Source organism: Lepidochelys kempii, chromosome 6, assembly GCF_965140285.1.
Source record: "Lepidochelys kempii isolate rLepKem1 chromosome 6, rLepKem1.hap1, whole genome shotgun sequence".
Classification (NCBI taxonomy): Eukaryota; Metazoa; Chordata; order Testudines; family Cheloniidae; genus Lepidochelys; species Lepidochelys kempii.
Genome location: NC_136385.1, coordinates 113,445,234 through 113,583,633, shown reverse-complemented (window position 1 = coordinate 113,583,633; position 138,400 = coordinate 113,445,234). Strand labels below are relative to the sequence as shown.

General features: G+C 45.5%; 1 protein-coding gene across 4 annotated transcripts; it reads right to left on the bottom strand.

Annotated features, from left to right (window-relative positions):
• Positions 1 to 76,414: 76,414 nt before the first annotated feature.
• Positions 76,415 to 125,137, bottom strand: TNFAIP2 (TNF alpha induced protein 2). 4 transcript variants are annotated; one of them, XM_073349726.2, is made up of 12 exons: positions 125,045 to 125,137; positions 97,703 to 98,099; positions 95,151 to 95,790; positions 90,580 to 90,694; positions 89,019 to 89,141; positions 87,641 to 87,741; positions 87,439 to 87,537; positions 85,596 to 85,722; positions 84,181 to 84,303; positions 82,244 to 82,399; positions 80,970 to 81,091; positions 76,415 to 79,888 (listed from the first exon to the last, which is right to left on the bottom strand). In XM_073349726.2, the coding sequence occupies exons 2-12, from the start codon at positions 98,085 to 98,087 to the stop codon at positions 79,747 to 79,749; spliced, it is 2,133 nt and encodes a 710-aa protein (XP_073205827.1). In that variant the 5' UTR covers positions 98,088 to 98,099; positions 125,045 to 125,137; the 3' UTR covers positions 76,415 to 79,746. The 4 variants fall into 4 exon arrangements, with proteins under 4 accessions (XP_073205827.1, XP_073205828.1, XP_073205825.1 ...); XM_073349727.2 differs by having other exon boundaries at positions 97,703 to 98,058; positions 125,045 to 125,133; XM_073349724.1 differs by lacking the exon at positions 125,045 to 125,137 and adding an exon at positions 109,407 to 109,489.
• Positions 125,138 to 138,400: the final 13,263 nt, after the last annotated feature.

Genomic DNA, 138,400 nt, shown 5'->3' with positions numbered 1-138,400 from the left:
GGGGAGAAAACCTGGATTTGTGCTGGAAATGGCCCACCTTGATTATCATACACATTATAAGGAGAGTGATCACTTTAGATAAGCTATTACCAGCAGGAGAGTTGGTGGGGGGGGGAAGTATTTTTTCATGCTTTGTGTGTATAAAAAGATCTTCTACACTTTCCACAGTATGCATCCGCTGAAGTGAGCTGTAGCTCCCGAAAGCTTATGCTCAAATAAATTGGTTAGTCTCTAAGGTGCCACAGGTACTCCTTTTCTTTTTGTGAAGTCTGTGAGTTGAGCTTCAGGGAAGTCCTATTGTCTGTGTTATTCAGGAGGTCAGACTGGGAGATCACGGTGGCCCCTTCTGTCATTATCATCTTTGAATCTACAGTATTAACGTAACCTCGGTGCTGAGCAGAGATTGGTCAAAAGTGCCAGAAAAGTCACTCCATCAAACTGGTGCCTACTAATGCACCTCTCTCTACTGTTACCTTGTCCTTCCCACTTCTATTTGTCAGTTTATTCACCTGCTGTTCGTGTCCACATTCTAGACTATGAGCTTTCTAGACTGGGAGATACTGTCGGTGTTGTGTTGTCTGCAATGGGCTGCTAACCCACGTGTGGGGTGCTCAACCACTACAGCAATGAATGAATACTACGAGCCACCATTTGTTGGAATAAATCCATGAAAGCAGTCTGGACATCCATCTTGTGTACTTTCTGCCAAGGTTCAGACAAGCACATTTGATATGCAGAGAGAGAAAGTGTCATGAATACTCATGCAAATATGTAGTCACGCCACCCATGTGTTTCTGCCACCCAGATAATGGATGAATTAGGAACAGAGTCTGTTTGCAAATAGACAAGGAGAAAATGTATTATTTGTACTGCAATAATATCTAGGAGCCCCAGTCACTGGCCAGGCCCCATTGTGCTAGATGTTGTATGGACATAGATCAAAAGGACAAAGAGTTTACAATCCAAATAGAGGACAAGAGAACTTCTTTTCTGTGAATAGTTCACCCAGCTCTAGCTCAGGGCAGCAGCAAACAAAGGCTGGAGACTCCTAATTCCCAGGCTAGAAGGGACCAGTGGAATCATCCAGGCTGACCTCCTGTATAACACAGGCTAGAGATCTTCCCCAAAATGGTTCCTAGAGCAGATCTTGGAGAAAACCATCCAACTTTGATGTACACCTTGTCAATGATAGAGAATCTACTACAGTTCTTGGTATATTGTGTAATTTTTTAACCATTGGAACCTTATTTCCAGTCTGAATCTGTCTAGCTTCAACTTCCAGCCATTGGATCATGTTATACCCTTCTCTGCTAGATTGAAGAGACCATTATCAAACATTTGTTCAAATACTTATACAGTAGTCTGTAACCAAGTCACCCCTTAACTTTCTCTTTGTTAGGCTAAATAGCCTGAGCTCTTTGAGTCTATCACTGTAAGGCATATTTTCTAATTCTTTAATCATTCTCATGATTCTTCTCTGACTCCTCCAATTTATCAACATCCTTCTTGAATTGTGAGCACCAGAACTGGCACAGGTTTCAGAGTAACAGCCGTGTTAGTCTGTATTCGCAAAAAGAAAAGGAGTACTTGTGGCACCTTAGAGACTAACCAATCTCAGGTGCCACAAGTAGAACTGGCACAGTATTCCTGCAGTGGTCGCACAAGTGCCAAATACAACCTTTCTACTCCTACTTGAGATTCCCCTGTTTATGCATCCCAGGATCATATTAGTCCCTTTGGCCACAATGTCACACTAGGGGGGAGCCGCTGCCCAGAGAATCCCCTTCCTCCCCCCCATTAAAGCTTTGTGATTTTTTGAAATCCCTTTTCCTGGCTTGGTGAGCATGCCTAGCATGTTCAGTGCAATGGCCCAGGCGACCATATGCTGCAGACCTGCTCCTGCCTGGCGTAGACAGGAGATGTTGATCTCCTGGGCCTGTGTGGAGAGGAGGCTCTATAGTCAAAGCTCCAATCCAGCTGTAGAAACGTGGACATCTACAAGCAGATTGCTAGGGGGATGCAGAAGAAGGGCTATGACAGGGACCAGCAGCTATGCCATGAGAAAGCCAAGGAGCTGCAGCAGGCAAACCAGAAGGCCAGAGAGGCCATCAATGAATCCGGAGCCGAGCTTCAGACCTGCTGCTTTTACAGAACCCTCGGCAGAGACTGCACCATTGGACACCTCTGAGGAGCCCAAGTCACATGGCCCTGCCATGAACAGTGAGGAGGAGAAGGTGGACAAGGAAGCGGAGGAGGAGTATGGGGGACAGATGACCAGGGGATCCAACTGCACAGTGAGCCAGGACCTGTTTTGGACTCCAGTACAGGTCCAGCCATTTGCGCATGGGCAAGCCCGCTGCACGGGAAGGAATCTCAGGTAAGGGTGAAGTTTAATTTTCAGTATCAGGGATGGCCCCCGACAGTAGCAAGAGACATCTTTGGATTTATTAATTTACTTGGGTTAGAAGACGTAGTGGTACAACCAGGGGAGGTAGAGTTGCTATCTGCTGTTCACTCCCCTCTTGAATAGACGGGGCATAAGGAGCAGATTGTTTTTGTGCAGCAGGATATCCTGTGAATCCTCTGGGGAGATCTTAATGAAATTTTCAGGGAGGTGCTCTGCCAAAGGTTTCTAGGGAGAGCTACCTTATTTCTTCTGCTGCGGTAGGACATTTTCCCACACCCTCAGTGATAACTTCAGCAGGAACCATTGCATTACACAGGCTACCAGCATATGGACCCAGGAAGCTTTGGGACACCAGCAGCAGCTCTGCCTCTGGTTATTCTCAGCCAAAATCACCATTGCCTGTGGAAATGGTGCCAGTGTTCAGTGACATTGCCCTACACGACTAGAATCATACACCTGAGCAATTCCCTCCTCATTTCCCTAACCCAGAGAACCATACTCACCATGGCAGTTGCTGTGTCTGGCCCTGAGAACAAGTAAGCCCAAGCAGAAGTGGGACTGCAGTGCCTAAAACTTTGGGGGCGCAAGGGGAATGAGTTCAGCATCTTAAGTTTTGCTTTCTGTAACAAAGTTCCCTCTCATTTTTTCCATTCAGGTACAGAATGAATTTTGTTATGTGCAGCACCGATATTGAGGTGATGTGCAGATGTGTGCCACCAATAGAAACAAAAAACCGAGGGGTAATTAATGCAGATCCCGCCTCTCTCCCCGCTGCAGCCCTGCCCCCAGTATGGCCGTTCTTCCCTCAGCCATCACAGAGTCCCTCTGAAGTCAGTCGGACTCTAGCGCAGCCCATCCCTACCTCAGTGGCTTTTAGGATCAGAGCCTTAGATTGCACATGTGCTTTGGGGCAAGGACTGACTATTATTTTATGTTTGTACAACACCCAGCACAATGGGGCTTGGATCATGACTGGGGCCTCTGGGTACTACTGTAATATAAAGAATTAATAATAACTTCCATGCCTCCAGCATCCGAAGTGGAGAGTCCCTTCTGTGGGTACCACATTTGAGTCCTATATTCGGTCTATTACAAGAGACACTACAGAACCCACACACACGGGAACATTTATCCAGCCTTCAACACAAAAATAATATTTGGACATTCAGGAAAGTTTTTTAAGGTTGCCCCACTCAAAGGATGTCTCAAGAATGACCCACATCCTCCAACCATATCTTTGCTCTTCTTCTTACCTTCAGTGGCAAATCTTCTTGGGAGAAAAGGGGAAAGGGTAGGTCTTGGGGACAACCAGACCACCTAGTGTTCAGTTGATCCTTTGACTATGACTGAGTAGCCAGTTCCCTTTGCTGACGTTCGGAATTAATTTCTGAGAGTTGCATTCAAATCCTTCCCACCGTGACGGTTAGAACCATTAAGCTATCCTTGCAGAACAGTGCTGCATCTTGCAACGGCGTCACTACAGCGCGCGGGGGAACTACTGAGTAGAATACTGTCGGATTTTTTTAAAATAAGGGTGGGAGAGAAATTGAGAGAGAGGGATCTCATGCAGCTGAGATTTTCCCATTGCTGCAGTGAGCCTTTTACATTAAAAAGTGTCAGATCAACAAGAGCCATCCGGGGTGTTGCTGCATCGGGGCAGGCCAGTCATCCACAATTGATGAGTACTGACTGGACTGCAGGGGCAACAAACTGCCTGGCTAAGCCCAAGAGAACCAGGTCCCTCAGCTGGGGCGTGAGACACCACTGGCCTGGGGCTGGGGGAGAAGCCTCTCTCCCCGCCACAGCCCTGAACGACCCAAGCTCCCACATCACTGCCCCCACCTCATCTGACTTCCCCCATCCACCCACTATTCCCCACCTCACCCTACACATCCTCCAGGCCCACCTGTGGCTGTGCCCCCGTGTGCTGTGTGCACACCTGCACAGCTGTACGAATCAGGTGTGTGGCCCTTGATGGCCTCTTGTACAAGTGCACACCTTAGGGGGAACACAGGTAGGGAATACACTACGGTGGTACCTCTCTGTGTTTTACCCGCAGCTGCTGACATTGCAGCATTCAAGGTTTCCCCCTCCACACTCACAGAACACCTGAGCCAGATAAGGAGGAGAAAGAAGAGGACTGGGGATGACACGTTCCAGGATGTCCTGCAAGCCAGTGCTGCATTGGACCGCGCACACAGGGCCTGGAGGATGACCACTGCAGAAAGTCTGGAAAAGGAGAGAGTGGAGAGGAGAAAGGCCCAGGTAAAGAAGAGGGGCATGCCCCAGGACATAACGGGGTTTCTCTGACAGCAACCAGAGATGCTGAAGACTCTGGTGGACCTGCAGGTTCAACAATCCCAAGCTTGCTTCCCTCCAAAGCACATTCAGAACTCTACATTGAGACCTATCTGTACCCCTCTTTAACATTCAATGTGACATCAGGAGTCACCGCACTCCCCCTCCTACTCTAGCTGGGGGACATAAAGACAATCACAGCTTCACATACGCTGACCTGTGAAAATCACGGCTGGTATATGTGTAGCTGAAATGGACAGGAATGTTTTTTCTCCTTCATAAGGTCTATTCTCTTAATTTATTACGTTTTAAATATATTTGTTTTTGAATGGCCTGGGTTGTTAGTTGTTTTTTGTTTTGTTGTTCTATTATCTGGAACATAATTCATCTGTAATAGCTCACAACATATGCTGACTGGTGCTCAGCAGTTCTGAAAGCGACCCCTTACCTGTTACTGCCCAGTGTCACATAACTCATAAGATCCTTCACAAACAAAATTAGTATGTGCATTAACAATGTTCTATTCCTACATATACAGGAATCACCACATGATTCATTCCAGGCTGCAAAAGAGCAGGGCCAGGTAGAGAACATTTCAACACCACACATTACTCTTTTCAGAGTAACAGCCGTGTTAGTCTGTCTTTGCAAAAAGAAAAGGAGTACTTGTGGCACCTTAGAGACTAACCAATTTATTTGAGCATAAGCTTTCGTGAGCTACAGCTCACTTCATCGGATGCATACCGTGGAAACTGCAGTAGACATTATATACACACAGAGAACATGAAACAATACCCCCTCCCACCCCACTGTCCTGCTGGTAATAGCTTATCTAAAGTGATATAATGTCTACTGCAGTTTCCACGGTATGCATCCGATGAAGTGAGCTGTAGCTCACGAAAGCTCATGCTCAAATAAATTGGTTAGTCTCTAAGGTGCCACAAGTACTCCTTTTCTTTTTACACATTACTCTGGTTCACTATTAAAATGGTCTTTCTAAGCCCCCCTGAGCTATATAGCTCTATGTTGACCTCTTCTGATATCCCTTGTGCTGGCTGCTCAAATTCAGCAGACAGCCAATCCACCTCTGCCCTGCACCCTGGTGGAAACTGCCCCCCTTTGTTTCACAGATATTATGCAGGACACAGCAGGCAGCTATAACCATTGGAATATTTTTCTCAGTGAGGTTCAGTCTTATGAATAAAGAACACCAGCACCCCCTTCAAATGACAAAGGCACATTAAACTGTCATTCTGCATCTGCTGGGCCAGCAGTTGAAGCGCTCCTTGGTGCTGTCAAGATGGCCGGTTTATGGCTGCATGAGCCAGGGAAGCCAGGGGAATGCGGGGTCTCCCAGGATCACTTGGCATTTCAACATTGCCAATAATAATCCACTGATCAGGAAAGAAAGTCTCTGCTTTCAACTTTCTGAACAGTCCTGTGTTCTTAAAGATGTGTGTGTCATGCACCTTCCCTGACCAGCCAACAATGATGTTGGTAAAGTGTCCCCAGTGATCCACCAATGCTTGTATAACCATAGAATAGCAGCCCTTTCTGCCGACGTATTCTGCAGCAAGGTGGTCTGGTGCCAGCATAGGGACATATGTGCCATCTATCGCTCCACCGCAGTTCAGGAACCCATAGCTGCAAAGCCATCCACTCTGTCGTGCACATTGCCAAGAGTCACATAGCAGGAGGTGATTAATGGCCCTGCCTGCACACTTACATGGCAACTGCCCCCATGGTAGATTTCCTAACTCCAACTGTCCCCACGGTAGATTTCCTGACTCCTTTTTCCCAACTGACGGGAAGCAATCTGGCATTGCAGGTTTCCAGGGTGCAATTGCCACTCGCTTCTCCTGGGTCAGTGAAGCTCTCATTTTGGTGTGGGGCTGGGGCGAGTTCGGCACACAGACCCAGGAATATTGCCTTGCACAAGTTCCGCACCCGCTCCTCATCATTCCACACCTGCTGCTGGGGCCGTTATACTAAGGCTTGTCATCTACCTGGCTACTGCACCAGTAGAAATTGACACAATGGAGGACTGCATGTTGGTTCACTATGCTCAGAGCAGTTCTGGTCAGCTGTGCTCCAGGTGGTGGGGAGAATTCTTATGTACCCAGGAGAGAAATGTTGTGTGTGGAGATGATGTGTTTCAGGTGTATTGGGGTCCAAATTTCCTAAGTGGAAACAAGGCCCTATTAAAATCAATGGAAATTTAGGCTGGGAAAGGAATGCATGATTGGTACATAATATTACTTTACATTTTAATCCACAGGGCGTACTGGAAACCTGCCCAGTCTATTGGTGCAATCCATATGATAATACAGCTTCAGATATTGAAGTGAAATTGAAAACCATCCACTAGATGGAGCTACAGAACACAATAAACCACCTCAAAATATGGTAGTGTTCTCTTCCAACACTGTATGATGGTTCCCTGGCTTTATAGCCTCATATTTATTGCTCCACTTTCCCCCTCTGCAATGAAGGGAGGAAAAATGATCCTTTGCATTTAAAAATGCATCACTATATCCACTGTGCACAACATGTATTTAATATTCCAGGTCAGTGTGGCATTCTTTGAATAGAACAGAACTTGCTTATAGTGAACTCTGATTCACCAAAGTTGGTTTAAAATCAAGTAGAAAGAAAGTCTCACCTAGATTTAATATGCTGCAACTTGCTAATGGTAATTGCGGATATAGAGAACAGCAGAACATGATCAGGTTATTCTGTGGGGGGCAACCCATGGTTTGCAGATATAGTTCTAAGGCAAGGTAGAACGCAGACCCTGTTTATACATTGAATGGAGAAATGTCAGCTCCTCATTTTCAAGAATTATTTCTTACTATAGATAAACTTCTGCCCTAGAACACAGCTCTGTCGACATTCGCAGATTTCATAGCTTCCAAGGACAGAACAGACCCCTGTGATCATCTAGTCTGCCCTCCTGGATAACATAGGCCACAAAACTTCCCAAAATAATGTTAGAAAAACATCCAATCTAGATGTAAAAATGGTCAGTGATGGAGAATCCATCAGGGCCCTTTGGAAATTGCTCCAAAGGTTAATTACACTCAGTATTAAAAAATGTATGCCTTATTTCCAGTCTGAATTTATCTAGCTTCAACTTCCAGCCACTGGATTGTGTTATACCTTTCTCTGCTAGACTGAAGAGCCCATTATTAAATATTTGTTCCCCACATAGGCACTTACAGACTGTAATCAAGTCCCCCGTTAAACTTCCTTTTGTTAAGCTAAATAGTTTGAGCTCCTTGAGTCTATCACTATATAAAGCATGTTTTCTAATCCTTTAATCATTCTCATGGTTCTTCTCTGAATTCTCTCCAGCTTGTCAGCATCCTTCTCGAATTGCAGGCACCAGAACTGGACATAGCAACAGTCACACCACCCAGTGCCAAATACAGAGGTAAAGTAACCTCTCTACTCCTACTTGAGATTCCCGCGGTTTATGCATCCCAGGATCACAGTAGCTCTTTTGACCACATCGGGAGCTCATGTTCAGCTGGTTATCTACCTTGAATCCAATGTTTTTCAGAGTCACTGCTTCCCAGGATAAAGTCCCCATTCTGTAAGTAGGGCCTACATTCTTTGTTCCTAGCTATTGTGACAAAGCTCTGTTCTTGCCTCCGTGGGGCCCGCGTTTCCTGGCGGATTTCACTAGCCTCAGAGGCTCACTGTGACCCTCCACGTAACCCTTCTCTCTAGAGAGAAGGGTCACAGTCTACGGAGCCATTTTCATCATAAGCCAGCAAGGGAGGTGAGGAGAAGTTATCCTTCCTTGCACAGTCTCTGATATCTCCCAGTCTCAGTAATTCAGTAATTAACCAGGAGGAAAAGGTTGGGGGGGGGGGGGGAAGAGGGAGCCCAGGCTCACCTTCTACTCTGGGCTCCAGCCCAGGGACCCTAATAGTAACAGCTATGGTAGATAACTTTTTAGAAACATGACACGTATAATTCACTGGGCTACTTTCCCCACAGCAGCCCTCATTTCCTCAAGCTCCACTTCACCCTTACCTCAGGGCTTCCTTCCTTGTGCCTAATATAGTGTGTACTACTCAGTCTCTCCAACCACACAACTTCCTCTCACAGCTCCTGACATGCACCCCCACCTGACTGACTGGGAGGCTTTTAACTAGTTTCAGCCAGCTCCTGATTGGCTTCAGGTGTCCCAATCAACCTAGCATTCTCCCTGCCTTCTGGAAAGTTCTTAATTGGCCCCAGGTGTCTTAATTGACCTGGAGCAGCTGCCATTTCACTTATCCTGGTACCAGGGATTTGTTTAGCCTGGAGCTAATATATCTATCTCCCACTACTTTTCTATAGCCATCTGGCCTTGCCCCATCACACTATATACATTTACATTTAGCTGTACCAAAACACATATTGTTTGCTTGAGCCCAGCTTACCAAGAGGTCCAGATCGCTCTGTATCAGTGACCTGTCCTCTTCATATTTACTACTCTCCTAATTTTTGGGTCATCTGAAAACTTACAGTGGTGATTTTGTTTTCTTTCAGATTGTTAATAAAAATGTTAAATAGTGTAAGGCCAAGAACTTATTCCTGTGGTACCCCACTAGAAACACACCAGTTCAAGGATGATCCCCTCTTTACAATTACATTTTGAGACCTATCATCCAGCTTTTAATCCATTTAATGTGTGACATGTTAATTGCATATCTTTCTAGTTTTTTTAATCAAAGTGTCATGTGGTATCAAGTTAAATACTTTATAGAAGTCTCAGTATATTAGGTCAACACTATTACCTGTAACAATTAAAATTGTTATCTCGTACAAAAAAGATGTCAAGTTAGGATCTAATTTCCATAAACTCATGTTGATTGGCATTAATTAAATTACCCTCCTTTAATTCTTCATTAATCAAGTCCCATATCAGCAGCTCCATTATCTTTCCTGATATCTATGTCAGACTGACAGGTCTATAATTAACCGGGTCATCCCATTTACTCTTTTTAAATATTGGCATAACATTAGCTTTCTTCTAGTTTTCTGGAACTTTCCCAAGACTTATTGAAAAATCAACATTAACAGTCCAGTGAGCTCCACAGTCAACTCTTAAACTTCTTGGATGCAAGTTATTTGGACCTGCTGATTTAAAAATGCCTAACTTTAGTAGCTGCTGTTTAACATCAAGAGATACTAGTGGAATAGAAAGAACATTATCATATGATATAACTACATCATCTGTTTGTTCCTCCCAAATACCAAACAGACTATTTATTGAACACTTCTGCTTTTTCTGCATTATTATTGATAATTCTACCATTTCCATTTAGTAATGGACCAATACTATTGTTAGGATTCTTTTTGTTCCTAATATACTTTTAAAAACCCCCTCCTTATTGTTGTTCTTAACTTGGCTGGCCATAGAGTTCTCCTTGTGTCCCTTTGCTTCCCTTATCAATTTTTTACATTGCATAGGATTATTATTTACTGAGTACCAATTATGTGTTTGTTGCCTGTAACAGTGTGGCCTGCTTCTTTAAGATAAGGGGGCGTGGGGCTAGCCAGCCCTGTTCAATCATCCCTGTCTGTGTCATAATTAGCTACCTCCCAGCCTAAGGGGGCAGAACTAATTGGAGTCAAGTAACAGCCTGATATACCTGGACCTCATAAAAGGACTGAGAGAACTCAGGAAGAAGGGAGCAAGTTAGGTTCTTGTTGAAGGCCCTGAAGTAGGGTCTGGAAGAAACAGGGGACTATCCCAGAGCTAGGAACGCTGAAAGGTGGCCCAGTGGGGTTGAGACTGTGAGAGGGAGTCTCTGAAAGGAGCCTGGGAATTAGCACTCTATCCCAGAGCAGAGAGACTTAAAGGTAGCCCAGAAGATGAACCAAAGTACTGTTTGTTTGGACTTATGTTACACCAGAAGGGGGTAAATTTTAGTTAACTTGGCCAGAAGGCTAAACCACATCACCAACTCCAACGGGTGGAGAAGCCGGATAATGACCCAGCTGGAGGTCTGAGCCCAGAGGTGGATTAAGATATATTGAGGCCCTGGGCCCAAAGAACATTTGGGGGGGTCCCCCACCCCAAGGGTGCCAGAACTGTGAGAGGGCCATGCCTGTCCACTTTTTAACATAGGCAGAGACTCTGGCAGGGGCTGTGCTTTGCGTTGCGGGAATTGATAAGGTGATTAGCTCCCGCACTGCAAAGTGCAGCCCCTGCTAGTGGTGCCAGCCTCTTCCCAGGGGGGAGGGCATGAGATGAGCCTTAGGACCCTCCCTCACCATGGGCCCTTCCCCTTGTTCATCCTCTCCTCTGAGGCTTCTAAGAGCTGCTCAGGGAGCCTGGGCTGCTGTGGGGAGCCCCCGACACTCCGACCTGCCCGGGGCGGCGTGACCCAGGGCGGGTGGGAACACAGAGACGGGGGCTGCTCTCGGGCTTCCTCATTCCGAGCAGGTGGAGGGTCTGGGGTTCTCCACAGTGGCCTAGGCTCCCTGGGCAGCTCTTGTCTTGGCCTGTCTCTGGCTTCTAGCCTGGTCGGGGGGGACTTCAGGGGGAAGAGGTGCAGGGGGGTGGGGCCCCAGGGAAAGACAAGGTCTCTAAGGTGCCACAAGTACTCCTTTTCTTTTTGCAAATACATACTAACACGGCTGCTACTCTGAAATCAGTTCCAGCACTGGTGGCCTTCCCTCTTCTACCCAGCTTCCAGCATTCCTGGGGCCCCTCAATTGGGCCTGTGCATTAATCTGCCATTGACTGAGTCACATGAATCCCCAGGAGAGAGAAAACCATGGCGAGGGGAAACTGAGGCAGAGAGCTGCAAAGCCACACTTGGCCAGTAGGGTTGCTAAGGCACAGCCATGTCAGTGACACAACCATGCAGGCCCCCCTCTGTATATGCCTGAACTAGATTACTCATTCCCATGGACAGTAATGCTAGCTAATGCTCACTTCGGGATTTGTCCCAGTTCCAGTTCACAGAAGAAAGTCCCTTCTCTTCAGAATGGGACAAAGATTTCAGAATGTTTATCCTGGAAAAATATTTCCTATAATGGGATCCTTAAATCAGAATATTCATATTTGTTACACATACTAGCAGGGTCACCTTTTTCTTATGGCCTGCCTCCAAACTGCAGATAGAAATACCAGGACACAGTTACCAGAGCATGCCAGAAAGCACCCTAACTTTCTCCCAAAAGAAGGTAACTCTACTTAGTGCAATGGTTTTAGAATACTACTCTTTGTGCATTTGGGTATTATATTTATTGCTTGTTAGTAAAGTTCTGGTAATGCACACAGTGTTCACAAGGAGGTGCATCTGTCCCATTGCCCCCAAGTGGAAGAACTGGACCTATTCCAGATCAAAAAGAGATCAATAATACCATCAACTTGACTTCAGTCCTGTGCTGTTCTGAGTTTTCCATCTCGCTGAGCTGTTTTAGATTTCTCTGCTTTCGATAGTGGAAGTGGGGCTTTCCTCTGACTCACAAAAAATATGACTCTAGGGTGCCACAAGTCCTCCTTTTCTTTTTGCGAATACAGACTAACACGGCTGTTACTCTGAAAAAATATGACCAATCAGAGTCATGCCAGACAGACAAAAACTGATGGCTTTTCCCTGCAGGCTATAAAGATCCTGATAGACAAATGAAAAATAGGACTTACAATAGTTTAGGAAAAGGATCCTCCTCATATCTTGGGGAGAGTTATTCCAAAGCGATCAGCTGCTAAGTCTGTTCCTGGAAGGGTGGTGCCCATCATGGGACGAGGTTTGGTTGGACAGCCTCAGGGGCCAGAGAACTGCAGCAGACTCATTTCCATAAAAGCTCTGTTCTGAGTAATAGAGCGCTCAGTGCCAAAAGCACTGTGGTATCTTGGTCCTGTGGAGATGCCATGCGGCAGACAGGGCTGCCCTGCACTTGTGGAAATGCAGTGGCCATACTGAACGAAACTGCCCCCGGGCGCTCTACTTACAACAAGGTGGTGCCTCCTCGTGGCTGTTCTGGGGATTAGCTCACTTTCAGGTCCGACACCTCCCCTTGCAGCCTCTCCCCACCCACTGTCCTCTTCTCCTTCTGCAGCACCTCTCACACTGGGGACTGCAGCTTCCTCTTCATGACCCAGCCCTCCGGACACTGTGTGCTTCCCCTTCCAGGGTATAGGGATGCACTGGACCAGCAGCCCAGGCTGTGCCGCTCCAGCTGTGGCTGGTAGGGAACCAGGCCTGCCCACTACTCTGGGTTTCAGGCCAGGGACCCTAAAACACGCAGCCAAGGTCTGCTCAGTCTTCAGCCTTGCTGCCCTCTCCCTGGGATGCTTCCTACTTGCCTCCCACCAGTTTTCTTCTCCAACCTTCTCTTTTCTGGGCATGCCCTCAGGGCCAAGCTCCCAGGAGGGTGGCTGCAGAATTCCTCACTTCTACCATTTTTTATACTAGCCCAGGCCACCTGCTCAGCGGAGCTTCATCCTCCCATCTGGGGTTGTGTCTTCAGTCAAAGCCAGTGGTTCCCAAACTTTAACAGCCCACGAACCCCTTTCACTAAATTGTGAAATCTTGTGAACCCCCTCCTAAATAGGAATATTTCCACGGATTTAAGTTTAAATTTCCTCAGTGTGATGGATGCACTTGCTTTGCTCTGCATAGCTCTTGGAAGTCTGCAACCGCTGAAGAAAGATAAAGTCTCAGGTCTGGTTTGGCATCAAGTCTGTTTCTGTATTTGGTTTTCAGATGTGCACATGAGGAAAACGCTTTCTCGCATAAGTATGTTGTTGAAAATGGCAACAAAACTGTAGTACCTTTTTCTGCCAGAAGGAGGTACTCATTCCTTAAGCTCAGCCAAAAGTTGATCAATGACAGATTTCTGAAACTCCTTTTCAGTTCATAACCACAGGAGATCTCAATCAATTTCTTTTTCCTCAGTGTTCAATATCTGTGTTGAGAAAGTGGTATCATCAAAAGGGTTATGTATCCAGTCATTATCGCCTGACATAGCTGGAAAGTATTTCCTGAAAGTTGTGCAAAGTCCTTTTAGGTGTGCAGTTATACTGGCTTTAGTGCACCGATCCAACTGAAGTTTATGTTCTGCCAGGAAGTCATGAAGATTACTGAAACACTCCGTTTGATTGTTTTCCAAACAACTCTCCTAGAATTGCAACTTCTTTATCATGGATTCAACTCGCTCTTTCAAATTGAAAACTGTTATATTGAGGCCTTGAAGAGACAAATTTAGGTCATTAATTCTTGAGAAAATATCTGCTAAATAAGTTAGGCTCTGGAGTGAGACATTATTTTCCATACAGCTGGAAAGGTGGAAAGGGTGGTTGTTGAAAAAAACTAGGATTTCCATTCTAAGCTCAAACAAGCACACAAGAATTTTGCCCCATGAGAGCCATCTAACTTTGGTACGGGGCAACAGACAATTGTGTACACTACCCATTTCTTCACAAAGTACGTGAAATATGCTGGAATTTGTTGGCCGTGATTTTATGAAATTCATCATTTTCACTGCATTGTCCAGCACTTCCTTCAGTCTCTCGGGCATGCATTTTGTTGCGAGGGCTTGTCTATGGATGCTGCAATGAGTCCATGAGACTTTTGATTCAACCTTTTTTGTTCGAGCTACAAATCTAGTATACTTCCCTGTCACTGATGTGTCACTGATGTCCCTGTGAGGGACAAGTTAGCCTAGAACCCCGCCCCCCGCACAGCGTGCCCCCCCCACTCACTCTGCCCCTCATGACACCCAGCTTCCCCTATCTGCCAAGGTCAGGGGTCAGAGCTGCCATCTGCATGCCTGGGGTCTCAGCTGCCGCCCTGCCCACCATGGGGCTCAGGTTGCTAGCCATGTGCCAGGGTCTGGGTTGCTGGCTCCGCACTCCGTGGGGCTCAGGCTGCTGGACCACACTGACTGGGGCTTGGGCTGCCTGCTCAGTGCTCCGCTGAGCTCGGGCTGCTGGTCCCCATTGACCGCCGGGGCTTGGGCTGACAGCCCCAATTGCCCAGCCCCCCACTTTATGGGGCTTGGGCTGCCAACCCCATACTGAGCACGGGGGCTCGAGCTGCAAGCCCCCCCACTGATGGGGGCAGGGCTCGAACTGCTAGCCCCAACTGCCCGGCCCCATGCTCCATGGGGCTTGGGCTGCCAGCTCCCGCCAACCAGGGTTCAGCTGCGTGCTCCACAGAGCTCAGGCTGCTGGCCCCCGCACTGACAGGGGCTCAGCTGTGCACTCCGCAGGGCTTGTGCTGCTAGCTCCAGTTGCTTGGCCCCGCTCTCCATGGGGCTCAGGCTGCCAGCCCCACGCTGACCACTGGGGCTCGGGTTGGCGGCCCCTCCACTGACAGGAGCAGGGCTTGGGCTGCTAGCTTCAACTGCCCAGCCCTGCACACCGTGGGGCTCAGGCTGCCAGCCCCACGCTGACCGCTGGGGCTTGGGCTGCTGGCCCCCACATTGACCGGGGCTCGGCTGCCTGCTCAGCGCTCCATGGGGTACTGCTCAGTGCACCTGGGTCCCACCTGCTGTCTCCCATGCCTGGGGTCCTCTGGCTGCCAATAGGGGCATTTTTCTGGTGACCCCCCTGTAACGTTGTGCAAACCCCCAGAGGTTTGCGAACCGCGGTTTGGGAACCACTGGTCTAAGCCCTTCATGTGGGGTCTATCTCATTAAGTGACCTGTTCTGAGCTTCTTTACCCCTTTCAGGGATGGTGTGGGGTGAACGCCCCTTCACAGGGCCCCAGTTTTCTCCCTGCTTCCCCCGTGCTATAGGGAAGAGGCGGGGGTAGTAATTTAGTGCTGGCCTACACCAGCAGTAAGTTACTGCCATCTCTGGCTCTTGGGGCAAGAACCAAAGCACCACCCCTTTCCCACCCTTGTTCACTTGACCCAGCTTCTGGCCCAAGTCTTGAAATGGGGCACTCCCTTTTTGTGCTAGTGGAAGGTGACTGTAGGCCATAGGGCTAGCTTAGCCTTTATTAGATTCAGCTGTAACTCAAGGAACCTACAGGCCTGTATCCTGCAAGACATGAGCTTAAGCAAGTTAGCATAAGTATAGTAGGCCTGTGACCCCGGCCTAGATAAATGGCCTGACAGTTACCTTTAGATTTTGGGGAACTAGCAGTAGCTTGGTTAACTGTGAGTATTAAAACCTAACGGTACCCACAACCACAGGAACATCCAAGTGATACTGGGCTGGGCTATTTTAGGATGGAATAGTTGGTAGATGTCTAACCACAATTTTGCTTAAGGGCATGGCTACACTTGCAGATTTAGAGCTCCGGGAGTTAAACCAGGCCTCGGAGACAGCAGCAGGGAAAGCGCTGCTGCGTGTTTACACTGTCAGCTGCAAGCACAGTGGCGTGGCCACATTAGCAGCTCTTGCAACACCACAGAGAGCCGTGCATTGTGGTAGCTATCCCAGCATGCAAGTGGCTGCAACGTGCTTTTCAAATGGGGGGGGGTGGAGTCTGACAGGGAGTGTGTTGTGTGTATGTGGGGAGAGACAGTGTGTTTTGGGGGGCAGAGAGTATGTCAGCAGGCTGTCTTGTAAGTTCAGACAGCAGCAGGGGGAAGCCCAACATCAGCCCCTCCACCTCTCTCTCACACACACACGCCCAGCGCCTGCCTCTGCAGCAGCAGCATCCCACAGAGATGGTTGCTTTGTGTCCCGGGGCAGATAAGCAGCCGGCTGTCAGAAACGGAGCTTTGGAAGGGGATAGCCCCAGGCCTGCAGCCGAGTTCAAAACAATTACCAGGGTGGCCACATGACTTCAAGGGATTATGGGACATTTCCGGAGGCCAATCACAGCGCAGTAATGCAACACATCGTCCACACTGACACCCCAGCATTTCAGCCAGGCTGCAGCAAGCTCTATGCTTCTCGTGGAGTTGGATTACCAGGAGCGCTCCAGCTGCACAGTCCAGGCCCTTGAAGTGCCTTGCCAGTGTGGACACCTCAGGAGTTAGGGCGCCCAGGGCTGATTTAATGCGCTCTAACTTGCAAGTGTAGCCAAGCCCTAAGTAATAGGTGATGTATATAATATTGAGTTTAATTGTGTTAATATGCTAACCTATAGGATAAGTGCACCCCAATATTATGAGGGTGAGGAAGTTAGATTTGGACATGGAAGACTGAGCATTAGAATAAATATTCATTATAATGCTCAGACCCCATAATAGGACAAACCACCATGTGGAGGGGGTTAGCTTTCCATCATTTGACCCTTCAGCTCTATGGTTTTCTACCATCAATCTTGAGCACTGAGGAACTTGGACCATTGGACTCATTTGGCATGCCAGAGACAGGGCTGGCCTGCTGTCTCTTACCATCAGCTCCTCAAGGAAGAGTGTAAGTATGTAAGTCTAGGACCATATGCAAAGAATGATACTACAGATATCCAAACACTGTATTATTCCTATCTGTTTATGTGGTTTGGAGCTTTTCTGGCTTTATTATTTGATCTTAATAAAAATCTCTAAGGTTTTGCTTTGCCCTCAGTGAGTGTCTTTGCTATTCAACTTGAGGTTCCCGACAGGATATTGAACTCGTTGGTTTTAGTTCTGTATAGTCTGATTTTTTGGGGATAAGAATCCTATTACCCTCCGCTTATTAATCTGATCAATTGGCAATCAGGCAATCCCTTTTACCCATTAAAAGGGATCAGGCATCAAAGGGGTCTGTACTGTCTTCTCCTAATGCCCCTTAATAGTCCTGCTATTATCCCTGTCCCCATCTCTGCCTCTGTTTACTCCTCTGGAGAAATTAGCTCAGCTCTCAGTTGTTCAGCTCGTCAGCTGAGAAGACTGTCCCTCACAGTGTATCAAACTGCTGTTGCCTCTCTGGTTCGTCAATATTTGGGGCCTTGCAAGATTGTTTCCATTAGAAGGAAAAATTGATAACAGAGTCAAGTATTTCTTTGGTACAATCCTTTTTATTTACCAAGCTTGTGCACAAAGTCCTGTTCTTCTGAATACACGAGAAGCAAACAGGTTTCAGAGTGGTAGCCATGTTAGCCAGTTTCCTTGCTCACAATTTCCAAGTCTGCCCCTCCAGTCAGTTCTGTGTCCCAAGGAGCTGTGTCTCTCCTCTTCCTCTCAATTTAAAGCACACATGTCCACACACATGTGCACAAACACATGGAGAAGAACATTTGAAAAGAAACAAAAACATCAGTTTTATTTCAAATTGACCAAAATGTTTTAGGATGACTGTAAATTAATTGTTTTAATTTTTCTATTTTGACTCAAGCATTTTCAGGGATGTCCACCCATCTTGTCGCGGGGGGGAGGAGTTTCACACATCTCTGTGGGGTGGGGGGTTGTGTTCTTTTATTGGACAAATTGAAAATGAAATGCTGTTTTGAAATGAAAAAATAGAACTGAAACACTGACAACCTTGAATTTCTTTCAAGTTTTTTTCTTTTTTGCCCTTAACTATTTTTTTGAATTTGACCCCAATTTGCGAATAGTTCCAGGCCCTGAAAATTTCACTTTTGAGGGAACTTTCTATTCCCTGAAGAAAAATTCCCCAACTTTGCTTGTGAGTTTTTGAAGATAAATAGCGGATGTGATTGGAATAAGAATCCTTTATCATTGGTTTGAGCCTTGGCCTGCTAAACCCAGGGTTGTGAGTTCAATCCTTGAAGGGGCCATTTAGGGATTTGGGGCAAAAATTGGGGCTTGGTCCTGCTTTGAACAGGGGGTTGGACTAGATGACTTCCTGAGGTCCCTTTCAACCCTGATATTCTATGATTTAGCATGCCCTACAGCACAATGCCCTAACAATATTACCTGTCTAACCAGTCCTGGAAAATGGCTAATCAGCAGCCATTTCACAGAGGGGGTAGGAAACTCCATGGTTAAATGACTGACTTTAGGTCACTGACAAAGCTGGGAGTAACATTCAGGAGCTCTGACTTACATTGATGAAGTGTACTAGATACAACATGGGGCTTTTTTCAATAGTTCCTTCCCCCAAAACCCATTCTGGTGTGCGCTGAGTATGTGTTTCCAGTCCTCAAAACCTACACACCAAAAACATAAAAATATGAATGAATCCAAAGTTTCACCAGACAACACCAAAACCACGCGCACGATGGCTATTGAAAGCAAAAATGCTGACCCGAAGCTGCATACACCATTCTCACAGAGTCACAGAAGTTTAACCACAAAGTGGCTAGGACACGGCTAATGGAGAGGAAGCGTGCGTGAGAAGAATTGAATTACACAGTTTTGGTTCCCACGGGTGCACAGCACTGTACAGCATTTGAGAGCATTTCCACTTCTGGCAGCGTCACTCAAGTGGAGGGCGTGCCTGGGAGCTCTGCAGTGAAACGCAGCCAGTGGGAGACCAGCTGCTGCAACCCTGTCATTTCCATATCCAGGACATGTGGGGCCCCTGGAAAAAATGGTTTAGGAAGAGGTTCATATTGTTGATATCTAGTAATCATTTGGGATATTTGTTTGTATTTGCTATTTTTGCTAGTAGCTTATTATAATAAGAGAAATGGGAGCAGCCCCATTAAGAATAGGGTGGGGCTGGGGGGCTTGGAGGGCATTCTTGCAGGGGTGAGCAGCACTGTGTGTACTGCTGCTGCAGGAGGAAGCCGGATTTAGCAGGGTGCTGGGGATGTCTCAGCCTCAGAGAAGCTCTTAAAGCAAAGGTTTGGCTTCCCAGAATACACCAAGTTCTCCTTTTTAAAAGCAAAGTCCTGTGGCAGAGGGTGTAACACACACAGCATGAGTGCTTCAGACTGTGGAGACACTAAGGTTCAAGTCCTCAAAGATATTTGGGCTCCTAATTTCCTCTGAAACCTAAGACAATTAGAAGCCTAAATACCTTTGAAGATCTGGGCCTAAATCCTGACCTGAACCTTCCTGGAACAAACTAGCTTGCACCTATTTAAGGGCAGTGGGAACCCAGGGCCACCCAACCCTATTCCAAGGACTGGCCCCTATCAGAGAAGGTGTTAAGGAAGGATCCTCAGACTAAGCTGGGAATGTGGGCCAGGTGTGGCTGTCAGGTGATTACCTCCTGAGCATTACAAAGGCTACTTTCAGCTCAGTCAGGATAGACAGAGCCACATGGAGGTAAAATTCCAGTGGGCTAAGGAATGCTTCCCAGGTTAAAAGAAAAGGAGTACTTGTGGCACCTTAGAGACTAACCAATTTATTTGAGCATAAGCTTTCGTGAGCTACAGCTCACTTCATCGGATGCATACTGTGGAAAATACAGGAGATGTTCTTATGTACACAAACCATGAAAAAATGGGTGTTTACCACTACAAAAGGTTTTCTCTCCCCCCACCCCACTCTCCTGTTGGTAATAGCTTATCTAAAGTGATCACTCTCCTTACAATGTGTATGATAATCAAGGTGGGCCATTTCCAGCACAAATCCAGGGTTTAACAAGAATGTCCGAGGAACGAAGGGGGGTGGGAGGGTTGGAAAAAACAAGGGGAAATAGGTTACCTTGCATAATGACTTAGCCACTCCCAGTCTCTATTCAAGCTTAAGTTAATTGTAGCTAATTTGCAAATGAATTCCAATTCAACAGTCTCTAGCTGGAGTCTGGTTTTGAAGTTTTTCTGTTGTAATATCGCAACTTTCATGTCTGTAATCGCGTGACCAGAGAGATTGAAGTGTTCTACGACTGGTTTATGAATGTTATAATTCTTGACATCTGATTTGTGTCCATTTATTCTTTTATGTAGAGACTGTCCAGTTTGACCAATGTACATGGCAGAGGGGCATTGCTGGCACATGATGGCATATATCACACTGGTAGATGTGCAGGTGAACGAGCCTCTGATAGTGTGGCTGATGTTATTCGGCCCTGTGATGGTGTCCCCTGAATAGATATGTGGGCACAGCTGGCAACGGGCTTTGTTGCAAGGATAGGTTCCTGGGTTAGTGGTTCTGTTGTGTGGTATGTGGTTGCTGGTGAGTATTCGCTTCAGGTTGCGGGGCTGTCTGTAGGCAAGGACTGGCCTGTCTCCCAAGATTTGTGAGAGTGTTGGGTCATCCTTCAGGATAGGTTGTAGATCCTTAATAATGCGTTGGAGGGGTTTTAGTTGGGGGCTGAAGGTGTCGGCTAGTGGCATTCTGTTGTTTTCTTTGTTAGGCCTGTCCTGTAGTAGGTGACTTCTGGGAACTCTTCTGGCTCTATCAATCTGTTTCTTCACTTCCGCAGGAGGGTATTGTAGTTGTAAGAATGCTTGATAGAGATCTTGTAGGTGTTTGTCTCTGTCTGAGGGGTTGGAGCAAATGCGGTTGTATCGCAGAGCTTGGCTGTAGACAATGGATCGTGTGGTCTGGTCAGGGTGAAAGCTAGAGGCATGTAGGTAGGAATAGCGGTCAGTAGGTTTCCGGTGTAGGGTGGTGTTTATGTGACCATTGTTTATTAGCACCGTAGTGTCCAGGAAGTGGATCTCTTGTGTGGACTGGACCAGGCTGAGGTTGATGGTGGGATGGAAATTGTTGAAATCATGGTGGAATTCCTCAAGGGCTATTTTTCCATGGGTCCAGATGATGAAGCTGTCAGCAATATAGCACAAATAGAGTAGAGGCGTTTGGGGACGAGAGCTGAGGAAGCGTTGTTCTAAGTCAGCCATAACAATGTTGGCATACTGTGGGGCCATGTGGGTACCCATAGCAGTGCTGCTGATTTGAAGGTATACATTGTCCCCAAATGTAAAATAGTTATGGGTAAGGACAAAGTCACAAAGTTCAGCCACCAGGTTAGCCGTGACATTATCGGGGATAGTGTTAAAACCAGGTTAAAGCACACCCTAGGAAGGAGGGCTGCAGAAGCTCTGTTCTAAGGGGGAAGATGTTTTGGGCCCAGGACTGGGGTTAGAAAAGCCTCATGGAGGGAAACTCTGCAAACTGGTATGTAGAAAGAGGCCCTGGGAAGGAAAGAGAGCCAAGTAATCTAGGGGTTGGGAACCCATAGTAAGGCTGGGTATGGGTCCCCCCCATGCTGCTACCCTGGTCAAGGGGTGCAACAAACCTTTCTGTTCAGGGGAGGGAAAAGGGATCAACTGGAACCCAGGAGGGTGGGAATTGGAGGCCAGAAAGAGGCTGAAGACTGTTGTGTGTAACTGAAGTGACCCTCAGAGGAATGGCTGTGCCTGGTGTGAGCTGGGGCAGAAGGCTGATGCTAGTGTTCTCCTTTGAACCCTGATTATCCCGGAAGGGGTGAACTGTTGTGCCTTGGCCAGGGGGCTAAGTCACCTCAGCAGCGGAGCTGTGCTAAAGGCTGAGGGAACTGTTGGGCACAAGGGGAAACTGAGGCAGGGTGACTGCAGTGCCACCATGCACCATGAGGGGGTATGCGCTGGGAAAAGTTTGCAGTAATCAAGCCTCCGTGTAACCTCCCGGGTTACAATACTGCTCCTGCGCACCCTGCTACACCCCTTGCTTTATGCTTGCTTGTTATCGCTGAAAGATTCATAGATACTAAGGTCAGAAGGGACCGTTATGATCATCTAGTCCGACCCCCTGCACAACGCAGGCCACAGAATCTCACCCACCCACTCCTGCAAAAAATCTCTTACCTATGTCTGAGCTATTGAAGTCCTCAAATCGTGGTTTAAAGACTTCAAGGAGCAGAGAATCCTCCAGCAAGTGACCCATGCCCCATGCTCCAGAGGAAGGCGAAAAACCTCCAGGGCCTCTTCCAATCTGCCCTGGAGGAAAATTCCTTCCCGACCCCAAATATGGCGATCAGCTAAACCCTGAGCATATGGGCAAGATTCACCAGCCAGATACTACAGAAAATTCTTTCCTGAGTAACTCAGATCCCACCCCATCTAATATCCTATCACAGGCCATTAGGCCTATTTACCATGAATATTTAATTACCAAAACCATGTTATCCCATCATACCATCTCCTCCATAAACTTATGGAGCTTAATCTTAAAGCCAGATAGATCCTTTGCCCCCACTGCTTCCCTTGGAAGGCTATTCCAAAACTTCACTCCTCTGATGGTTAGAAACCTTTGTCTAATTTCAAGTCTAAACTTCCAGGTGGCCAGTTTATATCCATTTGTTCTTGTGTCCACATTGGTACTGAGCTTAAATAATTCCTCTCCCTCTCCGGTATTTATCCCTCTGATATATTTATAGAGAGCAATCATATCTCCCCTCAACCTTCTTTTAGTTAGGATAAACAAGCCAAGCTCCTTGAGTCTCCTTTCATAAGACAAGTTTTCCATTCCTCGGATCATCCTAGTAGCCCTTCTTATTTCTTATTCCAGCCTAATTACCTTCCACTCAGCACACTGTCTCCTGGTGCTGGGATGCTGAGTTCAAGGTTGATGGCTAAGGGTTAGAGGAAGGAGGGGATTATTTTGGCCAAGGTTTGGCACTGCTAAAACCCACTGACATGAAGTGTACAGGAAACGAAGCAATTCTGGTAAATCATGGTCTCTGTCTTGTAAACTTTAGTTTCTCAACCATGATACAAGCCAAAACCCACTGCACAGTTTGGAGAATGCATGTGCAGACAAGCCGGCAGCAGCAGAAGAGTGGGGGACAGTGAAGTCACGCAGCTGGGAAAGCTCAGCTTCTCCAAGAGAAGCACATTTATATTTGCAGCATGACATTTGTCCCTTGGCTGATCCCACCCAGATATGTGATGGGACAACAAAGCTCACATTTCCTCTCTAAAACAGAGGTTCTCAAATGGTGGTCTGCAGATGGTAAGCTGTGCAGTAACGTGAGTGATGAGGACATGGACACAGACTTCTCTCAAAGCAGGGGCCCTGGCAATGTGGGCATCATGGTGCTAATGGGCCAGGTTCATGCAGTGGAATGCCGATTCTGGGCTCGGAAAACAAGAACAGATTGGTGGGACCGCATAGTGTTGCGGGTCTGGGACGATTCCCAGTGGTTGCAAAACTTTCGCAAGCGTAAGGGCACTTCTATGGAACTTTGTGACTTGCTTTCCTCTGCCCTGAGGCGCAAGAATACCAAGATGAGAGCAGCCCTCGCAGTTCAGAAGTGAGTGGCGATAGCCCTGTGGAAGCTTGCAACACCAGACAGCTACCGGTCAGGCGGGAATCAATTTGGAGTGGGCAAATCTACTGTGGGGGCTGCTGTGATGCAAGTAGCCAACACAATCAAAGATCTGCTGATATCAAGGGTAGTGACCCTGGGAAATGTGCAGGTCATAGCAGATGGCTTTGCTGCAATGGGATTCCCTAACTGTGGTGGGGCCATAGACGGAACCCATATCCCTATCTTGGCACCGGAGCACCAAGCCGGCGAGTACATAAACCGCAAGGGGTACTTTTCAATAGTGCTGCAAGCACTGGTGGATCACAAGGGACGTTTCACCAACATCAACGTGGGATGGCCGGGAAAGATACATGACGCTCGCATCTTCAGGAACTCTGGTCTGTTTCAAAAGCTGCAAGAAGGGACTTTATTCCCAGACCAGAAAATAACCGTTGGGGACGTTGAAATGCCTATATGTATCCTTGGGGACCCAGCCTGAAAGTTCTGTTTGTTTCTCCATGATGAAACCCACCTCCCCTTGGTTCACTCTACTTCCCTGTAAGCCAACCACCCTCCCCTTCTCCCTTCGATCACCGCTGTCAGAGGCAATAAAGTCATTGTTGCTTCACATTCATGCATTCTTTATTCATTCATCACACAAATAGGGGGATAACTACCAAGGTAGCCCGGGAGGGGTGGTGGAGGAGAGAAGCACCAGGAGGGGTGGTGGAGGAGGGAAGGACAAGGCCACACAGCACTTTAAAAGTTTAAAACTTTAAAACTTATTGAATGGCAGCCTTCTGTTGCTTGGGCAATCCTCTGGGGTGGAGTGGCTGGGTGGCCCGAGGCCCCCCCACCGCGTTCTTGGGCATCTGGGTGAGGAGGCTATGGAACTTGGGGAGGAGGGCGGTTGGTTACACAGGGGCTGTAGTGGCAGTCTGTGCTCCAGCTGCCTTTGCTGCAGCTCAACCATACGCTGGAGCATATTGGTTTGATCCTCCAGCAGCCTCAGCACTGAATCCTGCCTCCTCTCATCACGCTGCTGCCGCCTTTCAGCTTCAGCCCTGTCTTCAGCCCACCACTTACTCTCTTCAGCCCGCCACCTCTCCTCCCGGTCATTTTGTGCTTTCCTGCACTCTGACTTTGTCTGCGTCCACGCAGTCGTCTGTGCTCTGTCAGTGTGGGAGGACACCATGAGCTCAGAGAACATTTCATCGCGAGTGCGTTTTTTTTCTTTCTAATCTTCACTAGCCTCTGGGAAGGAGAAGATCCTGTGATCATTGAAACACATGCAGCTGGTGGAGAAAAAAAAAGAGGCAGTGGTATTTAAAAAGACACATTTTCTAGAACAATGGCTACACTCTTTCACGGTAAACCTTGCTATTAACATTACATACACAGCACATGTGCTTTCGTTCCAAGGTCGCATTTTGCCTCCCCCCACCACGTGGCTAGCCCCTCACCCGCCCCCCCAGCTAACAGTGGGTAACATTTCTGTTCAGCCACAGGCAAACAGCCCAGCAGAAACCTCTGCATGACCCTTAAGAAAAGCACCCTATTTCAACCAGGTGACCATGAATGGTATCACTCTCCTGAGGACAACACAGAGAGATAAAGAACGGATGTTGTTTGAACGCCAGCAAACATACACTGCAATGCTTTGTTCTACAATGATTCCCGAGTATGTGCTACTGGCCTGGTGTGGTAAAGTGTCCTACCATAGTGGGTGGAATAAGGCTGCCCTCCCCAGAAACCTTTTGCAAAGGCTTTGGGAGTACATCCAGGAGAGCTGCAAATGCCAGGGCAAATAAATCATTAAACATGCTTGCTTTTAAACCATGTATAGTATTTTAAAAGGTACACTCACCAGCGGTCCCTTCTCTGTCTGGCGGGTCTGGGAGGCAGCCTTGGGTGGATTCAGGGAGTACTGGCTCCAGGTCCAGGGTGAGAAACAGTTCCTGGCTTTTGGGAAAACCGGTTTTTCCGCTTGCTTGCTGTGAGCTATCTACAACTTCATCATAATCATTTTCCTCGTCCCCAAAACCTGCTTCTGTGTTGCCTCCATCTCCACTGAAGGAATCAAACAACACGGCTGGGGTCGTGGTGGTTGAACCCCCTAAAATGGCATGCAGCTCATCATAGAAGTGGCATGTTTGGGGCTTGGACCCGGAGCGGCCATTCGCCTCTCTGGTTTTCTGGTAGGTTTGCCTCAGCTCCTTAAGTTTCACATGGCACTGCTTCAGGTCCCTGTTATGGCCTCTGTCCTTCATGCCCTGGGAGATTTTGACAAATGTTTTGGCATTTCGAAAACTGGAACAGAGTTCTGATAGCACGGATTCCACTCCCCATACAGCGATCGGATCCCGTACCTCCTGTTCAGTCTATGCTGGTGCTCTTTTGCAATTCTGGGACTCCATCATGGTCACCTCTGCTGATGAGCTCTGGCCAGTGTGGCAAGCTGCAGGTGACCATGCAAACAGGAAATTGAAATTCAAAAGTTCGCGGGCCTTTTCCTGTCTACCTGGCCAGTGCATCAAAGTTGAGAGTGCTGTCCAGAGTGGTGACAATAGAGCACTCTGGGATAGCTCCTGGAGGCCAATACCGTCTAATTGCGTCCACAGTACCCCAAATTCGACCCGGCAAGGCCGATTTAAGCACTAATCCACTTGTCAGAGGTGGATTAAGGAAATCGATTTTAAGAGCCCTTTAAGTCGAAATAAAGGGCTTCATCGTGTGGACGGGTGCAGGTTTACATTGATTTAATGCTGCTAAATTCGACCTAAACTCCTAGTGTAGACCAGGGCTATGAATCTATGCCTGACTAATCTAATTGCCTTCTATGATGAGATAACTGGCTCTGTGGATGAGGGGAAAGCAGAGGACGTGTTGTTCCTTGACTTTAGCAAAGCTTTTGACATGGTCTCCCACAGTATTCTTGCCAGTAAGTTAAAGAAGTATGGGCTGGATGAATGGACGATAAGGTGGATAGAAAGCTGACTAGATTGTCGGGCTCAACGGGTAGTGATCAATGGCTCCATGTCTAGTTGGCAGCCGGTATCAAGTGGAGTGCCCCAAGGGTCGGTCCTCGGGCCGGTTTTGTTCAATATCTTCATTAATGATCTGGAGGATGGTGTGGATTGCACCCTCAGCAAGTTTGCAGATGACACTAAACTGGGAGGAGAGGTAGATATGCTGAAAGGTAGGGATAGGATACAGAGGGCCCTAGACAAATTAGAGGATTGGGCCAAAAGAAATCCGATGAGGTTCAACAAGGACAAGTGCAGAGTCCGGCACTTAGGACGGAAGAATCCCATGCACCGCTACAGACTAGGGACCGAATGGCTCAGTAGCAGTTCTGCAGAAAAGGACCTTGGGGTTACAGTGGACGAGAAGCTGGATATGAGTCAGCAGTGTGCCCTTGTTGCCAAGAAGGCCAATGGCATTTTGGGATGTATAAGTAGGAGCACTGCTGTTGGATCATATTAAAGAAGTTCTGTATTAAAATCACAAATGAGTTTGATTCCCTATAGTTTAAATTCCAGGGTATTACTAATTAAGAGGTCTCTTGGGTTTTGGTACTGTTTCTCTCCCCCTGTGTGTGAAACTTGCAAGCTGCTAATTGCGTTAGTACATTCTAAGACAGAGTCTGTTCTCAAAGCAATTCACACAGAGAGAGACTCAAAGCAATACTCTGTAACAACAGAAACAGCACCAAGAGACTCCCCGCCCTTCTGTTGTATTAACAACTGTGATTAAAATAGAGATACAGGATGTATGTGGATGGATTCTTGGTGTTGATAATAACTGAATGATCAGAGAGGTGCCAGCGTAAGAATCCAGTGTCCATGGGCTGAAGAAGGCGTCAAGTGGAAATAACCAGAGGACCCCCGGAGGGCAGACTGGAATCCACCCAACAGCTTCAAGAATGGGAGAACCAAAGAACAAGATAACATCTGGCAGCACGGAGCCATCAGGAATGTGCTATCTGCTGACTGATTCAGCAACAGCATGATGAAGCAATTCCCATAGACTGGCATAGGAAGAAATTCCTATAAAAATGGACTCTGGAAAGTGAGAACTTTGGGGTCTGATTCTGCAAACCAACTTCCAGGAGCATCAGATGAGCATCTGACAAGGCTCTGCTCCCTCCTCATGTCCAGGCCACCTGGCCAGTGGCTTGGCATGAGCAACTCTAAGGCTGGTAACTATGATAACAACCTTGCAGAACCTGTGTGTGTGTGTTTGTATGAATGAATGTGTGAATAAATATGAGATTGAATGGAATGTTATAGCTATAACTAACTGCTTACTATGATTCTTTCTGTATTCACAATAAATGTGGTATTTTGCCTTTTCCTCTTTAATAAGATCCTGCTGGTTTTTATTTTATTGGTATAACATTTTGGTGGAGAATTGCGAAAGGGGGAATATTGGTAAAAAACCTCAGTTATTGTAAATATTGGTATGCACACCGCCAGCTCTATTGAGCTAGGCATTTCTATTAGGTTAACCAGACCTGCTGGCCTCCGAGAAGGTAGCAGGGAAAACAGATTAAACCAGACCTGCTGGCCTCCGGGAAGGTAGCAGGGGACCTGCTGGCCTTGGAGAAGGTAGCAGGGAAGAACAGGTTAACCAGAGCTGCTGGCCTCCGAGAAGGTAGCAGGGAGAAATATGTTAACCGGACCTGCTGACCCCCGGGAAGGTAGCAGGGGACCTGCTGGCCTCTGGGAAGGTAGCAGGGGAAAAAATGCATAGATTAAGCTATGATTTCAGAATCTAGGCTGTGTCACTTGCTAAGTAATACCAGGAGTGACAAAGAGATTGAAATATCCATGTTAAGATGTTTAAAAGAAAACAGAGTAAGCCAGTACCAGAAGGAGGAATGGAGTCAGAAGGAACTCCAACCTCACCTTTTGTTAAAGAAATTACACCTTTTAAACAAATCCTTCAAAAATTTGGGCTCAGTCCTTGGACTAAACAAGCCCTAGCTTATGTCTGCACTATTTCGGACCTAGAGGATAGATGGGCTCAGTATATCCTCATATACAAACCTTCTAGTGCTGCCAAAAGAGATGCAGCAGCAATTTAGTTGTTGTGGGAGGCATGTAAGGATTCTTCCCTCCGCTTGTCTTCATGTAAAGAGGAAAAGGCACAAATGGAAAAGGGAGCAGACAATTGGAAGGTGCTGGCTACAAATACGCAAAGCCAGCTGAAAATAGTGAAAGAGGCACTCCAGGAAAACAAAAGGAGTGAAAAAGTTAACTCTGCAGAGGCTGGAGGGACGCAGGTAAAGGGGGAGAAGGTCCTATGTACGGCACCCCCAGGCATAATTACAAAGAGAAAAGAGAGTAAAAAAAAAGTTAACTCTCCAGAGGCTGGAGGGAATTAAGCAGCTAAACTTTGTGAAAATGTTAAAAAGGAAAAGAGAAAGAGCATTCTTGGTTTCTTTGCAGCCATTCTGAAGGGAAAATGGGCCCTTTTCCAAAAGAATGTCTGTAAATTAGCCAGGCAAAAATAAACTATCTGATTAAAATCATTTGACTGGACAATTTAGTCAAATTTGCTAAAAGAACATAAGGGGGTTCTATTGGAACTTAACTGCCACAACTGCATAAAGGGAATGTAAGATGTAAAAATCAGAGCAGTGTGGAAGGGATGTTAAGGAAAAGAAAATGTGTATGTATCTGTCTCTGTGTGTGTAAATATGTAAAGTTCCAAGGACCAATTGGTTTTGTTTTTGTTTTAAAACAAATTCTAAATTCAAATTTAAAACTAAAAATTCATTTAACTCTTTAATTCAAAGTTGCAAAACTGACAGACCTTTTTGCTAGACACAGGTAATTAGTGTTGTTTGGCTTTGGGATTTGGCATTTAACCCTTAAAAGGTAACTCAAACTTTACAAAATTTAAAATGTTTTTAAGTTGTGGCTGCAGCAGGGCAGTCAAAATCAGGAGAATAGGAAAAAAAAAATTCTGGATTCTTTTTGTTTGTTTGTTTTTTGTTTATTTGTTTTTGTAACAAAATAGCAGATGAGAGTTGTAGTAAAAAAAATAAAAATAAAAAAAGACAGTGCCCTTCTGAAGCAACAGGAGGGGTGAGGTGCACAAAACAAAAAGAAGCAATGTCAGAAATACCGAGCCTTAAAATCGCTCTGAGTAATCAGACTGTCACTTTGATAAAGGTACATGAAAACTCTGTAAGCAAAAAAAGAAATAGTTACACCTTATGTAAAAATTGATATGGAAAATGTTATAGAAGTTAAACTATGGAAGGAATGTGCATTTGCCCCAGAACATGTGCAGGGTTTATTGTAGAAGGGGCAAAAGAAATGCAAACATACCATGCTACTTAATTAAAATGCTATTAGGGCTCCAAAGGGAGCCACAGTAGGTTGGGTTTTCTTTTCCAGATTGCTGTGTGTTTTGGAAGCAGAAGTTAAAAGTAATCAAAACTCTGGTGAAAGTTGATTGTGTCCCTTTTAAGATAGAGTCTCTGAGCTGCTGATGGCTTTAAATCCAAAAGCAGGAAGTGTCTGTGAAAATGCAAATTACCTAAATGATAAAGGAAGGAAAGAACTAGCAGCATAAAGGAGCTGCAGATAAAGGACACACCTGGTCAGCAAACAAATTGTCTAAATAAAAGGCATGGTATCACAAGATAATTTTAATAAATTTAATGATAATAAGTATCCCTGTAACAACGTATAGTGTGTATGATTTTTGGAAAAACCCTTTAAGGTCGTATGGTAATGATGCTTCTCAGTTATTACCTGTAAATAAAACTTAAAGCTTAACACAGCAGGAAAAACATTATAAACTTGGTCTGCTGTATAAGAAGGAAAACTCAGGGATTTAATTGACTAAACAATGGGATAATTTCCCCATAACCCTTAAAAGATAAAAGCCATTGAAACCTGGCCTGCCTATAGAACAAAAACAGGAAAATGTGGGGGCAATTCCTCTGTTTTGCCTGCAATCAGCAAGGGTATTTGTAAAAGAAATATTTTAAGCAATAATCTGCCACCCCAAAAGGGGTAGAAACATGTTCTTTTTGTCTTTCAGAAAATCAGGAAAAGCTGATGCCAGCTGAAGACAAACCCAATACCATGAATCTACTGTCACAATAGAAATTGTGTTTTGTGTTCTATGTTTTGTCGTGTGTTTCCTCTTGTTACTAGCACTGTTGTGTGTTTAAAAAAAAAATACTGAAGACCTGCAGGTACTTAAAAATAAATTAAGCTCTGTCCCAGCTACAGGACAGCCTGATACAAAAACAAGTACATGCCAATGTAGACTTGGTCCAAATTGGTCTGGGTAACCTAAAAGCCCAATGGAATCTTTGGCAATGGCTTAATACTACCACATGGCTTATGCATAAGAAAAAAAATTTAGAAATAGGAAACTACACAGCCATACTATGGGATGCACTGAAATGCAGATACTTGCACTAGCTACTTTGAACACAAAATGTTCTGGGTCATACTGGGAAATATTAAGGGTTTGATGCATTTGTTAAAACAAAGAAAGAGATCACTGTTTGACACTTATCAATATGAATGAATGTAATACGTTTCCAGTATTGTAAAACCAGACTTGTTAATGGGAGAAATTGTTGTCAAAATTGCACACCAACAGTCCCTGGAGGCAAAGGTATTGAAGGTTAGCCCACTCCCCATATTACACATGGGATCCTTCTGGCTACCCTGGACCTCAAGCCAGTGAGCTGGGGAGGGAGGGAAGCTATTGGACACTAGAGGTTGTACCGAACGGACTCCTCAAAAGTGGGTGTGCCTCACCTTGCCTGTTGCCCCAGAACCTTGTAGTAAAGATACATCACTAGGATCATGTATGTGAGATGAATTGGAATCACAAACTCAAATTGCCTCACAGTACCTTCTCTTGAATAGGCTACATAGAAAGTGACACTGACGATTATATATCTTAGTGTCAAAAGGGGGATTATGTTGGATCATATTAAAGAAGTTCTGTATTAAAATCACAAATGAGTTTGATTCCCCAGAGTTTAAATTCCAGGGTATTACTAATTAAGAGGTCTCTTGGGTTTTGGTACTGTTTCTCTCCCTCTATGTGTGAAACTTGCAAGCTGCTAATTGCATTAGTACATTCTAAGACAGAGTCTGTTCTCAAAGCAATTCACACAGAGAGAGACTCAAAGCAATACTCTGTAACAACAGAAACAGCACCCAGAGACTCCCCGCCCTTCTGTTGTATTAACAATTGTGATTAAAATAGAGATAGAGGATGAATGTGGATGGATGCTTGGTGTGGATAATAACTGAATGATCAGAGAGGTGCCAGTCTAAGAATCCAGTGTCCATGGGCTGAAGAAGGTGTCAAGTGGAAATAAACAGAGGACCTCCCCCGGCCCCCCCGCCCCCACCGGAGGGCAGACTGGAATCCACCCAACAGCCTCAAGAATGGGAGAACCAAAGAACAAGATAACATCTGGCAGCACGGAGCCATCAGGAATGTGCTATCTGCTGACTGATTCAGCAACAGCATGATGAAGCAATTCCCATAGACTGGCATAGGAAGAAATTCCTATAAAAATGGACTCTGGAAAGTGAGAACTTTGGGGTCTGATTCTGCAAACCAACTTCCAGGAGCATCAGATGAGCATCTGACAAGGCCCTGCTCCCTCCTCATGTCCAGGCCACCTGGCCAGTGGCTTGGCATGAGCAACTCTAAGGCTGGTAACTATGATAACAACCTTGCAGAACCTGTGTGTGTGTGTTTGCATGAATGAATGTGTGTGTGAATAAATATGAGATTGAATGGAATGTTATAGCTATAACTAACTGCTTACTATGATTCTTTCTGTATTCACATTAAATGTGGTATTTTGGCTTTTCCTCTGTAATAAGATCCTACTGGTTTTTATTTTATTGGTATAACACTGCCAGCAGATAGAGGGACGTGATCGTTTCCCTCTATTCGACATTGGTGAGGCCTCATCTGGAGTACTGGTTTCAGAGTAACAGCTGTGTTAGTCTGTATTCGCAAAAAGAAAAGGAGTTCTTGTGGCACCTTAGAGACTAACCAATTTATTTGAGCATAAGCTTTCATGAGCTACAGCTCACTTCATCGGATGCATACTGTGGAAAGCGTAGAAGATCTTTTTATACACACAAAGCATGAAAAAATACCTCCCCCTACCCCACTCTCCCGCTGGCAATAGCCCATCTAGAGTGATCATTCTCCTTACAATGTGTATGATAATCAAGGTGGGCCATTTCCAGCACAAATCCAGGGTTTAACAAGAACGTCGGGGGAGGGGGAGGGAGACTCCAGCGAGAGACTGCTGAATTGGAATTCATTTGCAAATTGGATACAATTAACTTAAGCTTGAATAGAGACTGGGAGTGGCTAAGTCATTATGCAAGGTAACCTATTTCCCCTTGTTTTTTCCTACCCCATGAGGGGGGATTTGATAGCTGCTTTCAATTACCTGAAAGGGGGTTCTAAAGAGGATGGATCTAGACTGTTCTCAGTGGTAGCAGATGACAGAACAAGGAGTAATGGTCTCAAGTTGCAGTGCGGGAGGTTTAGGTTGGATATTAGGAAAAACTTTTTCACTAGGAGGGTGGTAAAACACTGGAATGGGTTACCTAGGGAGGTGGTGGAATCTCCTTCCTTAGAAGTTTTCAAGGTCAGGCTTGACAAAGCCCTGGCTGGGATGATTTAGTTGGGGATTGGTCCTGCTTTGAGCAGGGGGTTGGACTAGATGACCTCCTGAGGTCCCTTCCAACCCTGATATTCTATGATTCTACGATTCTAAGACATCCAACCAAAACCAATTTTGAAATTTTTCTGTCACTGAAAATTTTCTTTTTATTTTTGAATCAACCAAAATGTTTTGGTTAACTCAAAACCATTTTTGTTGTTGTTCGATTTAGCTGTTTTCAGTTGGTTTTCACCCTGTGTGGTTTTTTTCTTCTAAAAAGTGGCCACATTGGATAATAAAATGCCATTTCCAAATAAAAACTTGAAAAGAAACACCTCACCTTATTTGAATTTTTTTTTGCAAATAATTCAGATCCCCCACAATGAATTTTTTCACTGAAATTTCTATTCGCGAAAAAAATTTGCTGAGCACTATTTGTGACATCACTCTATCTTACAAAGGAATAGGATAGACTTAGAGTAAAGTTAGCACGTGCGCTTTCCAAGTATTTTCCTGTTATCAAAAAGATTCACTGAAAATCAATGGAGGGAGTTCACCTAACATTAGCTTTCTTTGAAAGACTGTACCCACCATAACCTTAAATGCACAACTGTTAGGTTTGCTAACCCAGCAGCCATGCTCTTGGAACCCTAGATTTGTTGTGTTCCTCACCCAACCTCTCCTTCAGCTCCCTGTGCTAGCTCTAAATGTCAGTGTGCTGTGAAGATGAAGAGATTGGGTGTGATCTGAAACAAGATCAGATATTCAACTTTGGAAACTCACAGAAAGAGTTAATAATGCAGGCCCCAGTGTAGGATTTCTCATACACAGTTTCAGGAGATTTGTCCAAATGATTGAAAGAGCTGTTACCATGAAGGTCTAAAAGCTCAGAGGCAAGACAGTGACCCAGAGCCAGGAGCAGTGATCAGTCACTCCCCAGACCAGGGAGCTCAGCAGCCAGTGGGACATAGCAGTTCAATCCCCTTAGACTAGACCAGACTTAGGCTTGCAAGTCGCAAGTGGCTCTTCTATGTGTCTCCTGCGGCTTTTCTCAGCACATGATATTAAAATGCTGTATGGCTTAATTATTAACCAAGCAGGCTGCTTTTACTATGTTAACCAATTGTACTTGATAAAATAAGAATACTTGGTGAGTCATTTTTCTGTGAGAATAATATATATAAAAACTAAATATTCCCCCCACCATACTGTTTAGATATTGAATATATAGTACTATAGTAAATGAAACAATGAAGTCACACTACTGTGGCTCTTTTGGATAATGTTGATTGATAATTTGGCTCCTAAACCACTGAGTTTGGAGTACCAATGGGCTAGACTGATACCTATTCAGAGAGCAGGGCTGGACCAGGCTGTGGCAGATCTCTTAAAGACATGTGCCTCATTAGGCAGCCCAGCCACAACCATGGGTGGTGGGTAGCATAGGCTGTAGAAGGCTGTGCCTCCCCAAACAGCCTGATGTGGCCCAGCCCACACTCCGCCCCCAGGCCCTGTTCTGCCTTCTTCCAGTTCCCTTTCTGCTCTTCCGTGCTGGAGAGGCCGGGGCAGGCTGGAGCCGGTGCTCACAAGTGCTCTTGGGCTGGGGCAGGGGGCACTCCGGCCACGGTGTGCTGGGACTGGGGTGATCCACGGTTGGGGGAGCATGGGGGGCTGGTGGCCATGGGGGGGGGTGGTCTGGGCTCCTGTGGGGAATGGGAGGGGTGGAACCTTGGGCAAAGTGGGAGGGGCCAGGGGCAAGCCTCCCCCAACAGCTCATTCACCTATCGCCCATGACAACAACCAACAAACCAGGAAGCAGGATGGCTTCAAAAGGACTACAGAATTTGGCTTGAGAGCCAAATGTTCCCCATTTGATGTCTCTGGGCACCAAAGACTTGCACATCTCATACCACTTCCTTAAAATCCAGACCTTGGTAGTGACCTGAAACCCTGTTGTAAAAATGGAGGCAGGCCAGAGGTACATATTTGCCTCTTCAAAGGGCAGACTGTGACGGGTTGCCCCCCTTTAAGATGCCACCTGATGTGCTAAGATACCACTGAGCTGGCTTGTTCTGCCAGCCTGGGCACCCTTTTTTACTTGTCTTGCTGAGCCAGGCTATTAAGGCTCCTCCAGCCCACACATAGGCAGGGCCACACCCAATTGCACAACAACTCAGACACTGAGATCAGCTCTGGAAAGACTCAGTTTAAGGGACTTGCCCCAGCACTCAGGTGTCCACCTTTTTTGGAATGCAGACCCAAAGATATATTATGAAATCCGCCTCCTCCCTCAATGTGGTGGAAGGTATACACAGCCTCTTACCCCTTCCCCCGAATTATGAATTGTACAAATGGGTTATATTATAAACAAGAAATAAGTTTAACTCCAAAAGGTGAATTTTAAGTGGTTAAAGAGCTAGCAAACAGAACAAAGCAGATTACTAAGCAAATAAAACAAAACATGCAAACTAAGCGTGTTTAAAGAAATTAGAACATAAGAATGGCCATATTAGGTCAGCCCAAAGGTCCATCCAGCCCAGTATCCTGTCTACCGACAGTGGCCAATGCCAAGTGCCCCACAGGGAGTGAACCTAACAGGTAATGATCAAGTGATCTCTCACCTGCCATCCATCTCCACCCTCTGACAAACAGAGGCTAGGGACACCATTCCTAATCCATCCTGGCTAATAGCTATTAATGGACTTAACCTCCATGAATTTTATCCAGTTCTCTTTTAAACCCTGTTATAGTCTTAGCCTTCACAACCTCCTCAGGCAAGGAGTTCCACAGGTTGACTGTGCACTGAGCGAAGAACAACTTCCTTTTATTTGTTTTAAACCTGCTACCCATTCATTTCATATGGTGGCCCCTAGTTCTTATATTATGGGAACAAGTAAATAACTTTTCCTTATTCACTTTCTCCACACCACTCATGATTTTATATACCTCTATCATATCCCCCCTTAATCTCCTCTTTTCCAAGCTGAAAAGTCCTAGCCTCTTTAATCTGTCCTCATATGGGACCCGTTCCAAACCCCTAATCATTTTCGTTGCCCTTTTCTGAACCTTTTCTAACGCCAGTATATCTTTTTTGAGATTTATATAAGGGCAATAAGATATTCTCCGTCTTATTCTCTATCCCTTTTTTAATGATTCCTAACATCCCATTTGCTTTTTTGACTGCCGCTGCACACTGTGTGGACATCTTCAGAGAACTATCCACGATGACTCCAAGATCTTTCTCTTGATTAGTTGTAGCTAAATTAGCCCTCATCATATTGTATGTATAGTTGGGGTTATTTTTTCCAATGTGCATTACTTTACATTTATCCACAATAAATTTCATTTGTCATTTTGCTGCCCAATCACTTAGTTCTGTGAGATCTTTTTGAAGTTCTTCACAGTCTGCTTTGGTCTTAATTACCTTGAGCAGTTTAGTATCACCTGCAAACTTTGCCACCTCACTGTTTACCCCTTTCTCCAGATCATTTATGAATAAGTTGAATAGGATTGGTGCTAGGACTGACCCTTGGGGAACACCACTAGTTACCCCTCTCCATTCTGAAAATTTACCATTTATTCCTACCCTTTGTTCCCTGTCTTTTAACCAGTTCTCAATCCATGAAAGGATCTTCCCTCTTATCTCATGACAACTTAATTTACGTAAGAGCCTTTTATGAGGGACCTTGTCAAAGGCTTTCTGGAAATCTAAGTACACTATGTCCACTGGATCCCCCTTGTCCACATGTTTGTTGACCCCCTTCAAAGAAATCTAATAGATTAGTAAGACATGATCTCCCTTTACAGAAACCATGTTGGACTTTTGCCCAACAATTTATGTTCTTCTATGTGTCTGACAATTTTATTCTTTACTATTGTTTCAACTAATTTGCCTGGTACTGACGTTAGACTTACCGGTCTGTAATTGCCGGGATCACCTCTAGAGCCCTTTTTAAATATTGGCGTTACATTAGCAATCCTCCAGTCATTAGGTACATAAACTGATTTAAAGAACAGATTACAAACCATCGTTAATAGTTCCGCAATTTCACATTTGAGTTCTTTCAGAACTCTTGGGTGACTTGTTACTGTTAAGTTTCTCAGTTAATTCCAAAACCTCCTCTAGTGACACTTCAATCTGTGACAATTCCTCAGATTTGTCACCTACAAAAGCCGGCTCAGATTTGGGAATTTCCCTAACATCCTCAGCTGTGAAGACTGAAGCAAAGAATTCATTTAGTTTCTCTGCAATGACTTTATCGTCTTTAAGTGCTCCTTTTGTATCTCGATCGTCCAGGGGCCCCACTGGTTGTTTAGCAGGCTTCCTGCTTCTGATGTACTTAAAAAACATTTTGTTATTACCTTTGGAGTTTTTGGCTAGCTGTTCTTCAAACTCCTTTTTGGCTTTTCTTATTACATTTTTACACTTAATTTGGCAGTGTTTATGCTCCTTTCTATTTACCTCACTAGGATTTGACTTCCACTTTTTAAAGATGCCTCTTTATCTCTCACTGCTTCTTTTACATGGTTGTTAAGCCATGGTAGCTCTTTTTTAGTTCTTTTACTGTGTTTTTTAATTTGGGGTATACATTTAAGTTGAGCTTCTATTATGGTGTCTGAAAAGTGCCCATGCAGCTTGCAGGGATTTCATTCTAGTCACTGTACCTTTTAATTTCTGTTTAACTGACCTCCTCATTTTTGCATAGTTCCCCTTTCCGAAATTAAATGCCACGGTGTTGGACCATTGAGATGTTCTTCCCACCACAGGAATGTTAAATGTTATTATATTATGGTCACTATTTCCAAGCAGTCCTGTTATAGTTACCTCTTGGAGCAGATCCTGTGCTCCACTCAGGACTAGATCAAGAATTGCTTCTCCCCTTGTGGGTTCCTGTACCAGCTGCTCCCCGAAGCAGTCAGCTAAAGTATCAAGAAATTTTGTCTCTGCATTTCTTCCTGAGGTGACATGTACCCTGTCAATATGGGGATAATTGAAATCCCCCACTATTATTGAGTTCTTTAAGGAAGATCCTGGGAACTACAGGCCAGTCAGCCTCACCTCAGTCCCTGGAAAAATCATGGAGCAGGTCCTCAAGGAATCAATCCTGAAGCACTTACATGAGAGGAAAGTGATCAGGAACAGCCAGCATGGATTCACCAAGGGAAGGTCATGCCTGACTAATCTAATCGCCTTCTATGATGAGATTACTGGTTCTGTGGATGAAGGGAAAGCAGTGGATGTATTGTTTCTTGACTTTAGCAAAGCTTTTGACACGGTCTCCCATAGTATTCTTGTCAGCAAGTTAAGGAAGTATGGGCTGGATGAATGCACTATAAGGTGGGTAGAAAGCTGGCTAGATTGTCGGGCTCAACGGGTAGTGATCAATGGCTCCATGTCTAGTTGGCAGCCGGTATCAAGTGGAGTGCCCCAAGGGTCGGTCCTGGGGCCGGTTTTATTCAATATCTTCATAAATGATCTGGAGGATGGTGTGGATTGCACTCTCAGCAAATTTGCGGATGATACTAAACTGGGAGGAGTGGTAGATACGCTGGAGGGGAGGGATAGGATACAGAAGGACCTAGACCAATTGGAAGATTGGGCCAAAAGGAATCTGATGAGGTTCAATAAGGATAAGTGCAGGGTCCTGCACTTAGGACGGAAGAACCCAATGCACAGCTACAGACTAGGGACCGAATGGCTAGGCAGCAGTTCTGCGGAAAAGGACCTAGGGGTGACAGTGGATGAGAAGCTGGATATGAGTCAGCAGTGTGCCCTTGTTGCCAAGAAGGCCAATGGCATTTTGGGATGTATAAGTAGGGGCATAGCGAGCAGATCGAGGGACGTGATCGTTCCCCTCTATTCGACATTGGTGAGGCCTCATCTGGAGTACTGTGTCCAGTTTTGGGCCCCACACTTCAAGAAGGATGTGGATAAATTGGAGAGAGTCCAACGAAGGGCAACAAAAATGATTAGGGGACTGGAACACATGAGTTATGAGGAGAGGCTGAGGGAGCTGGGATTGTTTAGCCTGCAGAAGAGAAGAATGAGGGGGGATTTGATAGCTGCTTTCAACTACCTGAAAGGGGGTTCCAAAGAGGATGGCTCTAGACTGTTCTCAATGGTAGCAGATGACAGAACGAGGAGTAATGGTCTCAAGTTGCAGTGGGGGAGGTTTAGATTGGATATTAGGAAAAACTTTTTCACTAAGAGGGTGGTGAAACACTGGAATGAGTTACCTAGGGAGGTGGTAGAATCTCCTTCCTTAGAGGTTTTTAAGGTCAGGCTTGACAAAGCCCTGGCTGGGATGATTTAACTGGGAATTGGTCCTGCTTTGAGCAGGGGGTTGGACTGGATGACCTTCTGGGGTCCCTTCCAACCCTGATATTCTATGATTCTATGATTCTATGGTGTAGGCAAGGAACTGGTACCATTGCTGTGTGACTATGCTCAGGTTTGTTATATCCTATTTCAAATGCAAATCAGGCTTACCACCCACTCCCATTTATCCTCTGCACCTCTCCGGTTTGACTGCACCTCACCTCAGAGCGGGGAAAGAGAACAGGTAATAATGTCTGACTCTGCAGTGACACAGCATAAACAATCTCCCACTCCCCCAACCCCTGCAGAATGCATTTGTCTCTTGTACCAACCATTATTCTCCAGACTTGCACAACACTTGGCTGCGCTCCCAGTTATAACCCTTTCCATAAGTTGTGATGAAACATAACCCTTCTACAATATTTCATTCCTCCCAAATGGCACAGAGGCCCTGGCTCCTGCTCCTATTCTAATGAACTGGGAAACTCCCCATTGAATTAATTATACCTGGATGGTTTTGGACCTACTCTAAACCCCATTAAGGTCGATGGGAGTCTCTTCAATAGAAGCAGGAGTAGGCCCTTAACCCTTTCCTTCTGGGATTATATTAATTAAGGACAATAAAGTAGTTCTTAAGCAGTTATTCTTAGGATAAAAATGAATAAGGGACTTCAATCCTCATGCTTCGGGGCATAAGCCAGCCACTTACTATCTGGGGTTAGAAACTTTCCACAGGGGCGAGTTTGTCCATAATTGTCCTCAGGGGTTTCTTGGGCCTTCTCATGGCACATCTGGCATTGTCCATTGTCAGAAAGAGAATACTGGCCTAGATGGATTATTAGTTTGATCATATGTCAATGCCTGTGTTACTCATTCATCTACACCATGGCCAGAGATTGTTATTTGTTCACTGCAAAAAACATAATGGCTTGGGAAACATGGAGTCTTTTCCTCAGATATACCAGGCCTTTTGACTGTCCTTGGGGGGTTCAGTGTTCACTCCCCAAATGCAATGGAAGCTGGGAGTCTGAACACCTTTGAAGAATTGGATCTGTTGCTATGCATAACCTGAGCTTCACAGTGCCCTGCCCAGACTCTGTCTGGGAAGCTCAGCCCTTAAAGGCACAGCTTCCAATAGCACAGCCTAACCTCCCACAGTAACAGCTCATCCGATTTATCTCTGTAAGTATAATGCACCCTGGCAGGTGTGTTGCCACCTACCCTGTACCTTTGTAAAGGTGGGAGCTGCTTTTTAATGAGAGGTGTGCAGAATATTCAGAGTGAGGGTGGCATAACTCAAAATGTGAGTTAGCCTACGTGTTCCTTACTTGAACAGTCACATGGTCCTTGCAGCGTGTAACTAGAGCTCACCCAGCCAGGCAGACACTGACGGGAAAGGGTATAAGCAACTGGGGCCTCGGGAGGGCCGAGTCACTTGTTCAAGGGTTTAGGCAGCCTTACTACGGGGACAAGAAGGGTGTCAAACATGGGGTCTGCATCTGGCAGGTGCGTCTGAGTGACTCAGAGCCAGGAGCAGGGATCAGTCACTACCCAGTCTTAGGGAGCTCAGCAGCCAGTGGGATACAGCGGTTCAGTCCCCTTTAGAATTGACTGATGCCCATTCAGAGAGTAGGGCTGGACCAGGCTGTGGCAGATCTCTCAAATGCCTCATTATGCAGCACTGCAACAACCAACAAACCAGGAAGCGGGATAGCTCCAAAAAGACTATAGAATTCAGCTTGGCAGGCAAACTTTCTCCATCTGATGTCTCTGGTTACCAAAGACTTTTACATCTCATATCGCTTTCTTAAAATCCAGACCTCAGCAGTGACCTGAAACTCTGAAGTAAAAGTGGAATTTCCCACAGACTAGTAGTCTCAAGGGACCGAAGCAAGAAATCCTTTTGTTATGGTGTTTGGAATGTCTGAAACACAAATACTTATGTAACCCTTCTGCCTGTCAGAGTTGACAGCAACACGGGCTGGGTTCAGTATCTAGGGGTTCCATTCCAATAACACAATGCAAACCGGCTCGAGCCCCCACCCAGTGACCTGGGACAAATATATAACACCCCCGCTGGGCTCCTTCAAGAGGCAATACTTCCCCTCTCGCAAGCACATAGTCTGAGTGTAGCAAAAAGCCTTTTAATAACAGAGAGAAACAATGTGGCATTATGTTGGGGAAACACCACCAACAGGATTCATAACCCACCCCAAGCAAATTGGGGTGTGTCCTTTCCCTTTGGTTCTTGATTCCAGCAACCCAAAATCACCCAAAGTCCCAAAAGTCCAACGACGCAAAAGTCTCTGTCCCTGGTCAGGGCAGCCCCAGAGTTCGAAAGTTTATCTGCAGAGTTTTACCTCCCAACCTGGGTGGAGATGGGGAGTGGGGGGTTAAGGGGCACCTTACATGGTCCAAAGCTGATGGCCCCACCTCTCCATGGGGCTCCACTCTGCCAGCCGCCCCATGAGCTGCTCTAGGCATCCGACAAACTGCTCTGCTCCACCAGCCACTCTGCTCGCCGTCCCGCAAACTGCAAGGCTCTGTTCACCGTCCCGCAAACTGCTCTGCTCCACCAGCCACTCTGCTCGCCGTCCCGCAAACTGCTCCATCCTATATCTTCAGGCTCCCCCACTACTTAACACAACACTCAGTGGTTTCAGCTCTTAGTCAGTTTAGCTCTTTTGGGATTTCAGCCTGTAGTAGGGGAGCCTCAGTGCTGGTGCACCATTAGCCCAAAGTGAATTCAGCTCAGCAGCCTGTAACTAGACACCTAATGGAATCAAAATTAGCTCTGATATTCCACAGTGGAGAGAGGAGGAAGTGCAATTAGCATGTGGGGCCCATGCCACTAAGTATTAATACCTGTCCCCAATCAATCAATCAATCTCTCTCTCTCTCAATTCACAGAGTTTTGGAACCCATGTCCCTTGCCTAGTGAGTGCTACTTAGTTGATGGCGAGTCCCTCCATCATAACAAAAGGCCAAGTACAGTTCTACTGTCCTTGATTCCCATAATCAGGGTAATAACAATTTATTCTTCCTGCCCCAATAACAGAGACACTGGGGATCCCACAGCAGCCAAAGTGACCATTTGGGCAGCTATGGCCTCATTCTAGGTGGGGTGGGTGTGCCTATGCAAATGAGATCAGCCCCTGAAGTTCTTTTCCACAACTTGCCACACCTCATCACCAGATGTCAGGGTGGAGCTCATCCTGACTCTGCTTACACTTATTTTTCTTGTAAACATTTTCAGCCTCAGAAATGGAGGAATAGTTCCAGTTGTACACATGGCCAGAACTTCTTTAAACAAGGGGAAGATTCAGGATTCTCTGCTGATCAAAATGGACACAGCCGATAGTATTTTATAAATATATTTCCTCCTCCAAATTAAGCTCATTAGTATTTTTTCCCTAATGGCAACACTGAAAAGCAGGAGAGAAAGATTTTAGAAAGGACAATGATGAAGGTGGATGTTGCTTTATTTTCCAGTTCACTTCCTAACCTCAGGAATGAGTGTGATTGATAAAGCTTTTGCAGGACCTGAGAGTGACCCCTTACAATTTCCAGTGCTCATGTAATAACAGCTCTCGGGTAACTCTCTGGCTCTGGGAAGCTACTAGCTTAGCCGCCTGACTCCTTTCCATTGCTGGCATTACACATAATGGGCGTTATTCACCTTCACAAGACTCCCAGTGTGATAGGTGTCGCCATTTCATTGATGTGTAAAATGAGAAGAGGATTAAGTGATTTGTCCAAGGCTATAGAGGGAACCATTGTCAGAGCTGGCAGTAGAATCCAGGAGTTCCTATCACCAGGGCTCAAAGTACTACAGCAACCTTCCTCTGTAGTAATTTCACTGTTAAAAATATGGACACTGTGGATGCACTGGTGTGTGCCATTGTCGATTGTTTTGTAGATGTGCTGGGTGTTGTCCTGAAAGTTCCATTTAGGAGCCACAGAGATTTTATCCATTAACTCACTCAGAAAAGTGAGCAGGCAGCACTGTACACCTGCACCCTATGGAAATCTGATGCAACGTAAAGGGGCCTTAGTGTGAATTACAAACAGGCCCTGGAATGTTAATGGGAGGATAGATCCACATGTGTCATTCTTTATAGGGTAACTAATCTTGGTGTTTAGTTATTTGAAATGCAATGGAATTTACGGGGCTAGCTGTTTCTTTAGTTAGCTAGAGGGAGTGGACATTGTACCACGCTGCGCCCACTGCCTCAAACACCAGACTAATTGTTCCAACAAAATTCAAAAGCTAGAATATGCTGGAGTCGCCTGTTAGACACACAGAGTCCAAGCAAGGCTTGGAGCCGGTTCAGTGTTTTAGGAAGAAATGATAGCTACATTTGAAAGCCATCCCAGCAGAATGGGGCTCGAACCAGCCAGATTGGATACCTTCAGCAGCTGGGAGAGATTATAATGTTTCTGTTTTACATCTTTTGTTATCTTTCCTTCTCTTTCTTGGATGTGGAGGAGCCACAATGACCCTTGTGAGCAACTTTCTCGCTTTCCTAACCAAGTAACAGGGCCAGTCCTGCTCCAGAATATGGGCAAGGAGCTCTCCCTTCTGGTATCATGCCCTATACCCATCTCAGGGCTCCCAGGACTCTCCACTCTCTTGCCAGTCTCTTTCTCTTCTTTGCTGTTGTTGGCCTGTTCATGCAGATCCTTGCGGTCGTCACTCAAGCACTGAATGATGTGGCCCTTAGCTCTGATGTGGACTTGGCTCTGCAGTTAGGGCACATGGTGCCAAGAGGAAATACGCCTACTTTCCCTTTCTCCACTTCCTACTCAGTGCTTCCTTTTTCTTACCGGGTGGGTAATTTCATCACAACCCTACACTTCAGCAGCCAGATTTTCCCTGTTCTGCTTTAGACCATAGCTGTGAAACAATCAAGCATGGTGAGCCTAGGCGGCGGGTGAACACACCCTTTGGAGGCTAGCCCCCGGCCCCTCCCCCTCTGCCCCGCTCCTCCCCTTCCACACTCTCCCTCATCCGAGCCCGAGAACACCCTCCTCCCCCTCAGCTGCCAGCCCCTCTGGGGGTGGCCAGTGGCCCCAGCCCCAGAACACCCCCACCCCCAGCACCGGACGGACAGGCGATGTAGCGTGCCCCCAGCCCCCGGCCTTGTGCGCACTGCCCCCAGCCTGCCTGCCCCAGCATCTCTGCCACAGAAGAGTGGGCACCGGTGGGCGGGAAGGGAACTGGAAGCAGGCAGAAGGGGGTGCGGGGGCAGAGCATGGGCGGGGCCATGCTGGGCTGTTTGGGGAGGCACAGCCTTCCCCTGCCTATCCTACCCACTACCCATGATGGTGAGTAAATCGAAGAGAAGGGAACCAGCCAGCAAAGGAGAATGTGCAAGTGAGAGAGAGGATCAGAACAGGTGGGAAGGGGAGATGAAATGAAGAGCAAAAGTAGAGGGCCACTAATTGTTTTCAGAGAGGACAATGCACTGATGATATTAATGACAGCTGCAAATATATGAAATATTTCCCCAATGTTACTTTTCTATATTGGTTGCTGTTTTAGTTGCCACAGGAACATTATGCAATTGTGAATGGGAGGTAGCCTACCTATGTGTGAATGGGGTTCATGCAACAATCATTCTATTAAGATGTGGGCTACACTATGAATTAGTTTGAGCGCCCTTGTTTTAGGTCCTGGGCTGTTCAAAAGTCGGTAGTTTAATAATTGTACAGGGATGCATACAAATTGGGGGGTGGGGAGGATTTGGGGCTGCTTGTGTTGTGTCCCCTGACTTTAATATTCACTTTTGGATTCAAATGGATCCCCAAATTTAAAACTGAACCGAAGTGACTGAGTTTCCTGGTTTGGAATCTGTGAGAATTCAGCACACAGAGCAGCAGCAAGACCAGGCACAAAGCTTGCATCTCATTTTTGTCTCTTAATTGTAATGGTTTCCCAGCCTACTTTTGATGAGTTTTCCCCTCTCAGAGAGACTCTGCAGTTAGTCACTGTGCTTGGAATTTCCACTGCTCTATCAGGGTGTTTTTGCAGTTTGTAATTTGCATGTTCTAGTCTGGAAAAAATCATTTACATCCAAACCACGCCAAGCCAAAGTTAATCATTGTACCAATGGCTCAGACTGCCGTTTGTATAAAGCCCTCCGATAAATAGACTACTTACTGGAACAAAGATTTAAGTGTTCCAGGAAGGAGATTGTGCTATAAAGTAAAGCAGCTCATTGTAATTAGGCTTTCCGTAGCAGAAAGACATTTTCTAGGAATTAATGGTCTTCAGTTGCTCTAGCCCCTTCGCTGTGTAAACAGCGAGAGATGTGCAATACCCAGTCTGTTTGGTCTAGCAAACCATTTTTATTGCTATTGCAACTTCAACAACTGCAGCTGCCTACGTGCTTTTGAAAATCTCACTAGGTGTCTATCTACATCTTCAGGTTTTACATCTTTTAAACATCTGGTTCTTAGAATCATAGAATATCAGGGTTGGAAGGGACCCCAGAAGGTCATCTAGTCCAACCCCCTGCTCGAAGCAGGACCAATTCCCAGTTAAATCATCCCAGCCAGGGCTTTGTCAAGCCTGACCTTAAAAACCTCTAAGGAAGGAGATTCCACCACCTCCCTAGGTAACGCATTCCAGTGTTTCACCACCCTCTTAGTGAAAAAGTTTTTCCTAATATCCAATCTAAACCTCCCCCACTTCTTCAAAAGACGGTGCCAGAGTCTCTGTGTGAATTGTACCACAGACAGGAGGACTGGCTGAAAGGACAAGAGGAAGTGGCACAAAAACCCAAAAACTCACTGGCAAACTTCGTGAGGCTGATTCACGGGCCTCAGGGAAGGGCAGAGCCACTCAAACAAAAGGAACCAAGTAAAGGGAAATGAGTGAGAGGGCAGAGGAAGGCACTGGGAAATGCTCTAACATTAACCCAACAACAGTGACATTTAAAAATAGAAACACTCATGTTGGTATCCCATTGCGATCACTGTGACAAACAAAGATTGCATGAGTTTTATACCCTGTCCAAATTATACATTAGTCATTTCAGCTATCGCTGAAATGCAGCCACTTCTAAAAGCAAGGTGGCAGCTCTTTAACAGCTTACACGAGCATTATGCAGCCACATAGGGCAGTAAGTGAAGAACAACACTATATCTAATTTATGCTGCGGGGGAAATTTTAGGTAGGCCAAATGTAATTAATTACTTGGAATATGGCTGAACTGTAGGGCTAACAGGCCATCTCTTATACAAAATGCCACGAGAACTTTAATGCTAAGAAATCAGGTCTTAAAATCAAACACATCCTAGAGATGGCACCTCAAACAGCACAGTGTTGAAGCTATTCAAATAGTGGAGGGAAAGACTGTTCCATTCAGCCATTTGAGAACTTCCTATTTCAGCATAACTGAAAAGGAAGGATGATCTAGTGGTTAAGGTACTAGCCTAGGACTCGGGTAAACCTGGGGTTCAGTTCTCTGTTTTACTGCAGACCCCCTGTGTGATCTTGGGCAAGTCAGGTGGATTATGTCTACGCTACAATTCAATACCCATGGCTGGCCTGTGCCAGCTGACTTGGTTTTGTAGGGCTGTTTAATTACAGGGTAGACATTCAGGTTCAGGCTAAAGTCTGAGCTCTGAATGCCATGAAGAGGGTGGGTCCCAGAGTGTGGGGTCCAGCCGAAGCCCGAATGTCTACACTGCAATTAAACAACCCTGCAGCCCAAGCCCCATGAGGCTGAGTCAGCTGACACAGGCCAACCACTGGTGTTTAACTGCAGTGTAAACATACCACCAATCTTTCTGTGCCTGGTTCTTCATCTGTACAATTATAGCTCTGCTTTACCTCAGAGAGATGTGTGGTGATAAATACATTCGAAACAGTGATGTGCTCTGCACTGTGGCAAAAGGACCATCTAAAATAGAGAGTTGTTTTGGAAAAATTAAATTTTGGCCAAACAAATCTTGTAAAACTATTTTTACATACGAAACTGGTAACATACATAATGGGCCCAATTCAGCACTGATGTAATTTCATTGACTTCTTCAGGTTTACTCCAAGGATAAATCTGGCCTGCTAGGACTACAGTATGTGCTTCATAAACAACTGTAAGGTACCGTTTAGCCCCCTCGGCACTACAAGACTGAATTGTGTTTTAATAGCAATTGCGCTATCATGTTGTTTATAGTCCCTTAATACACAGGAGTGTATATTGTGTTACAGGATTTTGGGCCCTAGTCCTGCACAAACTTATGTAAAGTAGAACCTCAGAGTTACGAACACCTGGGGAATGGAGGTTGTTCGTAACTCTGAAATGTTCTTAACTCTGAACAAAACATTATGGTTGTTCTTTCAAAAGTTTACAACTGAACATTGACTTAATACAGCTTTGAAACTTTACTATGAAGAAGAAAAATGCAGCTTTCCCTTTATTTTTTTCAGTAGTTTACACAGCACTGTACTGTATTTGCTTTTCTTTTTTTTTTTTTAAGTTTCTACTGCTGCCTGATTGTGTACTTCCAGTTCCAAATGAGGTGTGTGGTTGACTGGTCAATTCGTAACTCTGGTGTTCGTAACTCTGAGATTCTATTATATATGCTTAATTCTACACAGGGGAATAATCCTGATGAAGTCAATGGGACTACTTGTGTTTAAAGTCAAGTATGCATGCAAGTGGTAGGATAAGTATAAAATTAAAGTTAGTTTAAAGTTGGCTAAGGAAAGGCATTGTAACTAAAGGCGCTGACTAGCATGTAAAAGGAAGGCCTTGAAAATAATGAGTTATAAGGCCAGAAGTCAGGAGGATGTCTGGTTCAAAGAGTAACTAATGAGACAAGGGGAATTTTCTAAAAAGAAGGCCTCTGACTGATATGGGTGACTGCAGATGGCTTTAAATAAAACAAAGAGAACCTGTCATAAAATGAGCCAACATGGTCCTGCCCCTTCCCCACACGGCATACCAGTGTTATCTCCCATGTGAACCCAGGTCCAATGATAAAGCTGTTGTGTTGGTCAGCAAGAAGGAGGGGAAGCGATAAGGAGGAAAGGAAGTTGCAAATCTTAGAATCATAGAAGATTAGGGTTGAAAGACACCTCAGGAGGTCATCTAGTCCAACCCCCTGCTCAAAGCAGGACCAACCCCAATTAAATCATCCCAGCCAGGTCTTTGTCAAACCGGGCCTTAAAAACCTCTAAGGATGGAGATACCACCACCTCCCTAGGTAACCCAATCCAGTGCTTCACCACCCTCCTAGTGAAATAGCATTTCCTAATGTCCAACCTAGACCTCCCCCACTGTAACTTGAGACCACTGCTCCTTGTTCTGTCATCTACCACCACTGAGAACAGCTGAGCTCCATCCTCTTTGGAACACCCCTTCAGGTAGTTGAAGGCTGTTATCAATCCCCCCTCACTCTTCTCTTCTGCAGACTAAACAAGCCGAGTTCCCTCAGCCTCTCCTCATAAGTCATATGCCCCAGCCCCCTGATCATTTTCATTTCCCTTCGCTGGACTCTCTCCAATTTGTCCACATACTTTCTTTCTTTGTCTTTCATACTTTGGGGCCCCAAAACTGGATGCAATACTCCAGATGTGACCTCACCAGTGCCGAATAGAGGGGAATAATCATTTCCCTCAATCTGCTGGCAATGCCCCTACTAATGCAGCCCAATATGCCGTTAGCCTTATTGGCAACAAGGGCACACTGCTGACACATATCCAGCTTCTCATCCACTGTAATCTGCATGTCCTTTTCTGCAGAACTGCTGCTTAGCCAGTCCATCCCCAGCCTGTAGCAGTGCATGGGATTCTTCCATCCTAAGTGCAGGACTCTGCACTTGTCCTTGTTGAACCTCATCAGATTTCTTTTTGCTCAATCCTCCAATTTGTCTAGGTGACTCTGTACCCTATCTCTACCCTCCAGCGTATCTACCTCTCCCCCCAGCTTAGTGTCATCTGCGAACTTGCTGAGGGTGCAGTCTATCTCACCATCCTTTCTTTTGTGAGGATCCTGAACTCAACCATCTGATGGTCACTTCTGCCCAGGTTGCCACCCATTTCTACTTTTCCTACCAATTCTTCCCTGTTTGTAAGCAGCAAGTCATCTTGTCTGGGTGAAGACTGAAAATAAGGGTGAATTGTCTCAAGTTGTTTTTTAGCTGAAGTCAATAATTGGCAATGACATTGCTTGTCTGTTAAAGGGTATAAAAAGTAAACTTTCAAAGGGGTTCATCGCTAATACCTGCCTGACAACACTGGACCCAGCCAATATGGGTCTAAGCACCCTGGGTTTGGTCCTTTTGTAAGTGTCTTGATCAAATGCTTATGTTTTGTTACTGTTCGGATGTAGTACATTTTCTATTAGTTAGGCTTTTTAGGCATGTCTAGAGTAATTGTATAAATACCATTTGGCCTTTGGATTTAATAAAGGAATTTACGATTAAATTAGTGTTTGGTGGTTTCCCATATTAATATGTTCAAATAGTATTAATAATTGCAAGACAAGTCCTTGCAGGGTGAGGACATGTTAGTTCAGCTCATGAGCTGTTGTGTAGGATGTTCAGGTTTCCACTTCCTGGCAGGAATTCTCCTGGCTATTGTTAGTATAATCAGAATTCATCAGGGTTGAAAGTGCCAGTATTTCCTGCTAATGAGATATAAAGCAAATAAAACACACATGCAGGCAGAGCACTTCCACTCTGGAGGGTTTCCAAAACAAACAAAGCCCCGTGTCCTCTAATCTTTCCTCCGCACAAACTCATATACTAGAAAGAACAAGTTGGTGCTTTGAATGCCTGTAGCTGAAATACCCTATGATAAAATCTGGCAATGTAATACTGCAATGCTACAAGTTACATTCTCCCACTCTTGTTGTTTAGCACTGATGTGGCAGAAACACCTACAAACCAGGTGGTGCTAGGTGCTGTACAAACATAATAAGTGATAAACTCTTTGGGGCAGGGCCTAAAAGACAAGTCATAACAGGTGGGAGAGACAAACAGGTGGGCAAGTGAGACAGGATAACACACCCAATAGGATGTGCAGCACAGGTTTAGCCAGTCAGCAGCAGTGATGAGAACTTGCCACGTGGCTAGCTGTTACCTGGTTCTGATTTTCTGCATGTATCGTAGCAGAGGTGATTGTAACATCAGGATTCCCTGACAGAAAGAACCCATTTCCCCTGTCAAATTTTATTTATTCCCTTAGGAATAATAGATCAGATTCGCAGAAAAATAATAATGGACCTTTATTTATCGTGGTAATTTGGAAAATTACCTGAGTATTTGTTTAAGAAAAGTTTGCTGGAATGATATAAACACTCAAATATTATGGTAGGCCTGATAATTTTTTTTGATAACCAGACATTTTGCTGCAACTATATTACATTCATTAAAAAAAAAAAAAGTGACCAGTACAATATAAAATGCAGAAAACAAAGTCTTAACACAACTGCTGAAGAATCGAGTCCAGTCACTTCAGCCTTTTACATTTCACAGGCATAGACTGTTAGTGCTGTGCACCCCACTTTCACACCCTGTCTTTGCTTTATGAAGACTTGTCCGTACTGAGATACGAATTAAAACCAAAATTGTGGTGGAAGCTTAATAGTGCAGGATTGGCAATTTCTGCAATATCACAAATGAAGTAGGGTCTTAATTATCAATTAAATAAAATACCCAAAGCCTTAACAACTAAAGAACTGCTGGCTTGGAGGAGAAACAGAACTTCTGCAGTTGCATATTCCTCCTAAACAATCCCACCCAGGGATTCACATCATCCTGTTTTCATTATTTGACAGTGACCAACTATCTATAATAAACTGTTTCTTAGGAGGGAAGATGCAGAGACACCCACTCTCTGGGTTTGTTAAACATAGGCATACTCTCCTCTATAGCCAATAGGCTAAATCAATTTTTTGAATCTGCTGCTTCCTAAATACCCTTTCCCTTCTCTATCAATCGATCTGCTGGCAATGCCCTTACTTATACAGCCCAAAATGCCATTGGCCTTCTTGGCAACAAAGGCACACTGTTGACTCATATCCAGCTTCTCGTCCACTGTAAACCCCAAGGTCCTTTTCTGCAGAACTGCTGCCGAGCCATTCAGTCTCTAGTCTGTAGCGATGAATGGGATTCTTCCGTCTTAAGTGCAGGACTCTGCACTTGTCCTTGTTGAACCTCATCAGATTTCTTTTGGCCCAATCCTCTAATTTGTCTAGGGCCCTCTGTAGCCTATCCCTACCCTCCAACGTATCTACCTCTACTCCCAGTTTAGTGTCATCTGCAAACTTGCTGAGGGTGCAATCCACACCATCCTCCAGATCATTAATGAAGATATTGAACAAAACCAGCCCAAGGACCGACCCTTGGGGCACTCCACTTGATACCGGCTGCCAACTAGACATGGAGCCGTTGAGCCCGACAATCTAGCCAGCTTTCTATCCATCTTATCGTCCATTCATCCAGCCCATACTTCTTTAACTTACTAGAAAAATACTGTGGGAGACCATGTCAAAATCTTTGCTAAAGTCAAGGAACAACACGTCCACTGCTTTCCCCTCATCCACAGAGCCAGTTATCTCATCATAGAAGGCATTAGATTAGTCAGGCATGACTTGCTCTTGGTGAATCCATGCTGACTATTGCTGATCACTTTTCTCTCCTCTAAGTGCTTCAGAATTGATTCCTTGAGGACCTGCTCCATGATTTTTCCAGGGACTGAGGTGACGCTGACTGGCTTGTAGTTCCCTGGATCCTCCTTCTTCCTTTTTTAAAGATGGGCACTACATTAGCCTTTTTCTAGTCATCCAGGACCTCCCCCAATCGCCATGAGTTTTCAAAGATAATGGCCAATGGCTCTGCAATCACATCTGCCAACTCCGTTAGCACTCTCGGATGCAGCGCATCCAGCCTCATGGACTTGTGCTGGTCCAGCTTTTCTAAATAGTCCCGAACCATTTCTTTCTCCACAGAGGGCTGGTCACCTCCTCCCCATGCAGTGCTGCCCAGTGCAGCAGTCTGGGAGCTGACCTTGTTCATGAAGACAGAGACAAAAAAAGCATTGAGTACATTAGCATTTTCCACATCCTCGGTCACTAAGTTGCCTCCCTCATTCAGTAAGGGGCCCACACTTTCCTTGACTTTCTTCTTGTTGCTGACATACCTGAAGAAACCCTTCTTGTTACTCTTAATGTCTCTTGCTAGCTGCACCTCCAGGTGTGATTTGGCCTTTCTGATTTCACTCCTGGATGCCCAAGCAATATTTTTATACTCTTCCCTGGTCCTTTGTCCAATTTTCCACTTCTTGTAAGCTTCTTTTTTGTATTTAAGATCAGGAAGGATTTCACTGTTAAGCCAAGCTGGTCGCCTGCAATATTTACTATTCTTTCTACACATCGGGATGGTTTGTCCCTGTAACCTCAATAAGGATTCTTTAAAATACAGCCAGTTCTCCTGGACTCCTTTCCCCCTCATGTCATTCTCCCAGGGGAACCTGCCCATCAGATCCCTGAGGTTGTCAAAGTCTGCTTTTCTGAAGTCCAGGGTCTGTATCCTGCTGCTCTCCTTTCTTCCCTGTGTCAGGATCCTGACATCGACCATCTCATGGTCACTGCCTCTCAGGTTCCCATCCACTTTTGCTTCCCCTACTAATTCTTCCTGGTTTGTGAGCAGCAGATCAAGAAAAGCTCTGCCCCTAGTTGGTTCCTCCAGCACTTGTGCCAGGAAATTGTCCCCTACACTTTCCAAAAACTTCCTGGATTGTCTGTGCACCGCTGTATTGCTCTCCCAGCAGATATCAGGGTGATTGAAGTCTCCCATAAGAACCAGAGCTTGCGATCTAATAACTTCAGTTAGTTGCCGGAAGAAAGCCTCATCCACCTCATCCCCCTAGTCCGGTGGTCTATAGCAGACTCCCGCCACAACATCACCCTTGTTGCTCACGCTTCTAAACTTTATCCAGAGACACTCAGGTTTCTCTGCAATTTCATACCGGAGCTCTGAGCAGTCATACTGCTCTCTTATATACAATGCAACTCCCCCACTTTTTTGTCCTGTCTGTCCTTCCTGAACAGTTTATATCCATCCATGACTGTACTCCAGTCATGTGAGTTATCCCACCAAGTCTCTATTATTCCAATCACATCATAATTCCTTGACTGTGCCAGGACTTCCAGTTCTCCCTGCTGGTTTCCCAGGCTTCTTGCATTTGTGTATAGGCACTTGAGATAACTTGCTGTTTGTCCTGCTTTCTTAGTGTGAGGCAGGAACCCTCCCCTCTCGCGCTCTCCTGCTCGTGCTTCCTCCCAGTAACCCACATCCCCACTTACCTCAGGGCTTTGGTCTCCTTCCCCTGGTGAACCTAGTTTAAAGCCCTCCTCACTAGGTTAGCCAGCCTGCTTCCGAAGATGCTCTTCCCTCTCTTCGTTAGGTGGAGCCCATCTCTGCCTAGCACTCCTCCTTCTTGGAACACCATCCCATGGTCAAAGAATCCAAAGCCTTCTCTCCGACACCACCTGCATAGCCATTCATTGACTTCCACGATTCAACAGTCTCTACCCAGGCCTTTTCTTTCTACAGGGAGGATGGACGAAAACACCCACCTACAGACTATACCACTTCATCCAACCAGTAACATGGAGCCATCAGCTCCTTAGACTAGGTGAAGGGAGATCTTTAGCTGCCCTCCTCCCCTTTCCCCGTCCCTCTTCCTTCCTGTGCCTTTTGCCCCTTCTGAACTAATGAGTTAATTAGCCTTTCAGCTTCCTCTAACCCATCCCAATCTATCAACTGGGAGCAGTTCCCATAGTCAGGTGTGCTCTGGGGCAACTAATTGGAGTTGCACTGTCTGAGTGTAGGCTCAGGTGAAGGTCCTCAGCATTCTGTCCCTTCCCCCCTGCAGGGTCTGTTGCCCAGAATGCTCAGATATGCTTGGGATGAGCTACTCTCATCTCTTTCCTGCCTTAGTTAGAGCACTAGGATTCTTGGCTGAGGTAAGAAAAGATGACTTTGTAAGCTTAGACTGTTAGGCCTTATGATCCAACACATAGTTAACACAGTATTAGCGTAGCACATTAATGGTGTGCTTAGTATAACCCAAAGGTACTTCATCCCCTGCATTCTAGCCCTACATCAGTAGAGTGCTGTGTATGTGAAAGCTGTTTTGCTTTGTAGTTTCAGTTTGGATTAATTTCTTGACTCTTCTTGTTTTCCACTTTTCTCTCCATTGATTGACATTTATGTCTGCATTGGGGAGAGAATAACTGGGGCCTACTGATTTTCATTGTGGATTCACCTGACTTCAACCTAATGGGAAGCAGTTGGTGGTAGGGCTAATATGTGCTGAGCAGCTCCTATCCCTGTCTCTCAGGGAATGTCTTGCTCTGGAAAGAAAATAACCAATGCGGGTAAGAGGAAAAAGAGCTATGACTGGTTAGCCCTGAAAGGGCCTTTGTTTTCTGGACACATGTAGATGGATGTTGGTCTGGGCTCAAGGTAGAGTCTGGTTCTTCCTGGTACTGGGGTCTATATAGCATGTTTGAGATGAACTTGTAAATCTGCAGTTGGGATTCCCAAACCCTGTGCCGTGACAGCTTAATGGCAGAAGATGTCCTACCTCTGCTCGCTGCTGCAGAGTTAAACTGGCTCTGTCAGCTTGGACTGCAGCTTGTTTGGACTGTGCCGGTGTCTGCTGCTATTTCAATATTTGACCGCAGCCTGGCCTCTGTGGAGAGGGCAGATGTGGTGCCCAGCTGGTATCTGTGTACAGGGTGCGTAGTCAGCCTAGCTGCCTGAACGGAGTGTGGAAACTGGAGAAGAATACCAGGCAGACACCTGGCATCTTCCTACCTCCAAACTGAGGCAGATGCTGATCGGATCCAGACTGGGATTTTGTGGCTCATCTTCCCTCCTCTAGTGGACAAACACCCCAAATTCTTTTACTGGGAGCTAGGGATGGGTTTGGCGTCTGTGCTCAGGTATGAATTTTGCAGCTCAGGCCCATGTTTAACAGTGGCTCGGGCCACATGCATCCACATCCTGGTTTCTGAGTGTGCCAGATTAGACTCTTGAACATGTGGCCCTTTGGGACCACGCAAATGAGCATTATGAAATTAAATTGGTGAGCGACTATGCAGGGGCTTGTAAAGCACTACCCAGAGATTATTTGTGGTCTATGACTAAGGCTATGTTTTAGTCACAGGTATTTTTAGTAAAAATCATGGACTGGTCATGGACAGTAAACAAAAATTCACGGACCGTGACCTGTCCATGACTTTTACTAAAACTAAATTAAACTAAACTTAACTAAAACTTGGGTGGGGAGCTGGGGTGGTCTGGGGGGGTGGTCTGGGTGTGAGGGGCTGGGGTATTCTGGGGGAGGTTGGTCTGGGGGTGCCATGGGTGCTGAAGAAGATGGTCCAGGACCCACGCTGGGGCGGGCGGGGGAAGCCAGGTGGCAGCACGTGTCCTAGGACCCCCACTGGTGCTCAGGCAGGGGAGGGGAAGCCGGGAGGCAGCGCGTGGCCCAGGACCCCCACTGGTGCTGAGGCGGGGAGGGTTGGTGCGGCTGGCAGGCTCCGTACCTGGCCCCACGTAACCCTGCAGCTCCTAGGCGGTGGAGGAGCTCAGGGGCTCTGTGCATTGTTCCCCCCACAAGCACCATCTACGCAGCTCCCATTGGCTGGGAACCATGCCAGTGGGAGCTGTGGGGGTGGGGCCTGCAGGCCGCGCACAGAGCTCCCCGACCCCTCTGCCACCTAGGAGCCGCAGGGCCATGCCAGTGGGACCTGGGGAGCCCCCCACCCCAAGGTAAGTGCTGCCCCACACGCCAACCCTCCACCCCAGCCCTGAGCCCCCTCCCACACACCCAAACTGTTGCTGCTGACTCAAGGGCTGCCTGAGCCAGGCAGCCCCTGAGCCAGCACCGGCTGCTGCAGAAGTCACGGAATTTACGGAAAGTCACGGAATCCGTGACCTCTGTGACAGACTCGCAGCCTTATCTATGACTAAGCCTGGAACTTAAAATATGTTTCATGTACTACATGCTAGGTAATAACAGGAGAGGATTCCATATTTCTAAAACTAAACTGACTCTTTATTAAGAAAATTGTGTATAAAGATGTTGGAACTGCAGCTAATATTCTAGCCATGTAAATACAGGAGACTGCCTTCCTGGTGTCTTCTTCAAACTCTTCCCTCCTGCAGCCTGTGTTCCTCCCTCCAAATTCCATGCAGGTTGCTACATTCATCTTTCCTTTTAACAATTTCTGCTCTGTCTTTTGTGACAGGATTTACTGACTTGGGGCCAGAAGTTACTAGTTCATGGCCTTTACCACCAACCCATTGCAGCCTGCTAAGCTTCATAGGCTTTAAACCACTATCCCACTTGTTTGTGTCATGATTGTTATTGCAGGATTGCTTCCATCCTGTTGCTGCCTTCGTCCTGTTGGGTGGTGTCCTGTTTGTCCTTTGTGTTGCATGTGCACCTCATTTCTTCTGCCTCTCCTACATCAGGTTACCAGCTAGCTGAGGCTCTCTGTCCATATTTTCTATGAGAAAGCTGGACAGGGCCCACGGTGACTGTTCTCCCTCTTCTCTCAAGCTGGGGATATTCTGGTGCTGTATTGCAACCAAATCCATGGTTTGCACTGCCTAGCTGTGAGAGATACTCCTATGTGTCAGCTACTATAAACTCCTAGAGATAATCTCTTGTTTTGTGGGTTTCTTTTCAACACTGTGTACTTGCCCACCAGCCTCAGAATGGTTTTCTTCTACATCACCAGCACTTGGTCACATTTCTGCAGTATAATATTGTTTATCAGTGTTGTTGGGATTACTCTGCAGCTGGCTCAGCAATCCATCTGGGATTGAATTAGTCATTGTTCTGCTAGCATAGCTATAAATATGGCAATTAAATGACTGGCAGCCTAGTGCGTGTATATTAGCAGATCCCAAAGAGGCTCCAAGTCACACTGCAGATATCTTCCTCTTCGCTAGAAGTCTCTACATCCTCAATCACTGCACATACTGCTGCTTTTTCCCATCTTCCTGGGGTAGCTTTAGCACTGGAACAGACAATGCTTCTATTTTCCACACCCTGTACCCCCGTGTCCATAAACTGGGCATTTTTCTTTCTGCCTTTTGTGTTGCCTTCTGCAGTACGTACACTGGACCATGATGTTCACATTTTCAGTCACTCCATCTCTGTCCTGCTTATTGGGCTCCTTTAGGTTGAGCTTGTGTACCTATTCTGCACTCGTAGCTATTGCTGTTTTGATACTTCCCCAGGCAGTTCATCTGCCCTTGCTATTTGGAAGCATTTTTCTGGGGTTAGATCTGGTTCTCTCATGGAAGCTGGAATCAAGTGTCCCACATATTATCCTGTCCCCTAATCAGGGAATCTTTTATGTTTCCAGAGTTACATGTGGACGACAGAGTTCTCCACTCTGCAATGTAAGTATCTGTTCTCCCTTCTGTTTGTTGGTATTGTGTTTTTTTTTAAAAAAACACCCCAATATCTCTCCACAGTCTCATTTTTGTCTGGTGTCACAGTACTCCTCAAACACCTCTACCGGCTGTTCCAGAGTTTTGGGCGTTATTCCTGGCAATGGTTCTCACTTCTTGCCCTGTTTTTCTATAGAGATAGTAAAAAAAGCTTTACCTCATTTTTTCTTCTTTATCCCTATGCTTGGAAGGATTAGATTTTTATCATAAATGTTGAGGAAAAAATATTTCCATTGATGATAATAAAAGAAATGTACAGATAGGCAGAGTAAGAAAAATGTTGTTTGAGAACTGATTAGAGTTAGATTTGAAGATATTTACTTTGTATATTTTTACGTGTGATGTTGACCCTCCCTCCCCACCATAATTTCACACAACTGAAAATTTAAAACAATACAAATTTGGGAAAAATGCTTCAAAATAAACATTGATATTTTCTGTCGCAATTATTTAAAAGAATGTAAAATTGAATTCTGCCAAGCCTTTTTATCCCCCATGGTCAGCTCTGCATACAGACTCAGTTATTGCTTCCCCTGCTCCCATGCTTGTCCAAAGTATTTTGTCTTCAAATTCAGCAAGCCTTGTGTTTGGAGTCCCTCCATGCTGCCTGTTTGCTCTGTTTCTAGGTGTTGCTTTGTTTGCATGTTAATCACAGTAGAGACACCACTTGTCTGATTTTTGAACTGGACAGCTCTCTTTTTTTGGGCAATTTGTTCCCCATGTGGTACTGAAACAGAATGGACATAGTTTTTGGTATTGGATAGGAGATGCCATTTTGAAGCATGTGCTGTTCCATTCCCGCCAGCTTGAACTTGCATGCATTGTGTGTGTAAGTAAGATCATGCCCGCGGGGATGGAGCAGTGTGCTCTTCAAAATGATTTCCCCTGTGTGACATGACGGTGCATATGAGGTCATGCAGGCAGGGGTAGGCCCACACCATTCCCAGAAGTAGCAGAATGTCCTAAATCAAAGTCTTCCTTGGTGTGGGCCTCACTACTACTACCAGGTTTTTTGTACCATGTGTTGGGTAGTAACATGAAGACTCCATATTTCTAAAACTTAACGCTGTTTGTTAAGAGGACTATTTACAGAGGTGCTGTAACTGCAGGTAGCATTCCAGCCACTTGCACACAGACTGGCTTCTTGGTGCCTCCTTCAAACTCTTCCCTCCTGCAACCTGTGCTCCTCCCTGAAGGTTCCCTGCAGGTTGCTGAAAGAGGACCTTGATTGTCTGCCTGTCTGGGTTTGGGAATGTCTAAACTTGGTCCTGTTGTGCTTTGCAACTGTGCAACCTGAATCTGCTGGTTGGTGTTGAGGTAATAATATCATTGAGGTGATATGCATCATATGAGAACCTGTATAGAATATAATAGGTCTGTAGTGGCTGGCTCGAATGTAGTGGAGGTACTTCACAATGAGGCATAACATCTTGGCCCTGTGCAGTGGTGGGGGGGGGGGGTTTGCCAAAGTCTCTTTTCAGAACCCCGATTTCTGTGTCCTGATTCTCTCTGTGGGGAACTGTGCACTTCATTGGCCATTCCGAAAAATCAAACACACAGAAAAAATCAACCAATGTTAGGTTGGGCTTAAAGGTGTCAGGATCCCAACGCAGGCAGTCAGGACCAAGGGTTGGAGCAGGAGCAACCCTGAGGCATGGAGTAGAGTGTAATCAGGCTCCAGGCCAGGGCCCATATCAAGGGTCAGGGTCTGAGTCAGAAGGCAAATCCCAAATCAAGCTGAGGTCGAAGCCAGGAATTGGGGAACAAGGAATGGCCATGACAGCTACAGTAAATCCACACTGTTGCCTGGACACTTCCTGGAATGCCCTTAGGTTTATATAGGATGGGGAGTCAATCAGCAGCCATGAGGTTGCTCCCTGTCAGACCCCTTGAGGCGGAACTTCCCGTGGTCCGAGTCCACAGAGGGTTGTGGGCAGTGGTGTGTGAGCAGGTTACAGCTGTTGCTAGGTGGCAGTCTGGAGCTGCCCACTCCATAGTAGCATTTCAGGCCTGAGTTCTAGACCTGTGGGGCCTTACCAAAGGGAAGCCTTGCCTTTAAAACAAAAAGAGGCACAGTCAGTTTCTGATTAATAATGGTGCAGCCACATTACTCCCATCCTTCAGCATGTAACATATGTGAACAGACTGTGTGCCTCCATCACCTATGCCTGCATTCTGGCAGTATTCCAAAAGGTACCCAAGGGGTGCACTGCTGCCTAGCACACTCAGAGTCTGGGGCTAGTATTGCGCTGAATGCCGTATGCTATCTACTAGCTGTGTTCTTGACTTCCCAGGCTCTTCCACAATGCTAGTAAACTAGCAAATTCCCTTTGAAAAACAGACACTTCATACAATTTGCTTCAGTCTGATTTAGAAAGGAGGATTTAACTTCAGTGAAGCTTTGCTCCTTCACTGGTTAACATACAGTAGATAAATACACGCTTTCCCTTTTGTGCACTGATAACAGAGAGTGCACATTGATAAGAATCTGTATCGTCTCCAAGCTCTGCTGGGCATTTACTCCATTATCAGCTAGGGGCACACAGTAGTCATAGAAATGATAAATAACTTTTTGGCAGGAATGGAATTTAAAATGGTTTAGCCTCCATTAGCAATGGGGAAGCACTCTAGGCCATTCATCAGCCCCAGATATCCAGACAAGCTCGTCAGGGGGATGAGTGTCAGGAAAGATCTATCCAATTCTGATCTTTAATAAATAAATAGATCGTCATTGTTGAATCATGTAGCCCACAAATATCTCCAGCCTTTCTGCAGGCCGTAGCAGGCCCAGCCAGCATAAGAGGGTCACAATGGAACTGAGAACTGGGGCTGACATCTTTAATTACAGTACTTTCCCAGTCTGGCTTTCTAGTTGGAACCACGAGCTTCAGCTTCTAGAGCAAGAACGGGTCTGACCTCTCTTTAACCAATTTGCTGTGGGTTTCATGCGTGGGTTTCATGCGTGTGGGTTTCATGTACGTGCTCATCTGGAGAAGTGTTTCCCCTGCATAAAAGCAATTTGAGCTCCTTGGGAGTTTTTATTAGGGGAGATCAAATCAAACAAAATGGGAATGTATGGTTCATACATTCCACAATATCACTTTAGCCCTCGTGATATTTTAACAGATTAGTAGGGGATCCTGAGTTGGGCAGTTAAACAAAGACCCACAAAAGGCTTTTGAGCATAGCTATAAACACTGTGAGAGCTTTGATGGCTGCACTTCCTTTGATGCATTCTCTGTTTATGTAGCCCTGTTTCTCTAGGGCAACTCCTCCGTTTTTCATACTGCCTTACTTCTAAGGCTGTCTTTGTGCTTGCTGCTAGTGCCGTATAGTGTTTTGCTAACTTCTAGTTTGCACCTGTTCCCAGTGAAGCCTAGGAAAGTCACTGGGATGCGGGGAGTGCTTCTCCTGTTTATGAGCTGCCCAGAATAGACACTGCTAGGGGATGGTTTAGCTCTCTCAGTGGCTACTAAGGTTACCCCAATTTGCTCCCCTGATACAATGGTTCCTATTGCCAGGTTGTAGAACCACAGGGATGCAGATTCACTCTGGCCATGTCCCTACCTGCTAACAATCTCCCCCTTCCACTTTCTGGCCCAATCCTGAATGCCCTGTGAACCAAGGGCTCCTTTGGAAGTGGTGCAGAGGTTCCCTATGCTGGGGATATTCCTCAGGTTGGGGGGGAGGAGGGGGAGGGTCATGCCTGCTTTACATCCCTTTTATGCAAGGGGAACCACAGGACAATGATGAACTGGGCCCCATTAGATCAGTACCAGCAGCCCCCAGCTTGAACCAGACAGCGAAGGAGCTAGAAAAGGGGTAGAGAGAAAATATTGAAAACTTTGGAAATGATTAACTGGGTCAAAAACAGTGACACTCCCACTTTAATTAGGTGCAGCCTTTGGAGACAGCTGCTCCCAGCATGCCTGGCTCCTAACTGGGAACTATAGCCTACATGTGCTGGAGGATGGACTTGTTCTAATAATGTCTGTGATCTGGATCCAAGATGGAACATGTCTCCAAGATGGAGCATTTGCATGAAACAGAATAGGTTGAAGCTGCCACTAATTAATGGCATCTCTGTGGGCTGCAGCAATTAAGGGCAATTTCAACCTAGTCTGTTTCATGCAAGTTTGGGGCTGCCTTCATGCTGCTGACATGTTGCCATGTGGCCATCAGTTTGGTAAAGTTTGGCTGTCCGAATACACAGCAAATAACAGCCCTGCTTGCTGGGGATGAAATGTCAAAGCTGGGCTGGAATTCAGATCCAAGAGATAGGCACAGAAAGGGGCAGCATTAGGGCTAGGCCACCACTTTCACTTCCTCTTGTTCATCTTCCACATTTCAGTTCCCTCCCTTTGGGCTTTGTAAATCTTAGAATTACAAAAGTGGGAATTAGAAGAATAGGCTCAGAGTGGACCAGAAGCTTTAAAAAGCACTGGAGACTTAACTGAGGCTGATGAGGATTGCAAGTTATGTACTTACATTATATGTATTCATGGATCACAGGAGGTCTGAGCTGCCAATTAAATACAGCTGTGAAAAAAGTAAATGCAATCCTAGGATGTATCAGGTGAGGTATTTCCAGTAGATGTAGAAAAGTAATAATGCCATTCTACAAGTCACTGGTTAGACCTCATCTGGAATACTGTGTATAATTGTGGTCACCCATGCTCAAGAAAAGATGAATTGTACCTGGAACAGGTGCAGAGCTGGGCTACTAGGATGAGCAGGGCAATGGAGGGCCTATCTTAAGAGAGGAGATGAAAAGAGCTTGGCTTGTTTAGCCTAGCAAAACGAAGGCTGAGAGGGGATCTGCTTGCTCTGTATAAATACATTGGGGGGTCAAACATCAGAGAGAGGGAAGAGCTATTTAAGCTGGTACAAGAACAAATGGGTACAAACTGGCTAGGAGTAAATTTAGACTGGAAATTAGTTTTTTTAACCATCACAGCAGTGAGGTTGTGGAACAGCCTCCCAACGGTGGGGGGGGGGGGGCGCAAACAATCGAACTAATTCTAAGATGGAGCTTGCTACATTTATGAATGGGATGTGACCGGTTTGCCTGTGATAGCAGGGGACTGGATTCAGTGACTCAGAAGGTCCCTTCCCATCCTATGCCTTATGTTCCTATGTATTACAGTAACTCCTAGAAATCTCAGACAAGAACGAGGACCCTATTGTGTTAAGCATAGTTCAGAAAAATAATGAAGATATGTGAGTAGGTGGGATCATGATGGAACTGAGTGAACAGAATCTAGCAGAAATAGGTCCCTATTAAATTGGACAATGAAGCTATCTTTACAAAATCATTTTTATTCTTGTTCTTGGCTGAGCTGTCAAGCTTCAGTAGTCTCATCTGTGGGGTTTATGGGTTGGGTTGGGCCTGTGGGATAGTATCTGGCAACTCTGGGAGACTCCAGGATCAATATTTTTTTCTATCATATGGTTTGAGTTACAGCATCTCCTCCCTTTCCCAGTTAATCTCCTTTCTCTCACAGGCATTCCAACATTAATGAGAACTCGGAGAGCTCAGCTATTTTGCTCCAAGTTCACTCTTTTTACTTGTTGAAGATTGAATAACATGTCAGTCTCCAGCAGGAGTTATTCTTGTCTGAATGCTCTGTCCTAGTTAGATAAATATTATCGGAGCTTGTGGTTCATTCCTTCTCCTAAAGCAGATGGCGTATTAGGACACAGTTTACTCCATGCTCTGCTGCATTGCATACATTGGCTGAATGGGGGAATGGTTCAAGAATGCACTGGGAAGGTCAGAGGGAATGCATGGGGTAAGAACTACCCGTGAATGCTAAGAAGGGATTCAAAAAACATCCCCGGGGAGACCCAGGCCAGAATTGCTGCTATGGGTAGGCACTAGAAGCAATTAAAAGATTCAGAGGGAATTGCAACAAGGTAGAGAAAGGTCAAAGAGCGCCAAGGAAAACTAGAGCTATTGAGCTGAGAGGTTTGACTGAAAACGTCAGCTGCTCCCCTAGGAAATGGTGGCAGATAACTGAGAACGAGGGAAAGCGTTGGGGTGCTTGCCATGAGAGACAAAAGGGTGGGTGATACTGGAGTGCCAGAGCAGCCACAGGGGCGGGGACCACACTGGTCGGGACCAAGGACTGAGAGGAGGGGTTTGTAGAGAGGGATGATCAGCAAGAAGGGTCTGTCTGAAGACAGAGAAGCAGAGCAACACAGGAGAGAAAAAGGGCAGAGTAGTGACTAGTGAGAGGAGAGGCACTGAGGGAAATGGAGAGCTTCAAAAGTCAAAGTACAGGAGCCTACTGTGCGTAGGGCCTACTGTAATACATAAGTATGTGGAGGAGGAACTGATGGGCTGGGTCATAGGAACAATGAGGAGATCTCTAGGCTGATCAAAAAAAGAAGGATTTTTTATTGTTACCCAATTTCTAAAGCCCAGGGAGACTGTAACACATAATCAGGAATGTTTACATTTCTAGAGCTCATCTGTTTAAACAGTGTAATTACCCAGCCTTCAAATCAACCACCCAGATGACACATGTGATCAGACTGGCATTTGTATGCTAACACATTTCTACAGGTGCATTCTCATCTCCATAGCAATGGGGCTGGCAAGATTCAGAGCTTTTCTTAGACTTGTGGAATCACTGCTTCACTTGGTGGGGGCAATGTTCTTTGTTCAAATAGCTGCAGTGCTAAATTATTCACAAAGGCGATGGATTAAGCTGCCGCCTATTTTGACACGTCTCTTACAGCTAACTACACAAGATATAGTCAATATTTTAAAAGTGCCATAATAGAGGGTGTGGCCATATCCTCTTTACGAAACACGTATGTAGTCATCACACCAACGCCTCTGTCTAAAGTGTTCCGAGGCACCACTTTGATCAGGATTTTGCCAGCTGCCACATCTGGAATCTCTAGCATCCAGTCTGCTCCTGAAATTTTCTTCATCTCTGTTTAGCATTGTGAGGTCATAAGGTCATTTGCTCCCTGAGTTTGCGAAGTGTTTGCTGTGAATCTAAATTATGTAAAGTGCCACTAGGTAATACAGTGAGGGACACATAAATGCTGCTATAATGTCTTGTTTACATTAACTGAATTTATGCCTGTTTGTGCAACTAGGAGACATGAAGACTTCCTAGGACACAGTCATCGGGGCAAAAAATATCCATGCAGTAGTTGTTGGCACTAAACCGCTGCTTTGGTTGGTTGGTTGATTTGAATTAATTTACTTTATTGTGTGAGAGTTGCTAGGCTGCTGTGTGAGAGTTGCTAGGCTGCTAGTGGATTGTAACAGTTAGGCTTTGTCTATATTGCAGCCTGCACGGTTTAACTAAAGGTGAAATTTTAAACCAATCCAGTTAAAATGGTGCCAAACCCTGTGTGGACACTCTTAATTTGGTTTAGCTTGGTTTAGTTGAACTTGATGTAGAACTGAATTGAACTGACATAAACCAGATTTCGATGAATGTCCACCTATAGCTTTGCATCATTTTAACTAGACTGGTCTCTCACTTGATTTAATGTTAAACTGGTGTGTACCTTTGAATGCAGAAAGGCCTAAATGTCAGGACACCAGTAGCTTGTGTCCATGCATGCTCACTGTCAAGCTGTGCTACCGTGGCTCCAGAGCGTGGGTGCCAGCCTCTGCACAGACGGTTGGAAAACAGGTCACAAACCCCCAAACTGGCTGTGAGTTCTATACTTACACTTGATAATCGGTTGGTGAAATCTAACTCCTCAGGCACTCAGCCTAAACATGGAGTCACAGGCAGTCCCATTAGGTACTCTGATCTGTCTTGCCACCCAGGTAAGCTTACCTTTGTGACAGATGGTCCATTACACCAAAGATCACAGCAATATTCAGGCTACTCCCAGTCCCAAAGGACCCGTCACTCACCCCACTTTAGATTTTGCACCAAAGACAACACCTGTCGACATTCCTATAACAAACTATTGTATCTAAATATTTATTATCAAGGAAACAAAATAAGAGTTTTTACAAGGTAAAAGCACGTAAACATATATACACACAAATGAGTTCCAGTCTTGAGCTTCAAAAGGTAATAAAAGCTTCTATAACAAGCAAGCTCTATATGTCCTTTAGAGCTAACACAGGCCACACTTTGGGGATCTCTTGCTTTTACCTAGAAAACCTTGCCCTTGAGAATCCAAGCAGCATAGAATCATAGAAGTGTAACACTGGAAGGGACCTCGAGAGGTCTCCTAGTCAGTCCCCAGCACTCAAGGCAGGGTTAAGTATTAGACCATCCCTGATAGTTGTTTATCTAACCTCCTTTTAAAAACTTCCAATGACAGGCAATTTATTCCAGTGCTTAACCACCTTGGCAGTTAGGAAGTCTCTTGTAATGTCCAACCTAAACTTCCTGTACCTCAGTTTAAGCCCATTGCTTCTTGTCCTATCTTCAGAGGTTAACAAGAACAATTTTTCACCCTCCTTGTAACAACCTTTACATACTTGAAAACTGTTAACATGTCCCCTCTCAGTCTTCTCTTCTCAAGACTAAACAAACAAACCCAATTTTTTCAATCTTTCCTCATAGATCACGTTTTCTCAATCTGTCCACATCCTTCCTGAAATGTGGCACCCAGAACTGGATACAATACTCCAGTTGAGGCCTTATCTGCATTTAGTAGAGTGGAAGAATTACTACTTGTATCTTGCTTACAACACTCCTCCTAATACAGGATGATGTTTGTGTGGTGGGTTTTTTTTTTTGTTTGTTTGTTTGTTTTTTTGCCATAGTGTTACACTGTTGACTCATATTTAGCTTGTGGGCCACTATGACCCCCAGATCCCTAGGCAGTCATTTCCCATTTTGTACGTGTGCAACTGATTGTTCCTTCCTAAGTGGAGTATGTTTCATTTGTCCTTATTGAATTTCATCCTATTTACTTCAGACCATTTCTCCACTTTATCCAGATCATTTTGAATTTTAATCCTATCCTCCAAAGCATTTGCAACCCCTACCAGCTTGGTATTGTCTGCAAACTTGGGAATTGTACTCTCTATGCCGTTATCTAAATCATTGATGAAGATATTGAACAGAACCAGACCCAGAACTGATCCCTTCGGGGCCCCACTTGATATGCCCTTCCAGCTTGACTGTGAACCATTGATAACTGTTCTCTGGGAATGGTTTTCCAACTACTTGTGCAACCACCTTATAGTAGCTCCATCTAGGCTGTATTTACCTAGTTGGTTTATGAGAAGGTCATGTGAGACAGTATCAAAAGCCTTACTAAAATCAAGATATACTACATCTACCAGTCCCTCCATCCACAAGGGTTGTTACCTTGTTAAAGAAAGCTATTAGGTTGGTTTGACATTACTTCTTCTTGACAAATCCATGTTGATGTTGTTTACCACCTTATTATTATCACCTTCCAGAGATACATTTTCTCCCTGTTAGGGCTTTTTATTCCTTCCCCTGTTCTGCTTTGAGTTGCAGATTCAGCTGTTGGGAGGAATTCAGTTGCATGTCTCTCTTCAGAGAGGGTGGGGGGAAGAGAAGCAATTGACAGTCTTTTGTTCCCTGATGTTCCACAATATCTCATTTGGTGTTGATGGGCCTTTATTGTCAGGCAGGACATAGCACCTTCTGTTGGAGTCTAACATTTCACACTAGTTAATGCTTCTCTCCTGTCTGGTGACTTACACAGTTACAGAAGCTTACAATACAAGTGCTCAAATATTACCTTACAATATGGTTTACAGATGTTATAAGTGAGAGTAATGCATGTAGCAATTTACAAACATTCAATACAATCTAAACATATTTTTATAACTCTAGTACTTGTTTTCAGGGACGGCAGGTTTGTATAATTTTTGGTGGTGCCCAGAACAGGTCCAAGTCCCGCACCCTCCCTGCCCCAACACCTGCCTTGTAAGCCAATGTACAGTAACTCCTCACTTAAAGTCGTCCCAGTTAACTTTCTTGTTACGTTGCGGATCAGTTAGAGCAGTGGCTCTCAAACTTTTTTTCCGCGGACCACTTGAAAATTGCTGAGGGTCTTGGCGGACCACTTAATGATCTTTTCAAATGTTGTTTGTACCATTAGCTAACTATTTTAAAGCGCTTTGGATAAAAGTGCGATATTAAAAAAAACCCCTAAATAATAATTAACTTTTTTTGTTCTACACATAAAAGCACCCAACTCATATTTTAATATCAGTAGCCATAACGTTTCTAATGTGATGGATGTGCCCTCTCTCCCCCACCGCAGCAGCCCCCAAGCTGGGGCTGGGAAGGAGTGGGGGGGTGTCTCTCCCTCTCTCCCCTGCCGCAGCAGCCCCCAAGCTGTGACTGGGAAGAAGGGGGGAGTCTCTTTCCCACTCTCCTCCACTGCAGCAGCTCCTGAGCTCTGGCTGGAAGGAGGAGGGTCTCTCCCCTGCCACAGCAGCCACAGAGCTGAAGCTGGGAAGGAAGGGGGTCTCTCCCCAGCAGCCGCAGTCCTGGAGCCTCTTTCTCTGGCCGCCATAGCCCTGCACATCCCAAATTCCCCCACCCCCTCTTCTCACACCACTGCTCCCTCCTACCTACCTACCCCCTATTCCTCCCAAGGCCACCACCTCCCCTTACATGTGCATCTTGTCCAGGGTCCAGGCACCTAATTAGAGGAGCCACGCCTGCACAGCTCTACTAATTAGGTGGGTGGCCCTTCATTCTCTCATGTGCGGTCACCCAGGCACGCACCTCAGAGGGAACTATCCGCAGACCACCTCTGAATTAGAGAACATGATCATTTAAAATTGCCCAGTGCTCCCTTATAACGTTGTTTGGCGGCCGCCTGCTCTGTCCACTGCTTGCAGAAAGAGCAGCCCGTTGGCGCCAGCTGGTGGGGGCTTCGAACCAGGGTGGGCCGACAGCCCCCCATCAGTTCCCCTAAGTTCCCTGTGCGGCAGCCGCCCAGCAGGCTATCAATTGTTGGCAGTTCAGCTGTCCCTCCCCCCACTGGCGTGTGCTGTTCCTGCCCTCTACCTTGGAGCTGCTCCGGGAGCCTCCTGCTTGCCTCCTATTTTATAGGGACAGTCCTGATTTTTGGGTCTCTTTCATATATAGGATCCTATAACACCCGACCCCCGTCCTGATTTTTCACACTTGCTGTCTGGTCACCCTATGTGCAGGTGGGGAGGGGAAAGAGGGGTGTTGCTGTCAGGGTGTCCCCCTCCCCCATTCCTGCCCTCCATCTCCACAGAGCAGTGGGGGACACGGCAGGGCTCAGAATGGAGGGAGCTTGCTGGCAACAACTCTGTCTCAAAGTCTCTCTCACACAGAGGGTGTGTGTCTCTGTCTCTCTCTCTGCCATGCTGTCTTCCCCCCTCCATTCCTGCTGCCTTATAGAGTGAGGCTGCATTAACAACAATGTGTTAACCCTTGGGGGCTCAGCCGAGTGCTGGTTCATCATTTAGCAGCAAGGCATTCCCTGGGAAATATCCCACCCTCTTCCACCCTCTGACTCCACCACCTCAACCAAGCTTCACAATCATCACTGCTGCGTACAGTATTAAACTGTTTGTTTAAAACTTATAGTGTGTGTGTGTGTGAATATATATAGTCTTTTGTCTGGCAAAAAAAAAAAAATTCCCTGGAACCTAACCCTCCATTTACATTAATTCTTCACTTAACATCGTTTGTTAAGTAACCCAAGTAATGGGTTCACTTAACATCGTTTCACCTAAAGTAGCATTTTTCGGGAACATAACTACAACATTGAGGAGTTACTGTATATTTTTTAAAATAATGTAAAAATGTGAGGGCTCTGGGGTGGGGCTGGTGATGAGGGGTTTGGGGTGTGGGGGGCTCAGGCAGAGGGTTGGGGTGCAGGGGTGAGGGATCTGGATGAGGGGTTTGTAGTGTGGGAGAGGGCTCAGGGCTAGGACAGAGGGTTGGGATGCAGGGGATGAGGGCTCTGGGGTGGGACAGGGCTGGGGATGAGGGGTTTGGGGTGCAGACAGGCTGCCCCGGGGCAAGGGCCAGAGAGGGCTAGAGAGGAGGATTCCCCCAGCCCTCTCCCCGCAGGCAGCAGTGAGCTCTGAGGGAGACCCCCCCACATCCCCCTTGCACCACACTCACCTCGCACCACTGCCATTGCACGTGCTCCTAGGCCCCCTCTCAGGTACAGGAAGCCCCCTTTCTTGTCATGGGGGTGGGGGCTGCCATCACATGTGCACCTCCTCCCCTGCTGCTGCCCTTCACTGTAGCTTCACTGGGGGTGGGGCTGCCCCTTGTCCAGCATGGGGCAGGAGCGGTGACTGTGGGTGGAGGGGCCCCCTGTGCTAGTGGAGGGTCCCGTTGGAAAATGAAAGAGTCCGCGGGGGAAGGGCAGGCTCAGGGTCAGTCTGTTCTGGCAGTTTTGGGTGCTGGGCACTAGGACCCTGCGGCGATAGTTAATGCAGGGAGGCAGCATGGAGGTGCTGGGGAGAGACAGGGATGCTGCACTCCTGGGGATCCAGGGCAGCAAGGGGAGGCCGGGGGACACTCGGGGGAGGTGCAGGGGGGCGGCAGGTGGGGCCAGGGGAGAGACCCAGCCCTGAACATTGGTGGAGCTGCGCCCCCGGGCTCTGAATATTGCTGGAGCCGGGCACCCCGGGCCCATATAACTCGCTGCTTATGCCTGTTTTGGCAGTACTAATACGTAGGTGAACCTGACTGATTCCAGCTATGTGGTGTTCAGTATGCAAGTGAGACGTGGGGAGCTTGGCATGAGCAGGCACCTTGTTTGCCAGTGCCACACTCATTTTTTAATTTTAGAACATAAGAAAGGCCATAGTGTGTCACACAATGGTCCGTCTAGCCCAGGATCCTGTCTTCTGACAATGGCTGGTGCTAGATGCTTAGAGGGAATGAACAGAACAGAGCAATTATTGAGTGATCCATCCCCTGTCATCCACTCCCAGCTTCTGGCAGTCAGAAGCTAGGGAAACCCAGAGCATGGGGTTGCATCCCTGATCATCTTAGCTAATAGCCATTGATGGACCGACCCTCCATGAACTTATCTAGTTCTTTTTTTGACTGAGTAATACTTTTGGCCTTCACAACATCCCCTAGCAACAAGTTCCACAGGTTGACTGAGCGTTGTATGAAGAAGTACTTCCTTTTGTTTGTTTTAATCCTGCTGCCTATTAATTTCATCGGGTGACCTCTGGTTCTTGTGTTATGTGAAAGGGTGAATAGCACTTCCTTCGTCACTTTCTCCCCACGCTCCATGATTTCTAGACTGATGTCAGATCCCCACCCTTAGTCGTCTCTTTTCCAAGCTGAATAGTCCCACTCTTTTTAATCTCTCCTCATATGGAAGCCGTTCCATACCCTCAATCATTTTTCTTGCCCTTCTCTGTTCCTTTTCCAATTCTAATATATCCTTTTTGAGATGGGGTGAACAGAAATACATGCAGTATTCAAGGTGTGGGAATACCACGGATTTATATAGCAGCATTATGATATTTTCTGTCTTATTATCTATCCCTTTTCTAATGGTTCCTTACATTCTGTTAGCTTTTATGAATGCTCCTTTTCAGAGAACTATCCACTATGACTCCACTATGTGGTAACAGCTGATTTAGACCCCATCAGTTTGTATTGTTGGGATTATGTTTTCCAATGTGCATTATTTTGCACTTATCAACATTAAATTTCTTCTACCATTTTGTTGCCCAGTCACCCAGTTTTGTGAGGTCCCTTTACATCTCTTTATAGTCCGCTTTGGACTTCACTATCTTGAGTAATTTAGCATCGTCTGCAAACTTGTCACCTCACTGTTTGTCCCTTTTTCCAGGTCATTTATAAACATGTTGAACTGCGCTGGTCCCAGTGCAGATCATGGAGGGACTTCCCCCCCCCCCTTTTTTTTCTCCCCCCGGCTATTTAACCTCTCTCCATTCTGAAAAATGACCATTTATTTCTACCCTTTGTTTCCTATCTTTTAACCAGTTACTGATCTATGAGAGGACCTTTCCTTTTATCCCATGACTGCTTACTTTGCTTAAGAGCCTTTGGTGAAGGCTTCCTGAAAGTCCAGGTACATGATATCAACTGGGTCACTCCTGGCCACTGCTTGTTGACACCTTCAAAGAATTCTAATAGATTGGTGAGGCATGATTTCCCTTTACAAAAGTCGTGTTGACACTTCTCCAACGTATCCTGTTTATCTAGGTATCTGATAATTCTGTTCTTTACTAAATTTCAACCAATTTGCCTGGTAGTAAGCTTAGGGTTATATCTGAATAAATCATATAGACTTAAATCTGGCAAGAGAGAATCCTACCAAGTCATAACGAAACTTGGCAAAGCAGTCTAGTCTGGTGATGGGAAAATTCAAAGGTTCTGGCTTCTAACCATTATTTCTAGGCTCCAGAGCCCATAAGTGCCTTGACTGGATCTGACAAAGCATTCTCTATTTTTTTTTTATGCCTTCTCATCAGAAACATGCTTTAACAACTCATTGTTCAGCTACCCAGAAATCTCAAACACACAATCGTTAATTTCATCACAAACTTCTTAGATTTGGCAGCAGCTCCAGAGACCTTGCTGACTTTCCTTAGCTTTGGAGAGACTTTCTAAGAGTCAGGAACCAGTTGGGGCCAGAGTCAATGATCTTTATTTTAGCAGAACTCCCATTGATTTTAATGTGAGCGTTGCTTTATAGAGGCCTGTTGAATTGAGCTGTTGTATTTTTTTAAATGTTTCTGCATGTCCCATGTTCAGTAGGATCTAGTGAGGAATGTATTAGGCTCTGGATCAAGGTTGGTGTTTAGATCTCACTACTTAGGAGCTCCAGAGAACAGGCAGTGCTTCCCTCCTCATCTATGATTTATGCTTTTTAACAAGAAATCATTGTAAATGATACTGTTAACAATGTGAAATAATAAAACCGGCATTTAATCTGCTCCAAGTTTCTTTTCCCTTGGGTGTCTCCCAGTGTCTGCCCGTACTTCCACAAAGGTTGAGTTCTCCCCAGCCCACTCCTTCTTAAGCATGTTTTTTCATTTCTTCCCTCTGCCTTAGGAGAATCTGTGGCATGGGAATACAGTGCCATGGGTCAAGGAACATACTTTTTCCCCCAGTCAGTTTTTCAGAAGAGAAATGCTACTTTATCTAATCTTAATGATCAACTGATATGTCCAAGTGTGGGTAGATGCCAGTATCAATAGACTCCTATGGTAATTAAACAAGCCACGTTACTGACCACAGAAGTTGATTTTATTTAGCTTATAAGAGCGCTGGTTTATTTGTGATAATATCTAATCAAGCCACTCACCTATCCTCATAAGTGTGCCTTGAAAAATGTGTATGAAGTATGCTACATATAAATAATGCCATTATAAGTATCAGGTCAGACAATAAGATTAAAAGACTCTTTTGTTCCTGGGCTCGCTAAAGGTGAAAATGAAGTTTTTTATAAGGGGACTCGTACAAGGCAATTGCTCATGCCATATGAAATGTGTGCGAGAGATCATTTGTTCCTTCCCTTCAGATGTTTAGATTTGTTATTTTCCTTTAAGCATTTATTTAAGTGGAATATTTACTTTTAAGGCCAACATAACAGTTGACATGTTTGTTAGTTACTAACAGAGCTGTAAACCAAAACTTGGACAGCATCAAGCACTGCAAAAAATTGTTTACATCAAGTAAAACATTCTTTGGCTAAGTGGGGTATAAACTTCCATATAACGGCTAATAGATGCTATGAGCATTCGTGCTTGAATGTTAAAAAGTCAGTACTGCACCCAGATTTTGATATGTAAGTAGGTACATTGAGTTGCAATCAACTCTCACCTCAGACCTGATAAACTCATTTCACCAAATACATCTTACAGGATATTTATGCATAAAGAGTAATATGCAAGGTATCTACAGAAAGCTCATAACTTGTCAAGATTTGTAATAATTGTGAACATATGTACAGGTAATAGTTAAGAAATAATGTATTTATATTGAAAGTATGTTTTATGCACTTGGAGTAAAAATAGTCACCAGGGATAATGTGTCTTAGTGATGGTCCATTCCATCACGTTTGGAGTTATCACCCTGGTTGGTTGGTGATGCAGTGCAAGGCTCAATGTTTCGCCTTGCACAGTACTAGGACTTTCCTAGGAGACCATCAGAGGTAAATGCAAACAACCAAAACCATCTGAAGCTAAAAAGGGAACTTTACAGTAAGCCAAGGGTTCACCCTGTCTGTGAATAGAAACAAAAGGCTGTTTTCAGTATAACGTAGAGGTGGGCGAAGCACTCTTCACTGAGAAACCCCCTTGTGGAGGGGCGGTGTTTCATGAATATCCTGCTTCTTGGGAAACCAGCCAACTTTTCAACAGCCTGAACTTTGGGGGAGGAGGGAAACACCGTACTTTATGAGGTAGGAAAGGGAACTATTGATAAGTGTAGATCCAGATTCACAGTCTTTGATTTTTTGCCTTGTATTGTAACCATTTGTTTCCATGACTTACTCTCAATTCTAGTTAAATCTTTACATTGTCTTAAATAAACCTACTTTGGTTTGATTGTAAGTGCTATGTAGTTTACAGGAGTGGTGGTTTAAGATAAAACTGTGAATTGGGGTAAACTGCACCTTTGGGTGTGCAGGAGCTGGTACTTCTGTGAGTAGCCAGTGTCAGGGGATGGAGTTCACAGGGGAATGATTCAAAGGGACTCAGGGATGGGGGGGCATCTATTGTTAACCTGCAAGGTGAAGACAGGGATAGCATAGCCCAGAGGAGAGTGTTTGAGTAGCCAAAAGGGTGCTGGTAGTAGGGAGCTGACACCCAGCCAGGCCCAGGCAAGACTCCCGCACACTGGTGGCAGGGGGTGACAGTCCTGACTGCCCCAAAAACTGTCACAGCATTTGAAATTTTTTATGGTGTTGCTTTTTCAGCCATGTTAACAACATTCAGTAATGGCTGGTCGAGCTCTCTGGGACCTGATGTTTGCTATTAAAATGGATATAATTCCCATCGGTTTCAATTGGAATTGTGTCTGTTACTGAGAGCCAGATTGACCCATGGTGTTTAGTCCTTTAGGATCAGTCAGGCACGTGACTGCCATCTCTAGGGAGGGGCAGTTGTAAATTGTGGCAGTGAAATGGTGGCTGATCCCTCTAGCCAACTTTTCATCTTTCAGTGTATCTTCTTTTTGACAGTAACTAGGGAGTCAGAGACTGCTTCCATGGAAGTTTAGCAACCTCAGCATGGAGGTTGGGCCTAGGAGCACAAATGACAATATGTGGTAAAAAGAAAAGAAGTACTAATGGCACCTTAGAGACTAACCAATTTATTTGAGCATAAGCTTTTGTGGGCTGTAGCTCACAAAAGCTTATGCTCAGATAAATTGGTTAGTCTCTAAGGTGCCACAAGTACTTTTCTTTTTGCGAATACAGACTAACACGGCTGCTACTCTGAAACCTGTCAATATGTGGTGAACTGTACTTTCAGCCACACAAGAATACAAATTGGAAATATGGGGGTGCATGAATAACAAGAATTAAGTGTTGTGATGTTTCCCTCCATATTTTTTATGAAAATGTGCTTATGATATGACATAACTGAAATGTACTTTATGCAAGATGGGTCTTGTAAGGTATCATTGGAAAGGTTATAATTTACTGAATTTGATTATCCAATTTGTATGTCTGTATCATTTCTGTATCTGAAGTTAGGAATATTGATTATGTATCTCTATTTCAACGATTGTACTTTGCGTGATGCCCACTGCTACCACTTCAGGTACAACAATGGAAAAGCCAGACGGGGCTCATGGGCAATTAGCAGAGACAATGGACTGTGAAAGAGCTTAGTCTTCCTGTGGACAGTGGAGACAGCCTACAAGCAATGGCTGCCACAGCCATGCAGAGACCAGGGTCCAAGTCACCTGGTCCTGGATACCCCTCCTCCCCTTTTGGAATGCCAGTGGTTTTCCACTAGAAGACAAAGGGATCCCGCCTTACACAAGAGCTATATAAGGCAGAGGAGTGACATCATCATGGTTCTCCTCTGCCTCCCCCCCCTGCAAAAGAGACACTGAAGAAGACCTGAAAGCAAAAACTGAACTGAGGGGAGAAGGGTTGAACCCAAGCTGGAAGGGCACCTAGCTTGTGAGTAATAATACCTGAGGTCTCAAGAGGGAGACCAGTGCAGCTGCCTTTCAAGACTTTCTGTAATCTGCCTGCAACAATATCTAGGGTGAGAAATATTATTGGTAACCAATTTCTTTAGTGAAACTAGTTTAGTTTGCGTGTTTGGTTTCATTTGCTTAGTAATCTCTTTAACCACTTAAAAATCTGCCTTTTACAGTTAAAATTGGTTTTGTTTATTATTAAACCCAGTTTGTGTGATGTCTAACCAGGGGGGGACACGAGAAGTTGGGCATACCTTCCTCCACACTGAGGGAGGGGGCAGATTTCATAATATATCTTTGGGTCTGCATTCCCAGGGAGGTGGACACCTGTGTGCTGAGGCAAGTCCCTTAAGATGATCCTTCCCAGAACTGTTTGTTTCGTTCTGTAGTTGGGTGTGGCCCTGCCTGTGTGTTTGCTGGAGGAGGCTTAATAGCCTAGCTCAGCAAGACAGGTAAAAAGGGTGCCCAAGCTGGCATAAGAGGCAGGCTCAGTGCTATCTCAGCATATCAGGTGGCATCTTAAGGGGGTCCAACCTGTCACAAATGTATCCTCAGAAAATATACTGATCTGTCTTTATTATTCAACGCTTATAGTTCAGTTACACCTAGGCTGGGCACCACTGTGCTAGGTCCTACACAAACATACAGGAAATGACAGTCCCTACTCCCAAGACCATAGGAAGCCAGGCTACGGTATCAAATGAATAAGGCAGAGTATGCACTAACAATACACACACATAGCATGTGGCCCTGCAATACCAGCTTCTTTTATTTGTATTCCAGTAGTACCCTCAATGTACTAGGCACTTGACTCCAACATAGGGTTGCCAGGCATCCGGTTTTTGACCGGAATGCCCGGTCGAAAAGGAATGCTGGCAACTCCAGTCAGCACAGCTGACAGGGACGCTAAAAGTCTGGTTGGGTACCCTGAGCAGGCAGGCTCCGTGCCTGGCTCTGCGTGGCTCCCAGGAAGTGGCCGGTATGTGCCTCTGGCTCCTAGGTGGAGGGGCGGTGAAGGGGGCTCTGTGTGCTGCCCCGACCATCAGCTCCACAGCTGCCATTGGCCAGGAACACCATGGCCAATGGGAGCTGTAGAGCCGGCACTTGGGGCAGTGCCTGTGGGTGGGGGCGGTGTACAGCCTCCTGGCTGCCCATCTGCCTAGGAGCTGGAGAGACATGCCACTGCTTACCAGGAGCCACGTGTACTTCCTCCATCACTGGGAAATGCTGGGGCCACCTGAGGTCAGCGTGGCCCAGAACCTGCACCCCACACCCCCTCCTGCACCCTTACCCCAGCCCCAATCCTCCTCCTGCATTCTGAATCCCTCTTCCCTGGCCCCACCTCAGAGCCTGCACCTCCAGCCAGAACTCTTACCCCCTCCCACACCCTTGCTCCAGCCTGGTGAAAATGAGCGAGCGAGTGATGGTGGGGGAGAGCGAGTGACAGAGGAAGCAGGGATTGAGTACGGGCGGGGCGGGGCCTCTGAGAAGGGGTGGGATTTTCTGCAATTAGAAAGTTGGCAACCCTAACCTAACATTCATCAGGGTGCAAGTAGTAGGGGAATCATCTCTGAAGGAATACCACAGGGTTACCCATGCCTATGGTACATACACACAACCAGAGGTAAGTCAGCTACATTTCCAGCATAATTTTAAAATTGTTTAAATATAAATATTACATACAAAGATAACTAATTAGAGAAAGTAAAATTGGATTCTAAAATACACCAGTGACCTACAAGCACCTGTGGGAATACAACCTCAGGGTTAGAAAGCAGAAGCTTACATGCGGCATACACAAATTGTGGTCACATTTAAAGGTGGTTTTATAGGGACGTTAATGCCAGTATGCTTTGTCTGCAACTGCCATTTCACAGTTTCCATAGTCATTCATCCTCCTCGCAGATGAGCTTTCTACAGTTTGCTACAGAGGGTAAAGGTCTTGGGATTCAACAACTTGGATATTTAGGTAATTCTCTGGCTAAAAGATTGTCTTGAAAACAAACTTGCTTTCAAAACATACTCAAGATTAGTATTTCCAGATCTAGTCTAGACCAACAACAGCAGGATAGAGGGCAACTGAGAGAGAGAGATTTTATATAAAACAACACAAAATGTGTGTTGCATTTATGCAGTTAGGCCCCTGAACACTTAAAGCACATGTTCAAATCCCATTGAAAGCAACAGAACTGAAATGCATGCTTTGCTGAATGTTGTGGATGTAAGCAAGGTAAGTGCTTTGCTGAATGGGGGCCTTAGGCTACAACTATTACAATGTATAATTAGCTATAGAAACCCTTAATCTATAGCACTGGAAAACTACTGAATATAAACAGGAGAAAGTCAGAAATGTGAGCACTTAAAATCCCAATCCTATGCAGAACTCGGATAGGAGCTCTGCGTGCAAAGCACTTGCAGGACTGGATGCTAATTTGCCAAGCAGGCTTAGAAATTCACACCTCATGGAGGTGAATGGGGTATAGGAGTGATAAAGTCCCACCTTTGGCTGGCTGCTATGGCGTAGCTAGGGAATGCTTTCTGCAAGGCTTGCTTAGCTGGGAAGCAGCCCATCAGTTTACACAGTGCTGACTGTAGCCTCACAAAAGGAAGGTGCAGAAACCTAGATTTTTAAAAAAATTAAAATTTGGATTTTACAAAATGCAGAAAGCTCCTGAAGTCCCAAGATTGGCAGCTTTCTGTGCTGTGACTTTTCTCTTGTCCATGATAAGGCAATTTCACTTTTTGAAACACATGCAGTCACAACTTTCAATGAGACCCTTTAAAACTTTCCTTATCCAAACTGTTCCTGCAAGCTAGCCTGAGGACAGACTTTGTTCCTTCCTGACCCCTTCACCACATCTTACTGATCTAATAGAAAATGCAGCTTCGTAGCCTCTGATTAAAAAGAAAACCTAGCAGATGTCTACTGAGCATGCTCTGAAATTATTTTTTTCCCAATCACTTTGCTAAGTTTTTGGAAGAAAAAAATGAAATGTAAAGAGCCTCTTCCTCCACAGAGGACAAGCCATGCTTTATAGATCTTATCTAAATAATTAGTTAGCTAGGTAATACTTGCAATGCTCCTGGGAAGTGAGTGGAGTACTACTGTACCCAGGGGGAAACTGAGGCATAGTGGGATATGCCTGAGACCTCAGAGGGAGTCAGTGTCTGATTTGAGAGCTCTGTTTGCTGTTCAGAGAACTAGGCCACAACCCCTCTATCAGATTCCATCCCTTTGTAGCTAAGCACAGAGCAAATCTCTTCCCACAGGGGAGTCAGTCTTACAATGACAAAAAAGGACTTCAGCAGAGAAATGCTGATGCACTGGTTAGCTGCATGGCCCATGCATGAGGCCTGCTGAATCTGGCCCCATGCTGTGACTTTTACTAGTTTAGCAAATAGTCCCATAGAGTATGAGTGCTGGGATCAAGCCTAGGAAATCCTTATAGCTGAGAACAGTGGTTCACAGGAAGTGGTGGACTTTGTGCTGATATCCAGGATGCTCAGGATGCTTCTTACTTCACTGTTCGGCAAGTTTCCCTTGATGTACAAGATGGCAGCAAGGTGCTTTTTGCTAGGGAACAGAAAAGATCCAGTGTTAGATACACAGAGTGGCACTATCTTAGGTTTTTATGTGGCCCCATCATCTGAGCACCTAAAAGTCTTTAATGTCCTTTGTCCTTATCCTCATAATACCTCTGTGTGGTAGGGGAAGTGCTGGCCTGTCTTTTTGTTCTGTGTTTATACAGCACCTAGCAAAATGCGGTTCTGCTCCATGAGTGAGACTTCTAAGTACTACGGTAATACAAATAATTCAATCTCAATTCTGTAGATCGTAACTGAGACATGGAGAAGCTAAGTGACTTGCCCAAGGTTACACAGGAAGTCTGTGGCAGAGCAGGGAATATAATCCAGGTCTCCCAAGTCCCAGGCTAGCACCCTGACCACTGCACCATCCCCCACCCTCAGCTGACACGAAGAGGAGAGACCTGGCTCAGAATCAGCAAGGAGTCTGGTGGCACCTTAAAGACTAACAGATTTATTTGGGCATAAGCTTTTGTGGGTAAAAACCTCACTTCTTCAGATATGCCCAAATAAATCTGTTAGTCTTTAAAGTGGCAGAGGACTCCTTGTTGTTTTTTGTGGATACAGACTAACACGGCTACCCCCCCAGATACCTGGCTCAGAATGTGTAGATTCTAGATGGTGTCTTGCTTAACGCAGCTTATTTCAGCTGATGGGTCACCAGCCAAACAAACAGTCACAAAAAATTACATGTTGAAGGGTGGAGTGGAGGACACCTAGTCGGACCTATAAAATCAGTGGTGGCACCGCTGAATTATGGAACTTGGATCTGTCTTTTGGAAAAGAGATCAGGAACATTTAGGGGGAAAAAAATACCTCCTATCAAGATCTCTGAACTGTACCTTGCTAAAAAGGGGAGTTGTTACCCAACGTACAGTGGTGTTCCTAGGCACTCAGCATGGATGATGAACTCTCTGCTCTCTTTGTAGCAGGCCTTGAAGTGCTTGAACCTGATCTAGAAAAGCTGGTACTCACAAACTAGCTGCTTTTCATCTAATACTCAAGTATCTTCATGGAACTACTGTGGGCGTTCCTATTAATGTTCACAAATATTCTTCAGTACCTCTTACCTGATATCTGGGTATGTATTAGCAAGTATAGCAACTTCTATTTTAATGGCACTTGAATCCTGAAGTATGATTATTTCAGCCAGTTTTGGGAGTGCAGAATCCAACCATGTGGCCTTAGACCCCTATTAGAAAAAAGTAACTAGAGTAAACAGTCTGTAATACAGGTCCATTGGGAATACAAAACCTCATCTGCATGGGATAGGGACATAATCAAGAAACGCTGTTTAAATATGCTAAACCAGCTAAACCAGTTTCTAACACAGTTGGGTTGGCTATCAAGGAAGGAACTAAGCAGTAATTAGAAATGATGCCCTATAGTTTTCAGAGACATTGTTCTAAACTGGATTTAGCCGTGCCCAGACTTTGAAAAACTTATTTAGCTAGATTTTTGTTCTCTAAGCTGTACTCAGATCACTCTTCCCTAGCTGCTGGCCTACCTGCTACTCCCCAGTATGATTTTCTTCTCAGCTACTTAATCTGCTGGTTACCCTTGGAGATATGCAGTGACCTAACCTACGTGGCAGATGCATGTTGCATCCGTGGATGTGTGCCAGATCTTTGACTTCTCTACTATCTGCTAAACCCCTTCCCTTATTCCCCTGGAAAAAAAAGCCCGAAGCAGACCTGCTTTCCAGTTGCTGGAAACCCTACCTATGAAGAGTCTGGACCTCCCTCCCACACCACCTGCTTTTCATAGTCACCATCCCCCCTGCCACCTGGGTTCACTGCAGAGCCATGAAAGGAGGGATAGGATTGAGATTAAACAAGTGTGAGTTGATCATTAATTCCCTTACCCAATACACTGTTCTGAAAACAAATACTGGCATTTCCAGACCCAGCCTAGACTAAAAGCAACAGAGTCCAGGGAAATAAAGGGGAAAGTTGCATGCAAAACATACCCAGTGTATGTATTTATGCCACAGAACTGAAGCACCTTGGTATTACAATAGAGAACTATTAGATAAAGAAACTTAAATCTGTGTAAACTGAGCATAACAGGAAAGGAACCAATTGCATGAAATCAGGAGAAAGTGGGAAATCAGCATTGTACTTGGCAGCCCTTTTGCTGCTCCTTGTAAACTGTGTAACCTTCAGTCCCCAGGCATATATTCCAACTTGACCCACCCCTAGTCTCGGAAAACTCCCCTTCAGTCTAACATCCACTTGCAAAAACTAAATAGCATTTGAAGAATTAATCCTAGAGGCTGAAGAAAACTCCTTTCAGAAGTTCATAGGACTAAGTTCTAAAGTGGACATGATGAGCCAACACTAACCTTTTCTTTGCAGAAGCTCTGCAAGTGGGAGGCATGAGCTGAAATTAGTTTTGACAAGTTTTGCTGTAGTTCTGGGGTTTTCAAGCTGACTTTCTTCTTCATTAGCCTCACAATGTATTCTCTCACCAAGTGACTATGAATCTTCTCCATAATGCCCTGTTGGGGAGGGGAAATGGGAATTAATTCAGTAGGATCATATGCATGGAACCCACTGTGAGGGCTACAGATTATGCCAGATGTCTGACATCTGGCATAGAGTTGCCCCTTATCTCAATGGCACTTACATACAGGGCCCCATAGCCCCCTCCTATTGTGTATCCAAGTCCAGTGCTGGTGAGGGGTGGGGACACAGGGGCTGAGCCCTGCAACTGGGGAAGAACTGGAGTTACAATGAAGCACCAAGCACTCGCCTTTGACTTGACAGGAGGAATGGGCAGGGAATAGAGACTCAGATGGTTCCAAAGAGTAGCAACAGAGGGACAATCCTCCCTCACCTCTAATAGACTTGCTCCCACTGTTGTCACAGAGAGGACAACCTTGGGGAATTTCTTTTCGGTTGCTCCCAGTCCCAAGTTCTACAGTTGTTCCTGGTGGAGCTGATGCAGGAGGCGAACACCTGGAGAAGGTAACATCTCCTGCCCACTCACCCAGAGGACTTGCAGATGTGCAGCCTCTTTCTAAGGCCAGCCACCAAGGAACAGCCAAGAGCAGTCTTGGAACTGGATGAGTTAGGGGAGGAAAGAAAGGGAATGGAGGGGACATTCACCACAGGACGAGAGGATGGCCTGGGCTAGCATAAGGGAACTCAGGGAAAGGGTGGGATCTGTTTTGAATTTTTAGCATAGGTGAACTTGGGAAAGGGTGGGGTCTGTTTCGAATTTTTGTTTGCGACACCTTTGAACAGCGTTAAGCCCCTGTTTGTACATGTGGATCGAAGGCAATATGGTCCCGATGCTAAAACACGGTGTGCCAAATTCCCACCCTCAGTTACACCTGGACAGCCATGCTGGAGTCTCATTAGTTCCGAAGTACTCACTCACCTTCCTATTACTGGCTGGTCTAGAGTCCTGTTCTACCCAGTGCACAAACCCTCCCAGCCCCTCGTAAGCAAAGCTAATGATGTCTGGGAATTGGCTCTTTCCCAGAATGGGGATTTCCTATTGGCAATGAGTGATGCTTGAAAAATGAAGCATGAGAGGTAGAAATATCGTAGGGAAACAGGAATATGCCTCAACTCCTCCTGGTCCCCTATTTGATTACATGTATTACTGAATTTGTTCAGATATTAGTGAGACAAAAGCAGGAAACAGAATTCTTACATGGGGACTGTACATAGTCCTATTTGAGGCTTGCTGTATAACCACAAGAAATATGGACTTGGACACTTAAAATTGCCTTGGATGTGGCTGAGGATAGAAGCTTGCACTGCAAATCACAGCATCTAGACCTGGCCTGTTCTTGAGATTGGCTCCTGTTGCAATCATCCCTGCAAATACTTAGGATTATCAAAGCCACTCTAAACTAATTTGCACATGTGCAGCCATGCTGGGGCTGGAGGACCAACAGCCAAGATCCTTGGTGTAGACAAGGCCTTATTCTGAAGAGCTGCCTGAACACTGAAGCCTCTCTAATGTGTTTGGCCATCATGCTGAAGAAACCAGGGTAAGAAGGAGCTACGTGAATCTGGCTTTGATGGATAGGAGTTGGCATGATTTAGGTAATCTGCACAGTAATGGAAATCCCTCCTTGGGGGTGGGATTCGCAATTGTGAAAACTCTCCAGTTTAAATGGGGTTAAGCTGGCACTTGCCAACATGCCCACCCAGTCCCCTTGCCAAACCGAAGTGAGTCCATATAGCTGAGCGTCACAATGGTCCCTAGTTGACAAGCCAAACTTGGATTTCCTAGAATTCTTTCAATGTCTCCCTTTGACCTTACCTGGTAAAAGGGGTCGAGGAGAGTCTTGAATTCTGAAAGGTGGTTGCTGGTGACCTGAATGATTTCATCCATCGTTTCACTGCACGAAAGCCATTTACTTTGTGTGAACTTTCTAAAAATAGGCTGAGGAAAAAACATGCTGTTCAGCTTCTGCAAAGCAAAGTCTAAATGCAAATATGTACGTAGAGATTTAACATCTTATACAACAGGTGTGCATGGTGCTGTACAGAGAAATTAAAGATGGCCTGCTAAAGGAGAAGAGGTGAATGGGACTTGTGCCCTTCTTTGCTTCCTTCTGATGAACAGGATAGAGGTCCGAAAGGGCTTAAATTAAAAACAATCTTTCTGTTTCCATTTCTTAAATTAGAATTTTGCATCTTGTCTACTCTATGATGACTGATAAGGACTGATGACATTGAGTTCCAAGGGAATGAAAGTTGAGGGAAGAGATTTTAATCAGAAATTGTATTTTGTTGGAAGTTAAATAGATATTTACCCCCCAAAAAAAACCCAATAATGACACTGGAGAGAGGTTGTCTTCCTTAAGAGTCCACCCTCCTTGGTCCTCTCAGTTAAGGTTTGAGTTCACAATGAACATCCCTGAGACCTCCCAAGAGGTCATCGAGGAAAAGCAGGGAAGATGAGATTTGACAATCCTGATGTTTCTTTAATTAGAAACAAGAAGTGGAGAAAAGCCTTTTATTTCAAAGAAAGGAAGAGCCCAGAAGCCAAAAAGTGAATAAGTCCAATTTTAAATGCTTCACAGATCATCTTTAGATATGTGTCCTATCCCCAGGAATTTACAGGAAAAGGCCCTGCTGCTGCAGACAAGTATGTAAGTAATGTTGCACATGTGAGGAATCCCCGTTAGTTCAATGGGACTACAGTACTCAGGCTCGTTAAGTTACATTTGTTTTCGGGATTGAGAACTAAAACACTGGGAACCAACTGAGTTTTAAATAATGAAGGTGGGGGCTGAGACTTGAAGTTCAGATCTGGCTCTGATCTCTTCCCAAGTTTGGGCGTGATCGGTTGTGGACCCCCTCTAATAGCTGAGAAAAGCTCAGATTTTTCTTTAGACTGTAAACTTCCCATTCAGTTAAATCAACCAACCTGGAGTGTGTATTCATTGCTTTGATAAAGACAGCATGATGATGACGACCTCAGCGAAGTAATGTGCTCAGATACTCTGATGTGCAGTACAAACCCTGGAATACTGGGTTGCCGTGTGTTTCACACCCCTCCCTCCCTCCATCCCCCCCAAAAAAAAGTATTCTGGGAAAATTATGTTGACCCTACTTTTGTCCCAAATCAAATCAGTACCATATTAGACTTTTCCTCTACAGGACTATTTCATAGGAGACAATTACATCCCTAGATGCTTGGTATTTATTCATGTACTTCACACAGGTTACCTTTAACTCCAGAAACAAATCTTGAAGCAGTTCATCATAGCCACTGTTCTCTATTTCACGAAGCGTAGCAAGTATTTTCAATCTGGTGCTGTCTTGTGCTGATGTCGTGGTTTTCTCCGTGTGGTCTCTGAAACAAGATGCAGGAAGAGATTCGTTACACAAAAAGAGGAACGCTAGTGGGAGAAGCAGATGTTAATAGGTCCGTAAATGCAACTTAGCACCAGGACATCAAGTTTTTGTCATTACCCAAAAAGTAAACTAGAATTCTGAGTGGCTTCTATGTTTTAGAGTAGAAGTGATGGTCAGTGTTAGTGGGAGGGATACTGATTACATGATGATGACTTTTTAATTTGTCTGTCTGGCAATTGTTCTATTATTGGATGTGCATGTAAATTATCACTGCATATGTGGATGGCAAAAGGGCAGATTCAACAAGCCCTGCCATTGCCCCACGTAAAGGCCAAACTGCAGTGGAAATGACATCCCCTGCTACATGGGACTTGGCCACTGCAGGAACTCCATACCTCCTTGCCAGCTTGATGGCAGTTCTTGGCATAGGAGTGCAGGAATGAAGTTGTGGGTGAGCTGAGCTGTAGCAGGTTCATGGGGCACACAGTGCAGATACATGGACTCAAACCCTCATGAAATGAGTGGCAACAGGCAATATCTGATGCTCCTTCCTGTGGCCCTGGTGGACACTGGCTACTACAGGCTGGGCCGTAGGATTCAGTTCCTCAGCCTTGTGCATAGGTGCCGATTCCATGGATGTTCTGGGGCTGGAGCACCCATGGGGGAAAAAATGGTGAGGGCTTAGCACTCACTGGCAGCCCCCCCAATCGACACCTCTCCTTCCCCCAGCGCCTCCCATCCACCTGCAGCTTCACAGATCAGCACCTCCCACAGATCAGCTGTTTTGTGGCGTTGGGAGATACTGGCGGGGAGGGGAGAGGAGCCAGGGTGCAGTGCGCTTGCGGAGGGGGCAGAACTGGGTGGGAAGAGGCAGGGCAGGGGTGGGGCATTGGTGGAAGGAGTGGAGTGGGGGCAGGGCCTGGGCGGAGCCAGGGGCAGCATCCCCCAGCAGAATAGAAACTCGGCACCTATGTCCTTATGCCTTTTGAACAGTTTGACTCAGGCTCTGACCTCTCACGCAGGATTCAGTCTATTGTTTTTCAGTTATTTCATGAAAATAACAGATAATATCTCCACTCTGTTAGGAGAGCCAGAAGGTACCTTAGTTTTGTAGCAAAATATTTAATGATGCACAGCTTGGATAAAGGAAAATGCAGTTGTGGAAACTGTCTAATAGCATGAAACTGCTTGTTCCTAAATAATCAAATGGCACTTTTCTTTTAACCCAAGTGCATATCTGTTCTACAGATGGGTACTTGGAGGCTCATGACTTGTCCATGATCAATCAGTGTAAGAACAAAGAATGAAACCCTGGTATTCTGATTCCATGACCCCTATGTTGTCAGAATTTGCACTCAGTAGGAACATTTGAAATCTGGAATAATAGGACTATTTTATGAGCCGAAAATCTTTGGGTGGGGTTCTCAGCTGCTCCAAAATGACACATGAATGGGTTCCCTAGAGCAATGCTAATTTACACTAGCTAAATAATTAGGGTGACAAGTATATAATGTAAATATTTGATTAAGCATTTTGGATATTAGCTACTGGAAGTTGCACTGTAGCTTCTCTCTCTCTAAATCTGTATATAAATATTAAATACAATTAAAGGTTTCAGTGTGTTTGCTGCTGTAATGCTCTTTACCTCCAAAAGCTACAGTCACCCGGATTAATTACAAAGCAACAAGTTAAGCATTTTCATTGTGACTCTTACCTAAAATTCATGCAGTTGTTAATATTTGCAATTATCATAGCCTTGAAATAGCCATGCTGCTTGTTTTTCTCTTTAAATTCTTCTAAGGCTTTCTTGTAGCTAAAGGGAGAGATTGAAAGAAGAAATCATGATCAGTAACTTTGCAACTGGATGTCACTCTTGCGCTTAGAAAGCTGTATCCTGCAACAGCTTGTTATTGTACCTTTTCAAAAATGTTGACAGCTCCACCAACAGTACGATGGACAGTTGGTTGCCCAGTTCAGGTGTAATTTCTGCAGCTCGCTTTTGTCCTCCATGAATAGTCTAAGACATAAAATTGAACATTGGTCAACTTCAAACTTCTACAACAACCCTCTCCCGCCAAAAACAACCCACAGGAGAGTTGCTAAGGTGGCTGATGCGGATTTCTTATTAGTCATTGGTGTTAGAAGAGTTTAGTTCTCAATGCGATAGGCACTGCACAAACACAAAGCAAGAGCCAGTGGCAGCTGCCTGCTTTAGCTGCCTATAACTAAAGATGGTGGAGAAGTGGGAGAGGTGCCGTGACTTGTCCAAAGTCACACAACAGAGCTTGGAACAGAATGCTGGTCTCTCCTGAGTCCCAGCACAGGGTCCTAGCTGCTGGACCACACTGCCAGTCCTAGGAATAAGCAATGGAACTGTACTTATTTTGGACAATAATGCAATATTTGCACCCTCTGATTTCAATCAAAAACATAGATGAAGAGGAAGGAGACACTAAATAGCAATTCAGAGGAAGAAAAAGTGTGACCAGAGTGTCAAATGATATTTTTTATATATATATAAAAAATAATACACACACACACACTTTTTGAAAAATATCTTCTAATCATCTCTGGGGGGGTGGGGGGGGAGAGAGAGTCCTACCCAAGAAAAGATGAAGGACAAGAGTTGATTTGTCTAACACAACCTGAAACTCAGCCAAGTTCCTCAACAAATAACTGCTATTTTGCTCATTTGTGTACAAGAGGTCCTACTGGTTCAGTTTTGGTTACACACATGCATTCCCTTTTGTCATGTCAAACAACGGCAGGATTTTCCCCCTCAACATGTTTGAGGTGTGGGGAAGAGGAGTTTCCCAGGACTGCAGAGCAGAGGGACCCGCTAGTCCCTAATGGATAACCACCCATGCAATCAACCCACAGCCTCTTACTGAGGCAAGCCTAGTGGATAGGACATTGGTCTGGGCTGTGGGAGAGCTGGGTTCAATTCCCTGCTCTGGTATAGCCTCCCTGTGAGACCTTGGGCAACTCACTTAGTCTCCCTGTACCTCCAGTCCCCATCTGTCAAATGGGGATAACAGCACTTCCCTACCTCACAGGGGTATTGAGGATAAAAATCTATTGATAGTTAGGACGTGCAGAGATACTATAATTATGTCATAAATACCTAGAGAGATTTTTTCCATAGGATTACATGGTCTTCCCTTTATTTGGATATCTAGAGCTTCTTGAATGGATTGTACTTAGTTTCAAATCCTAATACCTTCATGACAGTTATTTAATTTTAAATATATCCTGGATCAAGTAAAACAATGCACTTCAGTGCATTTCTGTTACCTGGATGACATCTATGGCTAATTCACTATGAAAACGTCCATCCAGTTTTTCCGGTTCTTTCTCTTCTGTCCACCTCTTTATTTCCATTTCTAAACTCTTGGCCAGCCAGTTCTTGACAGAAGCCTTGACAGAATGAAGGAAAAGAAACAACATTTACCACAGCCCATGTACATGGTTTTTAGTGCTCACAGTTCGTGGGCTACATTTTACTGGTCAGTCATGTAATTTGTCTGGCCTAACGGAATTTTACATCAAATCCTGCTAGGAACTTGAAACTCTACTCTCTGCCAGTTACACGAGTCTCTCAGACGGTACCATGTAAAAACCCTATACCCGTAAGGCCCAATCCTGCCGTCTTTATTCAAGACTATATTGTACCCTCCTGTGCTTAGCTCAGGGGAGGGCATCCAAGAACTCTGGAACGTGAAGATTATTGCAGTGTTTCCAATTAATGTTTCGTCAGGGAGAGGCTTGGAGGGTGTACAGGATATTGCCCCCAATTCCCGGGGGAATGGGAAATGGAAGCTCCAGTGCTGTGGGTCCTGCTCAGTCTCCCTCATGGCTCCTCTACCACCCAGAGTGCAGAAGTTAATGCTACAAAAAGCAGCACAGTCTTCTGGGCACATCTGCACCTGACTAGCTACCAGTTTGGGAGGAGAAGCATGCTGCATATAGTGGCTGCTTCTCAGCGCTGACCCTTCCTGCTCCTGACATGGATAACTGCAGAGCTGCACAGTGCATACAGTAATTAGCACCGAGAGGCTACTGCTGCATTCTGTTTGCTCAACAACTTGCCTGTCCCAGCTCACATCTGGAAGGGATTATAGACTGGAACTCCAGACTGAACTTCCTTTCTACTTACAAGTCTCCAGGAATTCTAGCCTGATGTTTTTGACTGATCAAAAGGTTCTAAGCACTGTGATTACTAGAATGGTCACCATTTGAGGTCTTTTGGGAGGGCGGGGGGACAACCTAAGAATAACAGCCTCTCTGCCATTTCTGCAAAGATTCTTCAGTACAGTTAAGGGCCAGGTTTTCAAAAAGCAGGTCTGCACAGTTGCACACCTTTGCATGCACCCAACCTGCTTTCACAAATGCTGTGGGTACGAGTCTCCTCTGAGAACAGCACATAAGTCAGGAGTAATGCCACTAGAGCTACACTGGACATACGTGGCTAGGAGAGGAGAACTGAGCCCTCTCTCCATGCTTTACTTAAAACTGGGTCCAAAAAAATCTTTGACTGTTTATTCCCTCTTATGGTAAGGCTTTCAGAGCTAGGATAATTGTTTTACTGTGTAAATAGCCATGCAGCCCCCAAGGCTCGTAGGCTGGGCTGAGCATGAAGACAATAGCATTTTGTTATGTAGGTCTTTGTGCAAGAGAGAACATGATTCATTTCCCACCCGCTTAGCGAGGTTGAACTAACATGTCTGATCTTGAAAGGTATGTAAAATGATGCAGAGAGCAGAGCAATGCACAGTAACTGTGCCCTGGACAAAATAAAGCTTCACTAAGGTGTGTCACAGAAATAAAGGTAAGAAAGGAATGAACAGACTCTCACCGCTTCATTATACAAGTATGTAGCTTCAAGCTGTTTGATCATTTTGGGTGGCAAAAGGCTCCCCAGTTTGGCTTCATCCAACTCTTTCACTAAAATGGAATTTTTTCTTATGTCACTGGAATGAAAAAGCCAAACAAACAAACAACCACATTTCGTAGAGTCAGTGTAATTAAAGACAGTTGGTTTACATAAATCTAACGTTGCTAAAGAAATCAGTGAAAACCAGATGTAAAAATGTGTTGCCGTTAAACGCAGGCAGGCCTTGGAGGAAAGGAGGCAGCGCCCAGGCTTTGTAGCCCAAGTTTCTAGTTATAGTTTGTTCGTGCCACTAAACAATAACGGACACTGGCACAGCTTGCTGTGGGAATTCAAACAGTGCAGAAGTGTTCTAGCCTAAATGGAACCAGGAGTTGAGTTTTGTGCCAGCAGTTGAGGTCTGGTGGGAAAGGGAGAATTCAAAGCAGTGAAAATAAAAGCAACCCTTCCTCCTTCAATAGCTGAATTATCTGATGGGACACTGGGTTTTAGTGATTAAGTAATGTTGGACAAGCAGTTGTTTTTAAAAATTCAATCTCTAAAAGATTGGCTTTTGGTGTCTCATATCCTGCTATTATTCTTTCTGTGAAATACCTATTGAAGGGAGGACTGATGGCTTGACATGGAGGCAGAAATAGGCTGCTACCCTGGTGTCAATGTGGAATGACTCCATCAGCCTCAAAGGAGACTTACACTTAGGGCAGGTTTTGCAAATTTGGCGTTACCCTTTTGAACTGCAGTGAGTAATGTTAGTGATTTACCCAACGTCCACATTTATAGATGAACCATCACTTCACAAATACCACTAGCAACAATCCATGGGCTGCTTTTCTACAACTTCAGAAACTTGTTGCCAGATCTTTAGCAGCAGTAGTGCTGTGTCAGGCACAGCTGAGTGGGGAAGATGACCAAGGTGCAGAATCTGCATTTTTTGTTGAAAAAAGTTCAGTCAAAAACGTACACTCAGTTCTACGGTTTATCCTTCATAGGGCATTTGTATAAGAAAATAGCCAGTGTTCTAGATAACTACCCTAATCCAGTGGTTTGGAGCACTGAAACAACATTGTCTGATTCTCCCCTCCCCAAATTACTCCTGAAACCACCCAATCGGTTTTCAAAACAAAGCCACGTATTTTGGCTTATGCCAGAACTTTTCTGAATGCAATATGCTGAGGGAGGCTTGCATGGTTTGTTCTTTTCCCCCACTGTGTGCTGCACCTTTAAACGTCTAGGGATCAGAGCTGTGCTGCTTCCCTGTTGCAAAGTTGCCCTAAAACTTGTGTAGCCAGCTGCAGGAGGGTTCACCCAGTGCAAGGGGAACCCGAGGCAACATGAATCACTGTTGTGGTTCCCCGTGCTGCTGCATCTCCTATTGCCTGCTGCAGGAGGCCTGGCCAAGGATTCTCTCCACTCTGCTGTTCCCTGAGAGGTGAAATGGCCCCTTGGGGCCATAGGCAACTAACTTAAACCTCTTTTGTGAGGGGAGCAACCAGTGTCCAGAATCATGGGGGAGGGGAGGCACAATGATGACTTTAAGGCCAACTGTCTACATCTTCCTTCTCCTCAGCTGCACGGAGCACTCCTTAGAATCAGCTCAGGCTCTGGGCCCAGAAGCCTGCCCTCTGCTAAAGGTGACCACTACGTTTCACTCAGGCTGTTAGGTGAGAGGCATGGTTTGAGGAGAATCTTTCACAGAGGAAATCTACAGTCATCTGGTTTACATCTCCATATATTCAAATAAAGTCACTCAGAGTGATAGGACACGGTGAGGGTTTTGTGTATGGAAAAACGGACTTGCTTTTAGAATTTCAACCCACTGGGGTAAATTCATCCCTGGTGTACATATCCTGTGGTGTTCTAGGAAATGCCCAGGGACATCACATATCCTCATTTACCAGTGGTAGGTAAGCGCCTTGCGCAGTGTACCCTCCCCCACTGCACGGTTGGTGTGTTTAACATGGGAAGTAGGTTAGGCTGGACGTGAAACACTGACCGTCTCTGCAGTCTTAGGGAAGGTGTCTGCAAAGTCTCTCATCCATATTTAGCAATACCAATTTAATCACACGTTGCACCTTATGAAAGTAGTTAAAACGTGGCTAGCCTATCAACATTTCGAGCCCGAGTGTAGCAGCGCTTTTGGAAAAATGCTAAAATCAACCTCAATTCAATCATCTTACAGCAAAGCAGCACTTAGGAAGAAAAGACTTTTGGGTTTTAAAATAAAGTAACACAGCTTTTGTATTTACAGTTTGTGATAAGAAACAAGACTTCTTCACAAAACATATCTAACAGCAGAGCAACTGGTTTGTCTAATGCTATAGAGGAGTTGAGTTTTACAAAACATGGGGTGGTTTGACCTGATAACAGTCCTTTGGCTAATGCTCTGCTGGACTTGGGTTCCAGTCCTTGCCCTCCTAACTCAGGGAGTGTCTACAAAGTAGCTGGGTGATGCGATTCCCAGTGTGGCTAGACACACATGCACAAGCTGTTCAAGCTAGTATGCTAAAAATAGCACGGGGGCCAGGGTGGCACAAACAGTGGCATGGGCTAGCTGCCTGCGCTGTACCCCCGGGGCCGGGTGGGCTTGTACTCAGGTGGCTAATCTGAGCCACTGCCCACACTGCTGCGGCCACACTGCTACTTTTAGGTGCTCGTTCGAGCAGAGCTAGCCCATGTATGTCTACCCGAGCTGTGTATTACACCTCCCAGCTGCGGTGTAGACATACCCTCTGGAGGTACACAGGGATTGTAGGTAATGCCTAAGCAACATGCTCCACCCTCCCAGGTGACTTCACATAGTGTTTCTCAGGAGCACAGGCCTGCAGTTGAATGAGGGACCACAAGGAAAAGAGGTCCTTCACTGCCCCAGGAGGAGATGACTGGGCTGGAGAAGGAGAATCTGGAAGAGTTCAGTCGCACAGCTGGAGGGGTGATCAGGACAGGGAGCCTTTCCAGGCTTTTGGATGCAGTGAGCTATTTGATTAAACAGTGGCAGCACTGGACTTGACCCCCTTCCAGCCCCACTGGGCTGAAAGATTGCTGTTGTGGCACTCTGAGGGGAAGTGAAAAATCCTCCCCACGGGATTAGAATAAACGGCAGGTGTTGATTTCAGGCCAGGTCCTCAGCTGGGGTAAAACAGCATAGCACCATTGATTCCAAAAATCAGCCATGTACTTGACATCAGTGGAGCGAAGCCAATTTACACATAAATATGTGGGCATCGTTGGAGCCAACAGAGCTATGCTGATTTACATCAGTGGAGTGTCAGGCCCAAGGACCACACAGTACAAGACCTGGGAAATACCATCCTATGTATTTAAGCTACAGGGACAGGTGAGGGGACTCCCTGACTACTTAGACGCCCGCTGAATCGGCTGAAGAGCAATGGAGTGTAATTGGCATGACTCAGTGCACAGGAGCATGGTGTTAAAGTGTAACTGTACATGGTGGCAAATGATCCACTACAGAGCATAGACAGAGAGGCATCTTCTGTGACCTGCAGGCTGTTAAGTTACAGTGTATAACCTGGCATGGCTGTCAAGATAGCCAAGAGGTGTTTGAGTTTCAAAATTACTCTCTGAATTGGATACTGTAAAAATTGTACTTGATGCTGTACATTGCTAATCACTGCAGGCAAACTCCTGCCCTGGGCCATGCGGGTGTGACTGATGGGGGCACGTGAGGGTGCACACATCCATATGGCAGCACTTGCCACAAGGCACTAGGAGAGGGCCCACCTGCCAGTTCTCACCAGCCTGCAGAGCGGTATGGTCTGCTAGCATGGGGTGTGATGTAACCCCTAGGTGTCTTGTACACATGCTGCAACATGGAGCCTGCTCTAGAGGTGGGTGAACCCTGCTCCTTTCTGGGACCAGCAGTAAATTATGCTGTAGAGTGTCTCCCAGCCGCCGTTGCCCATCCTGCGCTGGCAGGATGGCTCATACACCTTCAGATGGATTACTAAGACATACCCACTTCCCCGTGTGCCTGCTTACAGCAAGGGAAGGATTTTGCCATAAATATCCCCTATTCTATGGCTATGTCTACACCATGCAGCCTGTGTCAGCAAAGCCCTCTCATGTACACCCAGCCTACACGGACTAAAGGACTTTTTCGGTTGGTATAGGAATACCACCTCCCTGCACAATGTTCGCTGCCTCGACAGAAGCCATCTTCTGTCAACATAGCTCAATCTACATAGGGGTTTTGTCAGCATAGCTATGTTGGTGAGGAGTGTGGTTTTTTCACACTCCTGTCAGATTCAGCTGTGTTGACATAACTTTTAAGTTTAAACCAAGCCTAAGTGTTCTCTTCTTAGGATGCACTTTGCTCAGACACCATCTCTAAACGTCCAGAGAGAGAAATCACCTTTACTGACTAGTTCTGGAATCTACTATCCAAAATCTGCTATTGGCAAAACCACCAAAGATAATGGACTAAGTGATGATAGGCCCCATCCATGTATGATCTGGGAATACATGAATGCAGATCAGTCAACTCTAGTGAGAAACATATAGATATAATCACCACTTACTTTGGATAAAGGTTCTGCACCCAAGTGAGGAGGAGATATGTGTCCTTCTCTCCCAGTTCAAAGTCAGCAATCTGCTGCAGCTGAGAAGAGAAATAGCTGTGGTAACATTCTGCATATGTGCTGCACACGTTAAACTGCGCATGGTAATGTTGTTTAATGCATTCCACCACTGTTGTCATATCCTCTTTCATTGTCCTTCCCATGTGCAGGAGGCAATGAGCAGTTGTAGACAGGTTCTCAGCACAGCTAGTGCGCTGGATGTCTTTCATACGATCAGCTACAGACTGCTTCACTGTGTCCATCCAAACCTCCCTCCATTTTCTGGGTCTGTAACTCATGATCTTGTCAGGTGGCTTCTCTGACTTGTATTTCTCATCCTCCACCTCCTGCTCTTCTATTGCGTACACAGCATGCCGTAGTAACTTTGGATTAGCTGGTGCTAGGATTATCGAATTCTTTATGATGCTGAAGACTTTACACCTCAGTAGTTCATAGAGTGATTCCACTTCACTTTGCTCCCTTGTCAATTCCTCTTCACTCTTGCCACTTAAGTTGCTGTAGAGGGCCCACTCCAGAGCAATCAGCTGTTGTGTGGCATCGAAGAAATGGTCACTTTCAAGGTGCTCTCTGATTTGTTCAGCTGTCAAAAGAAGAACAATTTTTGTACCCAAATGCTTTATGACAGAGGCTCCCATCTTCTTTACAAAAATGGCCCCACAATACTACAGTGCATTCAGTTATACAGCCCTTTTAATGCAGATTCTTAGACGTCACTGCAAAGCGTCATTCAGGTGACTTTTAGAGATCTCTGAATATTCCTGCCATCTCTCTCGCAAGACATGACTGTGACTCAGGCTGTGCCAACGTATTACAAATCCAGGGGTTGGATGTGCTGCCAACCGTTTTATGCTAAAATACTAGAGGTTCTACTAAGGGCTTATAGATAGAGAGATATAGATATCCCAGTTGAGTTTTGAAGTTTTTTTTACCCTCTGCCATCCATCTAGCAGTAGAAAAGATCCAGGCTACTAAACTGAGCAGTACCTGCATCTTAAAAGCAGGAACACTGACGATTACGGGAAAGTGTATGCAGACACACCAAAAGCTCAGCCAGTTGTGCTCTTTATTGTAAAGTGTGTGTGTGTGTGTAAGGGATGGGGAGGAGTGGAAACGAGACAATACATCCTCAGGTCTCACCCGTGTCCGCTTGCTCCTCAAAGATCACTTTGGAGGGAACAAATGTCAAAACCTTAGTCACCAGAAAGACTACAAATCATTCAAAGGCCATTAATAGTACCCCTGACCAATAGTGAAGGCAATCTGCTCATTCCAGTCATGTCACACCCAGTGATGTCACTGGGAATTCGACACATGGATCACGGGCATACTAAGACATTTGAAGAACGAGTATAAGCAAACAGAATACAACAGTAACTAAAAAACCTGGCACATGAAGTCCCAATATTAGAGAAAAATTCAAACTGTTGTTGCTCCTGAACTTAGATTTCCACTAGGATTGTGGATCAGAAGGATAGAAACAGTTGGCAAGTACACAGAATCTAGTGTCCAGCTGTTAGTACTCGCTGTTGTACCAAGAGCCAGACACTAGAACAAAAAACCGCAGGGAAAACTGATTTTTCATCCCATGCCATGCCTGAGGCTGGTCTGCAAGAACTCTGAGCATGCAGCAAGCTGAGGTATAAATCTCTCCTGCTGCTGCGCACTAAGTGTCCATGTGGACCCTGCTGCTGCACACTAAAAATTCCAGGATGTGCTTGAATCGACACTTGTTTCAAAGCGCGGTAAGTCAAAATGCATGTGCATTAAGGAATTTACAGTGCACACTAGCAAGGTCCACGCAGACAGACACTTCATACATGGCAGGCTAGTGTGGGGTAGATTTACACCCCAGCTCACCACAAACTAAGTGTTCATATAGACAAACCCTGAGAATATAAATACTTGGTGCTAGTAGGTAAGCATCAAAGTGTCCAATCCTCCTTCAAGCACTATACTCTGGACAGGAGAGGCCGCTATGTTAGAATACCCCTCCCAGTAAAGGTCAATCATCATTGTCCAGTGCTACAACATCCATTACAGAAGCCTGGCTTTGGGGATGGTGTGGCTTCCAGTAACAGCTGACAACAGGTGGTTTCCAGCTAGCCTCGAGGCTGTATGGATGCTAGAATGGCCAGCCTACCTGCTTGGCCTCCAGACATATATCCTGGTGGTCAGACGCACACATATTTTGCCAAGCCTGTTTGTTATCTGTACCAGGGTTGGACATTTACATTGGAGATAGACTACCCAACACTAATTGCTTAAAAGGAGGAAGGGATAGTCTAGTGGATTTGGGAGACCTTGGTCCAATTCCTGCCTCAACCACAGACTTCACAGGAAATCTAGTGGAAGTCACTTAATCTGACCTATGCCTCCATTCCTCACCTGTAAAAAGGGGATAATACTTCCCCACCCCTGAGGGGCACTGTGCGGATAAAATACACTAATGATGTGGGGTGGCCATATATGTAGATAGAACTGGCATACTGTACCTGTCAATACTCCATCATTTTCTATTAGATTCTCTATCTTCTGACCACCCCAAAAATTGGAAAAGGCATCTTTTAGTTTTCCCTTTATTCCCTTCTTTTTCTTTTTGGGACTATCTCTGCACTCAGATGAATGAGGACAGCTCTCATTGGCTTCAGTGGAAGGTTCATGTGAGTCTCCGAGAGCAGAATCTTGTCCTTGGCTTTCAGTTTTCATCTGATCTTTTGGCTGGGTCTCTTCCACAGCTGATTCAATAGACACAATATCTGGTTCGGATTCTGATGATGTGGAAGGTTTTCCAGGCAGCTTTACTCCAGTGACGCAGTCCTTAGAAATCTTATCCATCCCAAAAGGACTGCTGTTGAAAAAGTGCATCATTTTTATCATCTTTTTTTAAGTCTGTAAATTAGAGTAAGGAGTTGTCAGGTCCAAATGCTTGCATAAAAACAAACAAACAAACAAACACGTCAGTGACACAAAGTTAAGGCCTATTCCCCTAAATGAAAATTGCTACTGTAATCTGCTGTTAAACATGTGTGGACTGCACTGAGAGAGTTAGAGCACATGGCCCAAGAATGCGCCAGGCGGGGGAGCATTGAAGCAGGCAATCTGCAGAACATTAGATAGGGCCCAAGACAACACCTTTGTTGACATTAATAACACCGAAGTGGGTGGATTTACTCCTGTGGAACCTGAAAGCAATGATTCAGAGCTGTCTTTATTGGAAATCTTCAGGAGTCTGTATAAATACATAAGTACATGTCTTTCCACCAGAGTGTGGTGGAAACAAGGAACTCAGTGAGGTTAGTACACACAGTCTGTAATATAGGGACACCTGGGGCCCAGTCCTGCACCTAATCTGGGCCTGCTTCTAATCTCTATGAAGAAAGAAATGCATGCACATCTGTTCTTGATGGTACACACCAGTTGCCACTGGCAGCTTGCACATGCAGTTACCTGATTTGTAAGCACAATCATAAAAATCAGACAAGCTAGGTGTGCAAATGCATTTGTTGGGGGAAGTCGGGGATAGGTTCAACTTTGCTCCCAATTAAGTCAATAGTAAAACTCTCTGACTTCAGCCCATGTTGAGAGCTTTTTGAAAATCCCATTTATAATGTATAGGAGACTCAGGCACGTACTGGGAAAAAAATCTTATCAAGTAATATTAATGTCTGCAGGGCATGAATTCTCCCGCATTAGGATAATATTTATTACTAGTCTCCCTTAAATACCAAAGACCCCGGTCAGAGTCAGGGTCCCTTTGTACTCTATGCTGTCCAAACAGAGCAGGATCCATCCCTGCAATGACTGATGCACTATAGACTATTTTGGTCCCTTTTCAGTGTATTCTGGAATGTAAAAGACCTCCATTTCAGCAAGCCTCTTGGTGCAGTGACAGTCTCTAAAAAGATACAGCTTGGCTGTTGTCAAATTCCCACACAAATAAACCAAATCTCTAGCTCCCACCCCCTCAGAAGAGATGGGCCTTACATAGCACAAATGCTGACCTCCAGGCACTAGCTTGAAATAGCATGGGAAGCAAATTCAACTCGGATTTTCTACAGTGAGAGAATCCTCCTATGGCAGGGAAAAGGGGGAGTTTCTTGAGATAGGCAGGTCCCTAACCATACAGGAATTTCCAGTGGTACTGGAATCAGCACTGCAATGTCTGGTACTGTAAAATATCCAGTATTTGAAAAATCCACTCCCTACCAGTGAGTAGGAAGCATTCTCTGGTGAATGAGGCACCAAAGCCATCAACTTTTTGTATAGCACCTAGCACAATAAGTTCCTTGTCCCTGACTGGGGCTCCTAGACACTACTGCAATACAAATAATTAGTTAAAAAAAACCAGCAACCCAAACCAATGCTAAGTTTCTAGCCCTTGCCACCAACACCACTCTTTGGCTCTCATGCAGGTTATGGCTAATGCATTGCTATAGGCAGACTGGCCACTTTTCATCTGTGATGCTGTGAAACTGTAGCATCAGAACAGTGGGCAGCTGCATGGTTAGAAGTGGGGGAAGAATTTGCCTAAGACCACACCCTTAACAAATGAACGTATAATATCAAGCCCTCCCAATGCTCTTCTTCAGTTTATGCTGTAAGATTTAGGGCCACATACTTGGATATATGCGTAATCACCCCCCTACATGCAGCTTCTATTGATACAAGCACTGACGTGTAGGGACGTCAATTGGAAGAATATGGCTTTGTTTTGATTCTGATAACTGACATTGTCATCATCCAAAAATAACTATTCTAGAACGTCAAATTGATTGCTGTGACTGTATGACACAAGCTTATGACTCACAGGCACTTGGGAAAGGGCAGCTTTACAGCATTCGGTTTTACAGAGGAGTATTCCTTCTCTGCTTTGACCTCTGGGGCGAGATTCAGGATTTGGAAGAAATAATGCAGGTTGCTTTTAGAGAATGCGAGAAACATGATAATTTTATTAATGAAAAAAACCCATTGGCTATATTCAGTGCCACTGCCAGTCTACACATGCAGAAATCAACCCAAGATAATTGGCTTATGAAAATTACCAGGCACACCTTGTTTAACAGGTTCATTCATTTGCAAGTGACCACAAAGGTTTGCTAAAAGTTAAAGCCGGGTGAGCAGCATTCCAAATGAACAGGAATAAGTGAATGACTCTAGGAAATCCTAGGGGCAGATCTGCCGATTCTTCTGCCAGCAGGAATGTCATCACAATGGCCAGAAACAGAGGGCTGGAACAGGAGTTCTTTCAAATCAGTCTTCATGACAGTTGTGGCATCACTCACACAGTGAGAGAAAATGGGAAGTCTGATGCTCAGGCTCTTAAGGATGTTGTCATTATCGCTAACATAATACTAATTATGACTTTAAACAATAGATACAATTTCCTCTTCTAGAATCAAAAGAAACGTGGGGATTTTTTTTAATTTTTATTTTTTGGTAAATAACCATTGCAATTCACTATAGCTAGACTCAATAAGGTACATCAACTCCAATTTTATGGTTCTTATGGTGTAAGACATCTTCCCCTTTCATTTGTCATTTATTTCAAAGGATGCCATTGTAATAGAGAATCTAGACAGATGCCCAGTGGTTATATTATCAGAAGGCTATTGTCCTATTCTCTGTTTTCCAGAACAAAGACTTCTTTGTATCTAGATCTGCTGGGCCAAATTAATACCTCCTATGAGATCAGGAACAAATATGGTTTACACACACGTATTTTTCTGTTTGTTCAACTGCAGAATTAGTTAGGAGTAACCTCACTCCCATCTGGCATTCCAAGCAAGCTGTCCTCTTGTTTTAAATGGATAAAGACATTTCTCCATTTGCTGTCCTCAAAGGTGGCATGCAAATTAAAAAATGGGGCTTATACTTTTATTGTTTTGATGAAGACTTGAAAGGTAGATTTTGAAGAGAATTTTACTTGTTTTGACAACAATAAACCTTGCTTTTGTCTCAGAGGGCTGAGAACTAGCAAAATGACATTACAAGGCTAGAGAGGGAAATGTGAGAACAGTTTGTAGTCAGAATGACTACAGCTTTGGTTGTATAACATATTTAACTTCAATGACAAATCAGCATTTTGGATAAAGGATGGACTTGTGAAAACATTTAGCAGTTCTCCAGTCCTTCAATTAAAGGGCTTGGTCTAACATGCAGAATGTTCCGATGAAGTGAGCTGTAGCTCACGAAAGCTCATGCTCAAATAAATTGGTTAGTCTAAGGTGCCACAAGTACTCCTTTTCTTTTTGTGAATACAGACTAACACGGCTGTTACTCTGAAAAATGTTCTGACAATAAACAAGTCCTCCAGAGAGAACCAGACTTGATGTTCCTGATATTTCTAAGGTTAAAAAAAAAGCAAAATTTAAAAAACTAATCAACAAATAATAAACAAACATAAAAGGGCACAAGCCCAAGTTAAAAACCAAAACAATGGAAAGTCCTACGGCTCCAGCCTTCTATCCCAGAGGGCTGCATTTCAGCAGTGGGTGATACAGAATAAACCATATAAATACAGGGATTTTAAAGATTATAAAAGGCTAAATGATTATTACAAAAGTAATTAAATATCAAGAACTAGGTCTACCCTAAACTTGTAAATACTGATTAGTGCTAGGGGGCACAGTCAATTATGTTTGACTCTTTCACTAGTCCCAGTTGTTATCAAAATGTGCAGCTCTTAGTGATTTTGCATTCATTTATGCTGCCGGAATCCCCAAGGCATCTCAGCCACCTGTGTGAACTTGGAATGCAGGCCACTCCACTCTCCCCTACCCCAGGCTAAACAGACAAGCCAAGAGCCTCTGAACACTGTCACCTGCTTCTCCACTGTAGTTTGGTTTTCCCTGCTCAGTAAATACAGCACCACAGTTACACTTCACCTGACTGCACTTTACCAAAGGGAAGCTGTGTAAATTAATGGCTATATCACAAGACTAGGCATTAGGAGACTTGGGTTCTGTTCCTGGCTCTGCCACTGGGTTGGGGGTAACTTGGAGCAAGTCAGTTCTCCTCTCTGTGTCTCAGTTTCCCTCTTTAGCAAAGCAGTTAGAGGTCCACTGCTGAAAAGCATTGTATAACAGTGAGGTGGCATTTGGTGGTATTATAGCTCCTCCTGGCTAAAGCCAGCGACCTACAGAAGTTCTGAAATACTGAATCATTTCCCTGAAATGGAGCAAACTTCTCTCCCACCCCAGGAATCAGCAATTGATGCCACTTCCCTTAGAAGCATGCAATCTAGATAGACTCCACTTCATTAGTAACAGAGATCTCCAAGTGGCACCATTTCAAAAGGTGCCCCAGTGATGCGTGGAAACATCCATGGGCATAATTATTTCTGACTTGGTCCATCATAGCCAGAATCACAGTCGGGAGCATAAATGGAACCCTCTGCCTTTCCATATGAAGTAACAATAAGGTTAGGATCAATATTGCTATTGACTGGTGTTAGTGGCTGAGGAACACAGTCAAATGATCATCAAAGTGTTTGGATTCTCTGGATTGTGCAAATAGCTTTGTGTTCCTCAGACTTCTCAGCTCCTGAAAAGTAGCAACACTGAGGTTTTGGGGAGTGGAAGAGGTGTGGTGTGTTGTGAGTGGAGGGCAGGGGAAATGCTTGAAATAGATCTCGGAGGACAAACTCTGAAGATCTGGACACCACATGGAAAGGGCTCTTATACCACTTTTATCTTGCCAAAAAACAACCCAAACAAACACAGAACCTTCAGAAAACTAGTAATCTGACTCCTGCCATATGGCTATTATAGCACATTTATTTAGGATGAGCCCTGGCAAACCAGAGAAAGGACTTAGTAAGCAGAAAAATAAGCCTGCAAGATTTGTTTTCTTATAAGATTCTTTGTTGGCTCTCTCCCCTTCTTATTTCCCCCCTCCCACATTGGTGCCTGCAAGTATTGTCACAAATTTGTCTTATTTTCATGTTTACTTCCAGCCTATTGATGATACAGGCTTGATGAGATTTATGGCATCTCTGTTGTTTAAAGAAATCCATTTACCTCTATTCTACAGGAGTTCAGAAACCCAAGATAAGTTACAACAGTAAACTCTGCTATCTACATTTTCCTTTACAGTCCTGACTTTAAGGAATTCATGTCAAGGGCTGGTGCAAAAACTGAATATTGACCAATGTAACTAAATCAGTAGAAAATCAGTTACAATTAAATCAGTGCAATCCCCTAGTGTTGGTGCAGTTACCAATATAAGAGTGTTTATACGAATATAGCTTGTTTCCCTTCAAACCAGCTTAAGTCTTGTCTATGTGAGAAAATTGCACCAGTTTAACGATATTGATTTAAAAAAAAAAAAAAATTTAACTGGTGGAAAAGCTGTACAGATGCTCTTATTTACCTTAATCCTGTTCCTAATGGATTTAAACCAAAGTAAGCCACTATTAAACCAAAATAATCCTTTTTCACTGGATTTTCACCTTAAATTAAATTGGTGAAACAGTCTCATGTAAAAAGAAAAGGAGTACTTGTGGCACCTTAGAGACTAACCAATTTATTTGAGCATAAGCTTTCGTGAGCTACAGCTCACTTCTTCGGATGCATAAAGTGGAAAATACAGTGAGGAGATTTATATACACACAAAGCATGAAAAAATGGGTGTTTACCACTACAAAAGGTTCTCTCTCCCCCCACACGGCTCTCCTGCTGGTAATAGCTTATCTAAAGTGATCACTCTCCTTACAATGTGTATGATAATCAAGGTGGGCCATTTCCAGCACAAATCCAGGGTTTAACAAGAACGTGGGGGGGGGGGGGGTGTATAGGAAAAAACAAGGGGAAATAGGTTACCTTGCATAATGACTTAGCCACTCCCAAGCCTAAGTTAATTGTATCCAATTTGCAAATGAATTCCAATTCAACAGTCTCTCGCGGGAGTCTGGTTTTGAAGTTTTTTTGTTGTAATATCGCAACTTTCATGTCTGTAATCGCGTGACCAGACTCTCACGCGATTACAGACATGAAAGTTGCGATATTACAACAAAAAAACTTCAAAACCAGACTCCCACGAGAGACTGTTGAATTGGAATTCATTTGCAAATTGGATACAATTAACTTAGGCTTGGGAGTGGCTAAGTCATTATGCAAGGTAACCTATTTCCCCTTGTTTTTTCCTATGCCCTCCCCCCCCCCCGGACGTTCTTGTTAAACCCTGGATTTGTGCTGGAAATGGCCCACCTTGATTATCATACACATTGTAAGGAGAGTGATCACTTTAGATAAGCTATTACCAGCAGGAGAGTGGGGTGGGGGGAGAGAAAACCTTTTGTAGTGGTAAACACCCATTTCTTCATGCTTTGTGTGTTTAAAAAGATCTTCTACACTTTCCACAGTATGCATCCGATGAAGTGAGCTGTAGCTCAAGAAAGCTTATGCTCAAATAAATTGGTTAGTCTCTAAGGTGCCACAAGTACTCCTTTTCTTTTTGCGAATACCGACTAACACGGCTGTTACTCTGAAACCAGTCTCATGTAAACGAGCCTTCATCTAAACTGCTTTTTCTATTGATTTTAGTTAAATTGGTGCCAAACCTGAGTGTTGACCAGCTCTACAGCTTCAGACCTGATTTCACGGCTTCGTTAGAAGCCACCACCACCGATTCATAGAGTCTAAGGCCAGAAGGGACCATTGTGACCATCTAGTCCAGTGACTCTCAACCTTTCCAGGAGTCTGATTTGTCTTGCGTACTCCCAAGTTTGACTTCATTTAAAACCTACTTGCTTACAAAATCAGACATAAAAATACAAAAGTGTCAGAGTACACTAATACTGAAAAACAGCTTACTTTCTCATTAAATCAAATATTAAATATCATACTTACATTTCAGTGTATAGTATATAGAGCAGTATAAACAAGTCATTGTCTGTATGAAATTTTAGTTTTTATGGACTTTGCTCATACTTTTTATGTAGCCTGTTGTAAAACTAGGCAAATATCTAGATGAGTGATGTACCCTCTGGAAGACCTCTGCGTATCCCCAGGGGTATGCGTACTTCTGGTTGAGAACCACTGATCTAGTCTGACCTCCTGCATAGCATAGGCCATAGAACTTCCTTGAATTAATTCTTGCTTGAACTAAAGCATCTTTTAGAAAAATACCCACCAATCTTCATTAAGAAATTTTCAGTGATGGAGAATCCACCACAATCCTGGGTAAATTGTTCCAGTGGTTAATTACCCTCACTGTGAAAACTTAGCTCCTTATTTCCAGTCTGAAATTGTCTAGCTACATCTTCCAACCATTGGATCTTGTTAGGCTTTTGTTTGAAGACCTCTCTCGTGAGTTGGCCTGGGCATTAATTTCCCAGTGCCTCTAACCTCTACCATATTTATCAAATCCATATTGCTACACTCTGGGCTTTAAAAGAGACATCATCAGCCTTAGTATCCTTCTGTCTGAAATGTGCCTGAGATAAGGTAGGTAAGATAATATCTTTCATTGGACCAACAAGATTTATTACCTCACTTACGTTGTCTCTCATATCCTGGGACCAACAACACTGCAGACACCTCTGACATGTTTTACATACAAGTGCCACATGACACTTTGAGAAGAATTCAGCATGCTGGGTGCTGAGCTCTTTTGAAAAGCTGTCTACCAACTTTCTGTTCCATTGCAACGAAGGTTGGATTAAAAAAAAAAAAAAAGACTCAACCTTGGCCTGACTCTGCTTCCCCTGAACTCAAAATCAGTTTTACCATGAATTCTAGTGGGAGCAGAGTCAAAGTAATGCTGAGCATTTTTGAAAATCCCATCCAATTTGTCTGCTTCCTTTGTGCATATAACAGCACTTTGTGTATAGTCAGTTTCACTTCCCCCCTATAATATAACCTCTTAGCTCATTACCTACACTGCAGCTGGGAGGGAGCCTCCCAGCCCCAGTAGACAGATGGGCACTAGTGTGGTTTGAGCTAGAGTAACACCAACAGATCCCAGTTGGCGGCAGGCAGTATCGAACCGTAGACATCTGGAACTTAGTGTATGAGCTAAAAGCCAGCTGGCTCTGAACTAAGGCTGTGGAGCAGACTCATTTAACTCTCTCTCTCTAAGGGGTCTCAGTGCCACTAGATGGGATGAACATCACACCCAGAAGGTGTGTGGGTTACACTAGCACACTCAGTGTACATGTTGTGGTTCTGGCACAGACTCACGCTAGCCACCCACACTCAGAGCCAGGGGCTCGGGTGGGCTTGGGAGCCCGTGCTGCTGCCTAAACCGCAATAGCCAGACAACTACTTTTAGCATGCTAGCTTAAGTCCTGCTAGCGTGCATCTGTCTACTTGTGCTGGGAGGCTCGCTGACTGCTGCAGTGTAGACAGATCCCGATCTCACAAGCACTTACACATGTAAGTTTTAGCATGCAAGTATTCCTGTCAACTTCCAATGGGGCTCCATAGAGGGACAGGGGTCTGTTTACCTCTGTGCAACCCCCTGGAGAGTGTGTGTTACAGGTTCCCAAATCTGCTGATCCACAGAGGATGTGAGTACAACTGGGTGACATTCTTTTCCAGTAACTAATATATTTACTGAAAAAATGCAGTTTTGAGGCAACCCAAACTATTTGCAAAGTCAGATCAAACTCAGCAAATAATTTCAACAGAATTAAAAACTCAGTTGGGGGGGGAGAAGAAAAATTGAAATGGTTCATTTCAACACTTTCTCACTGAAGTGACATTTGGGAATGACCATCTGCTCAGAAACAGAAAAACTGAAACATCTAGTTTTGATATGAAACTAACCTAATTTTTTTCCCCAGGATTTTTTGGTTCCGCAACCGAGCCAAAAATCACTTATCTGCTCAGTTCCAGTTAGGAATCTTGAGCTCTGGAAGTCCCCAGATCATTTCCTGATGTCGACCAAAATGGCAGGTGTCACATACCCACATCTCACTGCAGAATTGGAGCTTGTGGGTAAAGTTCTCAAAGTGCTTAAGTCCTATTTTCAAAAGCGACATAGGCACTTAGGAGAGCAAGTCCCAATGATTTGGGCTCCTAAATCACCTCTGAAAATAGAACTTAAGTGCTTTTGAAATTTTTTCCGTATGTGACTAAGGCATCTAAGTCACTTTCTCTTGTTAATGAGGATTTTTCAAAAAGCATTGGGGAGAAAAATTAATCATAAAATGTACCAGGGGACTCAGGAAAGTGTAGTAGCTGAAATTTCTTCTACCTCCCTTTCTGCCCGGATCGGCGGGCAGCGATCGATCCAGCGGGGATCGATTTCTGTCTGGCTCGGCAGGTGGGGATCGATTTATTGTGTCTAGTCTATTATTGTGCTCTCAGACCTGAACACAAATCCATTGACATTAGTGGGAGAGGCACATGTATATCGGTGAGCACCATCTGGACCCAGGATATTAGCCAACTGGCTAGCTGTTTAAAAATTGGTTTCTGTAATGGATTTACTTTGGGCTCCTGCCATAACTCAGTACTCTATATAAATAATACCAGTGTGTGTGCAGAAGGTAAATTATTATTCATTTTATTTTTCTACACAGCTTCCTTAGTGTATCTGCATGACATTCCTTCAGTATGTAGTTAGAAACATTGTCTAAACTTATTCTGAGCTGTAGCTCACAAAGCTTATGCTCAAATAAATTTGTTAGTCTCTAAAGTGCCACAAGTACTCCTTTTCTTTTTATTAAAAGAAATAAACAAAGAGAATGGGAGAAGGATACAGGCAACTTCTAATGTAGACATGGAGTTCTAACGATACTTTGTTCTTACACAGCATCTTCCTTGCCTGGATCGCTCACCCTGTTGCAAAAAAATTTAGCTCTTGGAAGCAGCTATCCAAGGGGGGGAAATCGATCTATACTAGACACGATAAATCTATCCCTGCTGGATCAATCACTGCCCGCTAATCCAGTGGGTAGTGAAGACATACCCTTACATGAAGAGACCAGACTTTCAAAAGAGCTGAGCTCTTAATTGAGAATCCCAGAGGAGCTGCTGGGTGATGAGTATTTCTTAACATTGGACCATAAAATGTGTGCCCCATTTCTCCATGGGCACGATGAAACAGAACCAGATGTGACTTTCAGTCATATGCATTAATCAAAGGATCATTAAACAGCATCAAGGAGACGCCCTCTCTACAAACATTAAGAAGATAGTTAACTCTGGAGTTGAAAACATCATCCACTTAACTGCTCCGATAACCATTGCAGGGGATGAAGGGATCACTTCCTAGGTATATGGTGGGATTCCACAAGATAGGAGATGTTCTGGGGTGAGATGGGCTCTCCAAGTAGAGCAATTCCAGGATGGGAGTTACCTTTGCACCTTCAAAAGGGGACTAAAATATCAGGGGGTAGGTTCAAGGTGTTGGCGTATGTCCAGAAGTATACAGCAATACCGTAACTGGCCCTTGTGGATAAAAACTGGCAGAATCCAGGCACCGGATGTCTTTCCAGTGTTATTGGGCTGCGATGCGGCAGGGCAGGACCAGTTCAGATTTTTGGAGTGAAGTAGAAGGAACTGTTTTCTTCCTAGCATGATTTGAGAGTCGGGACCAAAACTGCTAAAATCCATCTGGAGCCCCATGTTGGATCCCTGGGGATTAGGGTGCAGGAGGGGTGCAGGGTGCAGGCTCTGGGAGGGAGTTTGGGTGCTGGATGCAGGCTCCGGGCTGGGCCAGGGGTGCAGGAGGGGATGAGGGGTGCAGGCTCTGGGAGGGAGTTTGGGGGCAGAAGGAGGTGCAGGGGTGAGGGCTGTGGGGCTGGGGATGAGGGGTTTGGGAGGGGCTCAGGGCTGCGACAGAGGATTAGGGTGTGGGGGGATGAGGGCTCTGGCTGGGGATGAGGGGTTTGGGGCGTTGGAGAGGCTCAGGGCTAGGGCAGAAGGACAGCTGAAGGGCAGCCTGCCCTGCCACTAGTGAAGGGCGGCACTAGGACCCTACGGTAGCAGTTGATGCGGGGAGCCGGCAGAGCAGAGTCAGCGTGAGCTGCAGGCTCCGGGGCCAGGGCAGGTGAGCGGGGGCAGCAAGTGGGGGCCAGGGGACATCCGGGGGAGCGGCGGCAGGCGGGGAGACCCGGCCCCAAACATTGTTGGAGCCGGGCCCCCGGGCCCTGAATATTGCTGGAGCCCGGGCACCCTGGAGAAGACCCCGACCCCACTAGTGGGGGCTAGATCAGCTGGAAGGCACAAGGCGCGCTGGGTGACTTACTCTGTCCTGCAGTCCCAGGCTGGCTCGCGGGGCTCTGGCGCGCGCGCTCGCTCCTGCCGCGGGTGACTCTGCTCCACCGCTGCTGGAGGAGCTCGGTGCTGCGGCTATATAGCGAGCAGCGCATGGGGGGCGGGGGCGGACCGGGCCACTGGCTGGGGAACTCCGCCCGCAGCTGGGCCAGAGCGGAGGGGTGCGGGAAGGGGGAGCCCGGAATTTCCGCGCGCCGGGGAGCGGGGGCTCGCGGGGCAGAGGCCAGGAGGTGGGGCTGCATGACAGGAGCAGGGCTGGGCTCCGGCGGCTGCCCGAAACTCTCATCCTCACTTGCAAGGCACCGGAGCGTACCACACAGGAGGGGACCTGGCAAAACGGATTGGTCAATAATCCCCGTGAGGTCATCGCCGCGGATTGTCCAAAGCGGAATTCTGATTGATCCGCTGGGCAATTGGTTGTGATATCCTAGCCACAAGGCTGTCATCGCTCGGTGTAAATTCCCACTCAAGACACAGCCAAAGCTCCTTCCTCCCTGCCTTGCTAGGGTCCCTTATGGGCGATATCCCTGTGGAACGATGTCCGTCTCCCTCCAGCATCGGCCTCCCTTTCTCCATGGCTCCCTCCCCAAATAGTTACATAGTAACTTAAAACAAAAACAAACGAACCCTCTCTCCCGCAAAAGGAATTACATGGTCCACGTGCACGGGCTGGTTTCATGCCCTACTGTGCTTTCTCTTGGGACATGCTGATTCCGCTCAACCACCAGAGTTCACAGTTGCTGGGTAAAAAGAAAAGGAGGACTTGTGGCACCTTAGAGACTAACCAATTTATCTGAGCATAAGCTTTGGTGAGCTACAGCTCACTTCATCGGATGCATACTGTGGAAAGTGTAGAAGATCTTTTTATATACACACAAAGCATGGTTTTGTGCTGGAAATGGCCCACTTGATTATCATACACATTGTAAGGAGAGTGATCACTTTAGATAAGCTATTACCAGCAGGAGAGTGGGGTGGGAGGAGGTATTTTTTCATGCGTTGTGTGTATATAAAAAGATCTTCTACACTTTCCACAGTATGCATCCGATGAAGTGAGCTGTAGCTCACGAAAGCTTATGCTCAAATAAATTGGTTAGTCTCTAAGGTCCACAAGTACTCCTTTTCTTTTTGCGAATACAGACTAACACGGCTGTTACTCTGAAACCTGTGAGTTTCTGGGTAAGTGGTTTCCCAGTGCCCCCACCTGCCTGCCATTGCTACCAAGGTAGGCAGTGGACAATTTTCAAAACATTCAATGGCATTTTTTGTTCATCCTGTTCCATGTAAAATATCACATTAAAGGTTTCAGAAATAAGAAATCTTCCTTGGGATGAAAATCACAGTGATGCACTAGGCTAAAAATAACCCTGTCCGCAGAGAACAGCGGGCAGCCGCCCGCGGGGCCCCTCTGCCGCTCCCTGGGGGGTGGCTGGCCCCGCACGCCCCCTGCACCTTTGGGCGGCGATGGGGCCCCATCATACGCCGTTCCCCAGCAAGCGGGAGTCCAGACGGGAAAGATAGTTTGGTTAGTTTCTCCCTTCCTCAGTCCAGGGCCCCATGCTGGGAAAACAGGCCCCCAACTTTCTCACAGTGTTGTGCGTATCTTCAGGGCCCCGGAGCAGAGAAGGGCCCAGCGAGCACCAAAGGCACTCAGCTGATAGAGAAGATAATTCCAGGAGAACTTCATATCGAGCTGGTATCCCCTTACATGTAACAATACCATCTATGCAGGAAACTTACGATTTGGGGTCATCCCCACCCCATCCCCAGTGTAAATGACTCTCCACTCTCCACCTCAGCCTCAGGATTCTACATTGTTGGGATAAATAAACTTAAATAGGTGGCACCAAATTTGTACAGAAGAAGATAAGAAAGAGTCAGACCAATGGTCCATCTAGCCCACTATCCTGTCACCCAACAGTGACCAATGCCAGATGCTCCAGAGGGAACCAAACAGGGCAGTTATCGAGAGATCCATCCCCTATTGTCTAGTCCCAGTTTCTGGCAATCAGAGGCTAGGGACACCCAGAGCACAGAGTTGCATCCCTGACCACCTTGGCTAATAGTCATTCATGGATCTATCCTCCAAATGTAGGTGGACGCGATCCTTGTGTGGAATGTAGGTAACTTTAGGACTAAAGGAGGTACAGCTGAGAGGTGGCTGAAGGTATATTAAGCCCCATAGGAGGAACAAGGGGGGAAAGGCAGATGGGTGCTCAAGGGGATTAATAACATCCATTTGTTGCTTTTCCGCTTTCCTAAGCACCAACCCAATTGGAGACTTCTTGAAGTGGGGAAGACCTGGAGTCCCCATGCTCTGTCCTTTGGCCTGACGTGATCCTCTGGCCCTGCCAGATGGGGTCTCCTGCTGTTTCACACCTCTGTCTGTCCTGTTCTACATGCAAGCAGAAGGAAATGGATGGAGGAGGAATGGGCTATGACAGTTATTGTTGCCAGTTTTGTGCCCCCTCCCTCCATCCCACTTTGCTCAGAGGAAGCCATGAGGGGCTGGGGGCAGACAACAATGCTTTTGGTCTGAGTACCATGACAGGCCACCAGAAAGGACTAATGTGCTTGGGGGGGATATAGCTCAGTGGTTTGAGCATTGGCCTGCAAAACCCAGGGTTGTGATTTCAATCCTTGAGGGGGCCATTTAGGGATCTGGGGCAAAAATTGGGGATTGGTCCTGCTTTGAGGAGAGGGTTGGACTAGATGACCTCCTGAGGTCCCTTCCAACCCTGATATTCTATGATTCTATTATAAGAATGGCCACACTGGGTCAGACCAAAGGTCCATCCAGCCCAGTATCATGTCTACCAACAGTGGCCAATGCCAGGTGCCCCAGAGGGAGTGAACCTAACAGGTAATGATCATCCGACAAAGTGGGTATTCACCCATGAAAGCTTATGCTCCAATACGTCTGTTAGTCTATAAGGTGCAACATGACTCTTTGCCACTTTTACAGATCCAGACTAACACAGCTACCCCTCTGATACTTGAGGTAATGATCAAGTGATCTCTCTCCTGCCATCCATCTCCACCCTCTGACAAACAGAGGCTAGGATCACCATTCCTTATCCATCCTGGCTAATAGCCATTAATGGACTTAACCTCCATGAATTTATCCAGTTCTCTTTTAAAACCTGTTATAGTCCTAGCCTTCCCAACCTCCTCAGGCAAGGAGTTCCACAGGTTGACTGTGCACTGTGTAAAGAAGAACTTCCTTTTATTTGTTTTAAACCTGCTACCCATTCATTTCATTTGGTGGCACCTAGTTCTTATATCATGGGAACAAGTAAATAACTTTTCCTTATTCACTTTCTCCACACCACTCATGATTTTTGTATACCTCTTACATATCCCCCCTTAATCTCCTCTTTTCCAAGCTGAAAAGTCCTAGCCTCTTTAATCTCTCCTCATATGGGACCCGTTCCAAACCCCTAATCATTTTAAAGTTGCCCTTTTCTGAACCTTTTCTAATGCCAGTATATCTTTTTTGAGCTGAGGGGACCACATCTGTATGCAGTATTCAAGATGTGGGTGTACCATGGATTTATATAAAGGCAATAAGATATTCTCCATCTTATTCTCTATCTCTTGTATGTATAGTTGGGGTTATTTTTTCCAATGTGCATTACTTTACATTTATCCACGTTAAATTTCATTTGCCATTTTGCTGCCCAATCACTTAGTTTTGTGAGATCTTTTTGAAGTTTTTCACAGTCTGCTTTGGTCTTAACTATCTTGAGCAGTTTAGTATCATCTGCAAACTTTGCCACCTCAATGTTTACCCCTTTCTCCAGATCATTTATGAATAAGTTGAATAGGATTGGTCCTAGGACTGACCCTTGGGGAACACCACTAGTTACCCCTCTCCATTCTGAAAATTTACCATTTATTCCTACCTTTTGTTCCCTGTTTTTTAACCAGTTCTCAATCTATGAAAGTAACTTCCCTCTTATCCCATGACAACTTAATTTACATAAGAGTCTTTTGTGAGGGACCTTGTCAAAGGCTTTCTGAAAATCTAAGTATACTATATTCACTAGATCCCCCTTGTCCACCCGTTTGTTGACCCCTTCAAAGAACTCTAAAAGATTAGTAAGACATGATTTCCCTTTACAGAAGCCATGTCGACTTTTGCCCAACAATTTATATTCTTCTATGTGTCTGACAATTTTATTCTTTACTATTGTTTCAACTAATTTGCCCGGTACTGACATTAGACTTACCGGTCTGTAATTGCTGGGATCACCTCTAGAGCCCTTTTTAAATATTGGCGTTACATTAGCTATCCTCCAGTCATTAGGTACAGAAACTGATTTAAAGAACAGATTACAAACCATCGTTAATAGTTCCGCAATTTCACATTTGAGTTCTTTCAGAACTCTTGGGTGACTTGTTACTGTTAAGTTTCTCAATTAATTCCAAAACCTCCTCTAGTGACACTTCAATCTGTGACAATTCCTCAGATTTGTCACCTACAAAAGCCGGCTCAGGTTTGGGAATTTCCCTAACATCCTCAGTTGTGAAGACTGAAGCAAAGAATTCATTTAGTTTCTCTTTATCGTCTTTAAGTGCTCCTTTTGTATCTCGATCGTCCAGGGGCCCCACTGGTTGTTTAGCAGGCTTCCTGCTTCTGATGTACTTAAAAAACATTTTGTTATTACCTTTGGAGTTTTTGGCTAGCTGTTCTTCAAACTCCTTTTTGGCTTTTCTTATTACATTTTTACACTTAATTTGGCAGTGTTTATGCTCCTTTCTATTTACCTCACTAGGAGTTGACTTCTACTTTTTAGAAGATGCCTTTTTATCTCTCACTGCTTCTTTTACATGGTTGTTAACCCACGGTGGCTCTTTTTTAGTTCTTTTACTGTGTTTTTTAATTTGGGGTAAAGATTTAAGTTGGGCCTCTATTATGGTGTCTTTGAAAAGTGTCCATGCAGCTTGCAGGGATTTCACTCTAGTCACGGTACCTTTTAATTTCTGTTTAACTGACCTCCTCATTTTTGCATAGTTCCCCTTTCCGAAATTAAATGCCACGGTGTTGGACCATTGAGATGTTCTTCCCACCACAGGAATGTTAAATGTTATTATATTATGGTCACTATTTCCAAGCAGTCCTGTTATAGTTACCTCTTGGACCAGATCCTGTGCTCCACTCAGGACTAGATCAAGAATTGCTTCTCCCCTTGTGGGTTCCTGTACCAGCTGCTCCCCGAAGCAGTCAGCTAAAGTATCAAGAAATTTTGTCTCTGCATTTCGTCCTGAGGTGACATGTACCCTGTCAATATGGGGATAATTGAAATCCCCCACTATTATTGAGTTCTTTAAGGAAGATCCTGGGAACTACAGGCCAGTCAGCCTCACCTCAGTCCCTGGAAAAATCATGGAGCAGGTCCTCAAAGAATCAATCCTGAAGCACTTGCATGAGAGGAAAGTGATCAGGAACAGCCAGCATGGATTCACCAAGGGAAGGTCATGCCTGACTAATCTAATCGCCTTTTATGATGAGATTACTGGTTCTGTGGATGAAGGGAAAGCAGTGGATATATTGTTTCTTGACTTTAGCAAAGCTTTTGACACGGTCTCCCATAGTATTCTTGTCAGCAAGTTAAGGAAGTATGGGCTGGATGAATGCACTATAAGGTGGGTAGAAAGCTGGCTAGATTGTCGGGCTCAACGGGTAGTGATCAATGGCTCCATGTCTAGTTGGCAGCCGGTATCAAGTGGAGTGCCCCAAGGGTCGGTCCTGGGGCCGGTTTTATTCAATATCTTCATAAATGATCTGGAGGATGGTGTGGATTGCACTCTCAGCAAATTTGCGGATGATACTAAACTGGGAGGAGTGGTAGATACGCTGGAGGGGAGGGATAGGATACAGAAGGACCTAGACCAATTGGAAGATTGGGCCAAAAGGAATCTGATGAGGTTCAATAAGGATAAGTGCAGGGTCCTGCACTTAGGACGGAAGAACCCAATGCACAGCTACAGACTAGGGACCGAATGGCTAGGCAGCAGTTCTGCGGAAAAGGACCTAGGGGTGACAGTGGACAAGAAGCTGGATATGAGTCAGCAGTGTGCCCTTGTTGCCAAGAAGGCCAATGGCATTTTGGGATGTATAAGTAGGGGCATAGCGAGCAGATCGAGGGACGTGATCGTTCCCCTCTATTCGACATTGGTGAGGCCTCATCTGGAGTACTGTGTCCAGTTTTGGGCCCCACACTTCAAGAAGGATGTGGATAAATTGGAGAGAGTCCAGCGAAGGGCAACAAAAATGATTAGGGGACTGGAACACATGAGTTATGAAGAGAGGCTGAGGGAGCTGGGATTGTTTAGCCTGCAGAAGAGAAGAATGAGGGGGGATTTGATAGCTGCTTTCAACTACCTGAAAGGGGGTTCCAAAGAGGATGGCTCTAGACTGTTCTCAATGGTAGCAGATGACAGAACGAGGAGTAATGGTCTCAAGTTGCAGTGGGGGAGGTTTAGATTGGATATTAGGAAAAACTTTTTCACTAAGAGGGTGGTGAAACACTGGAATGCGTTACCTAGGGAGGTGGTAGAATCTCCTTCCTTAGAGGTTTTTAAGGTCAGGCTTGACAAAGCCCTGGCTGGGATGATTTAACTGGGAATTGGTCCTGCTTTGAGCAGGGGGTTGGACTAGATGACCTTCTGGGGTCCCTTCCAACCCTGATATTCTATGATTCTATGATTCTATGATTTTGATAGCCTCTCTAATCTCCCTTAGCATTTCATCGTCACTTTCACTATCCTGGTCAGTTGGTCAATAATAGATCCCTACTGTTATATTCTTGTTAGAGCATGGAACTACTATCCATAGAGATTCTATGAAACATGTGGATTCATTTAAGATTCAGTTCAAGTCAGATTTTAGCACATTTATTATTCATATAGCACCTGGAGCTTTGCAGAATGTGTAACTTTGCAGATGACTGTTTCCCAGCCCCCAAAAGCTTAGTCTAACTCTGATACACAGGGTTTGTGGAAGAAATGAAGAAAAGCCTGGGTGTTTTCCCCTTCTTCTACCAATCTGTCTCCTGTTCATTGTTCTCTGCCCAGCTGCTGCACTCATTTGAGTGTCATTAGGCAGCTGCACCTGTATGCAATTTTGGGTATGTCTACACTGCAGTAAAAGACTCACGGCACAGCTGTGGCTGGTTCAGGTCAGCTGACTTGGGCTCAAGAGCTTGGGTTGTGGGCCATACAAGATATTCCAACCTAGGCTGGAGCCTGGACTCTCCGGCCTCACAAGGTCTCAGAGTCTGGGCTCTGAGCCTGAACATCTACATTGCAATTTATAGCTTTGCAGGTTGAGTCCCACAAGCCCATGTCAGCTGACCAGGGCCAGCCATGGGTGTTGCAGTGTAGACATTAAAGGTCCAGTTCTGCGAGTTAAATTGCAGAGAGGCCGCTGCTTACAATTGATGAACTTGGATGTGGAGTGAGCACTCAAATATGCCATTTCTGCCAGTTTGCCACCTGCAACTTTCCAGTGCAAAGTGCCTACCTCCTGGATAATGCTTTCCATGCAGTATACAGGGGCATACACACAAGATTAGAGGTGGATCTCCACGTGGGACTAATGCAGATAATGGGTTGAAAGCACTGGCTCAGGAATGTGAAGCAGCCTCTCGAGTCATTCCAGACCCAAATTTGCACTGAACCTTTTGTAAAGCTTTGTTGTATTCAGAGAGAGTTCTCATCTCCTCCACCAGCATCACAGGACCAGGAGACAGGGCAGCAACTGCCGCAGTTTTTCTGTTTCTGGCCAAAAGCAAAGGTTCTAGATGCTAAAATGATAGATGCTGCAGAAGAACTGAAGAGAGGGAGGGCTTGATCCTCAGTTGGTGCAAATAGGCATAGGCGTACATTCAGTGGTATCCTTCACTGTTTCATGAGCAAATGAATGAAAGGATCTAAATTATCTTAGCTTATGGGATCTGTTTGTTAGTCTGTAAAATCAATGTAGTTCAATTGATTTCAGCGGAGTGGCACCTATTTACACCAGCTGTGGATTTGTCTGAGAGAGAGATTCTGGAAATCTGAAAGAGAGCTTCTTCCGATGAGATTTCCTGCCTCATTTTGCAAGCTCAAGTGGGTTCAGAGGATAAACCATCTTATAAGCTTTGGATAAGCTTTTGGATCCTTACCCAAATCTGAACGGCAAACTTTGAGGTTCGCTGATCACTTCTACACACACAGAGCTAGTCCTGATATCTACATTCTAATGGCCAAGATCCTACAAATGTGATATGTCCTGTAATGAATGCAAGCAAGATTGACTGATTTTTGCATTTTCTGCAAGAAAATGAATCACTTCCCCTTCAAAAATATAGGAAATGCAAGATAACCAACCATCTGTATCTGTATCACCAAACATCTTTTTTATACCCATTATGGTGTAGGCAAGAAACTGGTACCATTGCTGTGTGACTATGCTCAGGTTTGTTATGAAGTTCCTCTTATGACATTCCAGAGTCAATAAGCTACTTATAAAAGAATAAGTGCTCTCTTATTTCAATACACTTATTCATTGGGATGTGTCTAAGATTTCTGGTTAAGCATGTTTAATTAGGTGGATTACCAGTGATAGATAATTTTATTTCCCCACTGGGGTTTTCCAAGAGCTGAGCTAATTTAAGTCCTGTATGAATCCAGCTGCCTATGAACAAATTCTAGGATGCCAATGCATGTACAGTCAGGTTGTTTTTTGATTGCAGACTAAAGTCACATGCTAACACATAGCTAGCCATGGTCCCTGTTTCACAGATCTTAGAATCTGATTTGGAAACACACTCACTTTCTGAGTCTTAAATAACTGGAGGGGTTTAACTGCATAAAAACAACATAAGTGCAGCCCTGTAGTTGAATCTATGGAATAGTTCCAAAAGCAGGTCGAACTGGAAAAACTACTGTACACTAAACCAGCTTTTCCATAGAGGGTATAGGGAGCTGAGTTAATGTACTAGCCTTTTTCCTCTGGATACATGGATTGATCTTATCATATATCACAAACAGAAAAAAGTCTGGAATCAATTTAATCCACATGGGAATTTGCCCACATGACCAAACCCATCGAACAGTTGCTCTATTCTGTTCAGAAGAGGGTAACTCGGTCACTTGGTGGGTTCACAGAAACTCAGCAAGACACCCATTTCCTTACAAGATTTTGAATGTCTACTCACATCCACCATAATCTCTCCACTGCCGAGAGGATAGCCATACAGTCCCTGAAATCTAACTACCAGATAGAGATCAAAGCAGCAGACGAAGGGGGCACCATTGTAGTCCTCCACTGTGACGACGCCATTACCAAGGCTAACTGCCAACACTCTGACGCCACCAACTATAAAGAACTCAAAGAAGACCCTTCACCACAATTTACCCAGGAACTTAAGGATATCATCAATTCCTTCCCCTAACAACTCCAAGATAAATTCTACAAACTTCCCGGACCCATCCCAGGGACCTTCCACATGCTTCCCAAGATACACAAACAAGGGAACCCAGGCAGACCCATCATAGCTGGCCATCAGGGCCGGCTCCAGGCACCAGCGTTCCAAGCAGGTGCTTGGGGCGGCAGTCTGCAAGGGGGGCGGCGGTCCGTTAGGGCGTTTCCACGGCGGCGCCAGTTCTGCAGCAGCCTCTCTCTTCAGCCGCCCTCGGCTGCAGCTTCTATCCTGAGCCGCTTGCAGCGGCGGCAATCCTCTGCAGCAGCTTCTATCTCTTCAGCCGCTCGCGGCAATTCGGCGGCAGCTTCTATTTCTTCAGCCACTCGCAGTGGCGGCAATTGGGCCCACTGCTTGGGGTGGCAAAAAGGGTAGAGCCAGCCCTGCTGGCCATGGCACTGAAGGAACATCGGGACTGATAGAAACCACTCTCAAACCACTCACCACACAAAGGGCCAGCTTCCTTTAGGACACAACCGACTTCCTCCACAAACCCCACAACATTATCAACAACCTCCCTCAGAACACCATTCTTGTCACCATGGATGTCACCTCCCTATACACCAACATCCATCACAATGACAGCATCACTGCCTGCCTCAAATACTTACAAGACAATGGACAACCCTCTGCTATTCACCCCAAACACATCACCAAACTCATCCAGTTCATCCTCCCATAACAATTTTACATTCAACAACAAACGCTTTGTCCAAACCACGGGAACAGCCCTGGGTACTAGAATGGCTCCCCAATATGCCATCCTCTTCATGGGCCATTGTGAAGGGCTCCTTTGGGTCTGTTCCATGGGCTCCTTTGGACCTGCTCCATGCTAATGAGATGCACTTGCAAGATTTGTTCAGCCTGGAGAGCGGGGAGCTTAAAAGAGGGAAAGAGTGGTGAACAGGAAGAAGCTGCTCCACCCAGAGACTGCTGGTAACAGAGGTAGTCCAGCTGAGGAGGAGATAGCTGCGAGACACACCACTCCTGAAGCCGTCCTTACTGACAACAAAGCAATATGTCCCAGGAAGAGGGGTAGAAGGTAAACCCAGCTAAGGGCAATGGACTCTGAGAGACTGAGCCCTTAGAGTTGAATCTCTGGGGGCTTCCTGGGAGACTGGTCTTTGTGCCGGCCAGATCCTCCCCTCTTGCAAGGGGAAGAGATGAGGAGGAGCTACCCTCTGCCTATGGGTGGCTTCCCTGACAAAGCTCCCTCAAGCACTGCCAACCAGAGGAGAAGAGAGGGTAAACAACAGACAGTGGGACTGGATGTGCGGGGTCCAGGGAGCCCCCCCACAGCTGCCTTGAAGAAGAATTTCTGGACAAATGCATCACAAAACCAATGATATACCTGAGATACATCCATGATATTTTTATTCTCTGGACAGATGGCTTAAACTCCTTCATAGATTCCTACCACAACTTCAACAACCATCACCCATCCATTAAACTCTCTCTGGAACACTCCTCCACCAGCATCAACTTCCTGGACACCATAAAATCAGATTTAACAATGGAATCCTACAGCCAACCACATACAACAGGAGAGGTCAATTGTTGTATCCCCTTCCAAACACCTCCATTTCCCCCGCCTCCCAAAAAAATCTGTTAATGGGAATGCCTCAGCTGGATACATTGACGTGGGACGCTTGGCCACTATCTAGTGTGCCCTGCATTGTTCACAGATGCTGAACTGGTCATTGCTTCAGAGATCCTAAGAGAAATGGAGCCTATTGGCTAGGATGGAGTGGGAGCAGACAAGGGCAACAGAATATGGAGGGCCCTGGTGAATTTATTGAGGTAGGTGTGCCAAGAGACCCTGTGGTCATATTTTTGTGTCTTTGGGCCAGAAGTATAGGTGTGTATGGGGTGTACTGTTATCTGATGGTTTTTCAGTTTCAGTCTGATTGATGGAACCCAGCCTGTGAGGAGAAACAGCCGATCAGCCAGTCGTACCTGCGTGAAAAGGGGGTACTTTGTTCAGGAGGGAGCGTTAGTGCCTGCAGGACGAGACTGGGAAGTTGGAGCCAAAAGGAAGTGGCAGTGTCAAGTGTCTGAAAGAAAGCAGCTGGTAGCTCAACGGGATCTTTGTGAGATGGGTGACTGAGGGAATGTGATCTCTCGCTTTAAGAGGAGTAGGCGATGGAACCAGTTCTTGAAACTGCTTTGCATTTTATCCAAAATGAGTCAGAGCACAGAGCTATCAATATTCCTTCGGCAACGCAGTACCTAAATATTGACCTGCAGTCAGGGTTTCTTTCCCTCTAACCCAGTAGTGCTCATCATACTTTTTCAGTCAGCCCCCACCCCACACCCTCAGTAATGGAATGTGTCTGTGCCCCGCCTCCCATCACTGCACAAGCAACTTATGTCAACCTAGTTATGTCAGTGTCTACACTACAGCCTTGCTACCGGCAAGTGTAAGTGCCCTACTTCACTGACATTATAACTCCACCTCCACAAGAGGCATAGGGCTTATGTCGGTGTAGTTAGGGCAACACAGTGTCCCGATAGATACTGCGCTACTTACATCTATTGGATGTCATTCTTGTAATTCTGCTGGAGAAATTGACAAGAAAGCTGGCTCCCGGCTTCCCAGGTGGGCTGCTGCCCAGTCTCCACTCCAAGCCAGGCTGCAACCCAGGCTCCCGACTCAGGCTGCTGCTGAGACTCCCCACTCCCCAAGAGGAGCCCTGATGCCCCCCTGGAGTCCTAGCTCCCCATTCCCAGCCGGGCTGCCACACAGGCCCTTGGCTCCCCACTACCCGCTGGGAGCATGGCAGCTGACTGGACTCTGGGTGAGGATTTTCCCATGAAGAGCCCAGCTGCCCCCTTGATCTCTCTGCTCCCTGGTCCCCACCAGGAATGGGACAGCCACACTGGGCTTCTCAGCTTCCTGCTCCCCTCCATGAACAGGGCACCTGACCAGACACTTGGCGTGGATCTCCCCGCCGGGAGCCCGGCTACCTCCCCGGGCTCTCGGTTCCCTGCTCCCCACTAGGAGCATGGCTGAGTCCATCAGGTAGCTCTGCACCCAGATTCCAGTTGGCTGCCATGCTCCCAGCGGGAAGCAAGGAGCTGAGAGCCGGAGCGGAAAGAGCCAGGCTTCCAGCAGGGAAATCTGCGCCTGGCGTCCATTTGGCTGCCCCGTTCCCAGAGGGGAGCCGAGAAGCTCAGTGTGGATGCCCTGTTCCCAGCGGGGAGCTGAAGGTGTGGGGTAGCTCAGCTCCCGGTGGGGATCTGTGCATGGAGCTGAAAGCCCTGGCTCTCAGTCCCCCACTGCCCCTTTTAAGTCAATGGAAGCACCCCTGGTGAGGACGCACACCACCAACAGAAGGGAGGACAGCGTGGACATGAACCACCGCAGTAACTGCTGCAGTGCCTGTAAGTCAACCTAACATAGATCAACTTAAGTTTATAGTGTAGATGTGCTGTAAAAAGTGCCTTGTGAGCACCAGCTGCCAAACTTTAGGTTTGGGTTAGAGGACTAACATGAGCCAGGGTGGTGGCTTGATGGTTCCAAGATCTTGAGCAGTTCCTTTGAGATCTTGGCTTCAAATGATATAAATCTCTCACAATCATCTGTTCAAGATATTTGTGCCATCTTGAGCCACATTCCTACTGAAGTGTCAATGAAGGGCCCATCTGGTTTTGACCCAACCCAAAACCAAAACCAATAGGTGGGTTTGGGACCAGGAATTCAAATCTGACAGCAGCACTCTGAAATGTAGGTTGGAGGAGGGGTTCATTTTTGTGGCTGGTTTGACATCCTCACCCAGACTTGTTGGAGGAAAGTCCATATTTGAGGTTTCGGTTTGGACCCAGCTGTCACTGGTATGTTTTAAATGTACAGGAGCTAGTAATGTTGGCAGTATGGTCTAGAAGCTAGGACACTGCCCAGCAGTCAGGGGACTTGTGTGCTAGTCCTGGGTCTGCCACTGAACTGCTTTTTGACCTTGGGCAAAGGCACTTTCTGCCTCAGTTTCCCATCTATAGAATGGGGACTGCGATACTTTACTTTTGTCAAGTGCTATGCGGTCTAAGTAACATTATTGTTAAATATATTTAATGGTGAATGTTAGGATATAGATATTTAGGCCTGTCTGTAAAGGCCTATACTCTAATTTAGGCGTATTCTTATCACTTAGCTAGTTATAGAGGTATAAAAGAAAGAATCAAAATCACTGTCTGCTGGTGTAAGGGCCTTCTCTTACTGTGACAGCCTGAGGCCCTCTTCTTAGGCCAAGGCCTTTGGCTAAGCAGCAGAGCCAGCCATAAGCTGGGAAGTGAACGGTCACATTCTCACATTCCAAACAAGTCACACTGAAATAAGGTAATATTGGGCTGGTAGGAATACAGTCCTGTCCTGATAGTGCCTATCGCCTCCAGAGAAAGGGAAGAGCCTAGAGGATGTAAAAGGAAGTTTAGTTTGATAGTTTTCTGTTCGGTAAGAACTCACTTATCAATAGACACAGCTGGGAAACCCTTATGTCTTTACAGATGTAGTTGTGAAATCCTCACTTCTGTATTGTTTTGTCATTATAGTTTCCACTTTGCTATTGTTTATTTGCATGGTCTCTGTCTGGTTCTGTGATTGTTTCTGTCTGCTGTATAATTAATTTTGCTGGGTGTAAACTAATTAAGGTGGTGGGATATAATTGGTTGGCTAATCATGTTACAATATGTCAGGATGGGTTAGTTAAATTTCAGGAAAATGATTGGTTAACGTATAGCTAAGCAGAACTCAAGTTTTACTATATAGTCTAACCAATTTATCTGAGCATAAGCTTTCATGAGCTACAGCTCACTTCATCGGGATGCAACACGATGAAGTGAGCTGTAGCTCACAAAAGCTTATGTTCAAATAAATTGGTTAGTCTCTAAGGTGCCACAAGTCCTCCTTTTCTTTTTGCGGATACAGACTAACACGGCTGTTACTCTGAAACCTGTCACTATATAGTCTGCCATCAATCAGAAAGTAAGGGGAAGAAATGGGAACAGGGAATGGGGGTGGGGAAATTGGAATCATGTTTTGCTAAGGGGGGGTGGAATGGGAACAGGGACACAGGTGTAAGGCTCTGTGGTTTCAGAGCTGGGAAGGGGGACACTAAGGAAGGAAACTGGAATCATGCTTGCTGGAAGTTCACCCCAATAAACATCGAATTGTTTGCACCTTTGGACTTCGGGTATTGTTGCTCTCTGTTCATGCGAGAAGGACCAGGGAAGTAAGTGGAAGTAATATTCTAACAGGGAATATTAAGAAATAATGTCTGAGAACACTCTGATTCTATGGTGACCCTTTGGGCAAAAAGTCCAGCGATAGAGGTATTCTTGTTTATTTCTACACTTCTTAGGGCTATCATTGTGGCAGAGTCAATGGAGACAATGATGTGAATGGTGTTAGTCAGCACAGGAAATATTCTCACTTCCCATCTAAACAAGGTCTTTGGCTAAGGCATCTTTTGCCAGGAACTGCTCTGGGCTTGAGAAATCTGTGCCTGGAGATTTGCCAAGAGAAAGGTTAGTTTTCTCCTCTTTGCTGGTGCTGACAGGCTTTCAGGGAGCGGAAATGGGGTTATTCAAGCTGTGGCACACCTGAATTAAAATGTAAATGTGTTCCAGCACTTTCTATTCTCAGTGCTGCCTTTTCAATAGGGAGGGAGCATTGATTAGTGATGAGAGCAGAAGACAGTCAGGAGAGTTGAATTCTATCCTTGGCCGTTCCACTGGATCTTGAGCAATTTACTTAACATCTGTGCTTCATTTTCCCTACCTGTACTGGGGTGTTGGCAGCCATAATTACCTATATTACAGGAAGGCTGTGAGGCATAATTATGCATTAAGTACTTTGAGATTCTGGAATAGAAAGCTATATGAAAACACCGTACTATATTTGTCTTATGACGCTATCGTCTGCCTTTCACGCTCCTTGTTCATATAAATTTGCCATTGTTAACAACTTCTGAAGGCACACACCTGTTGTGGTATTAACATAAACATGCAGCAGTTAATCCTGTACAACACCAAATGAGGTGGGAATGTGCAAGCTGAATATTTTCCTCAAATACTTAAGCTACTGGTGCTATCCAGAGAATCCCAGATTTCCAAATATCGCTCAGCAAAACTGCTTGTTACTCACCATTTCTCAGTATTTCAGATGTATCTTTCCTCTTTCGACTCCAGGTACCTGCTGGTTAGTGCCCTAACGCGAGTGCAGGTAGGCAAGTGCTTCGACTCAAGTGCTCACCTTCTGAAACAGTTTCCGAGAATGGATATTTAAATGGCTTCTGGCAGCTTGCAAGTCAACAGCTTTCTGAAAAAACAAGTTTACCCTGCCTCACACTGGCTACCAGCAGGCAGAACAGCTGTTACCTGAAATCCTTTGACATCCATTCATGAAAACAGTTTTGGAACTGTCAGTTTCTCAGTGGAAATGGGTCCATTTATATAGCTAATCTCCTCTATGTAGGTAGAAATGTTTATGTCCTTAAAAATCAGTATATCTGGGGATTTCTTTCAGATTCCTTTCATTCATATTTGTCTTTGACCTCCCTGAAACAGTCTCTCAAACGCAGGTCATTATGTAAGTATCATAGTGTAGCTTCTATATTGTAGATAAGGAGCCTAATTTTAGATCAGAAGGAATGAAGTGCTGATTCAAAAAGTCATCCGACCTTACCAAACCCTGTCTGGGCTACAGTTTACAATAGGGGAGGCCTGTCTGATGGTAGCAGGTTCCTGACATATATGGGAGTATGTCCTGTTAACTGTGATCCGAAAATCTTTTGCAAAGGGGCAGCGGGGAAGGGAGGGTTTCTAAAAGTAGCGAGAGATGCTGGGCAGAGATTGGAGTGTTCTTAGCAATGGGAGGAAGGCTCCAGGGAGCCTCACAAGGACTACACACAATGTCAAACATTATAAACTATCCATCCTGGGCTCTGAGTCTACACAGCACTTAAGCATGTGCTTAATTCTAACCATGCCATAATCCCAATGGGACCTTAATCCATAAAGGGAAGGAGTATTGCTGCCCATATGGTACATTCACTTTCTTTTAAAGCAAACAAGCAGAGACTGTCTCTGTCCCAGTTAGGAAACCTCCCTTGTTCAGCTGTCCTGTGGCAGTAACTCAGACCACCTTAAGATTTACCATATTTTTACCTCTTTGCACCCAGGAAATTCAGCTGAATGGGGTTCACGTGAATCTTTCAGAACTGGAGGCACTGCTCCTCCTGTCTCAGAGAAGATGGTAGCAGATCTTCAGCAGAAGATCATTTGTTGGGAAATAAAGTCCCCGCTTCCCACTTCAGGTACATGGCAGATCTCCTCAGAACCTTTGCATCATGAACTTTTCCTGTGCTTTCCATTTCTGTGTTTATGAACCTGCCTCTGTGGTCAGCCATGCCCTGAAGAATGATGTGATGATATCCATTGTGGTTCACAAACTCACGTGCCCATTCTGACTGGCAAACTATGACCGCAGTGCAGTTTGGGAACCCCATCCTTTGAAAGCCAGGGAATATTTCAGGCACATTTCTTATGTCAATCACCTGTGTGTAAATCACAGGGTTAATTGCCTCACAAACCTTCACTACCATGACCCCAACAGTGGACTTGCCAGCACCAAAGTGGTGTGCTACTGTCATGACCGGGACATGAGTGGTCTGATCTAGTGGTCAGAGCAGGGCTCGGGACTCAGGCCGGGTTAGATAACAGGAGGTCAGAGTTTGCAGCAGGCCAGGGAGAAATCGGAGAGTTGTGTGTCAGCCAGGGTCAGGTTACCAGAAGATCGGCAGTAAGAGCAGCTATTGCAGGGAAAGCAATCCTAAGCAGGGAGAACAGGACAATTTCCTGTTCTTGTGCTTGATTTAAATAGAAGCTGTGAACCAATCAGGACTGCCAGTGTTCTGCCAATCAACTACCAGGACTGGGGTCCTCTGTTAGAGTTCAGAACTATTCTGACAACTGTTAGCAGGTCATTGGATGGCAGTTTGGAACTTACTAGCTCTAAAGAGCCCTCTAGAGCAGGGTTCAAGCACCATGGTCCCGGTCAGCTATGAGCCTGTAGCTGTCTGGAGTAGCCAACCCCCAGAGGGAAATAGCAACCTGCTTCTGTACCGCTAATGCATTCCTCAGTTGAGTTTTCTAGCAGCCGAGGCTTGGGGCAAGCTCCTCATGAAGATCCATGATGGTCCGTTTCCTCATGCAGAAATTCTGGAGCCCCTACTAATCATCCTAAGTCTGCAGAACAATGTGATCCCACCACACTGTGCTAGTTCACCCGCACCAGCAGTGAGAGTAAACCCAAGGGTATCCCATGGCAACAGCAGTATTCATCGTGTCTGTCCAGTCTTCCATGAATTAATGGTCCTCATCCCCCAGGTCCTGCTGCCTTCAACAGCTCAGAAAATGCTCCTGAAATACAATCCAGCATCTTACCACGCTTATACTCCACTACACAAACATTTCACCTGCAAGAAAGAGCAGGATCAGCTCATTCAATGGATCCCATGGCTGTGTCCCAGTTTTGAACAGACAGAAGTGAGGGGAGACCTGATCTGGAAGAGTCACTGGCCAGCGTGAAGGTGGGGGAAGTCTCTCTTCTGCACAGGGGTCCAGAAAGGACAGGAACGTGCTACCAACAACACACCACAAACCAGTTCCTAGGGAGGTTCCATCTGACACAAAGAACTCTGGGATATTCCCCCTGAAACCATAGCCCCAAAACTGCATATTTGGAGCAGCAGTGTGGATGCAGGACACAGGGTTCTATGCATGACCAGCACAGCAAATGTGGACTCTTGGGGTGGGTTTGCCTGGCTTGAGACCGCATGGACACAATCCTCGTCAGGGGCATGCACACCAATTTAGACTTACATATAGAGAGATGTGACTGGAGGGCTAAGTCACTGGACAGACCACCAAAGTCCGCAGGAGGAGGGTCAGACAGAGGGGCTGCAATGCTGGGTCTTGCCATGAGGAGGCACTCTGGGATGATTACTCTACATTATTGTTACTTTAGTAAGCGGCAAAAGACAATCCTTTGGAGCTGGACACTTACAATACGTTTCAATACAAATAATTGCAAACACTCCACTCATAATGAAAGAGACATTCCAAACAACAAGAAGGCAGTAGCTCAGGGAATAACTACTCATGAGGCTGAATCAGTGTCACTAGTTAAGTGTACTGTGAATTCTTGGTGTGCTCTGTAATATCTTATGTGGTATGTGGAATCCCCAAGAGAAAAACTGAGCCGGGTGTTGTCAACAGCTAATTTGAATAATCCTGGGATTATATGACGGTGTTGCCTGTAATAGCAGGGGACTGGACGTGATGATCCAGGAGGTTACTTTCAGTCCTGTGTCCTGCCTACCTTCTGGAAATGAAGCAACTGTGAGACTTAAGTATGTGGATACAGTGATAACCTACAATGTAATATTTAGACCTACTATGAGTGATCAGGGTAGCTTTTCACTTGAATCCTCCTGCCATGGCTGGTGGTGCTTTCCATGTTGCATTTCACCACTGTTGTGACGTATCTGATTGGTGACAGAATCAGGGACCTTTTCTGAGCTCTTAGCAAGAGTTGTGCTGCAAGATTAATAACTTCTCTTCATTGAATGTGTAAGGGGACAATACCCCTCACACTACCCCCTTCAATCCAGGAATCTTCTGAAATGGATTGCTGGCTTTAAGAAGTACAGTCGTCTCAATGTGCACTGGGAGAGCGCGGCAGTAATGGCAGGTGGATGTGCAAGCATCAGCACAATGCTGTGATGTCCATTACATGAATACACTTATAGAGGAAATAAATCCAGTTGGTTTGTATCAGTTAAATTAGGTTGTTGAGATTTCTAGGTTATAAAAATTGAATGAATTGTATAAATAGGGGCATTGCCAGCAGATCGAGGGACATGATCATTCCCCTTTATTCGGCATTGGTGAGGCCTCATCTGGAGTACTGTGTCCAGTTTTGGGCCCCACACTACAAGAAGGATGTGGAAAAATTGGAAACAGTCCAGCGGAGGGCAACAAAAATGATTAGGGGGCTGGAACACATGAGGTATGAGGAGAGGCTGAGGGAACTGGGATTGTTTAGTCTGCAGAATAGAAGAATGAGGGGGGATTTGATAGCTGCTTTCAACTACCTGAAAGGGGGGTTCCAAAGAGGATGGAGCCAGACTGTTCTCAATCATAGCAGACGACAGAACAAGGCGTAATGGTCTCAAGTTGCAGTGGGGGAGGTTAGGTTGGTGTCAAAGTTTGACTCAGACTCACAATTTATCAGACCACTCTGTTTTATTAGCAAACCTGCTCTGCTAATACATTTAGAAGTGAGCCCCCCGAGTGGGGCTTGTGTCTCTTCATTTATACAGTTTTTTGGAGAACAAGTTACAGAGAAGTTACAGACAAAAGAAGAAAAAGATTTTAGTCACCACCCTTCCAGATCCCTGAGACCAGTCACGTATCTTCAATTACCTGCCACCCTTAACAATCTCCTTTAACAGCTTCCAGTTAACTTAACTAATTGCCCTTCACACCTTCCATTCTGATGCCTGCTTCTTAGACATGCTGGCTCTATCTTAATTGCTTCTCCATTCAAAAGCTAACTGTCCCTACGTGTGCTCCCTCAGATACTTTGTAACATGTTTTGGCGTGCCCTCTCATATACAATGTATCCAGCATATCCCCTTATACAACGTTATACTTATACAATGTTATACTTCCACATTGGATATTAGGAAAAACTTTTTCACTAGGAGGGTGGTGAAGCACTGGAATGGGTTACGTAGGGAGGTGGTGGTGGAATCTCCTTCATTTGAGGTTTTAAGGTCAGGCTTGACAAAGCTCTGGCTGTGATGATTTAATTGGGGATTGGCCCTGCTTTGAGCCAATTTGGACTAGAGCCATCTAGTCCTGCTTTGGACTAGATGACCTCCCTAAAACTCTCACTGATCAGTCAGTTTGTTAAAATTTTCTTCCTTTCCTGCCCTGCCCTCTTGTGTAGCGTTGCTACGTTCCATCCCAGGGGCAGTCAAATTGCAGTGATGGATGAGGTGATTCACATACATGGACCCATGCCAGCACTCATGCAATTTGTTCCAGTAACTCCAAAGGAGTACAGAGACCATTCTTAAATCATTTCTGCCTGCAATAGGATTACCACAGTATTGATGAGCATTCCCTATCATAAGCATGGGCAATACAGTGCCAATATTGTAGCATTAACTAGTCATCACAGGCAAAATGCGAACAGTTGTAAAGGTGACCACTGGACTTGCATGCATTCGTAACTACTTGTGTAAGGAAGGGCTTGCTGGAATAGGCTTTGTTTGTAAGGCTTGTAGCACTAAAGTCTCTCAAAACACTTACTCAATTTCCTTTAGTCCTGCAGCTGGGAAGCGTGTTGGGAAACTCCCAGGCTATGTTTGGCTCCTGCAATTCCCATTCACAAACTTGCATTAAATAAATGAGCTTAGCTGGGGGCTATGAGGCTAAGGGAGGAATTTACAAACTGCAACAATGAATATAAACCTACCTACCAAGCACTGCGATTAACCTGTGAAACAGGAAGGGCAAAAAGTAGTTGTCATTTGTAGCTGTATAAGAATAACTCTATGAAATTGTAACATGCTACAGCTGGTTTTGCTCATAGCCAGCAGCCAGCTGTTTTGTTAGCCACGGAGTTGTCTCAGTGGTGGTTGCTTAATCAAGCAAAACCATGCACCTGCTCAAAATTTACCTAGGCAGTACTCCTACAAGCAGAAGGGGCTTCTTAATGGTAATCCAGTAAAAGAAATGTGCAACTCTGGGTTTGTTTAAATAGGAAATGGTTGACAAGAGAGACTGTCAGAGGATATAGTAAATACTGCTCAGGCTGAATGCATGGCTGGGTCCAAGTGCAATGGAAATGCTCCATTTCTGCTCTGAAGGGGGAGGCAGGCAACAGACGAACTGCCAGCTCATCTCTAAAAAGAAAAGGAGTACTTGTGGCACCTTAGAAGAGGAGTACTTATGGCACCTTAGAGACTAACCAATTTATTTGAGCATAAGCTTTCGTGAGCTACAGCTCACTTCATCGGATGCATACTGTGAAAACTGCAGAAGACATTATATACACAGAGACCATGAAACAATACCTCCTCCCACCCCACTCTCCTGCTGGTAATAGCTTATCTAAAGTGATCGCTCTCCTTACAAGGTGTATGATAATCAAGTTGGGCCATTTCCAGCACAAATCCAGGTTTTCTCACCCTCTGCCCCCCCCCCCACACACAAACTCTCCTGCTGGTAATAGCCCATCCAAAGTGACCACTCTCTTTACAATGTGTATGATAATCAAGTTGGGCCATTTCCAGCAAATATCCAGGTTTTCTCACCACCACCCCCCCTCTTTTCCAAAAACCACACACACAAACTCACTGTCCTGCTGGTAATCATACACATTGTAAAGAGAGTGGTCACTTTGGATGAGCTATTACCAGCAGGAGAGTGAGTTTGGGGGGGGGGGGGCAAAGGGTGAGAAAACCTGGATTTGTGCTGGAAATGGCCCAACTTGATTATCATACACATTGTAAGGAGAGTGATCACTTTAGATAAGCTATTACCAGCAGGAGAGTGAGTTTGTGTGGGGGGGGGGGTGAGAAAACCTGGATTTGTGTTGGAAATGGCCCACCTTGATTATCATACACATTGTAAGGAGAGTGATCACTTTAGATAAGCTATTACCAACAGGAGAGTGGGGTGGGAGGAGGTATTGTTTCATGGTCTCTGTGTGTGTATAATGTCTTCTGCAGTTTCCACAGTATGCATCCAATGAAGTGAGCTGTAGCTCACGAAAGCTTATGCTCAAATAAATTGGTTAGTCTCTAAGGTGCCACAAGTACTCCTTTTCTTTTTGCGAATACAGACTAACACGGCTGTTACTCTGAAAACAGCTCATCTCTGCGTCTTGGGGGACAGAGCTCTGCACCATGGATTCAAAACATCACATGCTGTGTGCTGTTATGATCCAGTCAATAGCAGAAGGGGATCCCTACATCTACCACACCTGACTGGTGTGATCTGTTATCTGCACCATCCAGAGGTGACATGTGGGGGTGACTTTGGTGTATTGCATAACTTCAAATGAGACTGCTCCAGACATGATTAAACTGCCATTATTTACCGGGTCTCAGTGTAGTGATCAGGCTTCCTCTGTTACAGACCTGGGGCCCAGCTCTGTTGCTCAGGGGGTTAGAGCAGTGGTCTTGGACTGCAGGGGTCGCAGATTCAAATTGCACAGGGGTCTAGGTTGCAGTCTCTGACTTAGACTCTCCTCGCTGGTAGCTCATCTCTCCTCATGTGTTCCCCCCCCCACCCCAGATTTCTGCCTTCCATTTAGCAACAGCTTTATAAGAGGTTTTCAAACAGTAGGGCGCACCTCCCTACGGGGGCATGGAGGAACTTTTGGGTGGGGGGAAACAGCAGTGCCAGGCAGCTCAGGCCAGCCCTGCGTGGCAGAGTTCAGGAAGGGGGCACCCAACCTGACTGGATTGGGGAGGGGATGCAACCAAAAGGGTGGTTTTCCAACTTTTGAGCTGATCCCCCTGCACACACTTTGAGTTATAATTTTTGGTTGCGTCTCCACCCCCCCACACACACACATCCCAGACAGGCTGAGTGGCCTGCTGAGGCGAATCGGGGTGGAGGTGGTGCTCCCTCCCCAAGCCGCCTGGTGCCACTGCTCACCCTCCTCCCCAAACTTTCCTCTCCACCCCCACAAGGGGACACATCCCACTGTTTGAAAACCCTATAGTAGATCCAGAGGCGAAGCATGGGGCAGTCATATGCCCCCAGAACCTTTAAATTGTGCCCCCACACTATCGACAATTACACATCACCTCTGGCACCATCAAACAGTGCTCCAGCTGAGGGCCTGGGGGGCTGTCTCAGTAAAGCAGAGATACAGACTAATAGTTGAGAATCCAGTTGTGTTTAAAGAGCAATTTGCCGTTTGACAAGCTTTAAAGTGATTGAGGCTCTTTGGGCCCAACCAGCCTGTGCGTAAGCAGTGCACTTACACTAAAGTCAATGGAATTGTGCCTGCTTATTCCAGGGCTGAAGTTGGCTCCACGGATCTTGCTGTGCAGAACAGAAGAATGAATTCATCTGAAAGTAACCAAAGGAATAATGGCACTTGAAACCATGCACTTCATGGAAAAAAGCTTCATGCACAATGCTGCAAAGGCTGAAAATTCAAGCGGTGCCAGGCACAAGATCCAGGGGAGCTACTGAAATCCTAGGTTCCTAGAACTAGTGTTCAGAATGACATTGCTCTGCGTGGGGTTTCTCAGGCCTGGTCTACACTATGAGTTTATGTCGGATTTAGCAGCATTAAATCCGGATTAACCCTGCACCAGTCCACACAATGAAGCCATTTTTTCGACATAAAGGGCTCTTAAAACCGATTTCTGTACGCCTCCCCAACAAGGGGATTAGCGCTGAAATCGACGTCACCGTTTTGAATTAGGGTTAGTGTGGATGCAATTCGAAGGTATTGGCCGCCGGGAGCTATCCCACAGTGATCCATTGTGACTGCTCTGGACAGCGCTCTGAACTCGGATGCACTGGCCAGGTGTACAGGAAAAGCCCTGGGAACTTTTGAATCTCATTTCCTGTTTGGCCAGGCGAGCTCATCAGCACAGGTGACCATGCAGTCCCAGAATCGAAAAAGAGCTCCAGCATGGACTGAATGGGAGGTACTGGTTCTGATCGCTGTATGGGGAGAGCAATCCGTGCTATCAGAACTATGTTCCAAAAGATGAAATGCCAAAACATTTCAAAAAAATCTCTGAGGCCATGAGGGACAGAGGCTACATCAGGGACGCAACATAGTGCCACGTGAAACTTAAGGAGCTCAGACAAGCATACCAGAAAACCAAAGAATCAAACGGATGCTCTGGGACAGTGCCGCAGACATGCCGCTTCTACACTGAGCTGCATGCAATTCTAGGGGAGGGCCGCCACCACTACCCCACCCCTGTCCTTGGACTCCAAGGATGGGATACTCTCTGCCATGACTGAGAATTTTGCCAATGGGGAAGATGAGGAGGAGGAGGACAAGCTTGGGGAGAGCACACAGCACACCATTCTCCTGACAGCCAGGATCTTTTTATCACCCTGACTGAAATACCTCCTAACCCAACGAAGCCGGAGAAGGGACCTCTGGTGAGTGTACCTTTTTAAATATAATACATGTTATAAAAGCAAGCGTTTTTTAATGATTAAGTAGCCCTGAGGACTTGGGATGCATTCATGGCCAGTACTGCTACTGGAAAAGTCTGTTAACGTGTCTGGGGATGGAGCAGAAATCCTCCAGGAACATCTCCATGAAGCTCTCCTGGAGGTACTCTAAAAGCCTTTACAGAAGGTTTCTGGGGAGAGCAGCCTTATTCCGTCCTCCATGGTAGGACACTTTACTACGCCATGCTAGTAGCAAGTAATCTGGTATCATTGCATGACAAAGCCTGGCAGCGTATGGTCCCGGTGTTTGCTGGCATTCAAGCAACATCCGTTCTTTATCTCTCTGTTTTATCCTCAGGAGAGTGATATCGTTCATGGTAACCTGGTTGAAATAGGGGAATTTGATTAAGGGGACATTCAGAGGTAGCAGTTCCTACTGGGCTCTTTGCCTGTGGCTGAAAAGAAATCCTCCCTGCAGTTAGCCATGTGGTGGGAGGGGGGGCCATTGGCACTGAGCTGTTTGCGTTTGGCTAGCAGGGATCTTCCCTGATACCAGCCAGGCAGTGCGGGGAGGGGAAAAGCGATCATCCCAGAGAATTGGATGGGGGGAGGGGGTTAGTTTGGTTTCTGCTGCTGCACGTTAACAGGAAAACTCCAGCAGTAAATGGCCAACTCAACGGGCTTTGCTTGGTATGGGAAAGGAGGGGGCTGCTGTTATGAAGGTTGCAGAAGCCGAAAGAGTATGGCTTACCATGGCTGCCTGCAAGCCGAATTCTGTTGCCCAGCCCTGCGGGTGTGATCTCTAACACCAAAGCCACAGGCACTCAATATAAGATGCAAAATGTGACCTTGTACCAAAATCACATGTGCTATGTAATGTGAATAGTGTTGTTCACCATGAAAGAGTATAGCCATTGTTCTGTAAAATGTATCTTTTTTAAATACTTTACTCCCTTTTTTTCCTCCAGCAGCTGCAAATGTTTCAAGCCTCCCTCCTCTGTCCCAGAGGCTATCTCAGATAAGGCAGTGAAAAAAACGCACGCGCGATGAAATGTTCTCTGAGCTCATGCAGTCATCCGGCACTGACAGAGCTGTGCGGAGAGACACAATAGCAGAGTACAGAGGTTTTGGGTTCTATCCTTGAGGGGGCCATTCTGTTTCTCACAAAGCTGCCCCCTGTGTAGCAATGCAGTACTGCGTCTGCCAGCACCCAGGAGACGGACGGTGACGGTTAGCTGAGCGGGCTCCATGCTTGCCATGGTATGGCGTCTGTCTGCACAGGTAACTCAAGAAAAAAGGTGCAAAACAATTGTCTGCCCTTGCTTTCACAGAGGGAGGGAGGGAACGGGGGCCTGACGATATGTACCCAGAACCACCCGCGACAATGTTTTAGCTCCATCAGGCACTGGGATTTCTACCCAGAATTCAAATGGGCGGTGGAGACTGCGGGAACTGTGGGATAGCCACCCACAGTGCAATGCTCTGGAAGTCGACGGTTGACTACATGCACTTAGAGCATTTGTGTGGGGAGACACACGCACTTAGAGCATTTGTGTGGGGAGACACACAATTCACTGTATAAAAACGCTTTCTACAAAACTGACTTCTATAAATTCGACCTAATTTCGTAGTGTAGACCAGGCCTCAGTGTGGGCAGAGGCAAGTGAAGGGTTGGGCCATTGGCTACATCAGTAATCGGAGGAGCATGGATTAAGCAACACAAATAGCAGCCCTGAATGCCTTCCCTTCCACCTGCAATGCTCTCTGCACCTCACCCCACAGTGCACAACCATTCTGCTCACTTCACAGTCATCAAAGGTCAAAGAAAAATCACCCTCATCAATCTGGTGTTTCTCAACATCTTTCTGCTGGGTTAAATGAGTCACAAAGTGATAACTTTGCAAATAATGACTCCTATGGGAAGTCATGGAGAGGAGTAACTCTAGATTGTTTATAAATCCAGCACACTCTTTCTGAAATATTCATTCCTGTTCATGCAACTCTGTTAATACATTACATGTGTCGGTCCTCTGGAGTGGCTTTATGTTGGAACTACTAACCAGGTGTTCAGTGAGAACACACAATCTGGAGATATTCTTGAGAAGCCAACAGGTAATTCATTAATTGTTTCTCTCTGGTGGTATAAAATTCTTAGGATCCATTCAGTTATAGGGAGTCTCATGAGGAAAGCCTGTGTATTGCATTGTTGCAGAGCAATCCATGTGTTCTAAAATGAGCAGATTGCTGGGATATTCATGTGTGAAAGTTCCACATTCTTTGTGGCAAAGGCACTTATCCACTGACATTTTTGGCCTTCCAAATCCCTAATGAACCCCTGAAGGATAATCCCATAATTACACATTATCCACTGAATGCCCAACAAATGGCATAATGTTATGCTTATAGCACAGCCTCCTCACATTGAAAGGCAAAGAGATTCCAAGATGTAAGACTCTCTTAATACACCCAATCAGCCATACCGAATGTCATGTTCAGTTGCTCGAGATATCTATTTTTTAAATCCAAGAGCCACAGTAATACATCAGCAGCCCCGCATCAGCTCTCCCCCCACCCCCACTCCCAGCGCCTCCCACCCACCAGCAGCCCTCCCCACACCTCCAGATCATATGGGTAGGAACCTTGATTTGTTTCCCCCTCCCCCACCTTCCTCTGTGTCATGGGGTGTATATACCCCATGCTGGCCCAGCAACCAAGGGGTTAAATCAGGTAGTGCTGGCCAGTGCTGAGTGGCAGCCTCCCAGGAGCTGGGAGAATAAACGAGCTGGGATACAGAGGGGTATGGTGTCTGCCAGAGGAGCAAGCTGGCTAGAGAAGGAAACTTCTGGCCAGCAAGCTGCTGAGAAGCCTTGCAGGGACAACACCCTGAGAAGGGACTTATTGGACCTACCAGCTAGAAGAGCCTACAGCAACCAGGGGAGGTAGGAAGGAGCTCAGGGCACAGCAGGAGCTGATGAGGCCCAAATCTGCCTGTCTTGCTTAAGGGCCCTGATCTGGAGCCCAGTGGGTCTGGGTTTCCCTCTCAGTCCCTTGAGAGACTTAAGAAGTGAGGGGATTTTCAGAGCCCCAAGACCAGCTGATCCTGCCTAGCACAAGGGGAAAACCCCAGGCAAGAGGAACTCACTGGCTAATGGGGGTGCTGTTGCATTGATACACCACCTCACACTCAACAATGTTAGGTGAGAAAAATTAAATATGAAGCAGTACCCAGAACCACCCGTGACAATGTTTTAGCTCCATCAGGCACTGGGATTTCTACCCAGAATTCAAATGGGCAGTGGAGACTGCGGGAACTGTGGGCTAGCTACCCACAGTGCAATACTCTGGAAGTTATGCCAACCGAGCCAAAGTCAGGCCAATAAAGGTTGCTGGGAAAGTCCCTGAACGAGATAAATAGAATAAAAGAATACTTGTTTAAGTTGCAAAGAGTAAGAAAAAAGGGGAGGCCTGCCTTTTTGTAACAAATGTGCTGGGAACAGTTTGTTGAGATAGGAGGTACTGTTTTCCACTCCCTGTTCTTGTGTTATGTCTGTTTTTAACTCCTCGTCTCCTGGTTGACACCCATACGGATAAAAAAGTTAGTGAAGCATTACAATTTGCTAAAAGTTATCTACAATAAGGGGGTAGAAGTGCATGCATAATAGAGAAAGAGGATTTTAACTAACATGGGGGGGGCTGCTTCATGAATAAATCTGTGACGCGACGGGATTGTCTATAAAAACCTATTAGTTTTACTTAGAGGCTGCTGGTTCTCTTTGGAGACGGGCTGCTCTCCATTGTTGTGTGCACTCTTCAATAAAGAGCTTGTGTTTGGACCTTGCTGGTGTTGCCTGTCTCTCTCCGGTCAGACAACGAACCGTGCTGTCTGGGGTTCGAGTCCTCGACAACAACAAGTGGCACAGATCACCTGTGAGGATCTGGATGCATCTCCCCTAATCAATTCCCTGTCATTGCAGGGCCTCCACATTGGTGGCACCTCAGTCCCACTGTTTGCTGCCTGTGGCACACAACAGCTTAGGGTGAAGATTAAAAATACTTCAGTTTAACTGAGGTCATTGGGTTTGCAATAGGGATATTTGGGTGACATTTAATGACTTGCAATATGCCTGTCAGATTTCAGAGTAGCAGCCGTGTTAGTCTGTATTCACAAAAAGAAAAGGAGGACTTGTGGCACCTTAGAGACTAACCAATTTATTTGAGCATAAGCTTTCGTGAGCTACAGCTCACTTCATCGGATGCATTCAGTGGA

Bases quoted from the DNA above. Each gene is read 5' to 3' on its own strand.
- TNFAIP2 (XM_073349726.2), bottom strand. From the start codon at position 98,087: ATGATAAAAATGATGCACTTTTTCAACAGCAGTCCTTTTGGGATGGAT. The intron at 89,142-90,579 runs GTGAGAGTCTGT...CATTCTGTCAAG, and splicing joins CATACTTGTATAATGAAGCG to GCTTCTGTCAAGAACTGGCT. The intron at 81,092-82,243 runs GTTAGTGTTGGC...TTTTTCTAATAG, and splicing joins AGAGCTTCTGCAAAGAAAAG to GGGTCTAAGGCCACATGGTT.